General features: G+C 39.1%; 10 protein-coding genes across 11 annotated transcripts; 7 read left to right on the top strand and 3 right to left on the bottom strand.

The window, feature by feature from the left end:
- The first annotated feature begins 13,923 nt into the window (after positions 1-13,923).
- Positions 13,924-16,444, top strand: LOC145778054 (universal stress protein YxiE-like). The gene has a single exon (XM_082589455.1). The coding sequence runs from the start codon at positions 13,973-13,975 to the stop codon at positions 14,423-14,425; it is 453 nt and encodes a 150-aa protein (XP_082445581.1). The 5' UTR covers positions 13,924-13,972; the 3' UTR covers positions 14,426-16,444.
- Position 16,445: 1 nt separating this feature from the next.
- Positions 16,446-26,191, top strand: LOC145778053 (transcription initiation factor TFIID subunit 7-like). The gene is made up of 12 exons (XM_082589454.1): positions 16,446-16,550; positions 16,628-16,700; positions 17,420-17,553; positions 17,853-17,943; positions 18,286-18,344; positions 18,459-18,531; positions 20,530-20,613; positions 22,109-22,206; positions 22,957-23,017; positions 23,584-23,699; positions 24,142-25,835; positions 26,052-26,191. The coding sequence occupies exons 1-11, from the start codon at positions 16,491-16,493 to the stop codon at positions 24,238-24,240; spliced, it is 948 nt and encodes a 315-aa protein (XP_082445580.1). The 5' UTR covers positions 16,446-16,490; the 3' UTR covers positions 24,241-25,835; positions 26,052-26,191.
- LOC145778352 (COMM domain-containing protein 9-like) lies at positions 25,767-27,758 on the top strand. The gene is made up of 5 exons (XM_082589824.1): positions 25,767-25,835; positions 26,052-26,223; positions 26,513-26,692; positions 27,126-27,211; positions 27,657-27,758. Exons 1-5 carry the CDS (start codon positions 25,767-25,769, stop codon positions 27,756-27,758), a joined length of 609 nt encoding a protein of 202 aa, XP_082445950.1.
- Positions 27,759-32,329: 4,571 nt separating this feature from the next.
- On the top strand, positions 32,330-36,217 carry LOC145778774 (hepatic sodium/bile acid cotransporter-like). Its single transcript, XM_082590350.1, has 5 exons — positions 32,330-32,599; positions 33,324-33,552; positions 34,165-34,381; positions 34,613-34,743; positions 35,145-36,217. The coding sequence occupies exons 1-5, from the start codon at positions 32,341-32,343 to the stop codon at positions 35,935-35,937; spliced, it is 1,629 nt and encodes a 542-aa protein (XP_082446476.1). The 5' UTR covers positions 32,330-32,340; the 3' UTR covers positions 35,938-36,217.
- A 3,578-nt stretch (positions 36,218-39,795) lies between these two features.
- Positions 39,796-47,218, bottom strand: LOC145778507 (hepatic sodium/bile acid cotransporter-like). Its single transcript, XM_082590002.1, has 5 exons — positions 46,889-47,218; positions 44,743-44,971; positions 43,929-44,145; positions 43,503-43,633; positions 39,796-42,513 (listed from the first exon to the last, which is right to left on the bottom strand). The coding sequence occupies exons 1-5, from the start codon at positions 47,166-47,168 to the stop codon at positions 41,754-41,756; spliced, it is 1,617 nt and encodes a 538-aa protein (XP_082446128.1). The 5' UTR covers positions 47,169-47,218; the 3' UTR covers positions 39,796-41,753.
- A 2,485-nt stretch (positions 47,219-49,703) lies between these two features.
- Positions 49,704-54,252, bottom strand: LOC145778227 (uncharacterized). Its single transcript, XM_082589685.1, has 4 exons — positions 54,164-54,252; positions 52,946-53,124; positions 52,587-52,713; positions 49,704-51,812 (listed from the first exon to the last, which is right to left on the bottom strand). The coding sequence occupies exons 1-4, from the start codon at positions 54,192-54,194 to the stop codon at positions 51,739-51,741; spliced, it is 411 nt and encodes a 136-aa protein (XP_082445811.1). The 5' UTR covers positions 54,195-54,252; the 3' UTR covers positions 49,704-51,738.
- Positions 54,253-71,206: 16,954 nt separating this feature from the next.
- LOC145778353 (uncharacterized) lies at positions 71,207-73,828 on the top strand. Its single transcript, XM_082589825.1, has one exon. The coding sequence runs from the start codon at positions 71,207-71,209 to the stop codon at positions 73,826-73,828; it is 2,622 nt and encodes an 873-aa protein (XP_082445951.1).
- A 3,917-nt stretch (positions 73,829-77,745) lies between these two features.
- Positions 77,746-86,918, top strand: LOC145778731 (putative pre-mRNA-splicing factor ATP-dependent RNA helicase PRP1). The gene is made up of 15 exons (XM_082590291.1): positions 77,746-77,866; positions 78,147-78,246; positions 78,689-78,859; positions 79,200-79,363; positions 79,793-79,988; positions 80,318-80,536; positions 81,116-81,283; positions 81,965-82,051; positions 82,449-82,598; positions 82,852-82,960; positions 83,082-83,273; positions 84,020-84,142; positions 84,561-84,751; positions 85,259-85,428; positions 86,103-86,918. The coding sequence occupies exons 1-15, from the start codon at positions 77,781-77,783 to the stop codon at positions 86,224-86,226; spliced, it is 2,250 nt and encodes a 749-aa protein (XP_082446417.1). The 5' UTR covers positions 77,746-77,780; the 3' UTR covers positions 86,227-86,918.
- A 10,327-nt stretch (positions 86,919-97,245) lies between these two features.
- On the top strand, positions 97,246-104,274 carry LOC145777917 (uncharacterized). Of its 2 annotated transcripts, XM_082589280.1 has the most exons (7): positions 97,296-97,429; positions 99,078-99,168; positions 99,799-99,901; positions 100,535-100,699; positions 101,109-101,244; positions 101,688-101,802; positions 102,164-104,274. In XM_082589280.1, the coding sequence occupies exons 2-7, from the start codon at positions 99,106-99,108 to the stop codon at positions 102,365-102,367; spliced, it is 786 nt and encodes a 261-aa protein (XP_082445406.1). In that variant the 5' UTR covers positions 97,296-97,429; positions 99,078-99,105; the 3' UTR covers positions 102,368-104,274. The 2 variants fall into 2 exon arrangements, with proteins under 2 accessions (XP_082445405.1, XP_082445406.1); XM_082589279.1 differs by lacking the exon at positions 99,078-99,168 and having other exon boundaries at positions 97,246-97,429.
- A 296-nt stretch (positions 104,275-104,570) lies between these two features.
- LOC145777918 (signal peptidase complex catalytic subunit SEC11C-like) lies at positions 104,571-112,193 on the bottom strand. Its single transcript, XM_082589281.1, has 5 exons — positions 112,059-112,193; positions 107,405-107,514; positions 106,648-106,797; positions 106,254-106,431; positions 104,571-105,628 (listed from the first exon to the last, which is right to left on the bottom strand). The coding sequence occupies exons 1-5, from the start codon at positions 112,098-112,100 to the stop codon at positions 105,578-105,580; spliced, it is 531 nt and encodes a 176-aa protein (XP_082445407.1). The 5' UTR covers positions 112,101-112,193; the 3' UTR covers positions 104,571-105,577.
- Between the last annotated feature and the right edge of the window lie 2,714 nt (positions 112,194-114,907).

The raw sequence follows: 114,907 nt of genomic DNA on the forward strand, positions 1-114,907 counted from the left end.
ATTATGTTATATTTGTGTATGTAATACATCATGTTAAACCCGCTGAAGTTACTTTGTTTTATTTCTCTATGATTCATTTATTGTCTTACAAACTTTGTTTTGAGACAAAATTTTACAAAACAGCCTAAGCTGCCTACCTATGCGGTGATGCTGCCCCAACTCGAGGAATTTTGCCTGTGTGAACAGCGCAAATAATGTGAGGGTGTGATCAAAACTGTGAAAACAATATTATTTTAAAAATTATGTGTGATCATCTGGCAGCTATTGCCTGAATGTAGCCTATATGCTGTTGTTTTCATTTTTGTTTGTAACTTTTTTTTATTTCCCTTTTATCTTAAATTTTATGTTACCCTGTGTTATTCCACTGTTAATGTATTATGTAAAGTGCTGGTATTCAGAGATGTACGGTACGTAGCCTATACGCCGCAAATTCCACGCCGTAGACTTGCGGCGTAAACTTTTTGTTTACGCAAACACTTACGGTCACATTTTTTGGATAGTTGTCGCTTGAGGCTGCGCCGTAAAGTTTTTTGCGGTTTCTTAGCGTACAGCGACAACGTATACTTTTTAATGTCTTAGCTGTTGTTTGCATGTTGTTTTTCAATGGGCAAAACCATATTGAAACCAAAACGCAGCAAAAGTCAAATGAACACTTTCAAATGCTTGTGTTTCTTCCTGAAAATTCAAAATAAAACTGGTTTGTTTCGAGTGGTTTATAACTTACTGTGTAAATGCTTGGCACCTAGCAAACAAAATGAGTTTACGCTACAGTAGTGCATGCGCTGACGCTGACGTCGCCAACTTTTTTTACAAGTTACGTTGACACAATACGGCGTATGGTTTTTCGAACGCTTGCGGTTACGCTGACAGCGTCAATATGTTTTGTAGCCTACATGCGTACATCACTGCTGGTATTGTGCTATGCATGGGCTCCGTTAGAAGGGGCCGCGGGGTGATTACCCCCCACCAATCGGAGTGGGGGGGTAACTAATGCAAAATTACCCCCCCCCCCCACTAATGTAGAGATACAAATTTTATTTTTAATTTATTTTTTACTTTTGTGTTTTATTTTTATGTTTTTATTTTGTTGCACAACTTTTGAGGTTGTTGCTTGGAAACTTCGACTCGCAAGACAACGCCAAGCTATGTATTCTGTCAAAAATATACGCATCACAATATGTGTGACGTCATAGTTTCTCGCTGCTACAAACTGTTTAATTTCGCTTTACCACTCACGAACGAAACCCACTACAGTTGCAGTTGCACTGTTTTAATGTCTATATATTTTCGGTTGTTGTAAAAGTTAATGCATTTTAACTTTTATTTTATTTTTTTCTGACTTGAATGTAGGCCTAGACCCTAGATGCTAAAACTTTTTCTCTCACTGCGAATGTTATGGCACAGGTTATCGTGTTGTATTCATGCAATTGTAAATTAAGTTGTAGAAAGCTTTGACCTAAACGCTTTTGATCTTTTAAATCTAACCATTTAGCGTCTGAAGTGCAAAATTTGGAGCACTTGAGCTAAGGAAGAATACAGAGAGGAATTTTTGCGTACGTCCTCTTTTCCAGTCAAAATTGTCTAAAAACTTTAAAAAATGTGGCAAATGTTACAGAGCTTTTGCTCGCGATTTCAAACTCGTTGAAATAATTTTTCGATTTTAAATCGTGCTGAAAGGCAAAAATTTTGCGCCTTCGGCGCGAAACTTGTCGCCTTAAGATGCTGTATTGGAAACTGAAGCCTTCAGTAATGCGAAGGAGGGTCTGGGGGCGACCTCCCAGAAGTATATGTGATGCGCTAATCCAATAAGCCCCCTGTCGATGTCAAAACATCGCTCCCGCCCCTGCTTAAATTACCCTCCCACTCTCAGGAAGTGTCCGGAGCCTCTGGCTATATGTGTTAATGTTCTTAATTTTGAGTCTTTTGTTTAAATGTTTGGGTGGCAGCTGACTTTGGTGACCTTTTGGTCTTTCGCTGCCATCCTTGTGCGAATTATTTGTGTTTATTGTGTTTTTGTATATTGTTGTTTTTTTGTTTTGCTTTTTTTCGCCAACAAAACAAAAATAAACTGAACTGAAGGTGTTGCGACTGTGCCAATTTTCTTTCAAATTAATAACTTATTTGGGTCTCCAGCTCGTTATATCGTTCGCGTTTAGCTTCTACCTGTTTCTAGACCTTTTCTGTGTTGACGTGTATTGTTTTCGCTGTAATGGTCAGAAATAGAAACAATTAAACTGAACCGAAAAAAACAAACATACATTTTTTTCCATTTTATTCCATCTGGCAACGCTACTATTTCTGTCAGGTATTTCTGTCATTTCTGTTTGTTGTGTGAAAGTTTTCAGTTTTCATCAATTAGGCGTTCTACTGTGGGTAGAATATCAGTCAATCAATCAATTATTTATTTGTCAGTAACAGGAGTGGTTAGCGCGTTGGGAGTTGTCAGTGGTTAGGTTAGGAGTTGGGAGTTGTCAGTGGTTAGGAGTGGTTAGTGGTTCATCAGCAGCATTGGCCGAGTGGTTAGCGAGTTGGGCTCGCAGTCGAGAGCCTGCATGTTCCACTCTAGCCACCCGCACTTGCTGTTGTTTCTCTGGGCAAGAAACTTTACGATAATTGCCTCTACCCAGTGATCGATTTCGAGTAATGGGGAGTACCAAATTTACGTCATAAGTAAAGTAGACAAGCGGAAACAGACATTGCCGTCGGCTGCAGCGTGGGTCAGGTGTACGTCGGAAGGCGTACGCCGTACACCGATGCATAGCGCTCAAGTCCGCTTTCCCGCAATGCAGGATAAAGATAATAAAACAAAAACAAACAGGAACATAGTGCATGTTTGAAATATGCGAGCAAGTCATAATAAAATACACAATGCAAAAGTTACACAAGTTCCCATACCGACAGGGAGACAACTAGGGATGCACAACACAGAATACGGTATCGAATTTTAGAGATTCGAATCTCAATGTATATATTCGAATCGCATTTGCAGTTTCTTTTCAGATATCAGGATTCGAAAATAAATTTGTTAAATGAACAGTGTGCGACGTTAAACAAATGTAAAGTTGATATTTTCTGTCTTGCGCGCCGACTTTTTTCTTTATGGACTGTTTGTTCCAAGCAACTTTTTTTCTTCCTTCATAGGGTTTGCGCAGTTATCAGAACTGCAGACACGCAGTGCGTTTCCGTGTGACCGTATGATGATGCATCGTATGATGCTTGATTTATCATATGTTGTACTCTGTTTGACATGTCAGGCCTCGAAATTTGTACTTTTTTCCGGCGGTCAAGCATGTCCTACCGGACTGGCCCTTTCAGCGGACATTTAATATCTCAACCGGACATATTTTTTGCATTTAGATTTTGCACAAAATCACACTACAGTATTGTGTAGTCGTGTTTGTAGAAGATTTTCTACAACAGAATAACTCTGCAATGGTTGATGGCTTAATTAACCGACTCTGAAGTATACTGGAGCAGATTGCTTGCTAATAAATCAGTGCGTTAATGACAGTCGTGTAATGACGCAATAAACACAATTGAAAACAACAATCCAAATTTCCTTATTACAAAAGCAACTACGATCACTTATTCCGTGGTTTTCGCGTTATAGAATCGTTGTGCCAAGCGATTATTGCCGGCGCGGGGTGGTAAATCTCCTGCTCAGGACCGTCCATACAAATGCGCATTAGTGACTCAATAGTGTTAGCCCTCAATAGTGTTAGCCCTCAATAGTGTTAGTGTTAACTAACTAACACAATAGTGTTAGTCTAACACCCTCCCTTCTGTGCAGAAATTCTATTTCTATCAGCGTGAATAAGGTCGCCTCATTCGCCTGAGCACGTGTGGTACCCAGTGGTCACAGCGGTAAACCATAATTTCTTCGTGGGAAAATTGTAACTTAAAGTTCCCGGATCCTTTCGTCTGCATATAATGACCGAAGAAACACACACTTGAACTTCTTTTCAAAAAGTGTATTTCTGTAAAAATTAGCCCACGGCTACCGAAAACGAGGGGGTGCAACGCGTACACCACTGAAAACTGTCACTACAGAACAGATTACTTGGATAAAAGACGGAACTTTTGTCCATCTAGCAAGCACTAAGCCAACAGTTAAATGTGCGGCCAACTTTCAAACAATCATTTTACGAATGACCAGAATAGATATCAATATCTCAAATTCACGTAGAAAGTAACTGTGACGCAATAAATGAAAGACAATTATGAAGTCATTCCAACAGGTGTTTAAGCTGATGTAATATTTCCTGTTTAAACAGGCCCAAACAGGTCTTATGAACGATGGTGCAATTTTGGCACATGCTTTAGGAATTTCCATGACGTAATATTCAGTAGACTTGAACGGTTTTTATATGACGTTTGATTTGGTGAAAATTGTCGGGAACATAGCGGCCCCTAGTTATGACAGTCTGACATGGCATAACTAAAAAGAAATGACGACAATTGTGAGCCAATGAATAAAAACACATGATACACAAATTGTTTGAATCACTCACGTTTAAGTTAATACGCAAATACAAAGGGCATGCAAAGAATGAACAGCAATAAGAATAAACACGACGATACATGAAATTGGTACCATAGGTACACGCTAAATGACGCTATATACAATGGTTGCGCTAATAACCGACTGTTCCGGGCTCAGACAAGGGTCGGCCACCGCAGACAAAACCAGGCTCAAACCCTAACACTTAGGTGTTCTTTACGGGGGCGAGGCACGAAATATCCCTCAACACGTAGTCTACTTTCACTTTCCCCGTACTCTCATCATAGTTGCAGACGGCAACTTTGGCTCTACGAACCACAGGCTTCCCTTTCCTAATTTGTGGAACTACCTCATGCACCCTCCCAAGTTGATACTTCCCACGTTTACCAATGTCTTGGAGAGAACCTACCACTACAAGTTGACCAGGCTCCAAATTCTCGGCCATTTTTAGCCATTTTTTCCGGCCCTGAAGACCTGGCAAGTAAAAATCGATCCATTTATTCCAAAACTGCTGAGAAAGTGACAAATTGAACCGATAATCCCTTCTTAATTGGTCACGATCATGTGGTTGCCCAACAGCACAGTATGGGTCTAAGTATGGGGTCAAAAGTGAGGCAGGGGTGATGACAGTAAAATCCCTAGGGTCGTCACTCAAAGGTACCAAAGGGCGTTCGTTCACGATCCGAACGGCACTGCCTGTGTACGTAAGCAGTTCAATAAAATTGGGCTTACGAATTGAAGAGTCCAAAATGTGAAAAAATGCGATTTTAAATTGTTTTACCATTGCCTCCCAGGCGCCACCTTGCGCCGGAGCATACGGAGGTATAAATTCCCAGTTTATCTCTCTCTGTCTCAGGGCGTTGTGAAATTCAGCTGATTCTATCAACTCGGGTAACTTCTTAGATGCTGCCTGAAAGGTACTTCCATTATCGGAATAGATAGCATTAACCTGCCCACGTAAATCTGTAAACCTTGTAAAGGCAAGTAAAAAATCACTCAGCGACAATGACGTGACCAGCTCAACATGAATAGCGCGAGATGTCATACATGTGAATAAGAGTCCCCAAGCTTTTTTGTGACTCCTACCTTCAACAAAGGTCAATGGTCCAAGATAGTCTAAGCCGCAATCAAAAAAGGGTTTCCTATGGGCAGTTGTGCGAGACAAAGGTAAATCAGACATGAGCTGCCTTATAGGCCGAGCTTTCTCAATCGCACATACACCACAATCATTAAGATACCTCTTCACGGAAGCATTACCATTAGCGATCCAAAACTTCTGTCGCGTAGACAACAAAGTGTGCTGTATTCCACAGTGCGCATTTCGATTATGATGCGACAGTACAACAAGCCTAGTGAAGGGGTGTTTCGAAGGCAAAACAATCGGATGCTTTGCTTCTAGAGAAATCTCGGGAGAATTACTTAAGCGCCCTTCAATGCGGATTACACCAGCATCATCTACACAAGGTCTGTACTTTTTAAGTGAACGCAATCCTTTCAAGCGTTCCTTCTCACGTTGCGAAGCGCCAACACTACCCCGCTTTATCACTTCCTCAAGTGCATCCGGCGATCGTTTGGTCATTAAATGTAACACATCGCCATACACGCTTTTCTGAACAAACTTCACAGTTAAGTCTAAGGCTCTATCAAGATAAGAGGCGTCCAGTTTTGGCTTCATAAAGCTACGCTTTTTCGTTTTACAGCACAAAAATTCAACAAAAGCAACCAAATAAGCAATTCTCTTTTTCATAACATACAAAGAAGGTGCGGCCTCGATCAATCTGTGAAGGCCACCCTGTCCAACGTCAAGCGACCCCTCTTTGTCACGAAGATATAGGCTATGGACAGGTACTGGAGTGGGGTTTTCTACAGATGGAATTTCTTCACACTGATAGAGAAGACTAGAACCATTTAACCACAACTCTCGAAACTCTTTCTTTGTAATAAGATTTGGCCTTGTGCCAACATCAGCTGGGTTCATATCGGTAGGGCAAAAACGCCAATCCTGGGCTCCAGACAACAATAAAATATGCTCAACTCGACGCGTAATAAACTTATTCAAACGTAAATCAGGGTTCTTAACCCACTGCAACACAGTCCGAGAATCACACCAAAAATACTTACTGCAGTCGGGCATCTTCAATGCCTCGTAGGCCTGCTTCACGAGTCTTGCTGTATTCAAAGCGGCAACAAGCTCTTTCCTAGCTATCGGCCAAGAAAACTGATTTTTTACAACAATGGTAGATTTACCCAGAACGAAAGACACACTCGGAACTCCGTTAACCAGTCTACGTAAGTAAACAACAGAAGAGAAAGCTTGATTCGAAGCATCACTAAACCCATGCAATTGATATGAAACAATATCATCCGGACTGCACACACCAGAGTTTGCAAAATACCATCTCGGTAACGAAAAATCCTTAAGCAGGTCCAAAGAGCGAAGCCACGACTCCCACTCTTTAACAAAGCTATCAGGGACCTCGGTGTCCCAATCAAACTTGTCTATCGCCAATTGCTGAAGTATAAGGCGTGCTTTTAGAAAAAATGGCGCTCCAAAGCCTAGCGGATCAAAATTTTGTCCAAGCTGACTGAGCATACTTCGGCGCGTGTGTTTAGCTAAGGGCTTTAAGGAACATGCGATACGCATCTCGTCAGACTCGGTTTGCCACACACAACCCAATGTCTTCGCTGATGGCAAAGTCATATTTTCAGTCTGAAAGTCAATGTCACGAATCAAAGGTGAAAGCATCTCATTATCCAAATTTGACAAGACAATCATAGCCTCCTTGTTAGCACTCCACTTAACAAGTTTAAACCCACGGCCATCAAACAAAGCAATTGATTCATGAGTGATTTGCTGAGCTTCCTCTAAGCTATCAGCCGAAAATATAAAATCATCCATGTACATATTATTTGCAATATTGCAGAGAGTCAATTCACCAGCACTGCTGGGATTCTGCTCGATCATTTTCTTTATAGCCAAGCAAGCGATATACGGGCTACTCTTTATTCCCCAAGGGTGTACACAAAAACGAAATGGTACCATCCTACCATTTTCAAGGTCATCATCTTCAAACCACAATATACGAAACAAATCCCTTTGCGACTCAGGTAACATTATGTGAAAGAAGCATTTAGTCACATCAGCCATGAGACCAAATCTACCAAGCCGAAATCTAGCCAAGACATCTACCAGAGGGTTTAACAAGTCAGGACCCGAAAACATTATATCATTAACACAAGTTCCTCGAAATTCAGACTTGCCATCGTAAACAATGCGCTTTTTTAATTGTGACGTCACAAAGTATGGTAAATACCATTCAAATCCCTTGACATTTCCTGCTTCACCCGCGCGCTCAATATAGCCATTAGATTTAAGATCTTTCATGGTGTCAGTAAGGAAATCACGAAGTTCAGGTTGTTTTAAAGCTTTCTTTCTTAAAGCAGCAGCTCTATCTGACGCCAACACAAAATTGTTAGGTAGATCAATATCTTCCTTCAACGGAACAGGTATCTCAAATCGACCATCTTTCAACTCAATATTCGGTTCGACAAGTTCTCTAGCCAAAATATCATTGCGAGACAATTCACAGGTTTCATTTTGCAAAGTCAAATCCTGAATGACTTTATTCAGGTCTGCTATTTCCATATCGCGAGACTCAATTTTACGCTGAAAGCCAGAGATGACATCCGACTCTGAAGACGTCTGCACTCTGCACACTTTAGCAACGCTTTCAACTAAGGGTGACTTACCACCACAAGCCAACCAACCGAGAGGAGTGAGCAAAGCATGCGGTTCACTACGATTGTCACCAACACGCTCTTCTTTTGCACACATCAAATAAGCGTTGTCGTTGCCAATCAGTACATCTACAGTACTACAATCATTCAAATGAAACATATTCACGTCATGAAAATGACGGAAACCACTTAAATCTTGTTTATGGGGTAAAGTTTTAACATCGTCAGCCCAAGCTGGGTTAACCACCGAGGTTATATCACAAAACAGTTCATCAGTCTCTAACGACTGGATGTTGAGTTTAACAAGGTCAGCACAAGTAGGTTTCTGACCAGCCAGAGTATCTATTTTAAACGACGCTTTATCATACGGTTTAAGACCAAGTTCGCACACCAAGTCACTCGAAACAAAGGTCAACTGCGAACCAGGATCATGCTGACAATACACCAACTTCGATTTGCCAGTCATTGGATTCAAAACACGAGCAGCAGTAACGCGGTTAAAGGCTGCTTTAACATTTCCAATCTTAACATTACGCACAGGAACTCTGGCACCAGCATCATCTTTACCGACCGAATCCAGAGAATCACGTGACGTCACATAAAAATCATGCAGAAGAAAATAGTGTTTCCTATCGTTGGTAGGTCCACACTTACGACAGTTATTTGCATGATTACAGTCTCTAACCATATGCTGGCGCAAACAATTCAAGCATTTGCCAGCTTTCACAATGACATCTCTCCGATCTTTAGGTGTCAAGCGCAAAAATTCTTTACAATTAGACAAAAAATGATATTCAACTTGACCACGTGACGAACAACAAAAACATGCCGGTATGTCACTACGTCTGGCCACACCGCCGCGCGGTGCGCCAACAGCAGTCGAGTACTGCGAACTCCCTGAAATCACATTATCATGGGGTTTTACCGACGTCTGCCTAACCGGACATGAAGGCAATTTTCCTTTGCCAAACTTTTTAAAATGCTGCGACTCACCAGAATCGCCCATTAGCATAATGCTAAAATCAGTCGACTTGCGCGTTTCCTCCCGTACTACAAAATCAAACAAACTCTGAAAGGTAGGTTCCTCAGTGCTACCATACTGATCACCTAAAAAGTCAAGATAACGCTGCTTAGCGTCAAACGGGAGTCGCTTAGCCAAATCCAAAACAAAACGTCCTTCTAATTTATCACGCTGACCATAAGCTTTCGCGTAAAGCAAACACTGCGACAATTCATCTTTAAACTCTTTCAAATCACTGGAAGAGATAGAAGTCAATTTGCTACCATAGCGATACTTTCTAATTTCTGGTTCTGCGAAAAGACCTCCACGAACCCCAAAACGTTGGGACAAGCGAGCTAACGACATTTCTATCCTGTCTTCCTCTGACAAGCCAGGAGTGTCAGAAACCAAATTAGCAATCGTTTGTGCAGCTGTTCTAACACAAGCTGCTTGCAACAAAGTCAAACGAGTTCCCTTAAAGGGCGAAGCTGCCATCAAGGCCATAACACGATTTTTAAAGAAGACAAATGGCATATTATTACCATCGTAACCAATCAAGGCCGCCTTATCGAAGAACGTCCTACTATTTTGGTATTCAAAAAAGCAATCCTGCTGTTGAGAACTCGATTTAGCGGGAGAAGACAAGCTATATCCCTTAAGGGGCTGAGTGGGCTCAGTCACATGCACAGCCTGATCACGATCCTCAAACACGTTAAAATCAGGAGACACGATACGCCTCTCACAACCACCTAAATTACGTGTAGCTGGGCGATCAGCAACTAGCGGCGCAGAAAACTTTGAAGGGGGCAAAGCATTACTGCTAATGGCGGCCCCGTGACCTGTACGCTCTGGGGGAGGAGTTCGGTTGTAATTTGCAGACCTTGGCTCTACAGCCTTCGGAAGACCCTTAGCCGCGGCCCCGAGACCTCCTGAAACAGCTGGAAAACATGTGGATTGTACAGGTCCACTTACAGATTGAACAGGCGTCTGGAAAAGGTTAGGTAAATTAAACTGCGATTGATGTTCACTTCTGGAATGCCTAGAAGAGCCCTTCCTAGAGCTACGCCGGGAGCCCAACTCAGAACGATATTCAGCTAAAGCTACCTCCTTACGTTGTTCAGCCCTCAACTGTGCGTCTTTGAGTGCGAACTCAGCAGCTCTCGCTTCGGCTTTCGCGGCAGCCTCAGCTCGTACGGCCTCAGCTCTCGCGGCGGCCTCAGCAGCTCTCGCTTCGGCCTCAACTCGTATGGTCTCAGCTCTCGCGGCGGCCTCAGCAGCTCTCGCTTCGGCCTCAGCAGCTCTTGCTTCGGCTTCGGCCTCGGCTTGGATCTGGAGCTCCTCTCGTCTTAGCTGTAGGTTAATTTGTGCAACTATCCGTGACGAGCTCTCAGACATCCTAGTGCTTACATTTGAGGCGCTATCCTCAGGATGTATGTCAGCATCTAACCTATCTGAGAAATCACTTTCTTTTTGTTCGAAGTTATTTTTTAACGAGTTAAATTCGGGATCTACCCTATCACGAAGTTCTGCCAAGATTGCAGAGTTAACAATTTTACTCAAAAGAGCATGGAAATGCCTTAATTCCTCTTCTAAAGTAGATAAGTTAGATCTAAAAATTAACAGTTCCTGCTTATCACTCAAAGAACCTAGGGCCACAGAAAGTTTCCCAATTTGAGTCAAAATATCCCGTCTAAGATGCCGGGCCTCTCGAACTGACTTAGCCTCATCGTTAATGGGTCCCTCCCCAGAATGGCCTGCCCGACCGCAAAGAACATCATCAGGCTTAAACTCAGTCGAGTCGACGGCGGTCGAGTCCCTGTCGCCACCGAGTGTAGACATATTAAATGTTAGGGCTAAATTTAACAATTAAAAAATTAAGTTACACAAACACACAAATTACAGTAGTTATAAAAAACTTAACTGCAAAGACCGTAAAAAATACAAAAAAGAATTTAAATGCACGATACCGTAGCTGTACGAGTATGTGAAGTCCAAACGTCCACAAAACTTGCTTGGATTCTTCCACTTGAATCTTCAAGCACAGATGGATTGCCTTTAATCTTCTTTCTTGCCAATAAATGTCAAAGTTATTTTTCTTCTGTACCAAACTGAGAAGAAATGTCTTTACTTTTTAGCTTAAAGTTCTTCAGTTGCCTACCGAGAAGAAATGTCTTTAATTTTCTTTGCTTCTTTAGACTACCAACCAATAAGATCTTCTTTTATTATTTCTTTGCTTCTAAGTGCTTCTGTGCCAAACACTAGACAGAGAATCGTCTTTTATTTTTTATGGTCACAGCGGTAAACCATAATTTCTTCGTGGGAAAATTGTAACTTAAAGTTCCCGGATCCTTTCGTCTGCATATAATGACCGAAGAAACACACACTTGAACTTCTTTTCAAAAAGTGTATTTCTGTAAAAATTAGCCCACGGCTACCGAAAACGAGGGGGTGCAACGCGTACACCACTGAAAACTGTCACTACAGAACAGATTACTTGGATAAAAGACGGAACTTTTGTCCATCTAGCAAGCACTAAGCCAACAGTTAAATGTGCGGCCAACTTTCAAACAATCATTTTACGAATGACCAGAATAGATATCAATATCTCAAATTCACGTAGAAAGTAACTGTGACGCAATAAATGAAAGACAATTATGAAGTCATTCCAACAGGTGTTTAAGCTGATGTAATATTTCCTGTTTAAACAGGCCCAAACAGGTCTTATGAACGATGGTGCAATTTTGGCACATGCTTTAGGAATTTCCATGACGTAATATTCAGTAGACTTGAACGGTTTTTATATGACGTTTGATTTGGTGAAAATTGTCGGGAACACCCAGCTGAGACTTGCTTCTCTGTGACGTTTCTTTTTAACAAACGATCAATGTAACGCAATAATCCTCATTGTTAAAATTAGAATACATATCCTGCCGAAAAGTTCAGACAACTTTATTTCAAGGCAACATTGCAAGGCGTTGAAATGATGTAAAAATGGCTACTTTTGCCATCAGCTCGTTAACCACGCCACTCTAATGTGATCTGAAGCAATTGCCTGTAGGCTACTATTATTGTTTCAGCTCCGTATTTGTTCGCGTTAAACAAACAATTGTAACAATTCAAATTTGAAATATATTTTTGCTGCATTAGCTCTATTTTTGTCAAGAATTTTGCGGCGGTCATTTATGACCGACCAATGAGTCGGCTTCGGCAGACATTCGAGGTCATTCCGGAGGTCATGTCCACCATGACCGCCGGAATTTCGAGGCCTGGGGATACTAATGCAATTCAAAATAATGTACAAATATTTTTGCTTTTTGTTCGATATTATTTGGAAAAAATTGCCGGGTAATTTCAGAATAGATTTGAAATTCTGGATTCGAAATTAAGTATTCTAGAATATCCAGGTATTCTGTATTGTGCATCCCTAGAGACAACGAGATGACCATACGGTCTACTATAGTCAATTGCCACCCTACTATGTGTTTACTCCTTGTATTTATCCTAGATATGCATATATGACAGATAGTTTAAGCTCAGCCAATTACATTATTCAACTTGCATCCATTGACTCAGGGGCAACCAATCTATCCATTTAGCCCAAGCCTAGCACCTGAATTTATATTATACAAGACTAAAATTAAAAACATTACTATTTTTAGAGGCTGGCTGAATGCTGATTTATCTACTGGTATAATTGCGAATCTTTCTATTTTTTGTTTAGAATTTAGATGTTAGGGTGGCGGATGAATTTGGTGACCCTTTGGTCGTTCGCTGCCTACCTTGTTGTGTGAATTATTATTTTTGTTTTTTTGTACATTTTTGTTTGTTTGTCTTGAAACAAAACAAAATAAACTGAACTGACAAAAATAAATTTAAAATATGTGCAATTGTACATTCAATTTTATAGTATAAACTTTAAACACTACTGAGGTTTGATGAAAAGTAGTCATCATTACTATTGGTTTGACTCTCAGCCATTTTATTAATATATTTTCCCTTTCCAGTTTTTGATTCCTCAAAATTTAATTCAGTTGTTCCATGCCAATACCGCTGTCATCCGCCACTGTATCAAGCCATCTTGTTTTGGAATGGCCCTTTCCTCTTCCTCCACTGACCAAACGAAGCATAATGTCTTTACCTAATGATTTAATTCTCATGGCCAAAATATGATGGTTTCTGCTTGACTATTCTGGCTTCTTGGGATATATTTGGTTTAAACTGGTCTAAAATCTGTTTATTTGTTGCTTTTGCTGTTTTTTTAGTTCAGTTATTTTCAGTCTATTTTAGTTCAGTTAATTACTGACCTAGCTTGTGGAAATGGCTGATTAGTGTTTAGTGATTCTGTACATTCCATTTTTACTATTAATGACTAGTTTTGGTGGCAGTACTATATAATTCACGATGGTGATTTCTAAAAGAAAATTATGCATCAATGTACAGTATATATATCTTTAAATTTTTTCTTGTCATTTATATTTGAATTACTGTATTGCAATGCAAAATCTTACACTTCACAAAAATGAATACTTGAACACATGATGTCATGCTTGAGAGATGAAAAATAGCCATATATATATATATAGACTCAGAGACTAGGCTATACTATAGTTACTATGTATTTTAATTACCGGTTATCTGTTTCCATTTTTTCTTTTATAATTTTGTTTAAACTCAGCCAATTCAATAGATTTTTATCAGTTGACTTATACTGTAGTGACAATTTTTGCTTCAAAATGAAAGTTGTGATATCAGTTGATCAAAGCAAAGTTGCAGAAAATGCATTCGATTGGTACATTTCTAACTTTCACAAAGAAGAAAATGAAGTTTTTGTAATTCATGAAGCTGAGCAACCAGATCTTCCGACTATTATGTTTTCCGGAGGAGCTAGCTTTCCTGCTGAAGAGATTGGAAGAGTCATGACTGAACATAACAAGAAGATGAATGATCTGGAAAACACGTACACAATGAAATGCAAGCACCATAAGCTGAACTACAAGATTATGATCGAGACGACACAAAGCAAACCTGGTCATGCAATTGTCAAAAAAGCCGATCACTTGGGTGCAGGTATGATCATCATGGGCTCTCGAGGGATGGGAATGGTTCGAAGAACCGTTCTTGGATCTGTCAGTGATTATGTGCTTCATCATGCAAAAACTCCAGTTCTTATCTGCCGAAATAAATAAAATATGTCAATTGAAGAACTTGTTTTTGTAAAAATTAGTTGAAACACACAGCTGTTTTCCTTGAAAGCCTACACTGGAATTATATAATCATTGATCAATTTCCATTTAAATAATTTTGAAGGTGTTAACTGTTAAAATGGTATATTTATGTATATATGTCATATTGCAAAGTTTGTCATAAAAAAATAATGGTAGCTATTATAAAGTTGGTTAAATGAAATGGTACAATTTGGTACAATAACTTGCAATTGAATTAGTTTTAAGCAAAATGGTTGGAATGCTTGTTCAATGTAATTATATATAAAATAAAGAGCCCAAAATCAGTTATCTATAAATCTTGAGCCAGACAAGAATTTAGCATTATATACATTTTATGATCTTTATTTTTAATTAGATTAAATACTTTTATATTTGAAATAAAGCAAGTCAATGAAATTTAATGATTGTATGGTCATGTCATCCGTTGTTGTGAACTTTTGTGATATAAATGGAAAAAATGCAATTACTTGCAACATAAAAATTAATTTGTCTTTGTGACATATTTCTTGCTGAATCTCAATTTGTGGTTTAGGGTGGTTTTATGAAGATCTGTGGGACCTGCTTTACAATACCAAAGAATAACAGTTTTCACTCATTGTTATCAGCCTATAAAATTGCCTATTAATTATTATCTCAATTAGGCTAGTGCTTGTGCCATGTAGTGGTGTTGGGTGTCTTTGAATTGTCTGTGGTTCAACTTGTTCCACAACTACACTTATCAATTTAATGTTTCCACCAGACTTTGACAAATTGTATTGTATTTTAATCAAGCACTAAATTGTCACTTGGCAGGTACAAAGTTTATATGATGATGATTGCCTAACTGTAGTAGTTTTAATATTCTTGTACTTCATTTATGAAATGTCTAACATCAAATTACATATTTTTGTATGTTTTTTTTTTATATTCATAAGTCAATAGAATTGTTCAAACCATATAATTTGACTCAACAACATTATGTACAATGGCAAACTAAATTATTATGTTACATAAACTGTATTTTGTTTTTTAATGAAATTTGAGGAATGTGCAAACAAAATGCAGACAGTAGGCTAGTTTGCATATTGTTGGTGGACTGGTAGAGTAACTTTTTTAAACAAGTATGAATTTCCATTCTTCAGTAACATACTAGTTTGCTTTTTTATATGCATTTTCCCCACATTCTTTAGTTGCTGTACAAGCATCATCCGAAATAACATTTACTTATGCTTTGGCCTCTTCTCAGTTTGACCAAAATGTAGCTGTATTTCGTTCTATTTTACATGCAACATTCTAAAGTTAAATCATCAACACTCAGTTCATCAAATTTATCTGAATTGTTATCGCAATTTGTTGTAATTTCTGCATTACCTTCACAAAACGAAATTACGTTAGTAACCCAGTTTGTAGTCTGGAATGCTGCATAATCATTGAGTGAACAATTCTTATGTTGTGTATATAATTGTTGAAAACATGATATATATAATTGAACTCATCTTGTCCATTAATTTTTTACGGAATGGCCCGTTTTGGTGAGTCCAATCCCTTAACGGGGGATTTTTTCAATTTTTTTTTTAAATTATCGGGTACCGTAGCCTAATTATCATTGCCGTTTTAGGGTTAGGGGGTAGGGGTTAGAGGTTAGGAACTCACCGAATCGGACTCACCGAATAGTAGTAGACCCAATTTTTCAAGGTGCTTATTTCCTCCGCGGTGACTTGTTGGCTATTGTGGCATTATTTGTCAAGCATTGTAGTTGCATACGAAATATATATTATACCTACGGTATTATTGAGAATGAAATAGTGAAACACGGTACAAAGTAATGTAGTATTGAATTTGTTTGTCTAACTGCGTATGATATCTATACAATCTTTTTGTATAATCATTGATGATCATATGTATGTACTAAGATGAGTTTTCCTGTACTTTGTGTTACAATAATTTCCAGTTGAATCTCTAATTCTACCCACAACTTGAGTGATGTGAACACTTGTAGTGTTTCAGGGTTTATAGGAAATTAGTACCGTAACTGAACAAGTGAATCATGGAGATATTCAACAAATCGTACGAACCGGAAGACCAATTTCTTTTGCGGTTACCTCTGGTAAGTTGACTAACAATGTTGTCAACTTCTAACTTCAAAGTGTTATCTATTAAACAAAAACATCTTTGCATTATCAGGACCAGGCGGACAAACTCAAAGAAATATTGCTGGCAGGAAACTTACGCGATAGGCTAACCATTGATATGCACGGTGAGATGCCGCTTTGGGCATTTTTATGTTGACATATTTCAGTACAACACATTTCATTATTTCTTTTTTCAACATCTTTCATTATTATTACTTAGAAATAAAAAGAAGAATAGCAGAGGCAAATGAAAAGTACTTCAATCATAAAAGCATAAGATATCATTGATAAACTCAGCTACTGTCGATGAGTTATTAATCGAACACCTCACCAATGAGACCGATCGGTGCAACCCTCGATGGCATCGGACCCCCTGCAGAGCACGCGTCTGTGTCTTGGCAAGACAATGGCAAAATAAATACTAAAATAAGCTACTGCCTTGATGACAACACGACCCTTTGCTGCTTCCATCTGTCTGTTGTGTTGGATTGTGAGTGATCACTGTGTAGTTTGTGCTATGTTGTTGCAATGTGCGCAAGACAATGGCAAAAATAAATACTAAAATAAGCTACTGCCTTGATGACAACACGTCCTTTGCTGCTTCCACCTGTCTGTTGTGTTGGATTGTGAGTAACCACTGTGTAGTTTGTGCTATGTTGTTGCAATGTGCGCAAGACAATGGCAAAAATAAATACTAAAATAAGCTACTGTCTTGATGACAACACGTCCCTTTGCTGCTTCCACCTGTCTGTTGTGTTGGATTGTGAGTGATCACTGTGTAGTTTGTGCTATGTTATTGCAATGTGCGCAAGACAAAGCATGATTATTATTTTCATTCTTGCAGCTGATATGCGCCACGCAGTGGTTACTTTGGATGGTGAAGCTTTGCCAGGCAAGCTCATGGACTTGCCCTGCATCATAGAAAGTCTTAAAACGCTTGATATGAAACTGTTTTACAAGACTGCGGATTTGGGGCAGGTTTGGCAAATTGGCATCTTATTTAATGAATTTCTTACACCTTATAGCAATTTCTGCGACTAAGAATACATCAAATTATTTTTTACACCAAGACTTCATTTTGATGACTGGCAAGTTTATAAACTTCATAAATTCTGTTAACTGTAGTGAGGTCAAAAGTTTTTGTTTATTGTTGAAGATGCAAAGAATTGTAACTGTGACAATTTTTTAAAGTTTGTTCTGCAGAACCATTTCTCAGAGGCGGGGGATGAGTCTGTTTATAGTCGCCATGTAGTAAGTTATATCTTATGTTGGTGTAGATACTGGTGTGCTCTCGAGATGATGAGAATGATGGACAATCCGGCGAGAAGTTGATGCATCATGACAAGAAGTATCAGTGGCCTCATGGAAGTAAGTAGCGTGGCAGCTTTATCATTGGTGCTACCACAGCGGCGACCCTCATGATCGTTTTGTGCAATTCTTGATCTCCATTTTGATTTGTTTGCGCCGCTCTTCATCCCTCCTGAAGACACATATTTCCTCATAATGGAGACGGCGTCGTGTGCGCTTCGAATGGAAGCTTATTTCATTTTTATGTAAACAAGCTAAACTAGTTATCTTCACAAAACTTAGATGAAAATACTTTTTGAACAAACTTGACAATCAATCGATGGTGAGCGTCGTGAGGTGCTGCATCGGTTGCCATTCCTATGCCGTGTGATAACCCTAACCAGGTATATGCATTCCGCGCAGTAACTCCACCGCTTAAGAACGTGAGGAAAAGAAGATTTAGGAAAACCGCCAGGAAGAAGGTTAGTGTTGATGCCATTGCTGTTTCATCAGGTTTATTGTCTCCCAACTTGACTGTGTTTGATGGTTTCAGGCTCTTAAATTATTAATAACTATTATGTTTTCTTTATTTACAGTACATCGATTCGCCCGATATTGAGAAAGAAGTGAAACGATTACTGAAAGCAGACATGGAGGCAGTTCATGTCCGTATCCTTATAGCAACTAATTGTTTTCATAACTTCGTGTTAGAAGTCGTTTGACAAACAGCAGAATAGTTGTTTTAAATTGCATCGTTCACACTATAAGGAAACCAACCTAACAGGAATTCAACCAGTTTTGACGCCACGCTGTGACCTCATCAGGAAAATAACCAACATCTTGATAAAAACGAACAGTTACAATAAATAGGACAAACTAAGAGACGCTGCCCTCTAGTTTCGCTCAAACCCAATAACCAAGCTCAGCAACAAAAGTATGGTAACCTGCCTGGAAGTTGCTCGGTTTATTCATTGTGCCAGAATGTGGTTGCAAAACAAGAACATCGATCGGGGAGATATAAAGAGTGATGGTGATAGGACGAGTTCATTGAAACTATATCGGGCCGAGCAACATTATCCAAACTATACTTGAAAAGCAATAGATTGAGTGTCGCTTTCAGCAGTTTAGCAGTGTACTTCACAATGAAGATACACGAAATGGCCCGTTTCGGTGAGTCCGATCCCTTAACGGGGGATTTTTTCAATTTTTTTTTAAATTATCGGGTACCGTAGCCTAATTATCATTGCCGTTTTAGGAATAGGGGTTAAGGTTAGGGGTTAGAGGTTAGGAACTCACCGAATCTGACTCACCAAATTGGACTCATCGAATAGTAGCAGACCCGAAGATACAAACCACTTGTTTTAGCCTGATGCTGCGGTTTCGTTGTGGTAGAACGTACAGCGAACCCGCAGCATCAGGCTAACACAAGTTGTTTGTATCTACATTGTGAACTATACTTGAAAAACTGTACAAGTTTAAAAGCAAAGTTTACAAGGTAGCAGCGGCCAGAGTGCAGTGGCCGAGTTGGCAGCAGTGGGCGAGTGGTTAGCGCGTTGGGCTCGCAGTCGAGAGCCTGCATGTTCGACTCCAGCCACCCACACTTGCTGTTGTTTCTCTGAGCAAGAAACTTTACGATAATTGCCTCTACCCAGTGATCGATTTCGAGTAATGGGTAGTACCAAATTTAAGTCATAAGCAGAGTAGACAAGCGGAAACAGACATTGCCGTCGGCTGCAGCGTGGGTCAGGTGTATGTCGGAAGGCGTACACCGATGCATAGCGTTCAAGTCCGCTTTCCCGCAATGCAGGATAAAGATATGAAAAAACAAAAACAAAGGTGTCAGTCACTCCTTCTCAACAAGCAACTGTATGGTGGAGGCGCATCGTTTACTGTTTAGTTGATTGTTGCGTTTGCTTGTTGTTTTGTAATGTTGCTCGGCCCGTTATCACAGTGACTGGTTTTCTAACTTTGCATTTTGAATCGTTAGTACAAATAAGGTTGTTTCAAATGGAACTGTGTTAGCAGTTGACACAATACGCTTCCTCTTCCATCTTCTATTTCCTTAAATAAAAGCCGCGTGTGAACGCACACACAGGCATTGTGTGGCACCATACGCTTTTAACTCTCTTTCACATTGAAGACAATGTCGCCCCAGACGTTATCACGTCACACATTGGAACGTTTTTCTTTGTATGTTCCATTTCCTAAGAAGTTCAAAGTGTTTAGTCGCCTTCATTAACTAAAAATTGTTCAAATTCTTCGGTTGAAGCAACGTCCAGTTGGAAATTACTTTGCAATTTTGATAAAATCACGTGGTTTCATCTTTAGATTAAAAAAGTTAATTTTTTGGTTTGAACTTAGTAAAAGCCACCTCTGTGTACGCCCTGGAGAGTTTCACTAAGAGGCGACAACTATCCGGAGAGTCGAACCCATCCTCTTTGTATCACGTTTGGCAGCACTTACTTAAGCTATTCTATACTTTCCCTGCCCACACCACCAGCGCTGGTTATACTGTGGAATATGTTTGTGACAAATGTTATCGAACAAGGCAAGCTGATTGCACTCAATTGTCGCTTAAGAGCAACAAGCTGAATGGGCCTCTTAGCCTCAAGACGTAAGATCTGATTGCATTCGCTTTGGCCTTTCCTTAACAAGACAACGCTATAGATTACGAGATAATTAACGAAGAAGAAAAGCAGAATGAGAAATCCAAGGCTGGATCCTCGCAGAGCAAAGACATTGACATCACAGGTGAGGCTTGTGACGACCAACTTAAATGGGGGATTTTACGTGTACAAGATAATTAGTTTCAACTCAGTTTAGTGGATCTTATAATTTGAGTGGATGTACTTTAAAACCATCGGTGAGTGCATTTCACTTTCCTGATGTGATTAGATTGCAAAAAAAGCGTCTCACATCGTCTGAGTGTGTTTGTTCTAAAAAATTTATCCAATGGAAATGTTCTCAGTTCCTTGATGTCACATTCCATAGAAGAATTGCCGCGTTTGCGCCTGAGTAGAAAGCCCAATATTTAAGAGACCAATCAGCATTCTCCATTTGATTTCAACCTCCGATAACGACTTACCAATGGACAGCTTACAGCATTAAATTGTTTGCTATAAGTTATCCAGTAACTCAGATTTATTTATTTAGACTGTGTAAACATTCCTCCAACCTCGCAAAGTTGATAACACCATCATGTAGTAATCACTCGATGGCCAACAAACCCATGTCTTCCTAGCTCGTGAAACTGGTCTTTCTCCATTGATTCGACATCTGCAGACATTAAATCAATAAAAAAAGTGATTAGGTTTTGCTTTGTTAATACCTCATTGACATACTAGATAGTCTACATAGAAACAGCGTTTTTTCTCGCAAGAATACATACATCAGGTAGGCTCACCTTGGCAGGTTATCATCAAACAAGCGAAGCTGCAATGTCAACTACTGAGCTCCATGTTCGAAATGGCGGTTGACTTGGTGATATGCTTGTTCTGGTCAATCAACAGGCTAGTGCACTACAAATTATGTGCAAGATGTTGACAATGTTTGCAGCGTGCACTGTCCATTTTGTTTAATATGCTTCTGTGTTGTGCCATTTGCTGCTAAACAGGTAGTTTTACCTGTTTCAGCCCCCTTGATAAAGTCAGTCGTGCTGACTGACGAAACGTTGGTAAAAAGCGAGTTATTATTTTAACTTCTCGTGAAGTCTAGTCTATAGTCACCGGAAGAACGCGAGAAATTAATCTAGAACGGTTGTTTTATGTTCTTTGGATTGGCGAGAAATTGTAAAGTGACATGTTCTGAAAACTTTCTGTTTCAACAAAGCAGCGAACTACTAAACCATTCCTCATTTGTAGATTGTCATGTTGCTCAATCCCTTTGATGGATGTGTCTTCACCAGTATGGTGTGACATTGTTTGTTTTGGTGTTTGGTGGCGTGAGTTTACTGTTGCCAGTGGCAGATCCAGAGAGTGGCGATTGGAGAAATCGCCCCCCCTCCCTCTAAAACACAGAAAAGTAACGTTTCGCGGTGTATCTGCAAGGTCAGATTAATGTAGACCTACACATCATTGTGTTGTGTTGAAATCCCCCTTCTAAACCTGTTTGCTCGATACGCTCTTAACTGTTGCTGACGCCATTGCCTCTTTAACTTTCGAGGTTGGCTGTAGAGAAATTAAGAGACATTCACCCCACTTTATTAAACTAAGAAAATGATTGAATGGGATGCACTTCCCGTCCACAGACCAGGAAGAGCTCCACAAGATATTCCAGGATCTCTCCAGCTCCGACAGCGATGACGAAAAGGATGACGTGAATGTGGATGACTATGACGAAATAAAGGTGAGTGTGGTCATCTGCAGAGTCTGAGTGGGTGACATATCGGTCCCTTGGGCTGATATCACGGCCACGCAACAAAATCCGTTGTGCGCTCCGTTATCATGGTTAGTGGTTCATACGAAAGAAAACATTAAGGTGTCGTACTCATTGTTCATGTCACAATGAGCGCCGTTTGACTAGATACCACTCCGCATCAGACAAAAGCTCTCGCATACCAGATTGTTGACAACATTGCATTCAATTTTGTCATAATTTATATCTGTCACTCGTATCCCTGTTTCCTATTTAAATAAGTTCCGTTGAATTTGGATAAGATCTGTCCATGGACCTGTCCTACAAAATGTAAATGCCCATGATTTCAAAAGTCGTCTATTCCAGGTGCAAACAAATGATGCGTTCCCGTGCAAAGCAGGAATTCGTTGCGGGGAACTTTATCGCAAAATGAAAGTGTGGCCCGATAAGGGCAGCGATGCCTTCTTGTTTTGGTTGATTTCATCAGTAGAAATATTGCATGTGGTGTTGTCAAACAAGTCGTTGTTTGTAACACACACTGCATACGTAGTGGACTTTACAATACTACAGGAGATGATTGCAACTACAATGCTACAAGAGTAGAATCATCTGCTACTTTTTCTGCTACCTACAGCAGTGGCTTTTAATCATCCCTGATACATCTGTTTTAAATGGTCTACGGATGAAAGCCTTGCTTGTGGTCGCTCATCATATCTTCCTCTGATGCGAATTCTTTCACAGGACATCGATCCCAGTGAGATACCGACCAATGTTGCCATGGTTACCAACAAGGAGGAGAGAGGTGAGCGATGTTGTGCTGGTGGGCGGCGTACTCTGTGCCCGCTTCTTAAAGTTTAGCAATCTCCCATTTATGCTCGTGGATGGAAGATTCATAAAATATTTTATGTGAATCGTTTTCATCATGAAAGAATGATGAGTTGGATTATGTTAGTATTAAAACACTCCTCACAGAGACGCTGTGCATAAGATTACGAAATCTCTACATTCCTAATATTGAACTTTGGTGTGAAGAAACTTCTAGATAAAAACCTACATGAGCAAACATTGAAATCCTTTCAAATTGTATATTAAACCATTCTGTTCCACACTGAGGCTCTATTTTGGAATTCCAATTCCTTGACCATGACACAGCATAGAGAATGTTGAAGTTCTTGTGATATTCTTGTGAAATGTTGAGTGAAGGTTTCTTGCTTTATAAAATAAATGTATGTAACCTTTCCCCGCTGCACCTCTGTGAGTTGTTCTGTTGCCTTTATCGCAATTCTTCAATAAATGAAGAAGGAAGTTTTGTGGTAAAAGCTTCATCAGCCACTTGTACTTAAGTTTCATTCTATTCCTTTCTTCCAGCTCGTCTTGAGATGCGGCTCGAGCAGCTGCACTCGGAACTCGGAGAACTTCGGAAGCGAAGGCAACGTAAGGAGAATCTGATCAAAGGAGAGAACATAAAGAATGAGATGCTAAAGGTGAGCGAGCGAGTCACACAGGGAAGCCTGACGCGTTTTGGTTGCAAATGATTTGTTATTTGACAAGAAGTTTCCAAAGGTGAGATTAAACTTCAACAGCCTTGAATCCCACACTTAGCCAATGATCAAAACCGCTGGTTTGGAGTGCGCAAGTTTGTATTAGCCACGTGCTGTTGAGGAGATTGTGTTGGGAAAATTTCCATTCATCTTGTTCTATCCCAGACAGCAAAATCCGTCATTTTTACATTGATTAAACCTCTGCAGGCGTTTAATCAATGTAAAAATGATGAATTGTGCTGTCTTGGATTATTCGCTTTCTCAGCGCGTTGCTTTATACCGTTGTTGCTTGACCTTTCAACTTCTTCACAACTTGAAGCGTTTATTGGCCGAGGTTTAAACCACTCCACTTGTGAAATCCTCCAACTCCTGATCTCTTCTGCAGATGCGATTCCAATCCGAGCTGGAGGAACTGACTCTCCGCATCTCCGAGACCCGGCAGGAATACGTCATGACACTTGCTATGCTCGGCCGCACAAGCTGACCTGCTCGGTAGTGCATGTGTGACGTCACTAACGGCCGATTGTGACGACATCGACAAGAGACTGGTGAATGACGATGCGGATCCCTTGGAAGCGGCACCGAACCTTGCTGCTTTGTTGCGCAACACGCGAATTCACGAGATGGACGCGTTCTCACTGGAAGATTGACTGGCCCCACCGCGTTGAGAGAGCTGTCATTGAAACTTGATTGCAAAGCGTCCAGTAGTTTGCTGCGGGCATCTTGCCAGCTGTCACTGTGGGTTGCGATCACGTACAAGATTGCTGCCGGTTACGCTTATCTAACCCTGTTATCGTCTCGGCTGACAACAGACTCCTCTGAAGCTCCTGGCAGTATGCTTTGCAGAGGTGTTGGCCACTGACGTAGGTCTGGTCACCAGAGTGAAGATTTTGCGTTTAAAATATCATTTTTATTCACGAAAAAAATTCATGTCTTTGCCAATACAGCTCTGTCGTCGTCATTAATCTTCCATGAAGTTCAAGTAATATAATTCCTAAACCTCATAAGGCCTGGTTGACAGATGAGCTATCGATATTCTGTAACCTATTTGTGGCATGCTATCGCATTGTCGGCTGCGTAGCCGAGTGGTGAGAACGGCTGCGCAACGTTCGAAAGGACGTGCGTTCGACACCGCTCCAGAGCACGTGGCTGTGTCTCAGCAAACACTTAATGGCAAGCCAAAATAAGGGGAGCAGCTAACTCGAAGACTATATGTCACTTCGCTGCTTCCTGTCATCTGTTGTATCGCAGTGTACTGTATGTTATCGCAATGGGCGCAAATAAAAACATGCTTATTGTACGCTCCTAAAATAAAAATATCATTATTGTACGCTCCGACACCAAACGTCTTCATTGATTGATGAAATTTCACCTAAAGTTGATCCGACAATTTGAATGTCTCCATCATCTACGTTTGCTACTCACATCGAGATTTTACTTTCTTGAAACTAACATCAAAATCATTTGCGTTGAAGAAACGTTGTTCGACTTCACATCAACGTAAAATGTTTTTGTTCTTTGTTGAATCAAATATCATATGTTTGTATGATTTCAAAGACTTTTTGCTTGTTATTTGTTGCCAACATCTAGGTTCGTTAGCGAACTGTGAGATCATTATAATTCGTGTGACCCCATCAAAGATTGTTGTCGGTTGTCGCTCTGTGTGCTTTGTGATTCAACAATGAAAGATGGTGTGGATGTTGCAGTTTTACGTTTCATATAAACTACTTCTCCCAAGCTGGCCCTCTTGTGCATGGTATATACCCAGACAGCATACCAGTTGTTTCTTATATTCAACGTCTGCAAACGTTAAATAAATGTAAAAAACAACTGATTTGCTGTTAGTGTAGCTCCGATGACATCGTCCTTACACCGCTACTGTGTTTGCATAGAGATGCATGAATTACTCTTTGTGTGCAGTTAATGATAAACGACTTACATAGCAGCTTCTCGCCTTCTCAAACCGGCTTTTATTCAGGAATAATTAATTTGTTAAGTGTTTGTGACGTCATGGAGAGTGATGAGAGACTCCCTGTATACTCCGGACTGCTTCATCTTCTGAAGACGTCCATGAGCGCGGTGAGTGGACGCTGCATCTTCTCTAGTTGTTTTAGTTCAATGTGTTTGTCATTGACGTTTTCAAGGCAACATTTAACGCACCAGTCCCAACTCCCGGGAGCACTTCAATCAACGGGAAAGATTCAACATTTTCAAGCAGTTTGTGTTCTTGTTTGTCGGTGACTTACAGTTGGATTGAAGTCACATTTTTGATGCAACATTAATGTTCTTTTGCAGCAAGAGTTCAAACGTCACGTGAACGATTTGTGTTGTCACGTGGTGAGCAATTTAGCCAATCAGACAAAGGATGACGAAAATCTTTACCAAAACAAGCTTGACATCACCAAAGATGAAGCCGTCGAATTGCGTCATTCATTGCGGGGATTCCTATCCACCGTGATATATGAAGGTGGGACCGATAATGAAGTTTTTGTGTTAGTGATATGTTCTGTGGCTGCGATGAGCGACTTAAACTTACGCTGCCAGACACGTATCATTACGTCGGTAGAAGAGTGGCAATACTGCTGCACACGATCAAAAAAGTGCTGGTTTGATTCCAGCCATGAGCAATTGAACGCAAACCTTACACGGTCACCGAGGAAAAGTTTGAAAACTGGTGATATTCTTGGCTAGTAGGCTGAGCTGATCCCTTCAATCGATCAAATCATGTTTTCATTGTTTTGCTCCCCCCGATCTAGGCTACCAAGACTTGGAGGCAATAAATAGTTTATTCCCCGATACGTTCCACAAGGACCTGCGCAACCTCCTTTCCAAATGCGCCTTGAACAACCAGGACTCGTGGAGGAGCTCCATGATGGCCGAGCAAGGTTGGTGGACGCTTTATGATATGAAGCCTCATACGTGGCAAGTGGGGATTGGTTGGTAACGAAGTTCATTGACACCGTGGTTGCTATGGTTACCGACCTGGCAGTACTGTTCATTTCAGCAGGCCATGGCCGTAGGCATTTCTTTCTCGGGCAGCGTTTTGTTCATGAGAAGAGACATCAAGGGCTTTGGTCGAAAGGGCCCCACTCCACAATCGACGTCATGCCTGTGCCTTGCCAAAGACACAGCCACGTGCTCTTGAGTGGTGTCGAACCGGCGCCCTATCGAACATTGAACCATGGCTCTCACCACTCGGCTACGCAGCCGACTGTGCAAAGCTCTTCATGATTTTCTACTTCTTTGTAGATTGAGTTTCGCTTTTAGCAGCATGATCGTTGCGACCTGTCTTAGCCTGATGCTGCGGGTTCGCTGTGGTGGCAGCGGATCTGCTATGACGAGATTTCATCTTGTACTTCTTTGTTTCAGTCAGTTACCCGAAGTTGGTCGATTTTAATTGGAAGTTGAACCGGAATGACGGGGACTTGCCTCCAACTTGTATCCTCAATATGAAGGTGAGATCGGGGTGTTCCCCGTGTAGGTTAGGGAGGTTGTCTTCATATTCTTCCTAGCCATAAAGCTTTCAAACAATTGTCAAGTCTGCGAAACAAAAACTTCTAAGTGAGGCTTTGAGTAAAAATTTTGCAAATTTAATTTTGAACATACGAATTATTGATGCTCAGTTTAAGTGCTCTCTGATGGAAAATTGAACAGTTTGTAATGCGACCGAAGCTTGCTGAACAAAAGTGTTTCGTTCGTGCTTGTTGCTCACTTCATGTTGCGCTAAAATTGAATTACCTGAGACGAGTTCCTTCCTTGGTTACAAAACCGTCATCTGAAGTGGGGCCTACGAGTGTAGAACTGCCCCGCTAGATCAGCACGTTAAAAAACAAAGCCCGGTGATGATGATGATAAAAAACTGTTATAAGTTGTTCTCACATTATTCCACCTGTTCCCCAGAAAGACGACCAATCCGAAGTGAAAGTGGAGATGAACCGAAACACTGTGGACACTGTGCTTGGCTCGCTCGCTATGATCAGGGATCAACTGACCTCGCTCTAGCGATATGAACTTGTCTTCTGCGCACCTTTCGTTCCATTCACCTTCAGTGTTTTGAATTTGTTATGACGTCATCGACTAATTCTTATTGCGTCATAACCCTACAATTGCGAGTCATAGTGCATGACATACAGGGACACTTATAGTCACATGTTGTTTTGTTCTTGTTCGATTTCGTATTTGCAAAGTTCAAGCCAAGGTGAAAATTTATTTTGAATGGTGCGAGCAACTTGATTCAATGTGGTCACGTGACTATTGCGTAATGCCTAGGCATTCTCCCGCGCTTTTGCGTATATTCACCGTTATTGAAGTCGCAGTCATTCATATTGTTCCGACCATTACACGAATCATTATATCTTACTACTATTGTTACTTCGTTCTCTGTCCAGTCAGTGACATTCATATCCCGCTAGTGCGAGTGCAACTATCTCACCCACTCAACCATGTGGCCGATGTTATTGCTGTGTTGGCATACGAAGTATGATCAATGGTCGAAGCTGTCGTGATGACGCAATCACAACTCACGCTCAATCCCACTTAATTGTTCGTAGTTTCTGACATTGCGACTTTCAACATGTTGAGCATGTCAGCAGTGCTGACCTGTCGTGCTTGCATGTCCCTTTTACAAGGCGCGAAATGGAATACAGGGCATGGCAGAACTGGACGAAGCTACACTCACCTGACTTTCCATCACCTGCCCTGAAATCTGAACATCCTGTCTGGTTTGGTTGGTTTTAAATCTTTATTCTCGGGCTGACACAGCCTTGATAGGTTATTCCTGGCAGTTGCGCATACTTATAGAGGCTCTTGACGCAGGGCCGGTTACCGAGATTGGCTGTCTCATGCGAAACAAGGCGAATTGAGCATGCACTCAACATAGAAGCCGACCCATGAACAATTGAACATTCAGGTACAAATAGTTTGCAGAGCAACGCCCAGGACACCGGCGCTTGCTATTTCGCGCCGTTCCGTGAACCAATATTATTGTCCACAATGACAGCGCGCAATCGCCAGTTGTATGGCCGGGTTGTGAAACACCTGCACGACCAGATGTGGGAACGGTACAACTTAAAAGTACCCCGGTACTGGTCAAAAATAGTACCGCGGTACCGGTACGGTACTTTTTTAAATACAAGTTACAAGACTTAGAATGATGAATTTTTTTTGTGATTGTAATCGAAATAGTCTTACATTTAAAACCACAAATGCGATTCATCTCCATCCCAATTATATTAACAAGTAACAGCAACGCGCCATGACGATGTTCATATTCTACACAAAAACTGCTCAACCAGCCCTTTGGTAGGCACGCAAAACTGAATGGAACAGATCGGAAAATAAAGTCACAAGTCTCTTGATTTTGCTCAGTATAAATGCATATTTAAGGTAGGGATATTAATACTTGTTAGTTTATAGACTATTAGTTAAGGACCAACCCAACATGCCGTATAGAAAGCTATTGGAAGCAAAGGCCATTCAACATCAGAGATACCTAACCACTCACCAGCTCACACTCCGTGCTAGCTGAAAACGATAAGAACAATGAAAAAGAGAGATACATAAATTCAGTGCTTCGAATTTATGTTTATTGTTGGAAGTCTTTTACGTAATTTAACGTCGAAAGTAACCACACATCATTAGCCAATCTTTAAAACATTGTGTTCCATTTCTCTTGCCTTCAATCGCACTTTTTTTCTGTCGGTCGTCACTTCTTCGAATTTTTATGTTTTTGTTGGAAGTTTTTACGTAATTTAACGTGGAAGGTAACCGCTCACACATCATTGGCCAATTTTTTAAAATATTGCGTGTTTTATTTTTTCTTGCCTTCAATCGCACTACAGTAGTATGTAACCTGGTGAAATTTTATTTTGTATGTTATTCGCTCTGAGGATGCGCATTGTCATGGTGCGCGAAACGTCAGTGAAGCAATAAACCATCTTGTTTGTTGTTAATTTTACTTTCAATTTCATCAGATGGACGTAGCAACTAGTGCTAGAAACGATAATTGTCCTGATGAACACCCAAACTTTTCAGTATTCAGTCTACTTTTGTGGTGTGGCCTTGGGTCAAGGAAATACATTTTTTTGAAATTACCGACGTCTTGAAATGTGCGTTTTTTTTCTTTATCGAAAGCATCATTTCCTGCAATAGGGAATCCGCCTATTCTGTGCTGCATACAGCAGCTTTAATTCTTTAATAATTGATTGAAGAAAGACATTCCCAATTCCAAATAATTAACGGTTCCGAGCGGCAATTTTGTGTCAGGGAGCGGTTTATAAACGTTGCTGGGCTTATTATGAGCAAGCACCAATTGCCGAAGCAACCAACAATTGTTTGAAGGAACAGTCTCACATCAAAAGTAATTATTTCATTAATCACAGGCTAGTAATACGTCAGTTAGCACTCAATGGAAAGCTGCTTGGCTCATTATTTTCTACCACCCAACTAATTTCTATGAAGCTCTGAAGCTAATTCTCATCTGTGAAGAAACATTTACATGTCGTGGTATGCCATTCAGACAATGCTGTGATTGATTAAAGGAATTTGCTTTTGAATTTTTTTACAGTATTTCTCTCATTGCTTTCCGATTTTGCTCCTCCACAGCAGAAGCTTGACCTAATGCTGAAAGTAACTCCTAAAAGTATAAGTCGGCCTAGTGTCACAAATTTTATTCAGCCCAATCCTGAGGCGGGCGTAAAGATTATTTACTTTATGGATAGGACAGATTTAGGTTACAATCACTGTTTCTTTTAATCATCAAAGCAAAAGTGTTAGCCTACTTCCCAGGTTTTATAGCTTTAGAAAAAAAAAAAATGGAAGCTGCACAAGACCAAATGATATCAGACACAAAGGATTTACATGATTGCAACGTTTATTAGATGAATGCGTTGACTTATAGCTTTCGTGTTACAGTGTTTCTGAACATCAAACAGCTGATGAATTCATCCATTTCTAAACCACTGTTCATATATTCTCGCTGAGACTTCTTTAAACCTTCGATCTCTAATTCAAATCAAGCAGTTGCCACTTTTTCAACTTCACGACAATGTAGATGCTGGAAAGTTGTTCAGACGTAGGCGACTGGCCCTACGCATGTTGTACGAGATCTGCATCGTTGCTAGTTGTTGTAGCCTAGTTGTAATTTTCGGAAAAGCGTTTCGATTATGGCGAAGTGTAAGCAAGAGCGTTAGCAGAAAGCTTGTTTGTTTAAGGAAAGAAGACATTGTAGGCCTATAGTCCTTTAGTTCATCGCAGAGAAGACTGTGTCAGCTTCTACAACGTTTACAACTAAACTAGTCAAAAATTATGCAGTTTTAAACCCTTTGAATTTTTTATTACACTGATAAGTCCTTTGAAGCGAAGGTTTGTTTTGTGCTGATTTGATAAAGCATTTTAAGTGATTAAAAAACATTAATAAAATTTTCTTTGAGCTGTCTTGTTCGGGAGGCTTCAAGTACCGGTTCGGTAGTCTAATTCGCACATCAAAATAAATCGAATTAATTTCTCCCGTTTCTTTCAGCATGCCTCTAAGTGCCTTCCGATGACGTAGCAGCGTGCTTTAAGAAAATTTGTAAATAAATGAGGTCAAAGTAAAACAAATTATCTTCCTTCTAGTTTAGAAGTCAATAAATGTTATGACGCCAATTAGCCGACGTTGTCGTCACCCAGTTGCTCAACAACTCATCCAACGTTCGATGAGTAAACGTTTGAATATCATGATATTTCGTATTAAAACTCCTTGTTGAAACAAAGTAGGTCGGTATTCTCAACTATATAAGCCATGTACTGTAGGTCAAAAAAGTTTTCAGGTAGGTCAGAAAACGTTGATACAAAGATTATTTGCTTTGATCTGAGCAGACTGAGTAGCCTATGACGCCTTTCAGGTCACCAGTGATTTGATGAATAAAATTGTGGCTGCATTCAAAAGGAATATTGGACAATTTAGATTACTTCGGTCTCGAGCTCGCCTCATCGTTCGCGTTTTGTTTAAAAGAAATCGAGTTCTCAGTGGGTTTCACTTTGCCAATTTTTTTGCTTTTAGATAGATTTATGTTTGCACTGTGTTGTTTAGTCAGCTATCTTACTTAAGCCATTATATCGGCCTGCCATTGAATGATTGTTTCGTGCACGATTCTGGAATAGGCTTTGACTCAACAATCGCGCAGCTCGCCCATGATGACGTGCAGGGATGAGACAATGGCTGCTCGGGCAAATTTTGCAAGATTTGATATTTCACGTCATTGAGTGCGTTATGATGGTTTAGACCGCTTGCTGTAGAATACTGTCAAATTGTGTGAGAGACAAGTTTCAAGATGATTTTTAATTTATAATGTAGACCAGATTAAAAGCTTCCTTTTGGACTTTGCTGAAACAGTTAGCCTATATGAACTGATTTACAGTATAGGCAGCTATTATTCCTTCGTTTCTTTAAAACCGGGCAGCTCTACAACATTGCATTTTTGGCTGATAGGCGTAACAACTATTGTGTTCAAGCTTTGTAAATGCTTTCTGTAGGCTACTAACTTTAATGCGCTTGCATTTTTTCTAGATTACACAAACATAGAGGTCACTTTTTCTACCAAACATGTTCAATGATAAGTTCAAAGTAATTGCTCCCGTCCACCAAGATGCAGTGAATGAGACTTCTCCGACATGGTTGACAGATTTAATTAAGGAAGAGGATCTGGATCACACTTTTTCTTTTGTAGCGTTTGAAAAATTTAATGATTCTGAAGTAAAGATTCCGACCATTAATTTTACGGATCACCCCGCAAAAGCGGCTATGGATGTAACAATCAAATGGTTATCCGTTTGTATTATTGTAGAAGTCATGCTTGGTTTAGGTGAGTTTGTGTTTAATCTTTGGTGGATTCATTATTTGGAAACTCGTCATTGTACATAACTAAGAAATTGTGTTCCAAAAGCTTTTGAAAAACCGCCACTTCCATAGCGAACCACCGGCATCAGGTTAAAGAAGAATGTTCGATCCACCCCTTGTGAAAAAAATTGTTTAAAAAACTGGACGCTGCTGTGATTATGACGTAGTTGCATAGTTGTAACCTTCACTTTGGCGCCAGTAATTATTGACGGATGGACATTTGTGACGTCATGACATTTCAAACCATTCTGTGCTCTGATGGAAAAGTAGGATTAACATCTCAGTCTCACGTTCGTGGAAACTGGGATTATTATGGACGAAAATGGCGGCAAACTATACAAGCCGTAACCACCAAACAATTAGATCCCTACTACAACAATACAGACACTCAAATCCTGGTTATCCTGATTGTATTCATTGAAAGTCAACTGAACGCGTTCAGTCCAACAAATTTATTGATAAACTCTTGCTGTGTCTCAGATTGTCCATTAAAATTTAATTCCTTTTTATTGCCCTGTCAAATATCGAGATTACTGTAAACAAAAATATGGCACCAATATGCTGCACTAAAATTTCTGTGCCATAAATTCCAAGAGGTTCAAAGATTAAATTTAATCTTCAAAGGTCAGTTCAAGCAACTGGCTGGTGAAGCATCCGATGGTGACGACTTAATTTGAAGGATCTTTTAGGTTGTTCTGTTGATCTTCACTCCTTGAAGAGTCACATCAAGCGTCCGTATGGAATTGGAATCGCATCCACATCTCAATTCATCCTGATGCCTCTGCTCGTCTTCGGAGTGGTCAAGATGCTGGGGATTCCCCACGTCCCAGCCGTGGTTGCCCTGGTAACTGCGAGTGTACCAGGGGGAGTCCTGTCCAATATACTCGCATGTTTAGTGGAAGGGGATATGGCTTTGAGGTAAATATGTCAATTTAAAAGTATAATTGAGAAAAATTGTTTCATAAATTCAAAGTTGTTTGGTAATTTCGAATATGCTTAAAAATGTGGTGAGCCGGATAATGTTTCACACACGGACATAAATTTTCAACATAACTGATAAAGTATACATAAAGTTGTCAATTCCGAGCAGTATTTTGCACTCTTGTGAAATAAGACAGTTATTAGTATAAACCTCTTATTAAGCATAAATAAATTTTTTAAACTTAAATCTGAAGAAGACAAAACAGCATAATAGCCTGAGCAAAAGATGGGCTTGCACTTTATAGCATGTAACTCTTACGAGCCACTGCATTGCAACATCAGCGGAAAAGCTGATTCAATCATTCAATAAAGTCACGCAGCGACCAAATAGCTGCAAGCATGCTGTAGTATTTTATGCAAGCGCAATTTGTTGGAGTACCGTACCCAATTGAGCTTTAACAGCTCGTGAGCAATAATTTGACCAATTTTAAACAATCTTCTCCTGTTTCGACACAAACCACTAGTTTGTCCTTCTGTGCAATGACATCAAATCGCGATGATAGTTTGCTACTTTTATGTGTCAACTTTGTTCTTATGACGTCACAATAGCACAACGATGACCATCTGCTCATCCTTACTCGCTTTCGCATTCATTCCATTCAACTTATTCGTGTACGGATCGCAATGGCTGCCAGAGGATACCAATTACCGACGACTGATAGCCTACCCTGTCGTCCTACTGGCGCTACTGGTCATGTTTGTGCCTGTTAGTGTTGGGAGCATCATCACTTGGAGGTGGCCTGCAGTCGCAAAGAAGATAGTGACAGTAAGTAGATTCCAGTTTTGTCAGATTAAAACGTTTTAAAATACTTTTAGACTAATTATGGCTGCTAATTAATGTCGTTTGTTGCATTTTTGTCGCATTATTTGTTGTGACATCACAATCAATAGCAAACGAATTTTTCTGATGTCACCTTTTCTATTTAGCATTGTTATTTATAATCTCTCCATCCCTGCATCACACAACCATTGTTCTCATCAACTAACTCTCGCTCAGGTTTGTAAAGTTTTGTTGCTCGTTACATCCCTCGGACTGGTAGTGCTGGCAGCTCTTGTGTACGAGGACATGCTATTGCGTCATCTACCCAGGGAGATGTGGGTTATCTGTGCAGTGATGCCTTTGTTTGGGTGAGTGGAGCTGATATTTTTGGGTAAACGTAGCTGTTGACAAAAAATGCTGGTGTAAATTTCATGTCAATTAATCATTTAGTTTGTGTTAAATAATAGGCTACAATAGTTTTATTGAATAGAATTTTATTTTATAGGCTACAATATTAATTATTGTTTTGATACTTGTTTATACAACTAAAAGAAAGTTTTTTTTACTGATGTTGTTTGATATGAAAACATCTTTTACAACCGCCATACATTTATTTGATGATTCCTTGTCTGAACCAATGATAAGATTGTTCATATGACATTGCGATCTGTTAATAACTGAGTAACGAAGTAATCACTAAAGAAAGGACCTAACTAATAAAAGTGAAAGTGTAGTATTGATATTGTAAACATGACATGAATCTTTCCAGATTTACGGTTGGATACTTCTTGGCAACACTGGCATCCATGGACGGTCAAACTCGTCGTACGGTGGCAGTAGAGACAATGTGCCCAAACGGTTTGCTTGGTTGCGCCATCCTCAAGGTGGCGTTCCCGAGTCACCTAATTGAAAGCTTTTTCCTTTTCCCGTTGTTTTATTTGGCCTTCCAGTGTGTTGTGGGGATGCTCTTTGTCGCTATCTTTAGGTGTAAGACTAAGCTTGAAAATGAAAAGAAAAATGTTCATGATTTCTCGTCTCTGGGGGGAGTCCCCGTACATAGAATACGAAGAGTGTCACTGTACGTCATCGATCGAATGCGGCGTCGATTCTCTTCAGACGACAGAAGCAACAAATCATCAACTGGAGAGGTGTCAAAGTCCCCAGGGCTACCAGAAGGGAACAGGCTTTCCTCAGGTGACTCGCACGACTTGGAAGCAGATAAAACTCGCCCTTTCAACTCTTCCTATTCCAACAACGTGATGAGATCCGCGATTGCTGAAGAGAGAGAAGCCCGCGGGGTTATTGCATCATTTCTCAATGACGTCAAAGTCGATTCCAGCTTTCATCAACAGACGACCCATGTAAGTGACGTAAGCAAAAGCACACGTCATCAAGAAGACGAACCACAGACTGCTGACGTCACGCCACCTGGTGATGACGTACAATCTTTGCGTGATGATTCATACGTTCACTCCGACATTGATAACTGTGATAATGATACTGATGATGATGATGATGGTGATATACTTATTTATTCCACAGGCAGCTCCATCAAAGAATAATAAACATAAAGTATTTAAGCTTATTGTTTCTTTTTCTCGGTTGCTGCGATTTGAAAACCAAGGATTTTCAAATTGCTGATGAACAGACCACGAGTCTATTTGTTCATTAAATAATTGTCTTACTAAAGTTTTTGTGAATTTATTGTAAACTTATTGACTTCTTTACTTTCAGTTGTTCTCATAGTTTTCTTTTCTAAACATGTTTTGTGTGCTTTGTTGCTTTAGTGGATGTCTTTAGCTGTGTTCATTTTCATATATGTACAGTACATATCTTAATATATACGCACTTTTTCTTATTTGTGGTTAATCATGTATTCCGTGTGTTTTCCCATTGAAAGTTGCAAACTAAACCAGCCAGAAGAAGCACAATGCACCACTGGAAGCACAAGACCTTAAAGGCATACTAAATGAAATTTTCAAGCGGGAGTTAAGCATTAAAATGCGTAAACTGAACATTCAAGAATACATTTCAAAAAAATTACCGAATAAAATTTGTTTTCAGTGGCACTGGCAAGGCTCAAAGACCAATGTTTCATTTATTTTTCATTTTTTTAAAATGACCAAAAAGTGGAAAACTGCTCGAGAATACGTCACTATCGACAGCAATAACAAAAGCCACGTTACCACATCTGATGTTTTAACATCAGATCTGATGTTTTGAGCAAACTGTTTGATGTTTTGACGTTGAAATCTGATGTTTTGATGTACATACATACATAGCCTACAGTTAAATCGCCCGCAGTAACAACTATTGCGCGATCAGCTGATTGCTAGTGTATAGTGACGTAGCTGTACACTTGTACAGTCGCACGCTTCGCTGCTCACGCCCATTCCCGTTTTGAAAGCTCTGACAAAAGCACGTGCGGAATGCTGATCAGACCGCAATGGGGCAAAATTTTATTTAAAATTGTTTTATGGTAGCAAGTTAAACACAAAGAACGTGGAAAATCGCCAAGTCAGGTTTTTCCTTTAGTACCCCTTTAAAACTCCAACAAGCGCTCAAATTTATGTTCCAACAATTTTCCGAGGATGATCAAACAAGTCCGTTGACACCTTAATCCTAGCAGTGTTGCATGTTTGGAAAGGCTTTAAACGACGAAGTACGAAAATTGATCGACGCATTGTTCGACTGCTTCCTGGTGCATTCGAACTGCGGTCGCTTTATCGTTTCATTTCATGATTGAAACAAGCAAGTGCAACATTATTGAGGCCCAGTTCAACAAGCCACAGCACTAAGAAGGACGCAGGCATTTCTCTCTAGCAGCGTAGGCTACTGTTCATAATCATGAGTTAAATCAAGGACAAGGGGTGCCACTCCACTATCGATGGTATTTGGGGTAACCGAGAGGAATCAGGGAATTCAGAAGAGAAATGTTGAAACCCAATCAGAGTTTACGACTAAGATTGTCACATCTGATTTTGGATTGAGAAACTCTAGTTGGCCGACAGTTAAATGTTCCAGAACATTAAAATGGTTATTTTCTTTTCAAAGAAAACTAATAAACAAAAGAAAACTAATATAGGTCGGCAAGTACGTAGAAAATTAGATATCGGATTGCGACGTGTCACCATTGCCAGAGCCGGATTAACCATTAGGCTAATAAGGCTATAGCCTTGGGCCTTGGAAAAATTCGGCCCTCAATTTTTGTAAGGCTGATAGTGATAAAAATCTAGTAGGGCAAAACGAGGTTCTCGTTTTTTAAAAAACTACTTACGCCACATAGCTGAAATTTTGGTAGGAAGTAGCCATCTTGGAATTGAATCAGTTTTTAGTTCAATTCTGTAATTTTAGTGTACAGAGGTGTTTTGTGCAGCAGAATTAAAAAAACAGGTAATTCATTAAAAAAATGGCCAAATGTTTCCGTGATTTTTTTATACTAAATAATTATTTGTTGCAGTTGTTGCTTTTTCTCATAAGCTTGTTGCTTTTTCCCTACTTTCCTCTACTAGCCAGTACAGTACAGTTTTTGCTTAAAAACGAATGACCGAGTTGAGTCAATACATATGAAGAGCCCATTTTCAAAACCACGTAGGCGCCACTTTTACCGAAATTGAGTTTAGAGCAGGGCTTTTCAACCAGGGGGTCGCGAGCCGTTTTTCGGAGGTTCGCGAGGCGCTTGAAATTCCAGTGTATTATGTTTTCAATTCTTTGTTGCCAGAAAAGGTTAAAACCTGTGTTTTTTTCGCAATCGCTCATTCTTCTACTTGAGGTTATTAGCCTATATCGTTTAAGCTTTCAGACGTTGCAAAGGCTTTAACTATAGGAAAGCATTCGATATTTTTCATTAAGTTTTTGTACGTTGTTTTGTGCAGACAAAAGTTAACCAGTAACAATGCTATGGTAAAAATGCAAAATTATGTAGAATCTTATGCAAAATATAGATTTCTCAGTATCGTTTTCAATGGCATTGAAAAAAATTAGTGACGACTATTTTGTTTGAAAGTTCTTTCAGCAACAGGTGCACGCATTGACAAACTTAATAGTTAAAAATATGCAACACCAACCATCTAACTGAAATCGATTTAAATACCGTATTTATCCGTGTATAAGTCGCATTCGTGCATAAGTCGCACCCCAAAATTTGGCTCAAATATTGGTACAAAATTTTTTTTAGCAAATTTTATTGAAAAACAACAATCAAAATTTTAAAAGCCTTCAAACTCGTATTCATCTTCACTGATGCCAAATAGTTTGTCCCATTGTTAAAATTCACATGCATGCTGTGCAGTAAGCATGTTAATGCGATGCTCACAATCCTCGCACGCAAAATACAAACGCTTAATAGCAGCGCTAACGCGCGATCTGTAGCATTCGTTTGTCAGAAGTTCAGAACCTTGTGTATAAGTCGCACCCCAACCTTTTTGGGCAAGATTTGGTGCAAAATTTTGCGACTTATACACGGATAAATACGGTAAATCCATAAAAGATTGCAATAAATTCAACCGGTGAAAGTGCAAAAACGTAGATTATTCTCATTATTTTTTCTCTTATTATCTAGCTAATCTTGATAGAAAATGGAAATAACAATCGGAGGAGATGTACTAAAAGCCGTGATAACATCGCAAAAAACGTTTTTTGTTTCGGAAGTTTACGTTAAAAGAGCAAAACTAAACATAGCCTAACTGGATGTCGGCATAAATCAAATTTGGTTAAACTTTGCATTAAATATGCTTTTGTTGAATACTTTTATGGGGGGGGCTCGAGAATACATTGATTGCTCTGAGGGGTTCGCGGTGGAAAAAAGGTTGAAAACCCCTGGTTTAGAGTGTCATTAGATAAAGTATTACCATAGGCACCTACTATCCATTTCTTTCTTTCCAAAATTGTTTGCGCCATCATTAGCCATTTTTCTGTTATGTTTATGTTATTTTGCAGGAAATAATTTCAATTTTTCATGTATATGTATTTTTATTACTTTTTGTAGTTTGGCTTGCAAAATTAGGCCCTTCTCTAGTAAACAGCCTTAGGCCTACAGTACCTTTAATCCGGCCCTGACCATTGTTATAGTCGGTTGCATAGTTAAGTGGTGAGAGGCCTAGTACGGCATTTCAAAGGACGCCGGTTCGACACCGCTCAAGATTGTCTTTGGCATGTGTCTTTGGCAGGACACGGGCCTGCTTTAAGGTTGACACGAACATTGCCTTCCAGTCCACTAAGTCTTCAACTACCGAGCGTACGCCGGGATATGACGACTGCAGCCTATTATTACCGAATAGGTATGCTCAGCTCGTGCTCTTCCAAATTCGATTACACACAAAAAAAAACAATTCAAAGACCAAAAAACTGCTCGTTAGTTTAATTTTTTTAATTATATTCTGGCGGGTGTCAAAATGAAATCTAGCCGCAGTTTACAGAGGAATTTGCAGCGACTTGCAAGATCTTTTTTCATTTGTTTCTCAAATCTTTACTTTGTGCCGATGTTTTTCGACTTGATTCTACCATGTAATGTCATCAGCTGTGGCTATTGCATCAAGTTAGCATTTTTATCTCCAAAAAATCGAAACATCGCGATAAAAATACGCAACAAACACAGCAAGAAGTGGAGTATGGACCATTACATCGTACACATATTGCAATAGAGAAAATAAGTAAGAAATATCAAACACAAATTCATATTGCAAAGTGTAAATAATGTATTAGCTTACTCATAAAGGAAAATTTTTTTGTTCAAAATCGTGCCAAACGTGTTCTGATAGTTAACATTGCAAAGAGAAATGCAGGTTTATCAAATGGCCATGGAAACGTCATAAGTTATGTAGTGTTACGTCACACAGTATCGGCTCCCGAATGTTTTTAAGGTAGAGTTAACATTGAAATCTTATCAGTGTCGCCTTGGCACTGGGTAAATATAAAAGGTAAAAATATTCCTAAAACAGGAAAGAAATACTAAAAAAATACTCTGAAATACTAAAATGAAAATGATAGATATGCTTTTAAATACTGTGATTGTTTATCAAGTTGTGTGGCTAAGTAACAATTTACTAAAACAAGGTCTAAGAGAGAGAAAAATATAACAAACGTAAATGAAGCAATGCAAATAATCACACAGCGCGTTTGCACGCAAGACTAACAGAAGATGCATCAACATGGCAAACACATACAATTGTACATAAGTACCGACTTTCTTGCTCATTGAGTTCGTGTGCTCATTGATGCTTTGTGGCTGTTGCTAGAAGAGCTTTTATTACATTTCTGTACATCAAAATAACATTATAAATCACATGGTCTTTTCTTACCGAATGTTAGTGACGTAATGAAGCTAATTTCTGATCACAGTCAATGTAAATCCTGCACGCTAATTTCAATACAGTATTTTTTTACTAGCAACAGCTACTTTATTAAAAAAGGGGCGGGCAAATATCCGAGTGGGTTTTTACAACTTTACAGTTTTTACAGTTTATATGAAAATCGTACCATATCCAAAGAATCGCGGTAACTGATTTATTCAAACTCCGAGGCCCCTTAAAAAGGTTACGGGCCCCTAAAATCATGCCGGGTCAGGGTCCAAAAGTACCCTCTGGACCTCCCTGTCAACGCAACTAGGTTTTGATACTTGTTTAAATACACAACAAATAGTGCAACACAGTAAGAATGTTGGATGCTGTCCGCAATGCTCAGCACAGAAAGTTTAAGATTATGACATCACTATTATCAAAGTACTTTAGCTGTCCGTTTAATCTTTAGTGGGATCATTACTTTATTTTTCAAATATAATTATTTTAATATGCGATTACATCTAAACAACATCAATAAGTATATTCTATTTGAATAGACCTTTTGAAGGTCCTACTTCGTGGGGCACTGCTAGACTGACTATTCTAATAGTGGTTTCATTAAACTTGTCTTCACATAACTTCATCAACGCAATTTTGCATTTGCTTTATTGGAACACGAGCGTCTTATCCGCCACGCCATCCCACCTCGATAACCATGAACCAATACTGGAAACATTTTTAGGAATTTAAAATGATAAGTAACAATAGAAACTGACATAAAAATCAATTAGCCTCTTCCTCCGTTTCTTGCTGAGGCATTTAGTGGGAGTAAAATTATTCACAAGAAGAAGGTTGTTAGTGGCTCAGTGATGTGATGCTCTGTGATGTGATTCACAGCTGTGGCGTTCCATTTCTTAGTTTCTTATTTTTTATATCATTCTCTGTTTCAAACAGACTGGTAGATCATGATGTTTCGGAGTGTAGACCATGAAGAGAGAAAGAGAACTTCTATATTTCAAACAAGGAATCGCATTTTCAGAATCTTGAATATGACGTAACGGAACGTCACAGTAACAAGCCGAAGCACATGGCTCGTTTCGTCACTCGCTGTTTTCGCAGTCCGGATAAGCGAAGTCGAATTCTCTGATGGAGCTTCCAGTGGAGTAGATCAAGATGTTGTCGCACTCAACATCTGAGTCCGCGTCGTTGAATTCAATTTTCACGTCACTGTCTTGTGACGTCACAGCGACCGCTGTTGATGGTTCCTCATCGCATTCGAATATTGTATCATTGAAGACGTCATTTGTGTATGACGTTTGACGGAAATATTCATAATTTGACTCGATTTCACTCAATTGTGACGTCACGAGCACTCTCGGCTCCTCTTCCTCGGCGATCGCCATCTTGATGATGTTGTTCGATAGTGATCTCATAATAGGCCGCTTCATGATCTCTTCTGGAACGTCGATGTCATCCACTATTATTGCAGGAGGCTTTTTCTCAACTCGATCCCCAGAGGAAAACCTTCGTCGCCACTGATCGATGACGTAAAGCGAAACTTTTCTAATTCTACTAACAGGGACTTCCCCTAAAGTGGAAACTTTTTGGAAACTTTTCTTTTCAAGTTCAAGCTTCTTTTTGTAACGCACGATGGCGACAATGATCAAACCTTCAACAAATTGAAACGCTGAATAAAACAACGGAAAAAGAAATAAACTTCCGATTAGGTTGCTCGGAAACGCCACCTTGAGGATGGCGCAACCAAGCTGACCATTTTGACACATTGTTTCTACTGCCACCGTACGACGAGTTTGGTCGTCCACTGGAGCCAGTGTTGCCATGAAATATCCAAAAATGAATCTGCGTAATAATAAAACAAAGTTTTGTAACCGAGAGACTGAGTAGAAAGTGATCGAGAGGAAGAAGCAAGAGTAAACTACTCTTAGACTAAAAACTTTTTCCCTCAGTTTAGATTTTGGTTTGTTGGTTTTGAATCTTTATGCTCGGACCAAGAAAACTTCTGAAAGATTATTCCTGGTAGTTTTGCATACTCGTAGAGGTATTGAACCACTGGCTCAAATCAGGTTACCGAGTTTGCCGGTCGTCGGACCACTCAGCATGCAAAAACTCAGCAAGTACATTTCCGCTACTGCCATGTCAGCAAATGAGATTTATTTGCTCACGTCGGACTTGCTTGATCATCGCTTGTTAAACTAAATTTGCTGACTTTTGACATGCCAAGTTTTGGCTTGCTCAGCTGTTACTTGCTCAGTTTCATCATTTACCAACTTCAGCCACTTGCTGAAATGTTGCTAGCTCAGTTGTCGTTTGCTCAGTTTACAACTGCTGACTTGTAAGAGACTCGAGTTTGACAGAGTGAAGTTTCCGATTGTCAAAGTGTTGTTGCCTGTAAATTATCCCATCCACTAGGTGTTCGGTTGTTTCTGATCATCTCAGCTGGCTGGAGAGCAGTCCTTAACTGAGCTATTGAAGCGGACATTGTGTTATAGCTTTGCGTTAAAACATTTGCATTACAGGTGCAACCATTGAGCACATTTCAGTTTGATTTGCCTCCTGCTACAAACTTCTAGATACATCAATGAAAAATAAACCAATGATACAGAACTCAATGCCACGAATTAGCCTCATTAAAAAACCGAGGCCTTTGACGCAAGCATTGGCGAGAACAAGTAAACTTTCGAACAAAAACTATTAAAAAATGTCTAATTACATAATTTGTAGGAGGTTAATGGAAATGATAGCAAAAAAAGTGAATATGCAATTTGCAATTTTTGTCAGCAGCTACGTTGAAGTTACTCAACAATATCAACAATTTCAGCCCCACTCACCCAAACAAAGGCATCACTGCACAGATAACCCACATCTCCTTGGGTAGATGACGTAATAGCATGTCCTCGTACACAAGAGCTGCCAGCACTACCAGTCCAAGGGATGTAACGACCAACAAAACTTTACAAACCTGAGCGAGAGTTAGTTGATGAGAACAATGGCTGTGTGATGCAGGGATGGAGAGATTATAAATGACAGTGCTAAGTAGAAAAGGTGACATCAGAAAGATTAGTTTGCTATTGATTGTGATGTCACAACAAATAATGCAACAAGAATGCAACAACCGACATCAAGAGTTTTGGGATTGAAGGAAATCCAGACAGTGACGTCTTCGTCTTTAGATAACTCATGAGACATTAGGAGCCATAATCAGTCTAAAAAATATTTTGAAACGTCTTAATTTGGCAACACTGGAATCTACTCACTGTCACTATCTTCTTAGCGATTGCAGGCCACCTCCAAGTGATGATGCTCCCAACACTAACAGGCACAAACATGACCAGTAGCGCCAGTAGGACGACAGGGTAGGCTATCAGTTGTCGGTAGTTGGTATCCTGTGGCAGCCATTGCGATCCGTACACGAATAAGTTGAATGGAATGAATGCGAAAGCGAGTAAGGATGAGCAGATGGTCATTAGCATGCTGTTGTGACGTAATAAAGGTAGTTCAACACACGTTTTAATCTACAAAAGCGAAATTTAGCAGAATAAAATAAGTATTTAGAGTGTAACTTCAGCCGTCACAAAAAGTTAAGCAAATCTGTGTCAGCTTTCATTTTACCCCGACGGTATCATTGTTTCAATGTAGCTTACTTGCAATCTTGCAAAGTTGATTATAAAAAAAATAATCGTAGAAAGTGTGTGTGAATGATCATGTCCTCGGTTACGTCATATAAAAATATATATGGGGCAATGTTTAGTATCACGTATCTAATTACCAAGACTAATCTTATTGTTCTTGTATATTAATTTACTGTAGGTTTGTGTGCCGACTACCTAATAGACATTCTAATGTATACCAACACAGTTTGTCATTAAAGCTGCGTTTTTGCTGAAAAACAACAACAAATAATTAAAATTTCCACTCTTGCCATAATAAGAATCATTCAACATCAAACGATGTTGACAAAACAGCAATTAGTCTCCATTTAATAGCGTTAAAAACCTTCAAACTTTACAGTTACATCTTATAGATATTTACACTTATGTATGAAGAAAAACTTTACATTGACATATTTACCTCAAAGCCATATCCCCTTCCACTAAACATGCGAGTATATTGGACAGGACTCCCCCTGGCACACTGGCAGTTACCAGGGCAACCACTGCTGGGACGTGGGGAATACCCAGCAGTTTGACCACCCCAAAGACGAGCAGAGGCATCAGGATGAATTGAGATGTGGATGCGATTCCGACTCCATACGGACGCTTGATGTGACTCTTCAAGGAGTGAAGATCGACTGAACAACCTGGAAGGTCATTCAAACAAATGAGACACCCTGAGTGGTCACCAATGAAACCTTGTTTGTTTGTTTATTTCAATTAGTCGTTCTTCTGCTTCGTGTGAGCCTCTGGGTCCGAGGGTCTATCCTTTTACCACCCCAGAATTACGATGTTCCCAGATTGCAATGGAAGGCTACGAGTTGTTTATTTATTTGAACAGACTGAACTAAACTTTTTGAATCTTAAAATTTATAGCACAGAAATTCAAGGATATTGCACATACTTGTACAGCTTTGCTTACCGAAATCTCAACATTCGATGCGGTTATAAAAGAAATTAATTTTTAATGAACGACCTTCAGCTTCATTAAATTCTATTCTTTTAAATTATAAAGAATGATTTTGCCAAAAGAGATTTTTTTTAGCTTGAAGTGGTTCAATCATGTCTCATTCGCTGCGAGCCCAATCAAATACTGAATTAATATTATAATAAAAAAAAGTTAAATTAAAAAACAAACAACTGCAGTAAAGTTATCAAGGTTCCGATCGAACAAAAATGGAAGACGCCATACTCGAGATATATGTGTGGGGTCATCAGTGGTATGTGTTTGGGGTCATCAGTGATATATGTGGGGGGTCATCAGTGGTATTGTTAGGGGTCATCAGTGGTATATGTGTGGGGTCATCAGTGGTATGTGTTTGGGGTCATCAGTGGTATATGTGTGGGGTCATCAGCGGTATATATTTGGGGTCATCAGTGGTATATGTGGGGAGTCATCAGTGGTATATGTTAGGGGTCATCAGTGGTATATGTTAGGGGTCATCAGTGGTATATGTGGGGGGTCATCAGTGCTATATGTTTGGGTCATCAGTGGTATATGTGGGGGTCATCAGTGGTATATGTTTGGGGTCATCAATGGTATATGTTTGGGGTCATCAGTGGTACATGTTTGGGGTCATCAGTGGTATATGTTAGGGGTCATCAGTGGTATGTGTTTGGGGTCATCAGTGGTATATGTTTGGGGTCATCAGTGGTATATATTTGGGGTCATCAGTGGTATATGTGTGGGGTCATCGGTGGTATATGTTTAAGGTCATCAGTGGTATATGTTAGGGGTCATCAGTGGTATATGTTTGGGGTCATCAGTGGTATATGTTAGGGGTCATCAGTGGTATATGTTAGGGGTCATCAGTGGTATATGTTTGGGGTCATCAGTGGTATATGTTTGGGGTCATCAGTGGTATATGTTTAAGGTCATCAGTGGTATATGTTCAGTGGTATATGTGGGGGGGTCATCAGTGGTATATTTTTGGGGTCATCAGTGGTATGTGTTTGGGGTCATCAGTGGTATATGTGTGGGGTCATCAGTGGTATATATTTGAGGTCATCGGTGGTATATGTTAGGGGTCATCAGTGGTATATGTTAGGGGTCATCAGTGGTATATGTTTAAGGTCATCAGTGGTATATGTTTGGGGTCATCAGTGGTATGTGTTTGGGGTCATCAGTGGAATATGTTAGGGGTCATCAGTGGTATATATTTGAGGTCATCAGTGGTATATGTTAGGGGTCATCAGTGGTATATATTAGGGGTCATCAGTGGTATATGTTAGGGGTCATCAGTGGTATATGTGTGGGGTCATCAGTAGTATATGTTTGGGGTCATCGGTGGTATATGTTTGAGGTCATCGGTGGTATATGTTTTAGGTCATCAGTGGTATATGTTAGGGGTCATCAGTGGTATATGTTAGGGGTCATCAGTGGTATATGTTAGGGGTCATCAGTGGTATATGTTTGGGGTCATCGGTGGTATATATCTGCGTGTCTTGAGCGGAAATCGAGCTTCCAACTTGATGGAAATTATGAACGTCTCCGACTTTCGTTCTATCGGGGCCTGACTTTGCAAATCCCAACATCCCCTTGAAACTGTAGTAAAATAACTCACCTAAACAAAGCATGACTTCCACAATGACACAAACAGATAACCACTTGATTGTTTCATCCATAGCCGCTTTTGCGGAGTGATCCGTAAAATTAATGATCGGAATCTTGACGTCAGATGTACTGAGTTTTTCAAAAGTCACAAATGATTTATTTTCTAGAAGCCCTCCTGTGTCATCTCCCAGGGTGGTGTCTATGAGCCGCGTCAGTGGTGGTTCGGTTGTTTCGTCATAGAACTCATCAGGCAGGATGATCTCATACATTGGCAGCTCACTCATCAGCATGGCTGCTGCGGATACTGCGAGGTTGCGTTACTACAACAACTAGCTCAAGTTATAACATTTTTAACGCTGTTAGCAAATATTTAAACATGAAGTGGCTTGTGGGATTTTGTCTAAAATGTAGACAATTTATAATGATCAAACATCAAGGCATCGAATTTGTTTGCTCCTAAATTATTCATGCATTTCATTGACAAAAGCTGACAAGAGCAAGCAACCTTAGTTCGACTCCCGGTAAGTGAAGTTAAACAAACTACACCGGAAATGACCCAATCATTCGAGTTTAAGCTGAAAGTTCAGAAATCGATCAGTTAACTCATCAACAGCAAGAACTATGCTCAAGATCCTGTGTTAAGTGCTGAGTTATTTTTTAAACTTTAATAAAGCTAATTGTAATTCAAACTCATGGGATTACTTCTGCTACATTTACTCACTAAGTGAAGACAATTTCTCCTCGTTAAGAGATTCTGAAAACTTTAAATTGACAACATTAGGAAGTGAAGCAAATGCTATGAAACAGAGTGAGTCCAAGATGATGCATAATTCATAGATTTTACTTCACTTTTCTGAAAGATGCTGATTTAAACTTTTTAACGACTTTCATAACTCTCTGTTGATCTTGTAAAGAGGCAAAACAAATCACAGAAGTGAATACATTTTTCAATTAATAATTTTATTCTCTCATGTATTTGTAATCTACTGTACTTTGTGTTAATGAATGTTTTTACTGCATTAATACTGTCTGTCATTACATTAATACTGTCTGTCGTTATACTCACACTGTCAGTCGTTACAGTGATACTGTTTGTGGTTGCACTGATACTGTCTGTCGTTACACTGATACTGTCTGTCGTTACAGTGATACTGTCTGTGGTTGCACAGATACTGTATGTCGTTACACTGATACTGTCTGTCGTTGCACTGATACTGTATGTAGTTGCACTGATACTATCTGTCGTTACACTGATACTGTCTGTCGTTACACTGAGGCTGTCTGTTATTACACTTATACTGTCTGTCGTTACACTGATCTTTAGTAAGATTAGGGATTCAGATCATGGGGATGTGAAACTACATCCGCTTTTGGCTTACCCGCAATACTAGAAGGGTTAAGTTTTTTTTCTGATTTACAAAATAATGTACTTTTTTTGGGTTACATAAAAGCAGTGAAGTTGGTTTAAAAGTAATTTAAGGTTTTTAGTTGAAACTAAGCCAGCAGCAAAGTGTAAAAAAATTGTAAAATTGGCAATTGACCCTTTTAATAAATGAACTCGTGAAGTAACGACTCCCTCTGCCCAACGAAAACTAGAAATGTGCCTTTTTTGCTAACAATTATATCTGTAAACCCTTCGAAAAACTATAGGGACAGTTAAACTTAAACTCACTAATGTTTTCCATTCAATTGGTTGACTTTGATCATTAGATTCTCAGCCAAACAAAGCATTGGTGATTAATCCATCAGCTATAAGTCTCTAAGATTGTATAAAAAGCAGTTAATCTGGGCTAATCTTTTGTTACCTCAATATAAGTACTGGTTAATTTTGATAAAACATTACAGTTTCCTAACCAATAAATTTACTTCCATGTTGTTCAACTGCGAGCCGCAACTGGAACTCTATTCCTTGTCTTCATTTCAATTTATCCTTTCTTATGTCATCTTGTTAAACTTTAAATTGGATCGATGATGTAATTCTAACCCAGGCAATTACGTCGATGTGTTTTAAGCAACAATAACAATCGATTGTTTATTCGTTTCACTTGGGATACAAACTCCCTAGTCAAATTGCCGTACCCAACGTGGTATACGTGATCAAGACACTGACATAACAAGAGGTAGCCTACTACGTATTTTAAGCGTCTTTTTACATCTATCAGATACACAAAACGTTAGTTTTCTTGTAAGAGTGAGTTCACTAAAACAAACACTGCATCGAATACAACCCAACGATGTTTTGCAAGCTGCAATTAAGGGAATTAAATTCTCAAATATTGAAATTGTTTCAACAAGCTGGTAATTGTCGTAAATAATCGAAACTAAATCGCTGTAAACGACCTCAATTGCGTCACGACGATCTGGCTCATGACGTCACAAGTTACATTGTTCGCTTGATATTTGAGTTGTTTTGACGAGGTCTGAAAGTGAATTTACAAAAACTGTGAATTTGTGTTGTTGTTTAAAGTGAAGAGAAAATGTAAAAAGCCTTTTCTAGATTGTAGTTTCTCTTAAAGTTTTTGTGATTTTAAAATCACTGTAATAAATATTAGAGCTAACTTTGGACGTAAATAAAACTAGACAATGTTGATTTAAATCAGAGTGAAAAGTTGACACTTTTTTTCTTTGAAAATGTAAAATGTGCCATTGTTGAGACGTTACTTCAGTTTCAAGTTTGATGCTGAAATTTATTGGGAAATATTTTGACAATAAAACTATTCAGAACAAACACATTACGAAAGGTTTTTGACACAAATATTCTTTTCGTTGTCTAACAAAATTTTTTCGTGAAGCTATATTTTAAAGTAAGTTTTATGGTGAAAAACGTCTTTTACTTTCCTTTCAAATAAAATGGAATAAAAAATCCCTCATAAACAGCTTAATAGTTTTTTCCATCTCGTTCCTTTCCTCAAAATCTAAAATTGTTAAGTCAAGCGATTTTTTTCTGCAAAAACGCCAAACCCTTCTTTATCTCGGCAGAATTTTTGAATATTTCATGAACATTTTTGCATTTGATTATTTCGCGTATTGATTTTTTGCATTTATTATGACAATCACACAGCATTGAAGAAACACCAGCAATTCCAAACACAAACGTTAGAAAAACATTTCTAGGTCATAAATAAAACGACAAGTCGGCAGCTCTGTGAGCAAATAATTAAAATCGGCAAGATCAAGCGGCCATGGTTCGACTTGCGCCATGCGCATTTTTTTCAGTGGAATTCAAGTCAAACATTTTAGTTTGTTCGAGGTGCTTGCGATAGTCGTTCAATTCAAAATCCTTGTCAGTTTGCAAAACTGTCATGTCTTAAGTTTCAAAGACGCTTTCTCATTCGATCAAACATACTCTTATGCGCAAAGTTGTACAATAATAAATAATACAAACATTAAAAAAAAACATCAACAAATCACATTAAAGGTTACTTCTACCGCGATGTATCATTGCTACTGCACGTAGTGTATTAAAATATCGTAAAAAAAATTAGTTCGCTATGCTTGCAGTTCTTATAATAGCGTCTAGCTGACACTCGATAGGGCACAGGTTCGATACCAACGAAAGCACACAACTTGGCGTTGACCAGCCAGCATTTCTTAACCTGGGATAAATTTACCCCTGGGATATATTTCCTCGTGTTAGGAGGTAAATTTACCCCTGGGATATATTTTCTCGTGTTTGGGGGTAAATGAGCTATCAAGCAAAATATTAACAGCAGTTGATGGGACAGAAAAATTGTGCCAGCTGTAGGTATTGGTAGCCTACTTTTCTAGTTCAGATTAACTGATAATTCGAAGCTAGCTTGAAAGCCCATTGTCCCTTTATCGTCTAGTGTCGGTATCGTTATAACTTACTTCGCTATTTGATACTTTTCTTTTAGTTTATTACTGGAAAGAGGAAACTTATTCTATTGGGGGTAAATCTGATGTTTATCTTTGTTAAAAGGATAAAACATACAAAAAAGGTAAAGAACCACTGGGGTAGACAATCCCATACTTTAATTAGACACAACTATTTGCTTCCTGCTTTCTCCATTCAAGTCTTCAACATTCAAGTCGTAATCAGGCTCATACCCGGTGATTGAAGATTTAGATTAAGTGGACTGGAAAGTATGGAAGCCAATCTTCGTGTCCACCTTCAGGCTTACCAAGTGTCTTGCCAAAGACAATAAATTTTTTGCAATAAACTTTTGTCAACATTGTGGTACAAAATACTGGAATTGAAAACAAATAAAGAATACATTTTTCAGCAAGAAACATGACGCGAACAGTGTAAAGTGACCTAAAGGACCTTGTTCTGGCGAATAATATTTTATTATCCGCCCGATTGACATTGCAGCGAAGTTTTTAGGCAAAAATCGATAGAAAGGCCATCAACCGCGATGAATGATGACGACATAATGAAGTCCCAAGTGTGACAGCAGATGACAAGAAGGAATCGATAAAGTTCGATCTCACTTCATCTCCAATCGATCAGAAAATCACTGCAGAAAACATTTCCGGGGGACAAGAGTAACAGGTCCATGTCGATTGTCAATAAACTGCTAATTTGATTGCAACCAACATTTTTTTGGTCTTTTTCAAATCATCATTATAGTTTATAAAATAAATAGCAATTTTTATTACGGTTGAATTGCTTTAACTTCAATAAAATCATTTGTCACAGCCGTTTATCATTATTGCTCACATATTCGGTTCAAAGATATTCAGGTAATAACGCAAAAGAAAAACGAAATAATAACCTAATAGCGATGCAATAAAGTTGACACTAACGACGAAGGACAAAAAGTACAATAATTGTTACTACAATTGCAACTGACTGAAATTGGTTCCAAATCGTTGAAAGCTCGGTTCGATGCAGATGATTTACGAAATAATGCAATCGCCTGTCACCTTCTGCTGGATTTCGGTGAAAGATTTCTCCACTTGGCCCAACACACCTTAAAAAATAAGTTGTTTACAAATAATTATGGGCCCGGTATTACAGTATTTTAGAGACTTAAAATCATTTGAACTTCAGCTGGTCTGGGCGCGACACAACTAGGAGTTCTATTGTTTCCTTTAGCCGTGTCTTCTTGTTTAAAAAGCTAGGGCTCTTATTGGCACTAGGTCTAAATTATCAGTCTGTACTGCCACATCTACCAATAATGCAGCCCTTTCCAGTACAAATACTCACGAGCAGGGCCGTTAAAGGAAATAATTTTGGCCCGGTACTAACAAGATTCTTTGGGCCCCAAATCAATGCACTTTTCAGAAAAACAACATCGGGGTGATTTTTTCAAGTTTATAAGCCTTTTGAAATAGTTACGGGCCCTGAAATTTTCCCAGGCTCGAATCTAGAAGTACCTCCGAGACCCTTCCTCGTCAACTATTGCTCACGAGCCACCATTGTATACCAATACACACTTGCACAGTGCACACGCATGCGTATTATTATATACATTTGCACACGCATACGTAATATAATACACACTCGCACACGCATGCCTATTATAATACACACTCGCACACGCATGCCTATTATAATATATACTCGCACACGCATGCGTATTATAATACACACTTGCACACGTATGCGTATTATAATACACACTCGCACACGTATGCGTATTATAATACACATTCGCACACGCATGCGTATTATAATATACACTCGCACACGCATGCGTGTTATAATATACACTTGCACATGCATGCGTATTAGAACACCATACTTTCATCTTCTTCTTTCTCCTCTTCCTCCATAGATGGTTTCTTTGTTCTTGTTAATCTTCCAGTAGACTCACTCTCTCGCTTAGCCTGCTCCTCCGCTTCGATTTCATCCTTCCTCTTCAGTCCATACTGCGCAGTCAATATACTAGAAGTAGGTTTTTGTGCTAGGAAAGCAGTTAAACTTAATACAAGACAAATTATAGCTATCACTAGATATTGATTTCTATGAAGTTTCAATCAGACTTTAAGCATTTTAAAATGTCTGTTAGGTACGAGTGTGCTAAACTAGGACGCGTCTTCAAGTAGTCTTGGCAGATAAAGAAGAAATGACAGTTTGGTTTCTACAATTCTGATCAATCACCTTGTCACGGATCCGCTGTCGTTCCTTTTCTCTCTCCGCTTCCGCTTTCCTGTGCTTCTCTTTCCGCTCTGCTTCTTGTTCCGCCATCGCTTCCTTGTGTTCTCTTTCCGCCTCCAGCTGCTTGGGATCAGCTTCTTCACCCCCCTTATCCATCATTTTGTTTAAATCCTTGGTCGCACCTTTCCAAGTAAATCATAGAGCATCAATAAAATATAGTTGAGTTATTGAGTAAAGAAGAAGCTTGTTAAGGCTGTTAAGGCAACAAATAAAAAAGTTTTACAACAAGTGAACCAAACCAGGTCTCTGTTTAAAAATATTAAAAAAAGACAATATAAATTTGTAGGCCATGCAATAAGAAAGCAAAATCTGGAGCATCTCTTTATAACTGGTAAGATGTTTGGATAGCGGAAACCTCGCAAACAAAGACAAACTCATCAAACAATTTAACGACAAGGCAGAAACAATAATTTCTACAACATATCATAAGAACACTTGGTCTAACTATAATCACCCGAGGCCGTCGATGCCTGGTTCAGGCAAGGCAATTGAAGAACAAAAAGAAATATCAACTAGGCTTACGTAAAATCAAATTTACTAAAAATCTACTTTTAAGTAAAGCTAAGCTGCACACTTAATGGATAACGTGTTGCGCCGATTAAATTTTTATACAACGTAACTACGACCCCTTCTGAGAGTGCACCACTATTGGAGGTTTTGGGTTGATTGTGTTGTTAGTAGCTCAATTAGTGTTGCTAACAAATCAATATATTTTGATCATATAATGAAATCCATCTGCACTATCAATCAATCAAGTTTATTTCGACATTGCTCCACATTCCACCTTCATTTCAATGTGCAAATAGCAGATAACATCGCATACTACTTCAACTTTAGTACTTTTCAGTTCAGTTCAGTTGCTTTTTATTTCTGACCATCATATCAAAAAACAATACACGTCAACATAGCAAAGGTCGAGAAAAAGGTAAAAGGTACTTTTATTGATATGGAAGCTAAATTATGGAAACACCAAAAAATCATGCGGTTATCTAAGTCAAGGTGCCCCCATGGAATATTTTACTGTGTACTATAAATAATTAGTTTTGTAGTTCTTAGAATAGATGTATGACATGTAGGCCTACACTGATTTATTACAAAGGCCAATTTTTGCGAGCTGGGGGTGTGGCATTGCTCAAGTATCCGCACATAGAATGAACCTACCTCCAAGGGCTTGCTTCATAATGAAATCCATTCCTGCGTTTTTGTGATCTTAGAACTAAAGTAAATTATTGCGATAAAAACCTGAGAAGTCTAAATTGTGACGGTTATAGTTTAACCACTGAAGCGGAACACACAGTCAACTGGAAACGTTTTAACTGAATGCATCGTTTGTCAATGGATGATTGGTTAACGTTGCTTTTCCGGAATGCAACGTTGATATACTAACAATGCACGTCCACACTTGCACTTTGAAAAATACAAAATTGATATAACTTCCCAGACAGCAAATCAATCGTTTTTTTACATTGATTCAATGTCTATAGAGGTCTACAGACGTTGAATCAATGTAAAAACGAACGTGAACTTCAAAACCTAAACATTGTTCGGACCCTTTTGTTTGTTTAAAGTTATTGAAGGTTTAGTAAAAAGTGACAAAGCGTTGTACCAAGTGCTCCCTGTGAGATTCGAAGCGGTGTCCCTTCGAACGCCGTGCAGGTGCAATTACCACTTGGCTACCTCGCGATAACATCCAACATCAGTTGCGTTTAGTTCACATCAAAGAAAATATTCACTGTATATACCCATACAGCAAATCATTCGCTTTTTACATTGATTCAACGTCTGTAGACGTTGTTGATTTGCTATCGGGGATATAGCGAGATTACTCTATGACTACAATGCTCCTTTGCTGCTTTCTGCTTGCATCTGTTACATGGCAGTGTATTGTATGATGTTGCAGTAGGTGAAAAACAAGCATGATGATGATCATCACAATTCAACAATTATTATCTTGTCGCAACTAAAACTAGTCACCCCCCTTTGCCTTGCGATCCCAGACACCAAAATCCGTCATTTTTACTTTAATGTAACGTCTGCGGAAGTTAAATTAATGTATTCACAGCTGAATTAATGAGGAATTTTTCTGTCTGGATTTGAAACACCGGCACTAAGAGCCGTGTTCATGCAGCCACTCTGTTTCAAATTGCTTCATCAAACACCAACTTCAAGCATTTGCTGGTTTTTTGAGAGCCAAAACTTCTGAGGGCTATAGCCTGCTAAACATAGAACAGAAACAGCATTGCTAAAAAGCCTCTACAACCAACACTTCATCTAAAATTTTATATAATCGCCTTTTGTTTCAGGTTTTTACATTTCCTGCGAAATTGTCAAAGAATCCTGTTTTATTTTTAATTGTGCACAGTGATGCTAATGCGCAAGCGATTGACTGCTCTTCCATAATCTGCATTCGTTGCATCTGATTTAACGTAACAATACGTTATAACAACGAACTGATGAACTTTTCTGTCTTGCCACCTGCAATCGAAATGTGGCATTTCTGCGCTGTTGAATTTAAACCGTCGACAGGTCATTGCTGTTCAAGTAGAAACAGCTTTTCAATTTTTATAGCTTTAGCTTGCGAGATTTCTTGTTACCTTACTTGTTTTTCTACATTCCTGACTATCTGCTGGTAGAAAGAACAATTCCACTTGAAAATGTTCATCTAGGAAGCGTCCGTTTCAAATTGCCTTCCTTGAGACCTCAAATCAATGAAAACAGTTGATTTCTTCTGCTCGCCAAGTTAATTCCGGCAAAGCTTCATGGCTTCATACTTGATTAGCAGAGCAGGTCGCTTCCAAAAGGTCACGTGGCAACTCAATAGAATGTTTCATTTATAATTTATGGTTGTTTTTGGCCGCGTATACATCTCTGTGTGCCCTTTCAACATATCACAAAACAATTTTGTATTATTACGGTACGCACCGAGCGGTAGCCAAAATACGATGATTTTAAACGTCCAAGCAACGTTCAATGCAACTGAATGGATGGATCAGAACGTATTTCCGCAGCCACAAATATGTTTCTATTTTTATAACTGCAGAAATATAAAACTAAGCAATGTCAATGCGTTCGATATTTTTTTACTTTTTGATTACGCGAAAAAATAAGCACATAAATTTCCAAACGTTTTCAACACAACATTGTGGCCTCATCAGGAATAGCCTAATTGCAACCGCATTTTGCATACAAAAAGAACGACAATTAAAAGTTCAATTTGATCATGCGCAAACTACAAACGGGAGTTCTAAACCAAACAACAGAAACTCACCACTGACACAAGAATAGCAACAGATCAACAACATGGCGAGAAAGAGTTCACTGCAGACGTTGAATCAATGTAAACGGTTGATTTGCTGTCCGGGGAGATACAAACACGTGACGCAATTGTTTGTTTTGACACAAATTATTGCGTTTGATACTCATGGCTTCCATGATATTTTTCTGGTATTCAGATCTGCCTATGGAGATGATTTTAAATTGGTGTATTGGTAGATTTAGAAGCAAACCTGAATATCAGACAAAATTCATAGAGCCCTGAGCATTAAACACAATAATTCCTCTTTAAACAGAATCAAGCAATCGGGACCTTCGTGCAGTAACGTTGACAAGAGGTCCAGGAGATACTTTTTGACCGGGCCCGAAATGGTTTTAGGGGGTCACAACCATCCCAAGGGATCCGGGAACTTGAAGAAACCACCCCGCATTCTTAGAATGTGGTGCGTTTTTAGAAGCATCTAAATTTGGGGCCCGAGAGTCATTGGTATCGGGTCCAATTACCCTCAACGGCTCTTCCTTTATGTTTTTTTTTTTTTTCTTTCTGTGATTGCAGTTACTGCACAAATGCCTGCAGTTAGCATGGCTCCTTAATTACTTTTGCTCTCCTTTTGTCACGTGTGCTCCGCGAGGCAGTACTCTGTTCTATTCGTATCATTTCATTGTTGCAGGCTAGCGAACAACAGCTTCTTTTGTTCTAGTTCTAGTGTTGAGTTTAACAATCTTACGTTGTGTATTTTGTTGCAGAAATTGCGATTCGATCATTGTTCTTTTGTTAATGTATTTAAGAAAAATAACCGTCTTTGTTCAGTTGCGCAGATAGGGTTTTAGTAATGGGCTTGGTGCTGTTGCAAATTTATTATTTTTGCTTCGCATTTTTGAAACAAATCTCTGCAAACAAAGCAATGAAACGATGGAAACTGATTGCATTGGGAGCATTGTATCCGTGTGAACAACTATTTTTGTCACTAAAACACCCCAAGAACAAGTTAAGAGCGGAACTCATTGATATTTGTTTTGCAAGATGATATGCTGCAATATTATTCTGCAACTATTCTGATACATCCTATTGTAAACCGCTTGAAGTTGAAAAACTTTCGAACTAACAGCGATATGAAAAATCACATTTATGTTGTAGTGTCAACAAATGTTAGCTAGTTTGATTTTGCGATGTTGTTTTAAACAATTGGTGGATTGAAGGAATCTTTATCCTCGGACTGAGAAAGCTCCTTTGAGAGCTTAATCTTGGCAGTTTTGTATACTTGTAGAGGCTTTGGACCACTGACGCAGTCTCGATTATCAAGATTGACAAGATCGTTGAAGTGTTATTGTTTATGAATTATTCCATCCACCAGGTGCCGCTGAACGGAGAACAGTCCTTGAATGCGTTGCTCAAACGCACCCCTGAGAGTCGAATCAGCGCCGCTTGATGCTACGTTTTTTGTGTGCACAAAAGTCAGGTGCTTATCTAGCTGAGATTAAGCTTTTGGGATGGACATGATTAAATCTGATCAAGTCTTTGTAATAGATTAGGTTTCGCTTTTAGCCGCATCAGCATGATTAATCAGCATGTTAACTTCACAAGCGTAGATAGCCTACTAACGACCTGTTTTAGCCCGATTCTGCGGTTTCGCTGTGGTAGTAGCGGTTTGCACTAATTGTTGAAACACAATTCCCTGGTGATGTGGTATGAGGATTCGTCATTTGGATGTACATTTGTGAAGTCTTTGTAACTTTCAAAAAAATCACAAACCAAGAGAAAATTGTTATTGAAAGATCTTGCTGTGGTTAGCTTAGGCCCGCGGCTGGGAAAAGGTTGTCGACCCCAGATTTAAGATGTGCATGAACTGTGAAATGTAAGACTAAGAATAGGACTGTAGATGTAGAGTGGATGAAAGCAATTTGGTGCGGCCACCAAACCCAACATCGTGAGTAAAAAGATAAATCAGTTGAAACAATCAGTCGCCTCTTTTAATCTAAAATAAACTGGAAGTAGCTTATGCCACTTGTTATAAAATATCAATGCAAGGCGGAACCGATTGAATTTAACAGTTAAAGTAAAGTAGGATGATTGTCATCAGCTGGGATCAGCAATTTAACGACGTGTAGCACAAGTGCAGCACGCCCGATCATAACTTATTTAAAGTCGGAACTTTGCTGCTGAAAGACCGGATTTTTAAATCGGTAAAGTCATTGAAAAATTATAATATTGCTAAAAGCAACCGAGAGATGTTCTCTGAAGTAAATATATGACTAAAAAGAGCTATCTTACTGCTAAATTTTGTGAAAAACAATCAGAGAAAACGATAAGACCTTTCAGTGGATTAATTCGCCTGGAGGCATACAATTAAATATGGATGACAAAAGTATTAAATTGTAATTAACGCTACTGCCGGTACGGTATTCTATCGTTTGCCTAAATGTGGTTGAATTTTTTGTCTCTGTGTTGGATATCTGAAAGCTCGCTGGCGAAGTTGGCCTTTTTTCATTGATTCAACATCTGCAGACGTTAGATTGATGCGGGGTGAACAATTTTGCAACCTGGCAAGAATTGAAGTCACACCAGCAGTGATCCAGACAGCAAAACCCGTCGTTTCTACATTAATTCAAAGTTTGCAGACATTGAATCAATGAAAAACGACGGACTTTCCTGTCCAAAAATCGCCTATTTGAGGCAATTGGTAGATTACTATTTCTTTCTTTGTTGTTATCTCAACATTTATTGACATGAATCACGCTGTGATTAGAAATCAAGCTGTTAGTAGGTCAGGCATTGGATGTCTCACTTTGGACATCAGGTAGTATTGTAACACATCTTGTCTGTTCTGTGATGCAAATTAACAGGTAGCCTACATTGTTTCATTTCAATAAAAATGGTGTTCTACATTTTATCAGAATAAATCAAACTGTCACTCTTATTTCAGATAATGAATTAAACGTTTGCATTCTTCTTATCTTCAAATATTAGCTTGTGTAATTATTACGAAATTAATTCTTTGGTCTTTAGATGTACCGTAAAATCTTAATAAATCGTTAATTGTAGCCTGCTCCCAGGTCCACACAATAAAATCTTGACTCTTCAAATTTCATGAAACTTTTGAGAAAGTTTTTGAAGGCATCTATGTTGGAAAAACGTGCATCAAGCAAAACCAAACTTTTTTGCCCCTTCTCACAATATAGATTTCGTTCTAATCGCTCGATTCCACAAGCTACTCTTCACATGATAATAAGCACATTATTCCATTTTTTGAAGGTAAGCTACTTAGAAATATCTACAATTAAAACACTCATGGAGGCTCAACTAGAAATTCAATGCAATGCATAATGATAATTATTTTGTCCAGTGGTGCCGAAGTTAGTTGAGGATTGGGGAGGATAAATCTATGTTTTATCAAATTTTTGACAATTTTGAACATTGGGAGGGGATGCATATTTATATTCACAATTTTAGTGGTACCAGTATTAAGTTTATTAAACAATCACCGGAACGCGGTAAATTAGCTGCTAACGGACTAATATACAGATAAGAAATCATGGAGATAAAAGTGCTACCAGTGCTCTTGTGATTGGCTGCTGCAAGATTAAGAAACAAGCAAAGAAAAATCGGTACCTCCAGCGGGATTCGAACTTATGACCTTCCAATGAATACTTAGTTTTTCCCAAAAAAAAAACAGAAGTTATACTTTTCTTGTCCTCTCCTTCACTGAAATCCCTACACTTAGTGCACTATAGGACAAAGTCACTAGCCAGGAGACTGAAAACAATCGAAGCTACAGAAGAATATCTGCAAATTTATGACAAAAAGAACAACTTTCAAACACATCACAAGAACTTGTTACAACCGAACATATTGCGTCTTACTCTTACGGTAGTGCGCATTGAAAACTCATTAGCAATGTCATGTATGCTGATGTCATTAAGAATATTTTGTTGAATGTTGCAAACAATGCTAGCATTCAACCTTTCCTATCCCAAAGTATTTTTCAGCCAGGTTTTCAATCTACGAAGATTTGAAAACGACCTCGCACAAGCAGCAGAGCTTAGCCTACTGGGCAAGCTAAGAGGATCTTAATCAGCTGGAGTAGGCTATTTAGAGAGAGGTTTTTCTAACTCGGACAATGTCTGGTATGCTCTTTTAGCATCGTACAGAGATTTTGCTCCTATTGCCTTTCTGAATGCATCAATTTGATAACTCATCGATTATTATTCAGCTCTGGATAGTTTTTGACCATTTCAGGAACAAAGCCGGTCTTGAAAAGTCGTGCAAGTTCTTTATACTTTGCCGAATCGGAATTCAGGCTACTTTCAAACCGTTCGGTCAGTTCAGAGATAACTCTGTCCATGAACTGGTTGTAAAGTATTTTATAATGCAATTGAGTGTCTGCAGTAGCTGCCATCGAGCCTCCACCCAATTTTTCAGGGACTCTTCTTTGCCTTGGTGCTTGCAAAGGCGTGATAAAATTAGCAGCAAATTTTTCCGGAAGTGAAACTGCATTGTTGTAATTGTTCTCAAACTCCAAATCACAATATTTCTCTAAAGTGTTTTTAAGGGTCTGAAACAGCTCTTCACAAAAGTCAATGTCAAGCTTTTCTCCTTGCAACGTGATACTAAGTTGCTCCATAAGTGACAAAGGCTTCAAAATCAGCACAAGTCTCAAATATGTTTCAGCTTTAACTAAGCTCGTTAAAATTCCTTGTGCTTTTATTTTTGCTTCTAGCGTAAACAGTAGACCAGAAGCAACAATTTCTGACAAAGTTTTTGTGATGACATGATAGTTGACTACCGTTGACTGTATCGGTGTCACCCTGCACAGCCATCTCGTTGGGCATAATGGCCGCAGTTTGCTTCAATGAAGGTCGATCCTTCATTGTCTAGCGTCAAATCCAAGACAATTTAGAACTGCGATCAAACATCAATAAAAGAAAAACAACAGAAATTCATTTTGCAAGTGCTTTGTCCGTTTAATACAGAATGCTTTTTCTGACCATACCACCACAAGGAAAACAAAAACCACATGCAAAGCATAGCAAAGGTTTAGAGAAAAGTAGAAGTCACAAAAAGGTAGAGACCAAAATAGGCTAATCACTAATCCAGTAATCAGTCTTGAAGTCTAGCACACTGACACTCGTAACACTTTTTGGAGAAATAGGAGAAAAGTGATTGTTGCGTCCAGTTAGGCCTACTGTTGAGTGAAAATTGCTGAAAAGTTGGAATAGATGTAAATTGGAATATATAGGCTACCGTAGTTAAAGCAATGAAGTCCGGTACCGTAGATGATTGTAGGTTACTTCAGTTTGAATGAGAAATTTCTGTTTGTTTAAAAAGTTTTTGATCTGAAAGAAATTTAATTTTGAACTTGTAATAGTCACATAACTCTTGTATTTTTTCTGAGAAAACAAATTAATAGTTTTTTTTTCTACAGTCTCAACCTTCAAAATAGTATTTTATCATTAAAAATGCTTGGAGAATCAGCAGAGCCCTATTTATGGCATATGCCTTTCGCTTTACAACCTGAGCCACTACAACTATAGAGCATCATTAGTGCTTTATTCAAACAGAATCCTTAATGGAACTCAATAAATACACAACGTTCAAAATATTTGGCTAGGCTAGGCTTTTTCCACTTTTGAAGTATTTTTTCTGTTGACGTTTTTAATTTATGCAATATTTTTTTCTATAGGGTCTTCTAAAGTTTAATAATAGTCTAGTAAAGTCTCCATGAGCCTGCTTGGAGAGTCTCCAAGCAGGCTCATTCACTCACAAAAAAAAAACAGAGTTGTAAACCGACAATCTGGTTTGTATGACGAAAATACACTCACCACTAGGAATTTTGTTTTCGACGAAAGAAACGCCACCTTAGGTCACGTGATCCTTTCCATGCGCCTGTGTGGACTGTGGAGTAGCTAGTGAAGTGAAGTAGTATTTCAATGTTTGTAAGTAGACATTCAATGGCAGCAAAGAGTGAAGATGAAAACAGTTTAGTTTTCGAAGCGTTTGCTAAACATGAGTTTACGTTTTAGAATTTTTGGTTGGATTGACCAGATGTTGCAAACATTTTGCTTCTCAGACTTGACTTGATTTTCAGTTTAAAAGTTGTGGTAGACTCATGAAAATCTGAATATTTGTTCTAGGCTATGTTTGGAAGATTAGCTAGTGACTTACCTAGAAAGATAATTTGAAGGGGTGGCAAACATTTGAAATGAAAAGTATTCAAAAATATAGCTACTGAATGCAGGATGGTTTTATGTCCTGTTTTCTTTCTCCATCCTATTATTATTATTATGACTGCTCAATGCTCATCCACATCAATATTGGAACTGGCAAATTCAATCCACAACACTTTTCATTAGGCTGTCATTCATTACTACATGTGTGCTTCTCTCTGTTTATGTTTTATTTTTTGCTATTTGTTTTTTAGGTTTTGTGGCCGTGTTAACTACTGATGTATAGCCTACTACATAATTTTTCATTCAGCACGTTTTAAACCTTTCAAGGTTTTGCCACCTTTTCCCATTTGTTAACGTGCTGGTAGGTTTATATCGATTTTTGTAGTTAGTATCTTTTTTGTCCCGGACGCGTTAATGACGAAAAATAAAATGATTGATTGATGTGTGAAACATCATTCAACATGTACCGTAGCCTAGTAAAATGTCTTAAAGCTTTGTGGGGTTGATTGCTCTCCCATGTAGTGTATGTCCTTAAGATTAGGGGCAAGCAAAACAATGTTTAAGCAAAATTTTGATCAAAATATGCTCGATTCTAGGCTGGTGCTAGTAGCCTACTTTTTGTGACAAGAAATCATCTCAAGCCATGTCATTAATATTGTTGGTGTGGTTTAGCGGCGATTCTGTTGTAAAGCTGAGTATATGCTTAAAATAGAAAAAAGTTGTTAGCATTTTGTTATAGCCTAGGTCAGCGTGGTCCAACTACAGGCCCGCGGGCCGCATGCGGCCCGCAGATAGAATTTTTGCGGCCCGCGAGCTTTCACAGTATTGATTTAATTTGTATTTATGTTACAGAAAGTAATTTTAATTAGAACAAGTATAGCATTTGGACAAAAAGTGTCAAAAATTTAATTCAAAGTTGTAGACAGCAGGGCCTATACTGTTTCAACCTATCAGGTCTCGTCAGTACAACTGGGCTTCTTAAAGGCTGATATATACCTAGTGTTAAAGGCTGATATGTACCTTATGTACCTAAACTTCCTGTGCAATCTTGCTTTCCTTGCAGACATGACAATGCACATGAATGTGTTAAACCTACCTAAATTTGCAGGGGCAAAATGAAATCTCAGAGTGCTTCTGGAAATTAGTCAGCAAGGATAGATTTCCCAAACTGAAAATTTTTGCATTAAAAATGCACTCAATGTTTGGAAGCACATACATGTGTGAGAGTACATTTTCTAGAATTCAGCAAGTCAAGTCTAAAAACAAAAATCGAACGATAGACAAAACACTGGAAGATAGTCTCCGACTTGCTACCACTAACATTGAAATTGATGTAGAAACGATAGTATCAGAGAAACCTCGACCACAGGCATCTCACTGATAGAGCTTTGAAATAACTTTCAATTTGCTATTAATTTTAACAATTTTAATTTTTAACAACTTTAACAATTTTGATTACGCACTCACTATCATTTTATTGGAAATGGCCCGCATGTTGTCACGTTTTTGTAAAGTGGCCCGTAAGTTAAAAGTAGTTGGACCACGCTGGCCTAGGTTTTTGAATGAAATAAAAATGATATGGCCTATTACAAAAGCTATGCTGCTTTGGTCTCCACACAACTACTTTCCAACATGCAAGTAACTGCCACTGCATTGCAATTTTGTTTAGCAGATCAAAAACCCATAACTCAACATCAACAAGTAGTCATTGGCTTCATACGCGCCGACTTCCAGGGGGCGGCGCCCCTCGTAAATTTATGTTTGAGGGGCAACAAAAATGGCTATTGTATTACAGGTGGTGTTTCAAAAATAAAATACTTCGCGAAAGAGATTTACGGTAGATCATTTAAATGCACTTAAAGAATGCCGAAAGCGAAAAACACCCTACGTTGCTCTTGCCCGCAAAACAGAAGCTGATCGCATGGCTTTTTCTGGAACGTGAATTACTACTGAGATGCGCACGCTGACAGTTACACACTGCTCAGTGCTCATCTTCCCACGCGTGAGGAGCAACTTCAAAGTCAAAACGTGTGGTAGCGAAAAAGCGAATGCGAGGTTGAATGTTTATTCTCATTTCATGAGTACTCTAAACGTCCGTTAGATTTTTTGTGACTTCAAACTTAATTTTGATTTTAGCAAACTTTATCGAGTTGAAACTACGACACAACGAACAATTACGTGAATACAGCTTAAAGAAAAAATCCATTTTTTAAAACTGTCATCCGTGTTTTGCTTCAATAAGCACTGTCTCTACTCAGGCTACATCTCATACACTCATGCACTACCGTATACACTCGAGTATAGGTCGATCTCTTGTGTAAGTCGAATCCCTACTTTTGAGCTGAAAATCGGTGATATTTCCTTCTCCCATGCATAAGTCGAATAGCTTATTCTCGACACTACCAATTCTATGATTCATTTAAGTATTGGCATTGACGGATGCAACCTAGTTCGTACCCTGAACAGTTCGTACCCTCAGTTCGTACCCTGAAAAGATCAAGAGACAAAATTAAAAAACCAAAGTTGCTGATAGCAGTTTCCGCAAACAAACAAAAACTCTTAGGATCCTTATTGGAAATTTTGAAATGTTTGCGGAAACTCCGATCAACCATAACTCTTTCAAAATGTTTGCGGAAACTGCGATCAACAACTTCGGAGTTCGGCAAACTCTTAGGATCATCACTGGAAATTTTAAAATGTTTGCGGAAAAACGGTTCTATTTTTTTCTCTCGATCTTTTCAGTTTGTTTGTTTGCAGAAACTATGATCAGCGACTTCGGCTTTTTTTAATTTTTTTCTCTTGATTGTTTCCTAACCCTAACCCCTTTTTAAATTTTTACTGAAACTGCAATCAGCGACTTTGGCAAACTCTTAGGATCATTACCAGAAATTTTTAAAATGTTTGTGGAAACTGCGGAAAAACGGAAACTGCGATCAACGACCTCGGCTTTGTTCTATTTTTTTCTCTCGATTTTTTCAGTTTGTTTGTTTGCGGAAACTCCGATCAGCGACTTGGGCTATTTTTAATTTTTTCTTTTCGATCTTTTCCTAACCCTTTTAAAATGTTTGCTGAAACTGCGATCAGTGACTTCAGCAAACTCTTAGGATCATTACCAGAAATTAAAAAATGTTTGCGGAAAAACGGAAGCTCCGATCAACGACTTCGGCTTTGTGCTATTTTTTCTCTCGATCCTTTCAGGGGGAAAATTTTAAAATATTTACGGAAACTACAATCAGCAACTTCGGCTTTTTTAATTTTTTCTCTGGATCTTTTCAGGGTACGAACTGAGGGTACGAACTGTTCAGGGTACGAACTAGGTTGCACCCGGCATTGACTTACGGTATGGAAATTTCAAAGTAGATCGTAGAGTAACTTACGCTGCAGGAATAGTCATGTAGCTATTCACGGTAATATTAAGTAAACCAGCTAAATTAGACGCGCTATTTTCAACGAGGTCTTCCCGCTGTGAGTTCAATTATGATTCAACAGAACGCATTGTTTTGTTCGGAATGTGTGAGAATTAAATCGAAAACCGATAAAAGAAAAGGTGTTTAATGGTCTTGGTCGCAGATATTGCCTGCATTAACGACTTCTTTTAACCGCTATTATCACCTAGCCAACCTGACATCATTGTTTTGTGCGTCCTCTAAGGTTTTACATCCACTTCAACGATCATGGAATGTTACGTAATAAGAACGATTATTATATATCCTACACGCAAAAATTGAAATCTTAAAACAGCTTTTTCTGCTGTTTTGTCTCGTGAGCTTTGCATATTGCTCAACAAGTGCATAAAGTTTAGAATTGACAAGAAATTATTAAATGTAAAAAGTAAGTTTGAATCATAGGCGCCGACTCCGGAGGGGCGGCGCCCCCTCGTGAATTTAGTTCGGGGTGGCTGCCTCCCCGCAAATTATTTTTAAAAAATCCTAAAGCAAATGTTTGTAAGTTCAAATTTGCGTTAGTTTGACCTTCATTGCGGATCGATCTCAATTAAAAAATCTACTTGTTGCAACAAGAGCGCTGCTCCTAAGATAACAAATGAAACAGAAGTATGGTAGCTGATAAACGCCAGTATGGTGCCGTTGAAGCATAGTAACAATGATTGAAAAACGTTTTTCTTGATTTCTTCCGCTTTGTTTTTTCTTGGCAACAACGAGGTGCAGTTTGCTCAGTTTAGTATCTACGCTAGGGTGGCTCTTAAAATTGAGTTTTTGAATTTTGCATGGGACACCCATTCAAATGGTGAGGTTGTCAGAAAAAATAACTCAACTTGCAAATTTTTTTTAAATTTGAAGTTGATTTAGAGGTGGCCCTCCCCCCCTAAAGTTCTGTGCCCTCTCTCGAAATACCAAATCTGCGTATCTCGAAAACCACTTGAGCTAGAGATACGGTTTTTGTGTTAAAAGATGCAGAAAACATGGTTTTCTATCTGCTTTCTGAACATTGAATGCATCTATCTTGAGTAGAAAAGCAGTTATTTAGAAAAAACGCATTTGACCAAATCTTGATTTTACAACCTTTTTTGTGACCACGAAACCGTCTACAAAATTTCGTTTTTTTTTCTTAATTTTTGCACCTTAGAGGGAACACTGGTAACGATATTCATTTCAAAATGTAATTCTGGTCAGTACTGCAAGAAGCGATATTATCGACAATATTTTACATATTGCCTTGCGTATCGTGACAGGATGTCTGCGACCTACACATTGTACACAATCGGACAATTTCCCTGTCCTTGCAGGCAACCAACCAGCTGAGTTTTGTCGCGAAGAAGCCATCCTGTCTCTTTCTCGGCATTACGAACCCCAACCACTTGCTCCACTCAAGTCTCTACAAGTCTGTGAGCGAGCAATCGAGCATCCTCGCCAACTGAAATCGAGACACCCATTTGTATGTGACGCACAACTCCTGATGAAAACCGCTGAAAACCAATCCATCAGCGCGGCTACCTGGGAGGACAACAAATAGAGCTCAGAGAGGAAGAAGAACTCCTCAAGGCTCTAAAGTTTTATCTCCGACACCAGCCCCCATCCAACCAGAATGCATAATTTGCCAAGGAAGGCCTGGGTGTGGCACAACCGCCTGCGTGCTGGGCTACTGGAGTCAGACTATTCCGCTCAAACATGCACAAATTGGGGATGGCTCCATCCGCAATCTGTGAGTGTGGCATAGAGGAACAAACCACAGACCACACCATCTGTAACTGCGCCAAATGGTGTGCGTGGTCTGCTTGAACTGGATGACGAATCAATGCAATTGCTACTCGACACCTGCTCAAGCATCTAAACCACATCGGCACTGCCCAAGGGTGGTAAAAGATAGAGCCCCTTGACCCCTGGAGTAACAAAGAAGGTTTAAACAAAGAAGAATCGACAATATTGTTCTTGTTGGAATTTGGATTCAACAGTTTCCTGTGTTCAGTAACAACTTGCAAAAGAAACTGAAGTTGGTACTCATCTTCAGTTGAGAGTTTGTTAAAATCCGGGATTAGACTGAGAGCAACTCCTCTCTCTGCTCTGTCATTGACTACTGAAAGTCCCTTCGCCATGTGTAAAGCTTGAATAAATGCACCATCTTCAGTCCAATGAGCAGGATCCTTTGAAAGTCTAATTATTGCTTCATCTTCACCCAACAGCTGAAGCCATTTTGAATTAGAGGTGCAATACTGTTCTAGACCCTTATTGCTAAGAAACGCATCTACTTTGATGCTTCGTCTCCTTGGTGGACGTTCTGCTGTTTCATTTAACATGGTTGCCACCATTACCTTGTTACTTTCCACAGACAATCGAGAGTCAAACAAGGCTAGTTCAACCATTTCTTCAGACAGATACCATAAATGCAGACCAAGCTTTTGCATAAATCGCCTTCGCCTTCCAACAAGTGCAATGCATAGCACCTGAAGCTTGAAAGCAGATTCCACACTCAGGAGTTTCTTCAAGGAATGTGACAAAAAACGGGCATTTTAGCTATTCATGAATGCATAAAAGTTTAGGAATACTTATTTCGTTTATTACTTTACCAGTTTTACAGGTTAGTTTATGAACTTTGTTTATTGAATAGCTTGGGCCACAATACTTGTTTAGCACTGTTTTGTGCTAGAATACCGAAAACAGGTTTTTTCTAAATAACTGCTTTTCTAATCAAGATAGACGCAATCACTGTTCAGAAAGCAGATAGGAAATCATGCTTTCTGCATCTTTTGACACAAAAACCGTATCTTTAGCTCAAACAGTTTTTGAGATATGCAGATTTGGTATTTGGGAGGAGGGCGCAAAACTTTAGGGGGGGAGGGCCACCTCTAAATCAATTTCAAAGTCGAAAATTTTTTTGCAGGAGTTATTTTTTCTGACAACCTCACCTTTTCAAAGGGTGTCCCACACAAAATTCAAATTTTTTTCATTTTTTGCCAAATAAGAGCCACCCTAATCTACGCCTATGCGTATTAAGAGCTAAAGTTCAAAGTGACTAGCATATAATTCGAAGTAGCCTACAAGCCTCGAAATTCGTTTTTGTTGACGGCGGACGCCGGACAAACGTGTCCGGTCTGAGCAGCTATCTCGGCGGACAAATCAAGTCTCACGGCGGACACATCAGTTTTAGCCGTCGATCGTCATGCTTAATCACTTTATCTTGATAATTCTTCGCCATTTCAGAACTATAACTACGGTTTTAGAAGGCTTTTTAAAAAATCAGTAAAGTCACTCTGAAAGGCTTTCATCAGACCAACGACTTGCGCTTGAAGAGTCAAAGCGCCGTGTAGCTGGTCAATACGTCACATAACTGATTAACTTCCCCCGAACAAGGTCGTGTGGCTTATTGCGTCACAATACTCTGGGCAGGAGTCGGAAAATTTCTACATTAACACTACTATTTTCTGCTGTGCAAAGTTTCACAGGCTTTTTTTCTTTAAGTTTATTTTTGCGTGTCATGTGAGCGAAGGTGAATTTTCCTTGGGTCTTTTCTTTCTTACAGTAATACCAAAACTTAACAAATTTTGTTGCATCTTGCTGTAGTGTAATAGCCTACTCGTATAATCTAATTTAGTAACCAACCTTGCCGTATCATTATTACTCCGAGATCAAAGCCAGACATTGTGACGTAAAACTTGAACTAAATTGCGCGTGATTAGTGTAGAAGTACCTGTACTCCTATCGATTCTTAGCAAAGAATTCACCTTTGTTACGCTGATTCAATGTCATCAACCGTTGAAGCAACGTAAAAATCAAAAGTTTTCCTCCTTGAATGGAAGCTAAAGGATACAGTATTCACATTTTCTAGATGCGCGCTAGAATGCGCTGGATTATTGCAACAATTGTTCGTGCTATGCAATGACGATTTGTATCGCTAGTTCGTGTGTTATTTCTCGGCGGACAAATATTATCGATCTAGAATCTAGATGATACTTCCTGCAGACATCACATGCTGTGACGGCGGACATGTTCGCCGTGAATTTCGACGCCTGAGCCTACATTATAAAGCTTGGCGATATACAATGGCAGATAGACGCAAACAAACATCAGCATTTTGAATGTAAGCAATCAGTCGGCTAGAAAGTTTGCCCCCCCAGCAATTTTCAAAACCCGGCGCCTATGGTTTGAATCACTGCAAATAAACGTATTCAAAACTTTACTTTGGCCGACGTCATTTCACGCTCCATAATCTCGGAATGGCCCGTTTCGGTGAGTCCGATTCGGTGAGTCTGATCCCTTAACGGGGGATTTTTTCAATTTTTTTTTTTAATTATCGGGTACCGTAGCCTAATTATCATTGCCGTTTTAGGGTTAGGGGTTTGGGGTTAGTGTTAGAGGTTAGAAACTCACCGAATCAGACTCACCGAATCGGACTCACCGAATCGGACTCACCGAATAGTAGCAGACCCCCATAATCTATATACGTCCGCAATAATTTACCGCAGCAAAAATGCGTTCATTTTAAAAACTGCCTAGCTGGAGACAACAGCTTGTCCCATGTATAAGTTGAACCTGTCTTTTTGAGGTAAAAATCACTTGCGAACATCTCGACCTATACTCTAGTATAATTATACGGTATTTGATAAAAAGACTAAAGACTTTCGATAAAAAAAAACAGAAGAGAAAACACTACGTCGTTGTTGTTAACGCTTTGAAGGCAAGTAATTAGCAAAACGAGCAAAACCAGGTTAATAAAACTGAAAATAGGTTTTCACTCTGCTGGAGATCATAATTTTTTGCGTTTTATTTCGATAACTTCACTGTCTTAGTAGTAGTAGTAGTAGTAGTCCAGTTTTAATCCGGTGATGTCCCCGTTACCGAGGGTGGCCGGATTCACCTCCAAGTGTCTTCATAGTTGTTATTCACTCGCACAAAAAGGAAATGAATCGGCTTGTTTTCCAACTGTTCCAATTATGAGCTACCAGTATCAAAATTTTTACGACTAGGCGTACTGCATGCGTTAAACTAATCGTTTTAAGAAGCGGTTCTACTAAAGTTGGTTTGTGACCTAAGTGTCAATATAAACAAGACACTAAGCTTAATCAAAGACTATTTTAATTGAGTAAAATAGCGTTATGATTATGACATCATCACCTTTCTCGCCTCCCAAGGTTTTTTGAAAAGTTGGCGCCTATGATTAGCTTAGTTTGCCTTCATTATAATTGTTTTTAAAACTTATGACTGTTTACTTCACTTTAATTAGGCTAATACAATGTCACATTTTCAGGTATTTTAAGTGAAAATGGTCTTTATATAAGTATTTCCATGTAATTGTTCACAGAAAAGCAAAATGAAGTTGACAACCTCTCAGGAAATAGCAGAAGATATTTTTAGGTCTAAAAACAAAAAGAAGCTGCCCAATGGAACAAGCTTTGATGAACAATTACTGTCATCAGCAAAAAAAAGTTTGCTTCAAAAAATTGATTTTGTAGATGCTCAAAAGCCCTTTTCTATGAACTTAAATAAGCTGAAAAACAAATACATTTTGCTGAACCCACGACATGAACACGATCACAGAAGGTTGGTCAACGATAAGAAATTGTCAAAAGATAGGTCTGGAAATGTTGGTGATGGTATTCCTGCTGCTAAGTATAATTTGTTTTCTGCTGAAACTGTTGATTGTAAGTGGAAAAAGTCCATGAGAGTTGGAGCAGGATTGGTGAACTTGGGTAATACCTGCTTTTTGAACTCTGCTCTTCAATGTTTGACTTATACTCCTCCCTTGGCTAACTATATGCTTTATGCAAATCATAAAAATCACTGCAAGTTAAATGGACAGTTTTGTATGCTTTGTGCTTTGCAACACCATATCAACAGTACATTAAATAATGGGGGAAAGTCAATTCGGCCTATAAATGTTTTAAAAAATTTGCGTTCTATAGCAAAGCACATGCATTTTGGTAGACAAGAAGATGCCCATGAGTTCATCAGATATTCTGTGGATGCTATGCAAAAGTCATGTCTCTATGGACATTCCAGCAAATTAGACATGCACACAAAAGCCACAACCCTGGTTTATCGTGTGTTTGGTGGTTATCTCAGAAGTCGTGTAAAGTGTCGTCAGTGTAAAGCTGTATCAGATACCTTTGATCCATTTCTTGACATAAGTTTAAACATAAATAAACAGGGATGCTCAGACTTACGCAGATGTCTGGAACATTTTGTTGCCCCAGAAATTTTACAAGGTGACAACTGTTACAAATGTCAAAGCTGCAGAAACAATGTCTCTGCCAGCAAGACGTTTTCCATTCATCGTCCACCAAATGTACTCAATGTGCAGTTGAAACGTTTTTCCTCTTTTATGGGTAATAAAATAAACAAGGATGTTACTTATCCATCAAAGCTTAACCTAGGTCTCTACATGAGTTCTTCTCGTAAAGATGGGCCTTGGTATCATCTTTATGCTGTTTTGGTTCATTCAGGGTATAACTGCCAATCTGGACATTATTATGCTTATGCCAAAGCTGCAAATGGCCAGTGGTATTGCTTCAATGATTCCTCTGTGTATCAAGTCAGTGCCAATCAGGCTTTAAACCAACAGGCTTACTTGTTGTTTTATCATAAAGTTGCAGAAAGTGAAAAACTACAAACAGAAGGATCAAGGCAACTTGTGGCATCAACTAAACCTCAAGAACCAATCCTTCATGTCTTAAACAGGGAAATCACCCAGAAATGTTCTTCAACTAATGGATTGAAGCAGGCCAGCATCAGTCCAAACAGAGAAAAGCATGATAAAACTTATACTGATATTAAGTGTTATGGGAATTTAAGCAATGGAAAAGAATTAACAAAATCATGCCAAAAAAGTGAAAATACTACTTTTACAAAGTTTGAATCTGTTTCTTTAGCTGGAAAATCAAGTCAGCTCGAAAGAAAACTTGTTGATGCAGACAGGTTTAAAAATGTGTCAAACAAATTATCAGATTCTGCAAATACTTTGGTTTCAACAAAAAGTGTGGCAACAGCTAATGTCAAAACCATAAAACCTGAATCGTCAAAGTTATTCCAATCACTTTCGCACAAGACATCAGCTGTGGCAAGCAATATCAAGCACCCGTCCGTTATAAGTAGTATGTCTCTACCACTGTCACCATCTCAAAACAGTAGAGATGCTGTTGTTGGAGAATGCACAAGGAGAAAGAGAAGGGAAAGTCAAAATAGTTCCGACAGTTCAAGCTCCAGAAAAAGTGAGAAACTCACAAAAAGTCTAATCTCCTTTCAATTGAAACCGTTTTCAAACCTCCCCCATCACCAAAGGCACTGGCGTAAACTTCAAAAGCCAAGAGATCAATCATTATATGCGAAAATGGTTAATGGAAAACAAAAAAACACCAAAGATGATAATTCTTCATCTTCGAGTGAGAGTGGTCGCCTTGAGAAAGAAAGAGCAATTTATGCTAAAAAGTTAAAGCTGTTAAGAAAGCACAAGTCGTCAGATGATGACAATAGTAACGACAAAGAAGAGGCTGTTCCTAAGAAAAAGTTCAAAACCGGTTCAGAAAGCTATCTGGCTGATATGTCTCACATTGAGAGCAATTCGTTCAACCACACTGACCGAACAAATTCTTGTATTCCAGTCACTGTGAAAAAATGGGATGAACAGACCACACAGAATGTACATGAAAAGTCTCATGTGCGCCACGATGTAGTTTCTAAATTGTTAAAGCAATCAGCCGGTAAAGCATATGGGGCTAACATTCCATCTTGGAATGGGGAAGAGTCAGTTGTTGAAAAAGACGCCAGAGACGATTATAACAAATGTCATCGCAACAAAATGGATTATTGGGATCAAGAATACGATCGGGGTCGCACCAAGAAAGTGAAGACAAAACACAAGAATAATGTCAGCAAAACAAATCTGTTTCAACGCTTTCAAAAATATCACACTGGCAAGACAGTGAACTCCTATTAATTTTTCAAATGAATTTTCTTATCTGCAATTTTGCAGTTATATATATAATTATGTTCTTTTGTTTTTCAGAAAATTGCTTTGAATTTAACAATCGAGTATTTTCTGTGTTTTTTATTCCTCGTTTTTGATTTGATAAAGTTGAAACTCGTTTTCTTTTTATATTTAATTGAACAGTCTTTTGCCAAATATTTGTGTAACTGTCTTGACGATCTGATGGGATATTATTGTGGCCCATTTTGTACTGCATTTCTTTTTTGTGAGACATGCATTGTATCATAATGTCACTGATGAGAAGCAGTGGCAAGCTGCCAGTCAGACAGCTAAGACATTGGCTGTTGTAGCTCTGATAAAATGATTGTGTTTGTTCGCAATCTGTGAAATACATAATCATGGTCCTAATGTTGAACCAAAACTACCAAAAACCGGTCTTACAATATTTTATTTTGGACACACGAAAACCTAGGCAACCCTTTAGCTTCAGGCCTGTGCATGTACAATAGTACATTGCAGTCAATTGTAGAGTTAGCATTTTACTGATTTTTAGTACAATGTTATTGTAATTTTGATTGGTGCTATGTTTTCAACTTGTTTGCTCTCGGTAGAAGATGTAAAGTTGTTGGTGAGTTATAATTGATTTTTTGCTCCAAGAAAACATGAAGAAGTACAAGCTCAAGAGAAGTTATGCTGGGGGCCATACTTTTGGCAGTGGGGTGTAGCGACATGGGTGTTAATAACTCTGTTAATATGATTTTTACATTGTCTTTCATAAATTTTGAAATTCAAAGTCCAGCTGACATGATTTCTATCATGATTGCTTTACTAATTTGTAACTGCTCAGTGCCAACTAACACTAACAGAATGTTTGCATTAGCAAAAACTATGTTCTTTTTTTCTCATTGCTACACAATAGTAGTTTACTTGTCATGCTGGCCATATGCCATTCATATCCTAACAAGAAATGGCGTACACTACAGGCCTGTAAGCTCCCAGCGATCATTGCGGCCATGGCCATGGAGAAGTTGTTAAATGGCCTAAGAAAATACCGTGCCGGTAAGCCATGTTTGGTCGCTGGCTTATACGAGCCAACATTTTTCCACTCCGTTGGTATTTGAAAAGTTCTTTTCTCGATTCATGTTCACACGAAAAACTTTTGTCTCTTCACTCCTGTTCACATTTTTTTTTTCACAAACAAGGCAGTGTCCCACGCCGACGAAAAATATTGCTGACAAAAGTTTCGCATAAGTCTGGTCGTCGACTTATAAAAACTCAGACTGACTCAACATCTACTTGGGAATCAGTGTATTCAAATACAGCTGCAAATATGTTTCAGGGCCTTGTTTGCATTGTTCTAACATGAGTAAATGCAAAAACACGATATCAATTAACGGATTTTTGAAAACACAAATTTTTAACAAACTTTTTATTTTGGCCCCTAGGAAAAAAAGCTGTGTTCGGCCATGCTTGGTCACTGGAGTGGAAACTAGTTGCTTAGAGGCCTGTCATGACAGATGAAGTTAAGATGTCTTAGCTAAATCATCAATTTTGATTGTAGTGGTTTATTGTGTAAGTTTAATCATGCCATAAAATGCAAGATCACAGCCAAATCTTATCCCAGAAGAGAGGGGTAGCTAATTTGTGGTTTAGCATGTACTGGTGAATTGTCATGGTACCTGCAGCAGGGATTGTAAATAAGCGAGCATTATGAGTTAACAGTAAGGCAATTTTATATATTATTATTACCAATAGAATGATGGAGCGATTATAATGTCATTAGGCCTTGGTGGGTCGGTTGTTTTTATGTAAATGTTAAGCTTTCAACCAAACTGATTTTTTTTTCTTTGCAAAAATCATTGATTTTTGTGGAATTATTCTTTAATACCATGCCTAAAATGGTTTGTTGGAATTTTAGTTTGATGTTTAGAGTTTGGATGTTAAACTTAGTTTCATATCAGACACCCGCGGCAGCAGTATGGACAGGCAGCATAAGTAATTTATGATCAATAATTACTTTGTGTGGCTTTTAACAGTTACTATTTTTATTTTTACTGATGGTTATTACAGTTTTGTTCAATTTCTCGTTTGCTGCCATTGTAAATGTACATTCAACTTAGTTTATGTTAAAGAAAGTTTTTCACCTCATTAGTAAAGTTACCCTAAACTAAGACTACTATCGTGTTTGCAATATTTAACCTAATGCTTCGACTTTGACATTTCCTTGACAATGCTGCGCAGTATTGCAATGTGAAGCATAATGGAACAATAACATAACAAACTTGTACTTTTCAGTGCCACGATTAAAGTCACATGGTTTTGATGTTTTATTGTACGATTAGTGTGTTTTTGCTGGGTAGGTATTATCTACCATAGAATATTAATAAACGACTACCATTTGTCTTTCTGATATTTTCCAGATCTAGTCATCATTCAAAATCTTTTTTGATTTGCTTAACGGATAAACAAATCACTGATTTGCATTTTAACACTGTCGCTTGTTCATTCTTATTTGGATTCTCATTTGTAGATCATGCATTTGTTTCATATTTTTCAAGTGTTTGAGAATACATCTCAACTGTCTTTAATGTACAGTAGAATTCGCCTATAACGGCTTCGTTTATAACGTCAATTCGCCTATTACGTCACATTTCGCTCTGTCCCGGCAGAATTCCTATCTTTTACGTACATTGTAGTTCGGCTACAACAGCATCGCCTATAATGTCAATTCTCATGTAACAGCACCCTTTATTGGTCCCCAGACGTCTTTTGTTTGTTTATAACGTCACTTTAAGCCATCACCTTCACCACGAACGGTCAGTCTTTTAATCCAGTTAGCGCTGCTGCTTGCAAAATGTCTTCCCTTTATTTTGCTACGTCGTTCGCAGCAGGGACTTCAATTAACTGAATTAACTTTTTTCTCGCGTGAAAAATCTCGAAAGTGATGCAAACGTCATAACTCGTGAAGTAGTAACAGAGAGCGACATTTTGCATGACATGCATGTACAAACTGCCGCAGCAGATAACGTACAAGAGGAGGCCGATGATGATGGTGATGGCGACGATCCTGTGGAACCTGACTGGATTATACACCTCTTTCTTTAATCAAAAGACAGTTTTGGAATAGTTTGCGGTAGTTCGTCTATAACGTCAATTCGGCTATAACGTCAGTTTTTGCAATCCCCTAGAGGTGTCGTTATAGGCGAATTCTACTGTAATTCGTCCAACTTTCCATTAAATGTTTAATGTCAATCTGGTTAAAAAACATTTGATTGGGCGGATATTTTGTTTTCATGATTTTATCTGTTTGTACATTGGGCATGGTCAATTAATTTTTGGGTATAACAGATTGAGACATTTCTGATCAAAGTTAACTTGTGCTTGAGAGCTGTAGGGTGTCAGGTCAGTGGCTTAGTGCAAAATAGTAGGTCTACTATTTTTGTTTTAGTTTCTCTATAAAAGATGTTTTTATGCATATTAACAGTGAAATGTGTAGTAAATATATCAACGCATAACTTTGTTAGGTGGCAGATGACCTGTTGGGCCTTATCGGTGCTTGTTGGAGTCGCATTAGTTTGATTTAACTTTAACACACAGCCAATTAATCAATAAACGGAATACAGCCACAAACAAATTTACCACTTTTTGAGCATTTTCTGATACTGGTGCATTACGAATTGCCATAGAAAATCTCCAATGAAAGATAATGTAGTCTACTGTACACTGCCAAGCCTTCACATTAAAAACCACCAAATGTCCAGTTATAATCACTCTTTGCGAATTTTAATTGAATCATCATACTATGTGTATTCATACATATGTCGGCACGTTGTCTTCTTGTGTGGCTTATGCTAATACGTGTGTCCAAAATATTTGCTGCTCATCATCTAAACTTTTTTGCATTGTGTTTTTTGCAATCTAGAGTACTGGTGTTGTAGCAATAATTTTTGTTTGTCACAAAATGTCAAAACGCCATCGCTTGGATATTGGCGATGATTATGGAAGAAAGAAGAAATCAGATCGATCAAAGGATAGAGATAATGATAGGTAAGTGGCATTGCATAATCTGGTTCAGACGAAAACCTTATGCATTCCTTGCTTCTCTATGACTTACAATCACTGTGCTGTGTTTGTAGATGCGCCAAGTGGTAATTTTTCTGCAACAGCTCTTGTGGTTCAAGGTGGTTTGCCAGCTTTGCTTTATGTCCACACCACATTACCAGGTTACAATATTTCTCGAGTTTAAAGCAACAAACTCATCTTCAGACGTTAACATTTCAGTCATTATGTGTGTAAACTGTAAAGTGTTAACTGGTCTCACTTCCAGGTATCGAGATGACCGCAATCGGGATGATCGTGATCGGAAGTCGTCATCATCACGATCTTCATCATCTTCTTCGCTGAACAAAATTGCTGCTCCAACACCGGTAGTTTGATGTTTCATTTTAAATGTGCCTTAAACATGCCAAGTCATTTCTCTTGGCCTCTGTAACAATTTGACATGTCACATCCACTTGTCTGCCAAACACATCTCAAACATTTCAGGAATGCCTTGGTGCTATCATAAGAAATGTTTTTATTGGCAAATGATTATTTAGTGGTTTTTGTTGCACTATCATCTTGTGCCTAGGTTTGCTTTAAAACATGGCTTCTTGACTTTTTAGCCCTAGCTGCTCTTTAGACTATTATCACATCAGCTATATTGGTCAAACCAGATATTTAAGATGTATATAATTGTGTAATGTAGTGTGCATTTTCTTTCTATATAAACTATAGATGTAACTTTCGCTGATCGAAAAGGTTGATTTATCAGAAGTGTAGTTGAAGTGTTTGTGAAACTACCACAAAACGTTGTCTGAATCATTTCAGGTTCCTTTGAACTCATACACCAAGTTGCCATACACCCAGAAGTACTACGACATCCTGAAGAAGCGACTGGGGCTGCCTGTATGGGAATACAAGGAGACGTTCATGAGCTTATTAGGAAAACATCAATCCATAGTCTTGGTGGGAGAGACCGGTTCAGGGAAGACAACACAGGTATTTTCTGATAGTACTTTCCTACATTGTATGTCTGTTGTATGATATGTCTTTTGTAGGAATATATATTCAATTTTATCATTCCAAATGTCATTTTCTTCATTTATGCTATTTCTAATTCATCTGAACCCTTACCAGCCATACATATTTGTTTATAAGTTTCCATAATGCTGGCATAATTTAATGTTTTTGTAACGTAACAAGTATTGTCCCAGTCAACCTCTCTGTCACTGTACGGTATAGACGTAGCATGGTCTGTACTACTTGAATAGCAACTAAAATGCAGTTAGCTGTAAACTTGTGGTTAATTTTTTTATTCTAACTTTGGTTCGACGTTCAGATACCCCAATGGTGTGTCGAGTATGTGCAGGCAACGAGGCCCCCCGCCTCGCGGAAGAGTGTCGCTTGTACACAGCCCCGTCGGGTGGCAGCAATGAGTGTCGCTCAACGTGTGGCTGAGGAGATGGACGTCATGCTTGGGCAAGAAGTCGGATATTCCATTAGGTCTGTAATTATTACGTACCAATGCTTTTTGACTGATAAACAGTAGATTACTGACCATGAGCTTGATGTACTGTATATACCTTATTTCTATACCGTACCATAAAGTCATAGAATAGAGATAAACGCATCTACTCGCAAACCTGTGGAAATATTCTGTGTGTGAAGTCAGTCTTAATTGATATTTTCTGATAAGTACAATTTGGATTTACTTACTTGGCTGCTAAATAGCATATTCGATCTCTGTAAGAGGGGCTAAGGATGATATTAGTTTTAATGGTTTTGGTCTGACAAAGTTATGCTTTTATCACAGTTATGCAACTCCCTCATTTCTCAATGCTGCGCTATGCAAATGATTTCATTGTAAATGCGGCCAGTTTAAAAATGTCTTGAAGTGGCGTCTCAGTTTTCATGAAGCAAATCTTGGTTTAGATTCGAAGACTGTTCTTCACCCCGAACCCTCCTCAAGTATATGACCGACGGTATGTTGCTGAGAGAGGCCATGGCTGACCCCCTCATGGAGCGCTATGACGTCATATTGCTTGATGAAGCTCACGAGCGCACTCTAGCAACCGATATCCTTCTGGGAGTGCTCAAGGAGGTTTTAAAACAACGACCAGATTTGAAAGTAAGTGGTTTGATTGGCTGCCATGATTATTGGGGAACTGAAGTAGCTTTTCCGATGCTTGATCCAGGTGGTTCCGCAAACTTGTACTGCTTTTAAACGATTCAGGCGAGCTTTGTCATCAAGATTGCTAAAGTAGAGTTTCCGTTTGAGTTTTCTACGAATTATTACATCCACTAGGTATCGTTAAATGAAAAATCTTTGAACGTCGCTGCTGCACCGCACAAATTTAAACTCATCTATGACACGATTGGGCTTTTAGTAGGCACAAATGTCTCAATTTAAAGTGAACGAAAGTTTTGATGTTGTTCTGACGTTGTATTTCATTGCAGATCGTTGTCATGAGCGCCACTCTTGACGCCGGGAAGTTCCAACATTACTTCAACGAAGCCCCTCTCCTCACCATCCCTGGCCGCACCCATCCTGTCGAAATATTTTACACCCCTGAACCGGAGCGAGACTACCTGGAAGCCGCGATAAGGACAGTGATCCAGATCCACATGTGCGAGGAGGGGGAAGGAGACATGCTTCTGTTTCTCACCGGGCAGGAGGTACCCCCTACCGTTTGCAAACTTGCATTGACGGTCGTCCGTGGATGCAACGAAGCGATAGACCGAATTGTTTCGTACCCTTGGCCTCGTCAGTACCATAATTATTTTGACGCTGTTTATTCATCCACTGCAGCTTATGCAGCAACTACTGAGCGGCATACATTGCTCACCGATATAGTTGGCTCTAATCTTTGTGAGTTCATCTCAGGAGATCATCACTTGTTTGCTGTTAGTAAACTGCTGGTCGTGTTTATAGTTTGTATGTCGCTAGGTGACCAGAGCAACGTTAATGATCCCTTTTAAACAAAGCTTATCTGTAAAATCCGCTATGAGCTGCTAAACTTAGTGGCTATCCCCTAATTTTGTTTATACATTTGCTGCGGTTTCTGCGATTCTCTTGATGTAGTAGTAGTCCAGTTTTAATCCGGTGTGCCCGTTACCGAGGGTGGCCGGATTCACCTCCAAATGATGATCTTGATGCAAAAAGTGATCTTCAAAGTTGAAAGTTATAATCATCTTCACTTATTTGTCATCCATTTTTTTTGCTTTTCGTCATCTCGTTACGCTTGACTGCTTCAGGAAATCGATGAAGCGTGTCGCAGACTGAAATCTGAACTGGATAACTTGGGTCCTGAAATTGGGGACTTGAAAATAATTCCCTTGTACTCCACTTTGCCCCCTGCCCAGCAACAGAGAATCTTTGAATCTGCTCCACCAAAGAAACCCAATGGGGCAATCGGCAGAAAGGCAAGTATCACTTTCCACTTTGTGTTGTGCATGTCTTTTCTTCGACAAATTATGTAGAATTAGTGCACAGTGCTGAGGATCGTTCATTTTCACGAGGTTGGTTGAACTTTTAAAATCAGATTTAAAAATGTCCAAAATATAACTCTATATATAAAATGTGGATTTATATTATTTCTAGAATTATTTCTATAATAAAATATAAGTCTTGAGGAAAATTTTTTGTAATTTTCAATCTTACTGTCGGCTGCGTAGCCGAGTGGTGAGAACGTCTGCACGACGTTCGAAAGGACGTGGGTTCGACACCGCTCCAGAGCACGCGGCTGTGTCTCGGCAAAGACACTTAATGGCAAGCCAAAATAAGGGGAGCAGCTGACTCCAAGACTACATGTCACTTCGCTGCTTCCTGTTATCTGTTGTATCGTATCTGTGATCGCACTGTACTGCATGTTATCGCAATGAGCGCAAATAAAAACATTATTATTATTATTATTATTATGAGTCTGAAATGACTGTTTTCTAAAATAAATGCGTTAAAAATAAACAGCAAAATTATCAACTGGTTAAAACAATCATACTTGCTAGGCTTATGATTCAAAATAATACGTTTCAAAATAATACATCTTCAACTGTTCAAATATAGCTCCGTTGGTGTGTGCATAACACTGTCTATTCGTCCACTAGGTGGTAGTATCAACAAACATCGCTGAAACGTCACTGACCATCGATGGGATTGTTTTTGTGATCGATCCTGGCTTCTCCAAACAAAAGGTAACAACGATACCGACAGAGTTGCCAGATGCTGCCTAATACATGCGGTCTTGCCACAATGGCCACCAGATTGTAGATTAGCTTTTTCCCGCTTTCCTTGACGCTCATTGTATTGTTGCGTCATCTTTTAGACTTCAGTGAAAGCAGCCCACGCTGAATCGATGCCTTTCGGTGTTTAGGATGTGTAATTCGCTCTATTTTGAAATCGTGTCGTGCAGGTAACTTCACAAAATGCAACGCAATAATTTTCGACAGGCGGCAACGAGAACGATTTAAAAGCAAACCCGAATGATTCAGCATCCATACATCTTCTGCTAACATGTCTCGCCGCACCCCTTAATGGTGCCTGCATCTCTAGCTAAGAACCCCTAGGTTACTATATTAGTCTCCGTTTCAGGTGTATAATCCTCGGATTCGTGTAGAGTCTCTTCTAGTTTCCGCTATCAGTCAAGCGAGCGCCCAGCAGCGATCGGGCCGTGGCGGCCGAACACGTCCAGGGAAGTGTTTCCGGTTGTACACGGAGAAGGCCTACAAGACGGAGATGCAGGTTTGTTCAAGGATGGAAATTTTGTGAGGTTTAGACACAAAACTATGTTCGTATAAATTATAGTCATGTTCTGGAGCCAGTATTTCTTTCCTGGTTTCACTTAAATTTTGTTTTCTTGATTCCTGACTTCGTGCGATTTAAATTAAACCACTCACTTAACTTCTTTTTGTTTTGTTTTAATTGAAAAATTCCTTCATACATTTAAAGCACCGTTGCACAAACTTGAGTTTTCAAACACGAACTTCCTTCTCAGGCGAACACCTACCCAGAGATCCTCCGCTCCAATCTCGGATCTGTGGTTCTTCATCTCAAGAAGTTGGGGATTGATGATCTTGTACATTTTGACTTCATGGATCCTCCAGGTAGCGCTATAAACATCATGCTTGCCACATTTTTGCTACTTGCCACTTTAGAAGTTTGGTATTCTTTTAATAAGCAAGTAGTTTATATGTTCTTTATGTTCAGTTTTGTTTTTAAATTTAGCTCCGGAAACTCTGATGCGCGCCTTGGAGTTGCTCAATTACTTGGCCGCTCTCAACGACGATGGGGACCTCACTGAATTGGGGGCGATCATGGCCGAGTTCCCCCTCGACCCCCAGTTGTCGAAGATGTTGGTGGCTAGTTGTGAATACAATTGTTCCAACGAGATTCTCAGCATCACTGCGATGCTTTCGGGTATGAAGAATAATCTTCTTAAGCTTGCTCTTTGTTATGAGATATTTGTAGCCACCTCTCAAATTTGAAGTATATCGTACGTTTGAGGAGTTGCCTTTAACGGTTTAAATTGCATTCTATTCACAGCACGTTTCATTGCGTCAAGTTATTACATATTTAAACGATATATATATTTTAAAATTATAAAAACTGTAAACTATCGAGTCAATCAAACTTTATACTTTCCTGTAATTTCAAGATGTTTGCTTTTAAACTATCAACTATTGTGGAGCTTTTTAAATATAGTTGTTCTATTGTCTGCATTGTAAAGCGCCAACAGCAACGCGTATCAATACTGGATAACGCGGTATAAAACACATTTATTATAATTACTTGGAGATTCAATGTCTTAGCACGTTCGTAGCTTTAATCAACGGCGAATTTTATGCACAGTTCATACCAACGTGCAGCTTTAAATTTGACTGGAGGCCGATCTGTTAGCAGCCAAAATTGCTAGAATAAGTTGATAGTTTGAGTGGTAGTTAATTAAATAGAGTCTTTGTTTATATTTTTGTGTGCTTTTGAGCCACCTTTGTGCTATCGCCACCAAACCAATAATGAACTAGATTTATATATAGATCGCTATGCTTAATAAGTCATACATCAAATCGTGTCTCATTAATTTAGTTTAGTATTTAGTTGCATGAACTAACTTTTACGGGCGCGACGCTGCCACCTCTGGCGCGTCCCCTGTTGTGATTGGCCAGTTCCCCAGTGTTTCGTGCGCCCCGGTGATTCAAAGAAACAAGCGGACGAGGCCAAAATGCGGTTCGCTCATATAGACGGCGACCACCTGACTATGCTGAACGTGTACCACGCCTACAAACAGAGTGAGTTCGATAATGTTATCAGCTTCTTCATCATCATCATCTGTTTGTGCCGCCTTTAGTAGATGAAGCCCGGAGCTTGTTTCCGTTTGCAGAATCGGTCGATTCTTTTGTATTTTTTTTTTCATGATTAGCTTCATATATCATCGTCGCATGTGAAGTTTCCATCTATCTTCATGTTGCTTGCTTCATCGTTGTTTACGTCACAAATGTTTACTTCTACATTGTGAAGTAAGCAACGATCATGCTGCTGAAAGCGAAACGCAATCTTTTGTATATCTTCATATTGTTATGATTGTAGGTCTAATAGTGTAATCCTTGTATATATTTAAAATTCACCGTAACAGTGTTTGATCAGTTGATCACCTGAACCCCGCGACTGGAGCCTACTTGCAACTTCGATGTGCAATTGTCTTCACAGATCAGGGCGCCCAACAGTGGTGCTTCGACAATTTCATCAACAACCGCTCGTTGGCGCAGTGCGACAACGTGCGCACCCAGCTGGCCCGCATCATGGACAGATTTGCGCTTCCGCGACGGAGCACCGACTTCACCAGCCGGGATTATTACCTGAACATTAGGAAGGCGTTAGTTGCTGGATTCTTTATGCAGGTTGGCTGCTGTTAGGAAATTAAAATCTTGTATTCCATACTTTGCCGATCAATCAAGTTTTCTCGGCATCATTCCACAATTATTTATTCAAAGTACAAATAGCAGATAACATCGCATGTTAGTTTTATTGATGTGGAAGCTACACCATGGAGGCACCGACAAAAATATGCGGTTGTTTAAATCAAGGTGCCCTCGCGTGCTGCATGTTTATTGTTTATCCCAGATAAGGTACCAAAGTTAAATAGAACTGCCAACCAGTAGGCTGAACTGAAAGTATTACGGAAGTAATAATTTTTTCCTGTATTCTGTAACTTGAAATCAGCATGGTTGGTTTATTAAACTTTACAAACTTCGCAAGCTTTTACCCCTCATTTGTTGTGCTGGTGCCACTCGTCTTGTGGATGCCACTAAAGATGAGCAATTTACTTGATTAAAATTCACGGTAAACTCTGGTTATTTTATCAACTTGAACTCAACCTCTGCAATCCGACACTTGTGTTTCACTAGGTGGCGCACTTGGAACGCACGGGCCACTACCTGACAGTGAAGGACAACCAGGTGGTCCAGCTTCACCCGTCCACCTGTCTGGACCACAAGCCTGAGTGGGTTCTCTACAACGAGTTCGTACTCACCACCAAGAACTACATCAGGACTTGTTCTGATGTCAAGCCGGAGTGGTAAGTCATCAACGGAAGCCTATCGATGACCCACATCAGGCCCTTCGATGGCCCACATCAGGCCCTTCGATGGCCCACATGAGGCCTTTCGATGGCCCACATCAGGCTCATGATTTTGTTATTGTCTTCACTCTCGATTCCAATATTTCCTTCACCAATCGCCCGCCTTGCTTTGCACAGTGGCTCCTCTTATTCCGTTGTTTATAAAGTGAATGTCTTACCGGTTTTCTTATCGAGCTAGTCTCACACCAAACCACCATGAAGTGTGCTAGCGCGATTACATTGGTCTGTCCTTGCACGGCGTCTTTGAAATAGTGCTGTGGTTTGCACGAAGAATTTGTTTCAGTATCTTGCGACCATGCACAATGTTTTTTGCTTGGGACCAAATTTCAGTCTCAAGCACGGCTCAAATTTTGCGTTTTGTTGCGTCAACTTATCTGTAGGCAGCTGCAATGCTACGGCACTGCTATTACCATGGTGAGAGAGAGATGTTTTTTTATTTGTCTTTCCAGCACGAGGAAAAAAATCGAGTAATTACACAGTAGAACACATATACTGTAATATGCAGGACTGACAGCACTGCGTAACTTTGCGGTTTCCTAGTCGAGAAGATGATCGAATGTGCTTCTCAAAACGTCATATCCTGTTTGACGTCATGATGTGTATTCTTGCAGGCTCGTGAAGGTGGCTCCCCAGTATTACAACATGAACAACTTTCCCCAATGCGAGGCCAAGCGACAATTGGAGCGGATCGTGGCCAAGCTACAGGCCAGAGACCGCGCCATGGGCGATCAGTGAATGAACTTTTAAACAATTCCATCGTTTTTCGTTGATACATTGTTGTTGACCTTGATCGTCATGATTCGACGAGGCAGTCGCAAGCCTGTGAAATAATCAAGGAGGGCTTAGACATGGAATGGGCCCCCTCTAGCTAACTTCTTTTCTAGCTACTTCGTTGTTCTCTTAATGTTCTTTGCCTCGGACTGTGCAAGATGTTCAAAGTCTTAAAACTGCCAGGATGAAGCTTTCAAATAGGCTTCGTTCATCTTTGGTTAGCCACGTCTAAATTAACCACTGGACAAGTGCTTTGGTGTTGGACTGAATTTGCAAAGGCACAGTGGCAGTAGGATTTCAACACAAAGATTTGATACGTTCATTGCAATTTTTGAACCAGTTTTGATTTGAAAACAGGGTTGAGAAATATGTGTTTTGTGATCTTGACTGTAATGATAATGAATTCATTGCATATGTCCACCAGACCACCACGCTTTTATTTATCAATCTATGAGTATCACCAAACTACCCAACAAACCATAATTCCACCACCTGGACATTGCCAGGACTGCACTAGATTCTAACATCGTGTGATGAGTCAGTGCAATTTAATTCGGTTCCACGGCGCTTTCTGTGCTGGTTGTCTCTGTTCGTGTTAATTTGTTCGCTCAATCGCCTGGAATACAAATGTTGAATGGAAGCGTCCGTTCACATGAGTGCTGTAGTTGTGAGCTTCAACTAGCAACCTCATCCTCTGGTCTGCAGTTACTTATCGTGTACTGTCTTCTATCGAGTCTTCTAAACTTGGTTGATCTTGATACACCACAGATTGACTCATTTTTTTGCGACGGAGTTGTAGGCCTATACTTAAAAGTCCAATTTACTATAAGGGGTGGCAAGCTGAGGGTAGGCCTACACAAGAACCCGTGTTGTGACCCCCCCCCCCCCATTTATCATAGTGTGTTGGGAGAGTCGGTCACATGGTCGTTAGACGTTAAAAAAATACAGCAGGAACTTTTCCTATCTGCGTCGAACACTTCAAGTGACGTCGTCGGAAAGAGAATCGCGCAAACCTTTATATGACGTTTTATTGTTTCACGCCATAGGGCTGATAAGGTAAGGAAGTGTTATGAAGAACAAGATACGAGAAGCAAGAGTGAAAATGAGCAACCAAGTGAGGGAATGTACCCAGCAGACGTACGTATTGCAAACTTTTGAATAGGAAGTAATATGTGGCATATCATTGCACTGTAGGCTAGATACTGTGTGAACGTTGAATTTTTCAATTCAAGATACTGTTGTAACCGATTCCTCGTTAAAATAAGACTGGTTGACTGTTGCTGCGTGATATGCCTCGTGCATTGATTTCAAAAATAGCTTTCGACCACTGTTGTATCTTCCGCGTGGTGACGCGCTCGAGCTACCGATAATTCAATCTATAAATGAAATCATCATCTGGACACAGTTTTGACCCAACAAGTGCCGGTGGTAAAACTTCTATAAAATTTGCAATACCTTAGCAACTGAAATGACTTTCAATAAACTGTCTGGTAATCTGGCACATACAAATTATTTCTTGCAGGAAACAATTTGCCCCGATCGCTCAGTTGGCTCCTCAATAATCGGAAACTCTGTCGATCTCGGTAGTTGGGCCTGTGTCAATGCGTTTTTCAATAAAAAGTTGGTAAAAACTTCAAACGCAAATGTAAAATTCTAAACAGTGATGCGAACCACACAGCTAATTCATTTTATTTACTATGATACATGGCCTTGATTTGCATACAACGTGCGTGGTACTTTGCATGTAGTTCGCCTACAAACATGAGGTCACCACGTCTGTACGTGACCGGGGTATTGCCGCGATTAGCAATTTGTCTCCATCTGGACTTGAGTAGGTTTCCGTCAATGAATGATTTTCCAGCGTTTGATCAGCGGCAAGGTGCTCTCGCGCCTGCTTGCTGCAACGCGTTGCAGTTTGCAAATTGAAACTGCAATAATTAACATTTGTAGGTGTAGTGATGTATGCAGCAAATCGATGGCGTAAAGTAGCTTTGTAACATAGCTTAGCGTTTTTTATTTGGACACTGACATCTGACAGTCTTTTTAAACACACGGAACACTAGATTTTTGTCTGGCAATTGTTATTGGTGTTTGTGAGGGCGTTCAGGGTCGAGGAGTAGTCGCGGAAAAGTTCATTTTGTGAACATAAAATCAAAAATTAACATTTGTCATAGCAGGGTGGAGTAAAAAAAATGGAGTCTGCATGCTGTCAGAGTTTCAAAATCGTTTGGTTATCAATTTTCGTCAAAGCTTACCGAGTTTGACAAAGTGAAGTTTCCGCTTGTTGTTGAAGTTTTGTTGTCGGGGAATTATTCCATCCAGTAAGTGCCGTTGAATGAAGAGCAGTTCATGCGTTGATCAAGCGCAAACCTCGAGGGTCGAACCAGGGTCGCGTGATCTTGTCGTTTCTTAATGCCGTGAACCAACCGAGCTATAGAGGTGGAATGTTCGCTGGTTTTCCATAGTGGCAGCTTCATACATAAATCAGGGTGGCCCAAAAAGATGCGTACCCATGTTTTATTCGATTTTTTTCACATTTGGAACACATCTTGGGAAAGCCATAAATTGACTAAAAATTGATAGAAAAAGCTGAAACTCTAGTCAATGGTCTTCCATAAACTGAATAATGTGTGGTTGTAATTTGAAATAAATAGCTTTTCAATCAAAGTCACAATTGAAATTTTCATGGGTACGCATCTTTTTGGGTCACCCTGTACTTGGGCCACAAGCAGGCCCGGATTAAGGTCAAATGGGGCCCCTGTGCTAATGAATTTTATGGGGGCCCTTACCAGCTTACGTGGAGCGTAATGGAAGTAAGCTGGTTTCGCTTGCAGAAGAAACCGAGCCTTGCTTAGGCTAGTTAGATAACTTTGAAATAGCACGTGATCGATGATTAAATAAGCATGTGCAAATCAAGTCAACAATGTTTACGTTATAATGGATGCAAAATCACACACATTAAATCAACGAAACCGTGCAAGGGAAAACATTGTAGCAAGGGACCACTGTTAGTACTGCACACTACACTGCAAATTGCAATGAAAGGTTATTCTGAATTTCTATTCTAAACTGCTCTTTCATTCACTACTAACTACCAATAGGATTTAGAAAACAAACATGAAATTCAGTCGAACGACTTTTTTCTGGCTTTCTTTGCTGCAAAGTCTGTAAAGATAGCATCAAAATTGAGAAGTCGCAGTTCATCACATTCTATGCTGAGAAGGCTCAGATTAGCCAACCGCTCTTGTGTCATTGTAAACCGAAGTACGTTTTTGATTCTTTTCAGCTTAGCGAATGATCTTTCTCCAGAACAGTTAGTGACCATCATACAAAGAAACAATCTAAGAATTGCTTCTACATTAGGAAAAGCAGCTTCACCTTAATTTGTCATTCTTTATTATCTGGTACATGTTTTCATGACTAAAACTTGCTTTATTTCCATAAGCCTTTTTAAGATACAGGTAGAAATTCAAAAGTTCACCAACAAGACAGAGATCAACATCAGCAGGAAATTCTTTTGCTAAATTCATGACACTCTGTAAAATCTGTTCCTTTGGTGCGTGAAGATCAATTAAAAACGAGAAATTCTTAGCAACTCTTTTGTAAATTATTGTAATTTGTTATTCAAAATTTGTCATTTTATTTTATGTATTTCATTTTTAGGAAAAGTGGGGCCCTCTGTCTGCGGGGCCCCTGTGCTTTAGCACACCCTAGCACAATGGTTAATCCAGGCCTGGCCACAAGTCAGACATTATTTTACTAGGTGTCGCCTTCACCAAACATTCCCAATCATGTGAAGGCAACAAAAGCCCTGATGATGTCACCGATCAGCAAAGGTTGACGACTTTGACGCGAAATACAGTATGAACAAATTAGGAATAAAAGCTTTCAGTTCAATTTGTTTAAGGTAACTCTGTGTTGAATGTGCTTCTTGTTGAATGGAATGGCGCAACTTCTGGCTGACACTCAATCCTCAAATCAATCTTTTTTTTATGTCGATTCAACGTCTTCGGTTTCCCACCGAGCAGTCTGTTTTGTTTGAAGGGTCGCATGACGAAAGTAGCCACTGAACCTTGAGATTTAAAACCTTTTAGTGTGAAGTTACGTGTTTTGTGTTCACTGCCAGCTGCAAAAACAATCCGAATAGGGAAGAGAAACTTTTCGCAACAAATTACTCACTGAAAGACTTTGCATAAATGAACGGGCACAAAGTGGTTTAAGATAAGTACTGGTAGTCCTGACATTTGCTAATGTAAAGTTTCAAATAAATTGTTCTGGCTTTGCTACAGGGTTTCTCCCTTAGGAAACTGTAAGAAAACTATTCAGTTGGCAAACTCATTTTTTCAACGTCTCCAGACTTCAAAACGATGTAAAAAAATGAACAGAACTAGTTACAAGACCACAAACACCTCTTGAGAAATAATTCAAGGTTCTTTGCCATAACTAACACTGGGAGCACGTGTTCTCGAAACAATGTAACGTCTAGTAACATTATTTCGACGTGAACTATACAAATGGGAAGTATCTCGAACATGTCACATCAAAATCGAATCTTGCAACATAAACCAGCAATAGCAACCGACGACGGCAAATCAGCCGATTTTTACGTTGAATTAACGTTTTGCAAACATTGGATCAATAAAAAAACGTATGATTTGCCTTCCAGCCATCTGAGAGTTGATTGAATCTTGCAGCACCATTAATGTGGTTTGAACGAATCGGTTCGTCACAAGGGAACACGTCTTGAGAAGAAGACGTTATGTAAAAACGGTGAGACCCATACTTGCATCCAAGTATCGAGGGATGAGAAGATATGGTTTCCAATGTTAAATTCTCTTCAGCACAACGTTTTAACGGCATAGTAAAATCTTCAGTAGGTCAGTTAAAGAATGCAGCAGTTAAATTTAGAAACTCCAAAACATCCGTAGGCCTCCCTATCAGGGAGTGCGGGGGCAGTGCCTCCCTACCAAGGGGCGCGGGCAGGCGCGGATCTAGGAGTTTTTTTTGGGGGGGGGGCAGAAAATGTGAAAATAAATTAAAAAGTAAGAAAAAGATAAAACAGATATGAACAATCAGTGGCGTAGCCAGGAATTTGGAGGGTTTTGACGGCCAGCGGGCGAAGCCCGACGGCGTGTTCGCCAAAGGCGACACCCAGCGACGGGGGGTCTGGGGGGCCTCCCCCAGAAATTTTTGAAAAATTACTTTGAATTTGGTGCATTCTGAGAGCATTTTCAACAAAAATATGGGTATAAATATTCCTGTAAAATGGTGCTGTCCTGTGGCATAGCAAAAGGATAAGATCATGTTTTCCTCGGCATTTTTTCGGTAATATAGCTATAAGTCTCTATGTTTTCTTGTTGCCAATTCCTGGCTGAGATGTTTGAATGTTTGGTATTGGCAAAACTCGCTCTTTTAATGCAGTTTCGCTTAAAATTAGGCAAACTTTGTTTTAGAGACATAGAGACTGAAAGCATCATTCTCAATATCGTGACGTCACACGCGTGCCAAAAGGGGGGGGTTGTAACCCCAACCCTCCCCCCTTGGCTACGCCACTGTGAACAATGATACTACGAGTCTACGACATATACGATATGCTATAAAATAGACAGTAAAACAGCCATGTTCATCAATAAATTTTGCTGGAATAAAAATTGCTAAGCATGCAAAGTAAACTTGAAATCTGGTTTAAAACCCTGTATGCAGTGTGTCCATGACCAATTGGATATTTGTATGTTTGCAGGCATATAGCCTACGGTAATTGATTGAAATTATGATGAAGACTAAAAACTATAAAACAATTCAGGTTTCAGATTGTTTCCACTGACGTCATTTGGCTCAGCGTTGGTTTCAGCTGAGCCAGCTCCAACAAATGTTGCTATTAAAATGTATAATCGAAACCTTAATAATAACAAAATAATAAAATAATTCCCCCCCCCCGGATACGTTAAGTCCGCTGTGGGACTAATATCAGCTGTTTAGAAGCATATCAAACCATTCAACAATTTCTCACAAAATTTCGGGGGGGGGGGGGGCGGGCCCCCTGGGCTCCCCATAGATCCGCGCCTGGGCGCGGGGGTAGTCTACACTGCCCTGCTCACAACAAGCACAAGCTGAACAATGAATCTGGTTGTGTTGCTTGGTTTTAAACAAAAAATATTTACTTGGCGCTGATGTCCAAATCACAGTGTTGTACGTTGACGCCGTCAAATTGACGGCGTCAACTTTTTTTTGACGCTGAGGCTAGCGCCGTCAATTTATTTTTCAGTTGACGGAAGTGATAGCGCCGTCAACTATTTTGCCGATTTTAAGCGTCAAGCGCTAAGCGTCATTTTTTGTTTTCATGGAAAATCTCGTTTCACAATAAGAGTTTCACAATGTATTCTGGCCTGCGCGACTCGTCCGAATTACCGGCTTTTGCGTTGGTTGGAATGGCTCCCTGGAATACATGCGAAAGAAGTTCGCCAAATGGTGATCACCCATGTATTGACAACGAGGGATCAGAGACCGAAAGCGAAAAATCCATGAATGGCATCGCGGACGTTGAATATACTTTGTTTCAAGAGCTCTATGCCCCTGAAAAGAGCGATGTTGGTGCAGTGGACCTCGTTAAAAGATTTATACATGCTAAACTATCACAGCACGCTTGGAACAGTGATACCTTTCCGACTAAACGTTTTCAACTTGCTTTTGAAATACAACACACCAATACCAACCAGCGCTGGTGTGGAACGCATGTTTTCACTTGGAAAAGACAATATGCGCAGGGGCGCCGGAACCGGGGGTGGAGCAGGGGGAGCGGATGCCCCCTGCTCTCAAATTTCTGTGGATGGGGAGGAAAGAGGGGGCAATGGTGCCCTTTTAAGGTCATGTAAGCTACTGCACACTTTGCAATATAACAATTTATGCTATTCGCTTTTAGCCTAATTATAATGTTCTATTTTTGCCTCAAAATAATATTCACGACACAAAATTCTCCATCACAGTAAGTTATATTACATGATTATAAAATAGCATGATGCCTTTCCTTGCCATTGTTCTTTGTATAGCGGATACTTGTAGGCTATCATTACTCGATAATGAGCTGATAGATGAGCATTATCGCTATATCTTATCTTAAAACTTAAAAAAAAAAAATTGGCCTTTCAGCAACAAAAGTGCCCTTATTTCATACTCCTGCCCCTCCAGTCAAAAATCGCTTCGGCGCCCCTGAATATGCGTCCCAAACGCAGCAGATTGTCAGACAAACGTTTTGAAATGCTTGTTTTTCTGCAAGGAAATAACTAATAGGCTGAGCAGCTGATTACAATTACAGTCTCAAAACATAATACCTGCTCTTTATTTATAGCTATTGTTAGCCTGAACTTGGTTGAAATATTTGCGTTTTATGAGACGCTGGCAAAAACTAGCGCTAGAAATTAGCGCTGACGCCGTCAATTTCTTTAAGAGCTTACGCAGTCCTTTACGCCGTAAAGTTTTTTGGCAATTTGCGCTGACGCCGTCAAATCATTTCAATGACGCGTACAACACTGCCAAATCATCATCATATTATTGTTAGGCTACTTATTTATTAGCATCAGACAAAAATGTCCATATTCGAATAACAAAAGAAATAAAAAAAAAAATAAAATGCATACAACTGGATGCAGGAGCGGCGCAAAAGTTACCAGAGCACATTTCAGCACGATCTTCAATACGAAATGTTGCGGTTGACTCAGTAAAGCTTCCAGAGTAAAACTTTGATTGGCTCTGGCAGCTTCATACAGAAGTGCATTGCAGGAATAAACATATTTGAGTGGTGCAAAGTCAGCGGCGCAAGCTGGTTTCTGTAACAAGCAGCATCAATTGACTCACTGGATAAATGGACATGCTACTGAAGCAACATTAAGGCCACATGATACTTACAGTGGAAACTATCAGTAGCTTCTGCCAATGAAAATTGTCGTGGGAAATCGTCGGCTGCATAGCCGAGTAGTGGGAGCTCTGGCTCCGTGTTCGAGAGGACGACGGTTCGACACCGCTCAAGAGCAGGCGGCTGTGTTTTAGGTAACACACGTAAATGCATGGCTGAAGGTGAAAACGAAGATTGGCTTTCTTTCCCGTCCACTTAATCTAAATCTTTAACTGCTGTGCGAAATATTAAGCCTGGATAGAATAAAAATGAAAATGCTTCTGTTACCTGCTATAGTTAGTTCTGTTACCAGTCAGTTACTTGCTGTAGTCAATACGTGTTTAGGCATTTTTCATGTCTTTGCAGTTAGCATCTTCACGAGAATATCGTTATTTTTTAAGATTAGGATGGCTAGGTTACCTACTAGTAACTAGAGTAACTATAGACAGTTTCCACTGTAAGCGGACCGCTGCCACTTGCAACTCTGTCAATCGTCATTGATTAGACAAGTGAGAAGCAAAAGGGACCGTAAACTGCTGTGAAATAACCTAACTTAACCATTATATCAATACTTAGTTACCACATGCTAACCAAACCATTTACCCGATATTTGTATGGAGTTACTTTGTGCATCGGTGGTGGTTTCTCTTGATATTGGCCAAAATTTATCTTTAAATAAAAATTCACTAAAGATCTTGGACTCTATTATTTAGCCAACAAAGTTTCAAAACATACATTGATAAACTAAAAAGTTTTTACATTTATTGGCATCTGTCACCACATCTATAGTATTGAATTTCTCAGTTGGAATGTTCTTGTTGCTGTGACGTCATTCCAGCTGCGCCACCCAGCCGGTAAGTCAGTTCCTTTTAACATTGATGCGAACGTGCATACGTTGAAGTGATGTAAAAAAGATTACAGTAAAGACATTATGATGATGACACCGTAGTGATGTTTACTTTGATAAATCCGACAGAAATTGTGTTTCAACAGAAGAAAAAACCAAGAAAAAAATGATTTATTTCTTGCATTCTTTTAATCACAGCATTTTTCTAATCCCTTCTAATCATCAAGTTGGTATCAGTTTCAATACTTTTTGGCAGCTTGCTAGTTGCCACCAGAAAAACACATGAAATTATATAAATAGACTTTTAGCAAACAGTTTCATTCTATATTCACAAAAACAACAAGCTAATTCCACGCAAAGTCGGGAAAAACAAACTCAATATTCATGACGTCATATTTGCAAACTGCTTTTTTTAGACTCAGCAAGTCAAGCGTTCGTTTCTGAATTCCAAACGGTCGCTTTCTCCCATTTACGATTTCAACTTACAATGTTTCCATCAACAAATATAATAACAAGAAGCGGTTTCTAGTACACAACTCAGCTGAACCAGGGTTTATCCGAGATGCAACGTATCGTGAGTGAACTGTTGTTTGTTTGTCATAGGCAAACAGCGCATTGTTTTTCGCTGTTTTAACGATCACAGATTAGTGTCAAAGCAGGATAACTGGCATAATCACATAACAAGTAGGCTACACTAAATCCGCATGTCAGTATTTTTATAACCATTGTTTTCAAAGTCTCAATAACAGGTTAAAAGAGTTTTAAAAACTTAGATTAAACTTAGGCTGTTTTTACTTAGGCTAACTGTTTTTCGATGAAGAAAGGGCTAGGACAAGAGATATTTAAGCTTGTTTTATCAAAACTAACATTTGAAACCTAAAAATACAACAGTACTACGAAGGCCGGTTGTGTTGTGCATTACTGCTTTGCACTTTAATTATTTTAAATTTCTACTCATTTTTATTTCTTGCAAATTTTTTTATTTTATGCCATTTATATTTTTTATATCTTACAATCTATTTTAGTTTCTTTCAACCACTAATTTAATTTCTCGATAATTTTGCTACTACTTCTCAATTGAATTAATTGAAAGCCTGTAAATATAGCTGAATTTTATTATCAGTCCTTGTTGCAACGTATTGTGAATACATGAATACATCATATAATCTCCAGAGGAAAAACGCTGACGAGCCGATTATATTTTTGTCATAAATAACTGTGTCCTTGGTGTTAAATGTGCAAAGACGTTCACGTTTTAGAATTTGACTGTTTGGCGGTCACAGAACTGGGCTTGCCAGTGTTCTTTTGTTTAAAGTGTGGTCTGCCCGCTGGCCCTACGTTGTGTACAAACATCACGTGATGAAGTCAGCTGGGCTCTTCACTGCTGAATGCCGCGCTGCACAATGAATGGTAGCTAGAGCGAAAAACAGCAAGGTTGGCAGTCATTCGACGTTGCCAGTTTTCTCTGGAAGCTAAAGTTGCAACAAAAGGTATTTTAACAAAATTAATTTTTTAAATTATTTGACAATTGTAACACAAAAGGTCGATTTTTGAATCAAAAACACAATTCATATAATTTACAAAAAAAATAAAAACATTAATTTTGAATACATGTTGATTTAAATGTCAACATACTTACGTCAAACTATCCTTTGCTGTAGAAAAGGCGAACCTTCAAGCTTTATGTACCTTGTTGAAACTAGCTCGTTCTGGTTTGGAGCAGCCTCAGAAACGCCGACCGGTTGACTCACATTCTCATTAAATTCTTCATTTTGAGAGGAAGTTATTCACTTGTATTTTGCTGACCTGGGAGATTGATGAGGTGTTTTCCCCAAGAGAGTGCTACTCGATGAAGTAGATGTTTTCTATTTGAGTTAGTAGTAATGTCGCATCGTATCTCTCAGTTACTTTGAGCTTGTCAACAACTGATCAATGTAGGCTAGGTTTTGTTGGTTGCGATGAAGGTTGGCTGATCTTGTTTCGCGTTTTTAGATGTTTTTATCTTGTAATTATGCCAGGCTAGATATACCATTTTCTCCAGCACACCTTAAAATAACAGAAACTGATGCATGTGAATGAATTCCGAAGTTGTGAACCACTGACTAAACCTGGTCACCAAGGTTGAGAAAGTAACGTTTCTGCTTGTTAAGTCTTGTTGCCTGTGAATTTATTCCGTCCATTAGGTTAGGTACCTCTTAATGTATAGTCTATGTCATAAATGAATTTATGTATTTTTATGTTTAGGTCATCTTATTGCTTCTGTAAGTTCAAACATCTCTAGTTTATTTAACTATTTTGAAGCTAAAACATCAATTGAAGGAAATCGTGTGTGAGTGCACAACATGCAAAAGCTGTTCAGTTTATTTGTTGTGCTCATCTTACTACAAAACGTGAAGTGTAGAGTTACCTACTCTAAAGACACAGATACTTGGGTAAGCACTTTTTATTCATTACAATACTTGTCTTTAAAAGATTTATTTTACTTTATGACATTTGTGTGAAAAGTCATTAAAGCAGATATAGTCCATGCGTGTCGTGTGAGTATCTGGATTTTTTTTCAAGAACCTCTGAGAATCGTATTTGTTAACTTACCCAGGTATTCTTTTTTTATTAGGGAGATATTTTCATACTGAATGCTGTAATAATGTGGTGGTATTGTTGTGTGATAAAGTCACAACAATGCATTTTGTGATTGCTATTTTGAGGTCCAATTCCGTCTAAACTCTAAATAGTTAACGCTCAAAAAATAACAGTTTTATTGTTAGAAAGTCCGGAAGTCTTATTTTTTCTTTTTTTTAAAACAAAGTTTTCTTAAATGATTGTAAAGCAGAAAACAAGTGACATAGTTGGCACAAAATCATGAAATTTGCACAAGTTGAGAAAACATTATTCATAAACAAACTGTTAATTTGTTTTCTATCATTTTCAATCGCAAAATATTTGTGAAGTGGTCAAAATTGCCACCAAGGTAGAAAATTCACGCATGGACTATACAATATGTTATCTAGCAAGTACAATTGGCTATCTAATGTTTTATGCTAGGTGGCCTAACAATCATCAGGTGCAACACTTATTTAAATGTAATAATATTCTATTACTACTCTATTGTTATTATTATTATTATTACTTTATATTATATTATTATGTACCTAAAATTAGTCTGCAGACATTGAATCAATGTAAAAACGGTTGGTTTACTGTCTTGGTATGGAGTTTTGCACACATATGGCTATGCAAGTTGACACAGAATGCTAGTTACAAGGCTATAAAAACCAGCTTTTGTCAAACATCTTACATAAAGTTTTTTTTTTTCTTCCGCTGAGTGACTAGGGAAGCATGGTATGGCTACCATACATGATAAAAATAGCTATTGCAACATAACGTGGTCAAGTGAATTCTCAATCAGTAAATAAAAATTGTATGTTTACCTATACAACATTTGTGTTATCATTTCTAGTGCTTCATCTTTCAAAGTGAACAATGCATTTGAGCAGTGAGCAGCAAGCTTTAAGTTTGTAATGACAATATGTATTTCAATGCATTTTACACATGCACATTGCAATTTATGTAAAGCATAAGTCCATTGCTTTTATGAACATTCTATCAATACCGGTGATTTTTTGTGTTCTGATAGCACAAGACAGACTGTTTGCTAAGAAATGCATTTCTTTGAAAACGATAAAAACTGCTAAGTTTACCACAGCTTGTTGAAAGCTTGGAGAAGCATTAAATCTCTTGTATAGAATAACTTTATCTGTTCTGTCGTATTTATTCGAGTATAAGCTGCACTCGCATATAAGTCACACCCCTAACTCAGACCTTGTAAAATGATACAAAATTTTGAAGATGCACTTTGAAATCATACATGCAGCTTGTCAAACTGTCACATTCCGACTTTGTGAATAAACATCAGGTACACAATTCCGTCTCTTATACTCGAATAAACACTGTATGAGTGTATGTATATGGATACGATACATAGCAGCTCGTTACAATGCTTTTATTTTACCTTTAAAATCTTTTTGAGCAAGTAGCAAGTGTTATTATTCGAGTGTTGGGACTTGTATTATTTTTAACCAGTTTTACTTGACTGGTGGCAACGTAGAACATGGGAAGGCCTGGTGATCACCTGTTAGATTTTTCCACTAGCAATAGAAGGTCTGAACATGTGGTAAGTGGTTGAAGGAACTGACACAGTTTTATTACAGTTAATTACTTTTTCTACATAATAAAAAATAAAGCTCACTTTGTAATGCTCATGCAAGATAAATAAAGGTCTTTGGTCCAAAATTTTTTAACTGTTTTTAACAATTTTGTGGATAATTGTCTGAATCGATTGACTATTCTATATTTTATACAATCTGAGGAGTCGTAGCTAGATTGCTATGGAGAGAAGTAAAGCGTTGTCCGTTGTAAGATAAGCACTTAAGCAGCCTTTTCTAGACATCTTAAAATCTCTTCCGTTTGATTTTAACTTAATTTAAAATCAAGATTCCACAAGTAGACCTTTTTAAAGAAGACCACTGAAGAACAGATTTTAAGTTCACTGATTGTGGTGTCTTTGTCCCAAAGTTAGTATAATCATAATGAACCTTTTTTTATTTTAAAGTTTTATTATGGAATATCATTATTCCATAATAAAACTTGATCACTAAACTTTTCAAAATAAATTATTTTTGAATTCAGCCATACTGACAGGGCTTGTGTGACAAAAGCTCTAAAAATTTGTTTTCAACAATTTAATGTGATACTTTCTGCTTTTTTTGTATATATACAATAAGTTGTATTATTTTTTTTTCAGGCTGCAAAGACTTGCAACCAAACAGATGGGACTGTGTACAAATGCACAGTTGGATATTGTTGTGAGGAGGGCCAGTGCTGTCTTTATGTTTATGAACTGTGGTGTAAGTCTTCAATGTTTGTAGGTGTGCACTAGTCATTAGGAGTGAGCAAAGTATTTCCTAATAGGAGTGTAATATGATTTTCGTAGATATGTTTGAGGTCTTTGTGGCTGGCTTCAAGAAGCCAAGTATAGTCTTCAAACTAATTGTCTGTTATGTGTTAAATTTTACATAGTGCTGTTTTGGGGAAGGTTGCACCCACTACTCCACAATTACCTCCATGATTGGGATTTAAAGCAGTGCATAATTTTCACTTTTCAAGCTTTTCACTGCATCACACTTTAAATTTAAGCTTTTAGCTATCAGGGTTTTGTTTAGTTGGAAAAACTGATTTTCAAGAATCCTGAACTAAAAAATAGCTTGTCATTCATTCATAGCTTGTCATGCCAGTGTCGGAGCCAGGCAAGAGCATTGGTTGTATTGTTTTTGAAGTCATTGTCATCACATGAAGGGCTAAGGGTGCAGATGGTGAGGATGTGCTTCATCGTTTGATTGTCTAAGCCGCAATCACTTATTGGGTTGGGAGTATGGGGATCTAGTATAGATCGCCATGGCTGGGAGTCATCTTCCATAAAAAAATATAGCTTTTTGCATAAAAACAATGAAGCTTCCTGTTTAACTCCTCATCTTTTACAGGGTTCTGGTTGGCCATTGGTGTCATACTCTTGATATCGTGTTGTTCCTTTTACCATCAGCATCAGAAAAAAATAGACACTCGTATGCGGCGACAACGAGCTAGACGGAGACATAGAGAAGCTTATAGTGGTGTTTGTAACTACCCTGGGCCACCAAGAGATGAGAGTAAGTGTTATTTATCTGCTGTCTCTTATGAAATATTGGCACTTAAAAAACATCTTTATTATACTCAGATCTGAACCATGCTGATGCACATGAAGTTAAAGAACCATTTCAAATGTTGAGATATGTTGTTAGTATTCAGAGCCACTGTGTATTGTGTAAGTGTAGCAAACAGCTATGGCATGACGGTCTTAGTACAACTGAGAGAGACTTTTCTGCTATATCTTGATCTAGTTAAGGTCTTTCAATATTTATCACCATTTATCTTGAAATGGTTAGACGTTTGATGGACTGGTCTTAGTTAAATTGGACATTTTTTTATAGAATATAGATCCTATTTGTACTTTTCTCTTGTTTAGCGTATTAACGTTCAGACTTGAATGATTGTAATCAATAATTTATTTTATGGCAGATATACTTGGGTACTGCAAGTTACCCTTGTATAATGACGTGATAAAAATCCCCCCAACTTCCTCCCCACCCCCACCGTACTCGTCACGACGTCGTTCCATTCATACGATTGCCTGCCTGCAACCGAACCAGAGAGGGTAAGTGCAAACTGTGTGGTTGGACATGCTACGATTCACATTTGCTAAACTGATCACTTTGTATTGAGCAGTTCCTTCATCTGCTATCACTGCCACTCGCTACTTGATACGCTATTGCTCTCGCTTTTCATTTTGTTTCGAAGAAGCCTGGTCTACATCCCGAAACATCAGGGTCGACCCGTTTTCTGCAGTGACTGCACTGTCCCCTTATGTTTTTATTGGTATTCCTTTTCTCATTTTTCCTGTCACTACCTTATTCCAAACTCACTTTGTCAATTGGTGTTTTCACTACCGGTATTGCTATTTAAGTACTTGCGTCACCCATTTCATTGTGGTAGTCATTTCGCTTCCCAACCATGGAGGTGTTTCCAAGGTTGATCAATAAGAATCATTTACTCGGAGAAAACGTAACTTATCTCATCAATAAACATTAATACTTGCAGCGAAACCATGATGACGATTGTGGATTGCAATATTACGTCATCAATGCTCTCTGTTGCTTCACTGTCGCATTATGTGCCAGAGCTGCTTGCTCAACACTCCATCCCTACTGTGTTGGTACGTTTGCTAATTCAAGATGCAGTTTTTAAGAGTTTCATTAAAAACAAAGCAATACGGTTGTGTTGCTATTTTGATATTACCTGTTCACGTAGGAGTAGGAAATAAAAACACGATCAAGTAGTAGGAAATCTGTTTTGCATATCGTATTTGCAGTGTGGCGCACAGGTTTTTGAGTGTAGTGATCAAAGTCTCGCAATTGAATCATGAAACTATTTGAATAATTTGCTATCTTGCACGCCACGCGTACCTAGACACCAAAACCCGTCAAATTTAAATTGATTCAACGTTTGCAGATGTTGAATCAATATAAAAATGGCGGATTTTGCTGTCTGGGTATAAACAACTTGTTTGTCCACAGCCTGCAAGCAACCGCAACAGTGAAGGCGTCACAACTGTCAACAACAATGCTCCACCTGTTGACGTCAGACCAAACGCCCGAAGCAAGGAGATTGCTGAGACGAGCGCCAGTCAGGAGAAAGTTGCTTTCTTGTCTGAACTCGACGACGACAGCGAAGACGCTGCCATTCCAACAACAAGTTCATTTAAAAGATGGGAAGACTAAAAGCTCTCGTGCGACATTACGTGGGGAAGATTGTCTGAAGTCTTTGTCACTAGGTGGTGGTGATGAGTAATGCCGTAACTACAGTATCGCTTTCTGCAAATGTCATTCATTCCACTGTAGTGTATGGTTGTCTCTTGTCCAGGTTTTGGAAGGTTTGCACGTTCGTTGTGTTCCAAACAGCTTCAGCACTAACCTAACCTGTTTTAAACCGTTTTTTTTTCGCACCCCATCAGCACAGAATGACGTGGTCATATGGAAACAAACCCAACATGTAGATTTGTTTGAAAGCAGCTTGCAGTTGGTCGTTGTAACTTACCAACAAAAATCTAAGATGTCATTTTGAGATGACGTGTCAAATGTCACATACTGGTCTAGGCAGTGGCCTAGCTTATTTTGTGTGAGGGTATTCGCCTTTCTTTCAATCAGAAACACATGGCTATGGATCGGTTACAAATTTTGTTGCCATGAGATGAGGTTCAGCCCCTTTCAGTTATACTCTTGTGTGTCTAAAACACTCGTGTTTAAAGTTGTAACGTAACTTCCACTAAGCTTAACTGGCCGACTTCCAACTAGTGTGCCATTGTGGTGCAGTTTGGTTACTCAATAACAACACAGGCTTGATGCGTAAGTGCAATAGTCGTGCACCATGTGCATACAGCATGTGGTAGTTTACAGATTACACCTTTATAGTTATAGGGTAATAATCACCATAATGTCACTTGACGTTCGTTTATTATTGTTGAGAAAAGATTATTTCAGTACAAAATTGTACCCCTTGGCTCAAACAGGCTAGAAAAACTGCTACATTAAAACCACGTTGGTCTTTAAATGGAGAACAATCTGCTACTCGCTCCACTAGCAGACTGCTAATTGCAGCTGCTCCACCTTGCCTTTCTACCATCGACTGTGTGAGACACAGCTTTACTGTTAGTCGAATGCTTAGTAATTACATCGGTGCGTTATTTTTGTATACGCTCTGGGCCACACTGCCCCAACCATATTAATCTTTTCCACAATTGCCAAGCAAAAAATATGTGTCACTGCAGAGCAGTAGTGTGGCAGTATTTCAAATACGAGTTCATGTATTTCATCATCACTGTGGAATTAGTGTTTGCGATATTTTTTCATTGTTGTGTTTATTTCTTTAGCTGGCTGCAACTGCACAACTTTTGCTATGTAAATATTTATTTGCTCCATCTCCCTTGTAACACCACCCACATGTAGCGGTGGTTGTTTCACCAAGATGGAAGACCAATTGCCACCCGCAAGCTTTGTTATACTGTACTAGAAGTAGCAGCCTCGGCGGTATCACGAGACGGCGGTCGTGTTGCGGAGGTTCTTCCTGGACGTTGAATCAATTTCTAAGTGATAACTTGCACTGGTAATCGCGACGTCTAGTGAGCCACTATGAACCTTCCACAGTGAATCATTGTTGCCCGGCTGTGGGACGTTCCGAGGGGTGCCGGTTCGACACCTATCGGAAGCAGCGTACGCATTTGTCTTGGGCAAGACATTTAACACCATTTTTTATGGTGGACACAACGATTGGTTGTCTTGCCTTTCCGTCCACTTAATGTTCAAAAGTACATATTGATGCTTCCTCGGTTATTAAAGTTTTCAAGCCACTGAGCTTCGACATACGATAGCGCAAACTTCTTGTATGTGGACACTTCTTTTAATTCACCTTTAGTGAACAAGTTGGTTTTCAGCACGGAAGAGTTCCTGCTTATGTTAGCTGCGTTTTAGGACATCAGGGTTGCGAGTAGTGCCTTTCTGTTGCCATGGTTACTATGCTGTTTGTGTCTGCTGTTCGTTCACTAACTTCGGTGTTTTGTTAATGCGTCAATTACACATTTAATATCGTGAATTAGTGCATTTAAAACTACTTGGAATACACGTATGTATTTGCAAAAGCTTGTACCTGTCTCAACGTCAGTAGCGGCGGGTTCAAGCAGTGAAATTTCAACAGATTACCATTAATTTAAGCAAACTTAGTAAACGACATCTTCTAATCCATTGTCAACGCCAGTGATTTGCAAGCGCCAGTGTTTTTTCCAGTGGCCGAGTTGTGAAAACATCTACGCGATGTTCCATAGCACGCGGATGGTAGGTCCCTTCGCTGCTTCTCTCTGTTGCATCTGGGATCGCAGTGTTGTCGCAATGGGCACAAGATATAAAGGGATAATTACCATTGAACAACATCTAACAAGCGCACAACCTCATTTCCATCCAAGAGTCTTTTATTTCATTATGCAGCAAGTCGGCAGCAACATTGAAGAGAGGATCACGAACGCAATGGAAACATAATCAATTTACATAAGATGTTCTGCCAAGCAGGGCCGGATTTAGCTGATGGGGGGCCCGGGGCACTTTTAGATCGGGGGGCCCCATGCAAAAACCATCTCTACGTCTACAGTAGCATCAGTCCAGTACTGCACAGCATTTTGCAGAAACTTTAAAGGCCAAAACGAAAAAAAATAACACAAAATCACATTTTAACCACATAGGGGGGCCTTTCAAAAGTCGGGGGGCCCGGGGCAACTGCCCCCCCCCCCTAAATCCGGGCCTGCTGCCAAGTGGATTCGTGATGTCATAAAGGAACAATGCAAGGACAGGATAGCGAGCATAAACATTGCGCGATTTTTTTTCTATTGTGGCAGGAACTCAGCAAAAGGCCATGGACAATTCAGGACTTCCACGTCTAATAAGCAGCTTTCAAAATTATGTGCTAATAGGTTACCAGACTTGGTAATCTGATATAATTGTTGTGCACCGTCAGCCTTTCAATTATTGCGGTACCTGTGTTGAAAATGCAAATACAGTCACAGAGAAACCAACCTTTATGACGTTAAGGCCACGGACATTATAAAAGCAATACCACATAAGATTCTTGTTCCATTTCAACAATATACGAAACGCCAGTGTTGACGTTTGTACGAGCCAGTTTGCACTCAGTGAGTATGGCAGGCTATTTGAGATGCATAACCGAAGTATTTAGAACAAATATTAGGCTGAAGTCTTCTCAATATCTCATACCACTGCAACATCAAATAAACGGCAAGTGGTCGAGCATACAAACCACAAACGCAATTTTTCTACACAATACTAGTCAACAAAATTCTTTTGAAACAACGACAACCAGTTTAATGACGGATGTGTCAAAACGAGAAGCGACTTCCAGGGTTGGCACTATGGGAGCATGAAATATTTTTATTCGCGGTGTATAAGCACGAACACCCCAAGAAGAGTCAAAACTGCATACTGCAACACAATGAAAAAAAGTTGTAAGTTTAAACATCAACTACATTTAACTACATGCTGGAATTTCAAAATATTAATTGCCATAACGAGATCTGCCTTTCAAGTGCTGTCTTCAAGCATACAAACATGAGTTCCTTCAAATTAGATAAGCAAAGCACTTTTTCTTTCCAGGCATTTTCTTTAAAAACCTTCTACCCTCATGGAACCGTACTACGTACAGTACAACCATCGGCCACTTAATTGCACAGACCTATAGATTAAGGAAATTGGGGGGTTTTCGAATGGCATTATTATATCATTATCTTATTTTTACTTCTTCGTGACGATTTTCACCAACCCGCATGACACAACATGACGGAATGGCCCGTTTCGGTGAGTCCGATCCCTTGACGGGGGATTTTTTCAATTTTTTTTTTAAATTATCAGGTACCGTAGCCTAATTATCATTGCCGTTTTAGGGTTAGAGGTTAGGAACTCACCGAATAGTAGCAGACCCCAACATGATGGCCTGCAAGGGCGTCAAATTATGTTTGAACCACTCCTGATGGGTGTGATGTAGTAATAGACACATAAACTGCCTCAAATGAACTCCCAGCGCACAAGCGAGCTTGTAAGCACATCCTACCTTCAATTTGGGATAATCGTTCATGATGATGGTTACCATGCCAACGTAGGGAACAAAGCCCCTTGCACGGCCGACAACATGCGGGGGCTCCACCCACAACTGGCCGGGCTTGTAGAGGCCTCTGTCGTCTACTTCATTGTTGTCGCCTTTCGTTAAAAACTTGGCCGTTCCATTTTCACTAAAATTGGAATGAAAAACACAGTTTTGTGAAAGCATGGCAAGATGTTTTGATAACCGGTATCGTATTATGACAATTGAAAACGGTCGAAGAAAAAAACGGTCCACACATCTTTTCTTAATCAGGTAAATTTTTTAATTGAATAGATATAACGTGCCTAGCATTCGCAAGAGGTCAGGTACTGCTGTTACGGTTAAAACTCTTTGGAAAACATACGTCTCATGAAGCTTTATCACCCTATGGACTATAGGAATATCCCTTCCTTCTATTTTAAAGACCACAATCTCCCCGGCTCGGATTGGAACTTCTTCGTAGTTGGTCAGGAAAAGAAGATCGCCACGGTAGAATGCAGGTTCCATGCTTCCACTACGAATGCAAAGTTTGGTACTGTACTTTTGACAAAATTACAAAGTTTGGATGATTTTAAACGAATGGATGCGAACTATGCTATAAGACTAGTGATTGGAATGCAAGAAGAGCTAAAAACACTTAAGACGAAACAGTGAGACAATATGATCAAGCATAGTTTAACTACTAATGATACAATTAACCGAGTAAAACAGAAGTATTACTTCAGAAAAACTAGACAATTCTGATAATGCGAGATGACTTCCAGGTCCTTGTCAGGAAGTAGAGTGAATGTGACAGCTCAAAAACAAACTGGTTGTTTAGCAACAATGAGTTGGCAATAAATTAAATTGGTCGCCAAGCATAAAATCTAATTTTTAATGTCACCGTGGCCTGACTGCTTTATGGGGATACGTCGAAATGCCAGAAGTAAAACTTAAGCACCACACTCATTGTACACTTGTACAGCCACAAGAAAAACAAGCAATGTGTGGCAATTTTGTCCAAACATAGTACTGTACAATACAACGCTATTTTGCACTGTATACCGGTGTGAAATAAATTATTATTATCGTGCTTTTTTTGCAACCCTACCTAATAAATTATTATTACATAGAAACCACACCTGAGAACGACCACAATAGGGCTTTCACTTCCAGTAGCCACCATCAGTCCTTTCCATATCATCAGTGCTGAGGCAATTATCATGGCAAAGTTGAGAAATTGGTAATACACCTACCAAAATACATGAGGAAAGCTTTAGAAATTTAAAAAAAGTTAACTTCTCAATACGGTACGACAAACTTTAAAATCTTGTTTTAAAAATATTGGGCTTTCTTGCACAAGAATTTTCAAAGAGAATTCCCATTCATGTTAGACGTTTTAAAATTCTTGAATAAAAATTTACAACGTCAATGTTACAACTTTCACATATTAAAAAGTATTGAATGCATGTCAAGGTAAAAATGACCTATGTCACTTAATATACAGGGTGAACTGAAAGTGCTTGGACTGTTTTTCATTTTATGATTAAACGTTTAAATGTCATGTATTGTATATGTATGCCTTTTAATATGCCAAATGTCTTGCTAAACTCTCTAAAATTTAGTTTTAATTGTAAGCATAAATAGTAAGGTCTAAAATGAGCCAAAGAGAAGCCACCATTCAGCTCCATCGCGCGGGGAAAACCAACTCTATTACCATTAAGCTCTTAAAAGTTGCCAAATCCATTGTTCACCATGTCACATGTGAGCAACACTTCAGTGAGGAGTATAGGCGCCGAGTTTTCAAAATAGCTGGGCGGGCGAACACATACTGTCACGTCATAAAGATTATTTTGTGCGCTTTTCAAAAGGGCGATTTTGCTAGGTTGCTGGGCTAGCCTAGTTTAACATTTAAGTCTATGTCTCCTTTAACACAATTTGGAAACAAGTAATAAATATAATTGGTACTCAACAACGTCTGGTCCTGGTAATTCAGTTCCGCATATTTTTTGTGATTGGTATGTGCGGGTTTGCGGGACGAAAAACTGTAATACTGTACTAGTTCCATAATTACATTACTATTGTTCATACAACACGATAACACACACACAATACATCGGTGGGTTCATACGATAAGTCGCTCCTAGCGGGCGCACAGATAAGAAACAAGCTGCTGTAATGCAACGCAGAAGCGATTTTACGGCAATTCAGCTCCCGAGAAGCCACCTAGCGATAAACTGCGCTATTGAACCGAGCTTACATTGAATCTACAATTAGAACAGTTATATAACGAAGGAGCTGAATTGCAACTAATTGAACTAATGACAACCAACGGTTTCATCCGGCCAAACCAACGCGTGTGCACAATTTAATATCAGTGACGTAACAGACGCAACTGTGATGATTGAGACGACAAAATAGAGCATTTTGGCAGCAGAGTTAATTGATAACGTCGTTTGAAAGAAAATTTCTCCTTTAAAGAACAATGCTACAGTTTTTACACCGATTTAACATCTGGCGATGTTAAAACGATGTAAAAGCAGTGGAAATTGCGTCAGACTTCTGCCGCGAATGAAGTTCCTCGCAGGTTTGCGTAATTTACTTGATTTATAGCACTGGGTTACGAGTGGCAGAGTGGAGACAAACGGCGCGGCCACACACACTTTTGCTCGTTTAACGGCTAATCAACGTTGTTTAACGTTGCATGAATGTAACAATGGCAATAATTGACGAAAACTAATCGCTTAATTAGTAGGTCTAGTGGGGCCTATCATATGGCGACAAAACCCTGCGAATAAGGTAAGTAGGCTAGTATCAGAAGGTGGCAGATGGTTACAGAAATTTTGGGACTTAAAATTGCATTAAATTTTTTTTTTAATTCTTGAAATGTCCGGGGGGCGCGGGACTCGGCGCCGGTGGTGAGGACCATTATGGAAAAGGATCTCAGTTTTCTCCTTACAAGATGAGAAAACAGCAGTACCTTACACCTCTCAAAAAGAAAAAGAGACTTGAAAGAGCACACATTCTTCTCAGAGAACTGAAGGCAGGCAAGGCAAGATATCATTTTTTTCAGACAAAAAACTCTTCACAATTGAAGCTCAGTTTAACAATCAGAATGATAGAATTTATGCACAGTCTTCAGCATGTAGTAAAGATTCTGTCATCATCGGCGTATGAGCAGATCTTTCCAGGCTAGATTGGATGGCAGGAAATCATCAGCCACTCAGCAGTCTCGTCATCCAGATCCAGGACCCTCAGACCATGCGTACCGTTTGGAGGGGTGTCCAGTCGTTTGGTCGACAGGACGTTTGGTTGACAAGACATTTGGTCGACAGGACATTTGGTCGACAGAACGATTCATTTTAGGGTTAGAGTTAAGGTTAGGTAACTAACCCAAAAATGAATCGTTAAAACTAAAATGTTAACTAACCTTAAAATGTTTGTCGACCAAATGACTGGGTACCGTTTGGAGGCCGGTGGATTAGGCAGTGGTGGATCACATCGTCTGCGGTCTGTTCAGTAGCACCACACTCGCATTCTGATGAAGGAGCCAGGCCCCACTTGTGCATGTCCGAACGAAAGTGGCCGACACCAGTCTGCAGGCAGTTAAGCCTGACCCAAGCAAGCCTTGCGAGGGACATCCCCGGTGGACGGGGATCGGCGTCGGGTATGAAGTCACGAAGCATGGAGGTGTGGTTTTGCCACTCCGTGTTTCACATGTGGTTTGTCCAGTGTTCTGCACTTAAACCAATGAGAAAAATCGTGGCCATAGGCGCCGGGTTTTGAAAATCGCCGGGGGGCAAACTTTCTAGCCGACTGATTGCTTACATTCAAAATGCTGATGTTTGTTTGTCAGCATTGATGTTTTTTTGCGTCTATATGCCATTGTATATCGCCAAGCTTTATAATGTAGGCTCAGGCCTCGAAATTCACGGCGAACATCGGACATGTCCGCCGTCAGAGCATGTGATGTCCGCGGGAAGTACCATCTAGATCGGTCATATTTGTCCGCCGATAAATAACACAGGAACTAGCGATACAAATCGTCATTGCATAGCACGAACAATTGTTGCGATAGTATACTTTCCAGTGCATTCTAGCGCGCATCTAGAAAATGTGAATACTGTATCCCTTAACTTCCATTCAAGGAGGAAAACTTTCGATTTTTACATTGCTTCAACGATTGATGACATTGAATCAGCGTAACAAAGGTGATTTCTTCGCTAAGAATCGATAGGAGTACAGGTACTTCTCTACACTAATCACGCGCAATTTAGTTCAAGTTTACGTCACGATGTCTGGATTTGATCTCCGAGTAATAATGATACGGCAAGGTTGGTTACTAAATTAGATTATACGAGTAGGCTATTACAGCAAGATGCAACAAAATTTGCTAAGTTTTGGTATTACAGTAAGAAAGAAAAGACCCAAGGAAAATTCACTTTCGCTCACATGACACGCAAAAATACACTTAAAGAAAAAAGCCTGTGAAACTTTGCACAGCAGAAAATAGTAGCGTTAGTGTAGAAATTTTCCAACTCCTGCCCAGAGCATAGTGACGCAATAAGCCATACGACCTCGTTCGGTGGAAGTTAATCAATATTGTGATGTATTGACCAGCTATACCTGCGCTTTGACTCTTCAAGCGCAAGTCGTTGGTCTGATGAAAGCCTTTCAGAGTGACTTTACTGAATTTTTAAAAAGCCTTCTAAAACCGTAGTTATAGTTCTGAAATGGCAAAGAATTATGATCAAGATAAAGTGATGAAGCATGACGATCGACGGTTAAAACTGGTGTGTCAGCCGTGAGACTTAATTTGTCCGCCGAGATAGCTGCTCAGACAGGACACGTTTGTCCGCCATCAAAAAAACGAATTTCGAGGCCTGTAGGCTACTTCGAATTATATGCTGGTCACTTTGAACTTTAGCTCTTAATACGCTTAGATACTAAACTGAGCAAACAGCAAACCGTACCTCGTCATTGACACTCCCAAGAAAAAACAAAGCGGAAGAAATCAAGAAAAACGTTTTTCAATCATTGTTACTATGCTTCAACGGCACCATGCTGGCGTTTATCAGCTACCGTACTTCTGTTTTTTTTGTTATCTTAGGAGCAGCGCTCTTGTTGCAACAAGTAGATCTTTTAATTGAGATCGATCCGCAATGAAGGTCAAACTAACGCAAATCTGAACTTAGAAACATTTGATTTAGAATTTTTTTAAATAATTTGCGGGAGGGCAGCCACCCCGAGCTAAATTCACGGAGGGGCGACGCCCCCCTGGAGTCGGTGCCTATGATCGTGGCTCCTTCTGTGAGAACAGTTTAGTGTCGTCAAAAACTGTCTTTCGTCATGGTGTGGGCCGCCATCTCTAAATTTAAAAATGTCCTCTGGTTTTTGTGGAACAAGGGGTTAAAATCAATTCAGATCGCTACATCAACGATATCTTGGTTCCAGCCCTTGAAGAGATGAAGGTCGTCATGGGAGGCAAAGGCCTGTTGCATTGCTCACCACAGTGTTGATGCTCTGAAGCAATCACTACTGTGAGAATGGGATAAAATACCCCCTTTTGATAAAGAATTGAGAGAGTTATCCAAGTGAAGGGTGGCCACATTGAAAATAAATGAAAAAAATATTCTTAGTATTATAAGCTCTCATTGTGATAACTTTTTATTAATGAGATCTTATTTATTTTCTATCAATAAATCATTTATAAGTTGGTCCAAGGACTTTCTGTTCTCCTTGGATTTATAATTACAAACATCATAATCATTTTAAATAAAAAGCATAATATTGTACCTGACGTTTGTTCATACGTTTTAAATCATTAAATATGTCCATGATGAAAGACCTGCTGACTTTTCCAGCCAGCCGCTTCTATTGAAATATCGGTATAACAAATAAACTATAAAAACTTGTACATATGCACATCCTGCAAGAAAGTACGGTGCGTATAATTTTATGGTTTAATGAGCAATTAGCCATAGTGAAACCTGGCTTGTACAGTACATATACATAAAACAGCATTCACAGGTCAAGGTAAATTAACCTTATTAGCTACCTTATCAACCTTAGGCCAACTTTGCAAAATTCCATAAAACACCAATAAAGGTTTGACAGATCATTGAAGCAATGGCACCGTTTATTGGTTTCAAAGTTTAAACTTTAGATGACTTGATAAATGAAAGTGATCTGGTTAGAGTTGACCTATGCAATGTTGCCAAATTGGGCTCTGCCTGTGGGCGACGATCTGATCAAGAATGCTTTGAAACTGGTTGAGCTGATGCACATCCCAGACTTTATGGCGAGCAACGGATATCTGGACAGTTTTAGAAAGTACATTGGCATCATGTTCAAGAAAGTGCAGAGCGAAGATGAAGCCTTGGATTAGCAATATCGTACCTTGGGTTGGTTGGTTTTAAATCTTTATCCTCGGACTGACAAAGCCTTGATAGGTTATTCCTGGTAGCTTCGCATAGTTGTAGATGCTCTTGACACAGGGCCGTTTAGGCTACCGAGATTGGCAGAGTGAAGTTTTCCGATTTGATAATATTCTAGGATGCTGCTTCAATCTCAACTTGATCTAAAGTTTACTTCTCAGTGCCAGAAAGACGTTTTGCACCCACTTAATCAAGCTGAACATTTATTGAAAAGTATTAAAACTAGACAATATCAATTTCTTTGACGGATGGTAAGAAAGTAAAAACTGAAAAATCTCTCTTTAGCGAGAAGAATTAGCAACTGGTAAACAGAGAAACTTATTTGAAACAATTAGGAAAAGTAGAATACTGGGACGACTCACTTTACTGATTTTTCCTACGAAATTGACAGCTGGAGGATTACTAAGAAGTCCAAAAATTAGAAGAACTGCACAACGTTTTCTTTGCTTTCAGGTAAATCCATTCTTATCAAATGAATTGCTATGTTTGGTTAAAATTTTGGGTGCTAGAAAATCTGCAAAACCTCACTGCAGCAGTGTGAGGCTATCTACTGTTACCGGTGTTGCGTGAAGTCTACTACTCTACTCGACCCCTGCATTATCATAACTTGCATATTACGGTATTAAATAAACACGGTATCACATATTTCCTGCATTTATTTTGGCAATGTACACTTTGTACACAAGTGAGCAGGTCATATAAACTGCACCTGGGTACGCGACATATGACAGTAGACCTCAAGCTGTAGTTGCATCAAATTTTGTCATAGCATTATGACCCTCCAGTTGCCCATCTTACGTTTGAGTGAGTAATCCCTTACTTCTACCATCCCTAGAAACAATTTAATGACAAGGCAGAAATGAATTACCGTATACATAGATCGTACAAAAGGAATACTTCAACTGTATATCAGTATGCCTGGTTCAGTGGTTCAAGCAACACTATTGAAGACCACAAAAAAATTCAACCATCAGCAATATGTTGCCACTCCCTTGTCGTGGAAAAGTAATAGATTTGACTGAAAAAAACACTAGATTCACAAAAAAAACACTAGTATCATAAATACACGATTATTTACATGCATAATGTAGAAAAATGACAGCCAATGGCATAAGTGAGTGTTAAAAGTCCGTAAAATTTCAAAATAAAACTGAATTTCCCTGAAAGTGAGAGCCCTGAAGTCATAGCCGTAGGAGAGTAAAACATTCTGGATCTCTGAGGTAGTGTAGTCTAAGAACTCCACACACATTAAATGTAAGCCGACTGCGCTGCCTACCGTACTTCGCTAGTCTACTTTGAACACTTTTCACATTCATTTGTGTGTATTCTTTAAAGTATTTATGCTAAATATCTCAAATTTGGCCATTATTGAGTGCAACCAGACAAAAAACTCGCTGTCCACTTTGGAAAGCACTACAAACACATTGATGCAGCCAAACAAAAATAGGTGAGGCTACTTTGAAGACTGTCCAAACTTATGCACACCAATATAGCGCTAAATCGCTACAAAAACACTAGATAGCAAAAAAAAACACTAGAATGCAAGCCAAAAACACTAGATGCAGTGGAAAAACACTTGGAGTGGCACCACTGATCAACATCGATGAAGCCGACGTGGAAAATGGTTTTCTAATCAGAAGGAAGTTGTATAGAAAATAGAAATTACGGATAAAAAAAGCCGGAAAAGCGCAATGATATATTATAAAGTGTTGTTCTAGATGTTGCAAAAAAAATCAATCAATCATTTTATTTTTCGTCATTAACGCGTCCGGTACGAAAAAGATACTAACTACAAAAATCAATATAAACCTACCAGCACGTTACCGAACGGGAAAAGGTGGGAAAACCTTGAAAGGTTTAAAACGTGCCTGAATGAAAAATTATGTAGTAGGCTATATATCAGTAGTTAGCACGGCCACAATAAAATAAAATAAACGAACAATCGATTGGGTTTTACACAATCTTAATCAGCTTCAATTTCTTTACATTTGATTAAATCGCTTTTACAAAAATGTCATATTGCTGGTGAGCATTTATCAATCAAATATGATCAAATATAGCTCAGGAAATTAAAACACAAAATGAATAGCAACCCAAGGGGTGCCCCTTCAAATTCAATTGGATAAACACTCGACTTGGCTAAATAATAAATGCCAAAATCAAGCAACGCTGTGTCAATTTGTTCAACTCGTTCAAATGATGTCATCC

This window comes from Aplidium turbinatum, chromosome 10, assembly GCF_918807975.1.
Source record: "Aplidium turbinatum chromosome 10, kaAplTurb1.1, whole genome shotgun sequence".
NCBI classification, from domain to species: Eukaryota; Metazoa; Chordata; class Ascidiacea; order Aplousobranchia; family Polyclinidae; genus Aplidium; species Aplidium turbinatum.

Excerpts from the sequence above, each read along its gene's own strand:
- LOC145778507 (XM_082590002.1), bottom strand. The coding sequence starts at position 47,168 with ATGCTGATGAGTGAGCTGCCAATGTATGAGATCATCCTGCCTGATGAG. Across the intron at positions 44,972-46,888 it reads GGAAGTCATGCTTTGTTTAG|GTTGTTCAGTCGATCTTCAC; the intron begins GTGAGTTATTTT and ends ATGACCTTCCAG. Across the intron at positions 43,634-43,928 it reads TCGCTAAGAAGATAGTGACA|GTTTGTAAAGTTTTGTTGGT; the intron begins GTGAGTAGATTC and ends ACTCTCGCTCAG.
- LOC145778227 (XM_082589685.1), bottom strand. The coding sequence starts at position 54,194 with ATGGATTTCATTATGAAGCAAGCCCTTGGAG. Across the intron at positions 53,125-54,163 it reads TATGAAGCAAGCCCTTGGAG|GTGCGACCAAGGATTTAAAC; the intron begins GTAGGTTCATTC and ends TTACTTGGAAAG. Across the intron at positions 51,813-52,586 it reads GGAGAAAGAAGAAGATGAAA|GTGTGTTGGGCCAAGTGGAG; the intron begins GTATGGTGTTCT and ends TTATTTTTTAAG.
- LOC145777918 (XM_082589281.1), bottom strand. The coding sequence starts at position 112,100 with ATGGACATATTTAATGATTTAAAACGTATGAACAAACGTCAG. Across the intron at positions 106,432-106,647 it reads GTGATAAAGCTTCATGAGAC|TGAAAATGGAACGGCCAAGT; the intron begins GTATGTTTTCCA and ends TTCCAATTTTAG. Across the intron at positions 105,629-106,253 it reads ACGATTATCCCAAATTGAAG|TATGCAGTTTTGACTCTTCT; the intron begins GTAGGATGTGCT and ends ATTGTGTTGCAG.
- LOC145778054 (XM_082589455.1), top strand. The coding sequence starts at position 13,973 with ATGAAAGTTGTGATATCAGTTGATCAAAGCAAAGTTGCAGAAAATGCA.
- LOC145777917 (XM_082589279.1), top strand. The coding sequence starts at position 97,340 with ATGCAAAAGCTGTTCAGTTTATTTGTTGTGCTCATCTTACTACAAAAC. Across the intron at positions 97,430-99,798 it reads CTAAAGACACAGATACTTGG|GCTGCAAAGACTTGCAACCA; the intron begins GTAAGCACTTTT and ends TTTTTTTTTCAG. Across the intron at positions 101,803-102,163 it reads ACTCCATCCCTACTGTGTTG|CCTGCAAGCAACCGCAACAG; the intron begins GTACGTTTGCTA and ends GTTTGTCCACAG.
- LOC145778774 (XM_082590350.1), top strand. The coding sequence starts at position 32,341 with ATGTTCAATGATAAGTTCAAAGTAATTGCTCCCGTCCACCAAGATGCA. Across the intron at positions 32,600-33,323 it reads AGAAGTCATGCTTGGTTTAG|GTTGTTCTGTTGATCTTCAC; the intron begins GTGAGTTTGTGT and ends AGGATCTTTTAG. Across the intron at positions 34,382-34,612 it reads TCGCAAAGAAGATAGTGACA|GTTTGTAAAGTTTTGTTGCT; the intron begins GTAAGTAGATTC and ends ACTCTCGCTCAG.
- LOC145778053 (XM_082589454.1), top strand. The coding sequence starts at position 16,491 with ATGGAGATATTCAACAAATCGTACGAACCGGAAGACCAATTTCTTTTG. Across the intron at positions 16,551-16,627 it reads TTCTTTTGCGGTTACCTCTG|GACCAGGCGGACAAACTCAA; the intron begins GTAAGTTGACTA and ends TTGCATTATCAG. Across the intron at positions 23,700-24,141 it reads TAAAGAATGAGATGCTAAAG|ATGCGATTCCAATCCGAGCT; the intron begins GTGAGCGAGCGA and ends TCTCTTCTGCAG.
- LOC145778353 (XM_082589825.1), top strand. The coding sequence starts at position 71,207 with ATGAAGTTGACAACCTCTCAGGAAATAGCAGAAGATATTTTTAGGTCT.
- LOC145778731 (XM_082590291.1), top strand. The coding sequence starts at position 77,781 with ATGTCAAAACGCCATCGCTTGGATATTGGCGATGATTATGGAAGAAAG. Across the intron at positions 81,284-81,964 it reads ATGGGGCAATCGGCAGAAAG|GTGGTAGTATCAACAAACAT; the intron begins GCAAGTATCACT and ends TTCGTCCACTAG. Across the intron at positions 84,143-84,560 it reads GTACCACGCCTACAAACAGA|ATCAGGGCGCCCAACAGTGG; the intron begins GTGAGTTCGATA and ends TTGTCTTCACAG.
- LOC145778352 (XM_082589824.1), top strand. The coding sequence starts at position 25,767 with ATGGAGAGTGATGAGAGACTCCCTGTATACTCCGGACTGCTTCATCTT. Across the intron at positions 26,224-26,512 it reads ATCCACCGTGATATATGAAG|GCTACCAAGACTTGGAGGCA; the intron begins GTGGGACCGATA and ends CCCCCGATCTAG. Across the intron at positions 26,693-27,125 it reads TACGTGGCAAGTGGGGATTG|TCAGTTACCCGAAGTTGGTC; the intron begins GTTGGTAACGAA and ends TCTTTGTTTCAG.